The sequence below is a fragment of the Epinephelus fuscoguttatus genome, linkage group LG12 (assembly GCF_011397635.1).
Source record: "Epinephelus fuscoguttatus linkage group LG12, E.fuscoguttatus.final_Chr_v1".
NCBI lineage: Eukaryota > Metazoa > Chordata > Actinopteri > Perciformes > Serranidae > Epinephelus > Epinephelus fuscoguttatus.
The window spans coordinates 9,084,790-9,228,968 of record NC_064763.1 but is presented as its reverse complement, the minus strand read 5'-3'; the positions used below and the strand labels follow the sequence as shown (position 1 = coordinate 9,228,968).

Genomic DNA, 144,179 nt, shown 5'->3' with positions numbered 1-144,179 from the left:
AAAACAGAGGACCTTTAACAGGAAGTGAAAAATTCCTGTAATACTTTAATACAAGAATTGTCAAAATGCCAGTTTGTGGCTTTTCTGTTGCAAATTTATAGCCACTGCCCCAGCAATAAAAGAATTGTTTGAATGCAACTTCTTACAGATTCAGGGACCATACATGCGTTGTTTGAAAATAAAAAATAGCCTAAACTCAGATATCTTTTAGGCCAATGCAGAAAAAATGTCAGGTTCAAATGTAGGCTGTGTGTGTCTGCATGTGTGTGAAAGAAAGACAGATGATCATACTGTGTATACACGTCAATACTAATAGACTGTTAAATGATGAGATGAGATAATATGATGAAGAAAGTCTCAACAACAGCTAGGGCATTTTTCTGCGTGCTTCAAATTTCCTTTTGTTAATGATACCACACCCTCAGCTATCATGGCTGTAACTGATTAAAAAACAATAGTTGCAAAGATGTCAATCAAAGCAGTATATCATAACTACAGAGAGAAAAAAATCCATCCAGTGCTTGTGTTCCCGATTAGAACTTGGATTGGAAAAAAATATGTCCTGTAGTCAACGGTGAGAGACAAAAAAATGTTTTAAACTCTTCTGAATTGAGCCATGAATTACACATATGATGTTTGTCAATTCCAAACATATTTTTTCAAGTCAAGAAGTCCCAGTTTGTCCTAGTTTTACACAATTTATTTTTGTGTAAAACCGCTCAGTGAGCAACATCTCTCATCTCACACAATACATGTCACCTGCACCAGCTAGCTAGCTAGCCAACTGACTTAGCTGTGTCCCACACACACACAACACACACACAACGTTATTTTACCTGATGTGTTCTATCCAGCGACCTTTTATCAGCTAGGAAACAAAAGAGAGATAGAAAGCTACGACATCACTAATGCAACTTGTGTATTTGTTCTAATTACATATTATCACAGTCACATACTTGACAAAACCACAACTTTCTTGACTTGCAAAACTCATGGCACTATCCAAACAAGAGTCAAAAAATATGTATAGTTGTCTCTCGCTAAGAACTAACGTACATATTTTTCCAGAGGTCCCATGGTGGTCCTCAGTAAGGGAAGGGACTTTGCCTGTCCATAAGCAAAAGATTTGGAAAGTATTCAAATAAATGTGAACAAAAACTGCTATTTTGGCTCCTACATTTGCAACCCCAAATTGTGGCTATGATTGACAAAATAATTACTAAAACTAAATTCTTCAAAAAGGCAATCAAGCTTTAAACATCAAGCTTCAAGCTTCAGATTCAAAACTGTCTCCTGTTGGTGAGTGAATTTAAACAGTGTGGGTAAACCCAACCCATAACAAAATGGATGTTTTGTTTTTTTTAGCATAATAGGAGGGTTAAAACCATAAATGTGAACCTAATAGTGCCCTAGAGGAAAGGTCAGGGCATTACCAAAGTCAGTAGGTTACACTATCACAGAACCATAAATGTCTGTAGAAAATGTCATGGGAGTCCATCCAATAGTTTTTCAGATATTTCAGTCTTGAGGTTGGACCAACCGACCATCAAACTAAAACTATCTAACTAACCTAATACTGCAGTAACCCTGGTTCATTCCCCAGCAGAATTACTTCTAGCTTGGCCTTATAAAAATATACAAAATCGGCAGTGTACCTTCGTGGGAAGTCAGTGAGGGATCACATCCTCTTCACTGCACTTACTGCTCCTACTGGTTGAACAGAGTGGGAACTTCAGGGGTGGATAGTATGCCATGAAGCTCTGTGTGGATTAGGTCCTCCCAGTCGAGCTCCTCACAGTCAGATGAAAATAGGCAGCTAATGCGACTCCCTTCCTACATGGCTGTTCATACCCTCCATAGGCCAACAGTGAGACTATGTAGGGACAAGGAACACATGGCACAGTGAATAAGCCATTCCACACATGGAGGAAAAAGGAAACGACAGGAAACAATTCTGTTCATTCATAGGGATATAACAAGTCAGTGAGTATTCACAAACACACTCTATGCTGTGCTTCGGTCTCACATTGACCCCTGACTGCTGAACAGCATGCACATGCACATGCATTACATTGTTTGTGATAAAAATGCATTTTATAGTAAAAGATCAAACAGCCAGAATGCCACATTCACTTTTGAAGTTAATGGCAAAGTGGAGTGGATGTCATATACTGTATAAGTGATGTATGAGCTTGATATGCTTTGTTCAGTATGGGCCTTATAAGATGGTAGTACCGCAAGAATAGTCATCCTCCCTAAAAAACACTGTAATATATTCAGTCTGGGGCGGCACGGTGGTGTGGTGGTTAGCACTCTCGCCTCACAGCAAGAGGGTTGCCGGTTCGATCCCGGGCGTGGGAGCCCTTCTGTGCGGAGTTTGCATGTTCTCCCCGTGTCAGCGTGGGTTCTCTCCGGGCACTCCGGCTTCCTCCCACAGTCCAAAGACATGCAGATTGGGGACTAGGTTAATTGATAACTCTAAATTGTCCATAGGTGTGAATGTGAGCGTGAATGGTTGTTTGTCTCTATGTGTCAGCCCTGCAATAGTCTGGCGACCTGTCCAGGGTGTACCCTGCCTCTCGCCCGATGTAGCTGGGATAGGCTCCAGCCCCCCCGCGACCCTCAAGAGGATGAAGCGGTTAGAAGATGAATGAATGAATGAATGAATGAATATTCAGTCTGTCCTTATGAAACAAAACACAAAAGTACAGGTGGTAATAGTGTCAAAATAACTCTATATTACTTTTTCTATCTTATAATATGTTCCCTGTTCTAAATGAGGTAAAAATGAGATAATGCTAACTACAAATTCACTAGTCCACCACTTACAAACCCACACAGGTCTTCTATTCTAAAGTTGCCTCCTCTTCACACTTAGAATATCTATTACAACACACAATTACTGCATTTAACAGACCCTAGTCTCAAGGGATAATTTTTTACATTTTGAAAAGACATGTTTGAAAATCTCTGAAGTGGTCAATAAGTAATGGGGACATTTCTGCTTGTGCTGACTTTGTTCTTCCATTATTGAATGGAAATAAAACCATTGCACTTCAATAGACCTCCATGTTTTCAAGGTGTAACCCATTGCTTAAAAAAGGGAGAATGATTATTCTTGTGGTACTACCACCATATAGGGCTGGGTGATATGGCTTATCGCAATATATTTAGGCTATATTGCGATACATGATACATCCAGATATTTTTAAATCTCCTCTTAACTAGACGAGTAAAATTTTAAAAATTAATTAATTTAAAAATTATTCAATGAGCTACAGTTACAATGGAGTTAAATGAAGTTTCTACTGTCCAAATAAAGCTAAAATACTGTTATAACAAAATTAAATCAAATGCCATTAAAATGAAATTGAAGTACTGTTAAGTTAAATAAATTATTGACATAATTAAATAAATCAAAGTTGAACCACTGGTGCTTTTATTTTAAAGCTTGTCTCTGGCCAGATATGTTTTTGCTGTGAACAGCTGGGTGATGTTAGCAGTTAGCAGAATGTTACAATATTGCCACTTTAAACATAAGGATTTATTCACTGTGAGCTGGGAACACACTAACAGCTCTCCACTTCATGTATTGGAGCTCCATGGTCACAAAATGCGACAAAATAGTCGTGGTCTGAACCCTGTAGGTTAAAGATACAATAACACTTGCCCTATCTGCTCACACTAGCCTTAAACTCATTAACGCTTCATATAATAACATAACAATATACTATTTATGGTGTTATGTCATCGTGTCATTTCTGTCCCTACATGGTCACGCGTTAACAATTCTCCTCTGCTCTCTGTATCGCGCGCGGCGGAGTTCCGCCACACACACAGGTGAGCACGCTAGAGTGGCTCGGGCCGCATTTTCCTGACCAAACCTGACCCCGAGCCCGGTGCAGTTTGTCAGCTGACAAAGTTATTGAAATGGACAGTGTGTAAATAACCATCAACAGACTGCTGTTACGCACAGACAAACACGCTGCTCGCACAGCAGCTCAGCATGGCACTCATGCAGTGTTGTGTTGCGTTCAGGCGTTGTCACGTAAATAACAACTTCCAACACTTAAACAGGTCATAGCAGCAGCATGTCAAGTGACTTTTTACTTTATTATATTCAAAACAATTGTATGTTCCTAAATCTTGAAACACCTCATATGTAAGCTAGACAGACATTTCACCTTCTGCCCTTCTGGTGCCAGTAGATACATAGAAACATCCCAGCAGGGTGTGCTTTGCAAGCATACAAAAAAGTTTCACGCATGTGAAAATTATTTTTCATGCATGTGCTTCACCTCCGCTGCTACAACTCCATCCTAGGGGAAACACTGCTGTGTGCGTTTTGTGCAACAGGTGGATGTGGTAGTCTACTGGTAGAGTAGAGAGAGAGCTAAGTAGCGTTGAAGTAGAGTAGAGCAGGGCAGAGAGATGGAAGCAACATATGTTAAACCCGGTGTTAACACAGCAGAACTGGAGAGACGGGTGAAAAATAAATTGAGGTGGGCATGGCTCAAGTAGGGTGCAAAATTATAGACAGAGAACGATTGACAAATTTTTCACTTTAAGCCCTGACACTGTCATATTTGTGTAGGAATTAAGCTACAATACATGACATATGTTGTTTTAATTAATAAATACAGTGTGAATAAAGATTACATAACATAAAAATAACTGCAGTCTTTGTTATTTGATAGCCGCTTAAATTAAACAATGTTTATAGGGCAAGTAAAAACTGACTTCGGGCAAGTAGCTCTTTGACCAACTTGCCCGACTGGGCAAGTGAAAAAAAACCTTAGCGTTGAACCCTGTCTATGTATTAATAACATTCCCAAGTTGCAGTGGTGCTCCATGGTCGCAAAATGCAACTTCATAGTAGCAGTTTGAAGCCCTGCAGATACAAAAATATTTCGCCTCTCCCGCTCACACACCATCGCTCAAAAGAAACGGCAGGCCGAAAAGTGCGTGTGTGATGTGTCATGATTGTGAGTCTCTCTTTGTGTGTGTGTCTGTGAGAGGGAGGGAGCCACAGGAAAGAGGGAGAGAACCAAAACGCCTCATGTCGTTGGCTTGAGAATAAAATGACGAGACAATTTATACTTGATGTTCATGACATAGTCATTTTATACATCCCAGGAGGTACAAGCCATGATACATCGAGTATATTGGATATATCGCCCATCCCTACCACCTTATAAAACCTGTACTAAGCACAGCATATTAAGATCACAATTCATGGACAACAACTTCCTTACTTTCTATCACTAAGCAGTAATTGGGAGGTTACTGAGGGAAAACTTTTTACTGCCCTATAATGACTAATAAAGAATCAATAAGCTACTAATATGCATGCTAATAACAAACTTGTTATAGTAAATATGTGTACCTTAATATACAGTGTTACCTTATTTTCTTTTATGTTAATTATCAAAGATATCATCTCTCTGAATAAATGTAGGCTACTTGCAGCTGATTTCTTCTTTAAGTTCAATATTGTCTTTTATCTGTGTTTGTTGTTTTGTGTCAATCCTTTTTGTTATGTTCACTTCTTTTATAGTGTCTCAAACACTAAGTTGTTGGAGTGTGATGTGTTTTCGAACTACAAATCATTAACCATACTGATGGTTTTGATGCAGTGTTCTGGTGTTTCATTTTTCTTCTTTTTCCACAGGGCACACTGGGTTGTCTTATCCGTGCTTTTTCACAATGTAAACTGCTTTTCTGTAACAAACTTGACCTGGTGTTCCTGATAATATTAAGTCTGTATTCCAGTCTAACCAGGCTGTAGCACAACTTCTTTTATCTTCTGGCCATACTATGGAACAATTGACCGTTTACTGTTCTCATTAGTGATCTGCTACGCTCCAGTCATTATTCCAGCTGACAGGCCAGTGTACCCTTTGGGTGAGCCTGATTCGTTTCCATGCGTGAGCCCAATCATTAATTCAACCAGCAGACATGGCCTACAGCTTCAGAGAAGACAGAATAGTGGGTACTTTATGCTGCCTTTCAGCAACCTCAGAGGCCCGTAATTAAGAACTTCCGATCAGGACAGATACACATGGAGTGGCATGCTAACTCTGGGTTACAAGCGCTGAAAAAATCTCAGATGTTTCAGCTTATCAAACCGTGTATTAGGCATGATATCAAAGTCTGCTCACATTACCAGAAAGATGAAAAGGCTTAAATTGGACATTCTGGCATTCAGTGAATATCGATGGCCGGTGCATTAAAAATGATGGGTCAATCATTCTCAGCACATACAGCACTGATTAACACATCCACAGCTTTGATGCTCAAACCTTGCTACTCAACTCTGGACAAAGCAAGCTTCTTTCAGCTGCACACGTCTAACCAAATCAACCGTTACAAAAGTGAAGGAAAAGGTCTGGACTCCCAAAACTGCTCGGAATGCTTCTGACATTTTTTTTTTTTTTTTTAATATCAAAGAATCTAAATCTAGTCAGACAGAGGATACGATTCACACATCCACACACTGTGAGAGCATATTTTGGCCTCTTCAATGACATGCTTTGTTGATATGTCATCATCTTTTATGTGTGGCCAATTGGACAAGCTCACAGTAATCTCAATGGTACAGCAGTGGTACCTTCAAAGTTATACAGTTTGGATTTACAAAAAAAAAAAAAAAAGGACATGAAAACATCAGTCAGTAAGACAAGGTTGCAACTGACAGTGTACTATTATGTGAGGTTATACAGAAGGAGAAGAATACAAATTAAGACAACAGTAGCAAAGCCACTCTCTATGCATTTCAATTGCCCATTATTACAACAGTGTTATGTCATTATCTAGACATAAATTAAATAAATAAAACAGAACAAAGGGGACACTGGTTTCTACACAGTATGTGAGCTGACATTCTTATCACTTCTGTGTTCTAACAGCATTAAAAAGGAAAATGAGAAAATGCAATTTTCTGCAATGCTTGATTCAAGACCTTTGGACTTAAGACTTCTAAATTGTGTTTAAAAACTTACTGGAGTAATCTCCCACCTTACAGTGGAGTATGGATGTTAAGAGGTTTATTTCTACTGATTATATGTATCTAGGGTTGGCCGATACCAATATTTGTTTGTTGTTTTTTGTTGTTGTGGTTTGACTTGTTTTTGCATATTAATTCCTACTTTTGTAATAGGGAAAGATATTTTCACTAAGAAAATAATACTTTTTTAAGTCATTCAGTCCTTCATTACACTACCTTTGAATGAGCGCAAATTCAGTCTTACAAAAAACAACCTTGCTTATAACATTTAAAATAAAATAGAAATCTTTCAAAAATAATACTAATAACAGCTTCAGAATTGTTTTTAATTGGGATACACCGATTTGTTGGCTGCATATCAGTGTTGGCTGATATTCGCCTTGTGACTACCATCAACCTATCTGCAAATAAGATGATGTTAACCAATGGCAGTGGCTGATGTTTTTGCACAATGGAGAAGTGTGCCTTCAGGCCTTTCTGCCCTTTCTGGAAGAAATCCATGTATGTTAACCCAAACCACCATATTTTCCTAACCTTTACCAAGAAATCCCTTTGTGGCATAAAGTCCTGAAAGCAAACTTATCCCAGCAGCAATTTTTTTTCCTTTGAGCAACATCTATTTTGCGCAGACTAAAACGCAGGGCTGAGTAACGTTATGATGCGTTCAGTCTCTATTCAGTAAAAATGAGTGTTGGGAGATGGTTAATTTGAATGTTCTCATGATGTGTTCAAATAGAATCTTGTTAAATGTAGTTTTTTGTGAGAAACTTGAATAAATACAGTTGTTTGAAGAACAAATTCGTTGATGTCTTCACAGAAATATAAAATACATATTATGGAGGGAATTATGATTTATACAGTAAAGAGGCTTCTGAATAAGCTGTTAAAAAAGATTATATTAAAGGTTGGTTCATTAATGTGAATGATTCAATTTGTGGTCATTCAAAGGTTGTGTGATGAAAGACTAAATGACTTTAAAACCGTTTTATTTTATTTTTTGTTAGTGTAGGTTTCTTTGTTTCCCTGGGGGGTATTCCATCAACGTAGCTAAGAATATCCAGACTAAGGTGTAATCTTGAAGTTTGACTAAACGCCAACTCCCAATCTAGCCCCGACCCGTTCCATCAAGTGAGATCAGATGGCTCCAATTGACGCTAATTCAAGCCTCACCTGTTAAGCCTCAACTCATGCACGCGCCCAGGGAAAATAAAAAGCCCAAACTAGTCGAGTGCCGAAAATGTTGCTAAATGTCAAAAAGCAAAGGAAAGGAGCGAGCGGAGGCTTTTTCTATGGCGGAGCAAACACTCCTTATGGAAGTGTACAAGGACCATAAGGACATGATTAAGAAAAAGGCAATAGCTACTGCAGCAATGAATAAAGAAAGGCAGGTGGCGTGGCGGAATATTGCTGACAGGCGAAATGCGTAAGTGACAAAGAAAATTCAGCATTTCAGCATAATATCATGTTCTATAAATCAAAGGGACAAAATATATGTAGATAAGAACACCTATTAAATCCAACAATTCACGTATGCCTAATGAAATTCACCAAATGTGTAAATTAATATTAGTGATAGACTATTTATCACATTTATCTACTGATTCCTATGTAAAGTTCAGATGATGCATTTAATCAAACTATTTTATGTCAATCATCGCGTTTATCACATAATTGATTGTAGATTATCACATTTCCGAAATGATCAGTTTATAGGAAATAATCACATTACAGTTATCTATTGATTGTAGAAAATTCCATTTAGCAAATCCATCAATTCAGTGGAGATGAAGAAAACTATTAAGTGAATGCAGGTGATAGTGAATCAATTATCTATTTCTCATCATTTGGGAGTCAACTATAAGCTCTATCCCTTATTATATCAAAATAAGGAAAATCCCCTTAAAAGTATGGCATGTGCTCCTCATCAACAGGATCCTCAATGAAGGGGCATGCCATTATTTCCTAATTTACCCTCTCTTGCTCTGTCTCTGTGTCTCTCTGTGTGTTCCTCCCCTTCTCTGGCCGTTGTCAGTTGACCTTAATTGGCTGTGAATTTGCTAGACAATTGGAAACACAGTGGGGTGGGGATGGGAGGGCAATCATTTTAACGCCTCAGATTCATTTTATTATAGTTTTGTTTTCATTAAATTGATTATGGCTTTACTGTTGTGGTTTTTTTTGTGCTGTCTTTTAGGTGTCTGTTCTTGTCTACTGAACATTTTTTGATCATAGCGGGGGCTAATCCTCACCTTAATCCTGCTACAGACCAGGATTGCCTGGCAGCATAAGTTACCATGGTTACTAGGCTGGGATTCAGGTTAACCACCTTGATGGAACGGAGTTGTAACTCAGTTTGATGGAATAGAAAACGGAGTTTAGCTCGATGTATCAGGCTTAGTCAGAACCATGGTTTCTATGGTTACCGATGTGAGGCTAATCTTAGCCACTTTGATGGAACAGAACTCTGGCTCACATTAGCCAGACTTTGCCATTTAAGCCTGGATTTGCCTTTAGCCTGCTTGATGGAATACCCCCCTGGCACAAAGGGTGAATAAATAAAAACAAAAACAAAATAAGCAACAACAAAAAAAAAAGTTGTTTTATCGACTGTATTTCTTCAAGTTTCTCGGCAAAAACAAAGTTTCACAAGATTACATTTGAACACATCATGATAGCTTAAATTAACCTTCACCCAGTACTCATTTTTACTGAACAGAACACTGAACAGAACGCATCATAACGTAACTCAATGCAACCTCCATAAGCTGCTGGTGCAGGCCACTGGCTGCTAACAGCTAACGTTAACTAGCTCTCCTCCTGCCGATGTCAAGACATATTTGTTGTTCACAATGTAGCATTATGAGGGATAGGGTGTGTTTCCTGACGTGGGTTTAGTAAGTTTACTGTATCCGTTTGTCCCAACGGCCTCCAAGGGAAGATGTCTGTCCATCCCAAACATGTTTTCTATTGTCCCTGGGATGATGGGACACTGATAATCTCAGTCTTAGCCTGCACGAAAGTGATGTGAGACAATGGAAAATCATCATCTAATTTGCCAATAGGAAGATTGGCAGTCAACAAGATACATATCGACCGGTAGCAATGTCTGGCCAATAATTCGGTACATTCCCTCTTTTTTTACACCAGTTACAGGTTGTTAATGTCTCCTTTGTCCTTCTTTTGTTACTGTTTCATTTTCTTTATCTTTGTTCCCTGTCCTTTAAAATTCCCCCCAACTTCCTTTCATTTGTTTAATGTCCTGTTGCTTCTCTTCTGTAATTTTTACCTTTTGCTATTCACACTTTTGTATACACGCTGGTTGTTTGTCTTCATACCTCTCCCACCTTCTTCCTATTGTAATAATTGCATTACTCTGCTCCTTCTTGCCTTTTTTAATACTTCCTCTCTTCTCTCTTTTGTTTCCTCCTGGTTTATTCTCCACCTTGTATCTTTCCTCTTGGCCTTTTACTCTTAATTCTCTCCTCCATTCTCTCCTCTCCTTTTGTGTTTTCTGCTCCTCTCATTTATTCCTGTCCTCCAGCTCTCTTTGTGTTCATTGCTATGCTCCTAATCCTGTGCTTCCGTTTTCCATCCTCTCAACTCTTTACATTTCTTCTTCATTTCCAGCTTTATAATTGTGTACCCTTAAATTAACACAGTGAATGTAAGCAAAAACAACGTAATGCTTGCACTGGCTGTGAAGCAATCCCTTACCCTGGGTTGAAAGTGTAGGGGCAGTGCAACCGGAGTGAAGATTACCTGAAAACTAACAAAGCAAAAACATAAACCAATATCAGCTGCAGCTTTTTTTCATCAGATTCTGAGCACATGAGAATCTGAAGAGGTGCTTACCAACAACCTTTGGTTTCAACAGGACATATGCACACGTGGCTATCAGGATCATGTCTTATTGACAGTAGAGTGCTGAGTCTGACATTACTTACTGTAAAATGTGGGGTGTAATAGGGTGACAACTCAAGGTCAACTCCAATGAATTTTACTCCTCTCTCTCCCAGAGTTTTCATGTGGGGGACACAAACTGCCAAACTTGCACTATGCAATGTGCAGCTTTGAAGATAGCTTGCAAAAAAAAAAAAAAAAAATTACAACTTGCCTCAATTTCTCTTGCAGCTCATAAATTACACTCACAATTGGTCCTCACACTCTGTCAAAACTTGATCTGTGTTTACTAATCTGTCCCTTCTCCCAAATCTTAACGTGAAAGCTGGTGTCAATTAAAATTTGTTACGGACATGCTTAATAGTTCTGTCACTAATAAGCATCCACAGTTGACAGGTAGTGGATGTGTTGCTCAGGCTGAGTGATGCATTTGCAGCCAAGGTTTATTTTCTGAGGGACATTTGCTATCATTTGAAGCAACTTGGCGAAGAACTAGTTTCAGAGCTTGAATAAAACTGTCCCCCTGTCTAGTGGAACACTTTCAAAACTGTCTGGTCCTTTTATCTGCTGATTTACACACACAATTCCACACTTTCCTGTACTGTGTAACTTCATGAAATAGTTATCTATAGTGATCTGGACTCTTGACAAGCTTTTTAAGGGAAAGCTAACACTTTGCCTTGTCATTTATAAAAACTTGAAAAACTTAGCTGAAGTAATAAGATCTGTGAAGGACACTTTCTCTGTTTATGTTGCTGTGAGTTTTCAATGACAGCAAAGCAGCTGCTTACATGACTAGAAGAGTCACTGCAAGGTCAAAAAAGTGCTTGATGGGTAAAATAAGAAATATAACAAGATATATTCCTGGAGGCATGCACTGTTTATCTTAAAGTTTATCTTAACATTCTCACCTTATAAGAGTTGTCAATTTCAGGCATGAATGCCAGTAAATGTAGCATCACTCCTAACTCACAAACCAGTATCTTCAACGTCTGTATCTGTTGCATGAAAGCTTGTTTGCCTATCCACACCATGTGCATGTACTCTTAGATGGCAGACATCAGAAGCTTTCAGATGTTGCAAGGCATATAATCAAAATTGAGATTGTAACTTTTGTTACTAAATGATCATCGTCATGGTGAGGAAAAGATGGTTGAAAAAAAAAAAAAAACATCGACAGCTGGTAAGAGGTAGGACGCAAACTGGGATCTCCTGTGTGAAAGTCATTGGAACAAACAACAAATTAAGAGTCAATTTTGTAATGATAGTTTGGAACAGGAAAAAGCCAATAGCTGATTAATCAGCCAATATCAACCTCATACCCCGCAGAAAAAACTGACAGTGTCGGAAATGAACAATCTTTGACTTTATTAGGACTGTGTAGCTGTTGAAATAAGCATTTAAGTCAAAGTAATAAATACCTAAATAAATAAATCACGGTCACTGAATATCAAACTAAAAGTAATAAATACCTAAAAAAAAAAAATCGAGGTGGGAGTGATTTTTTAACCTGAGATTCTCAGGTACACAGTGACATTACCTTCACTTTGTGTATGGAGCCTCCATGCAAAACAGTGCTCAGAGATAGGCAGTGTTTCTATTACTTGTATTTGGAATATGTATTTCCATTGCTTTCAAGTATGTTTTATTCAAACTGACTGAAAAAAGAAATCAAATGTTGTTTGTAACAAGAAACTTTAGAGTGGAGTAATTTTGTGTTTTTGAAATACTTCCCTCTATGATTCATAAAAACCAAGACTAGGTCAAAACCCCTAAGGGCTTTTAATTTGACACCAGGGCTTTTAATTCAAACAGGAAGTGTCAGCATTCACTTAGTCACAGACGTTTGGTCTAGCACTACAGTGCTAGCCCCATTATCACAGCCCTGCCACAAAATCAATGTACTGTAAATACATGTTAAAATGGAGAACAATAAACTAAGACACATGAGGTCACACTGCAGAAGGGACCTGCTTTCTCTGGATCTATACCCACTAATCACTTAACACAATCCTCACCTTTTTAGCACCAGTCAGTGATGTACATCACCAGTTGTTGGTGAAGATTCTCAGTTATCCAGGTCATAGTGATCTTAAGTGGTATATCATAGGCAACTGGACTTGCTTGAGTTTCTTGAAGACGTTTCACAGGTTTTTTTAGTTCTAATGGACAGGTACAGAACCCATTCACGCCTGAAACCATCTAACCTTAGTGACACACACGATGGCCGGACTTAAGATTTAAGTCCCAGCTTGATAGGTAGGGGCTGTGCAGCCATTAGCCACTATCTGAGGCAAGTTCCGCTGATAATGACAGTTTGCAAAACATTTGCCAAACCAGTAACTGGTTGATCTCTGCAATAGTTGCAGTTTTTTGTTGTTTGAACAAGGGTGTTTTATGCTGTTTATGCAAGCCACCAATGCTACTGTTATATAAAGGAAAGTCTCTAATGCAGTGGGATGTAGCTTACTTTTCTGTTCATGAAAATAACATGGTTTGCCTCCACATGGTAATTACCAGTTGTGTGCCAATATATAGAATGAATTGTTGAAAAAGACTCTGGGCAGTGAGCTAATAGGCTGATATTATCAGTCCTCCTTTATATTTTATACATATTTATATATTAAAGAAAATGAAACCACTGGTCACCAGGTCAAATCCAACTCTAGCAGTTTTGCTTTAATGTGTGCAAGAATACAGAAAATATCTGGTGAAGAATTTGGGATGGGTGTTGATGGGTTTGGTCAAAAGAAGAAGACCTAAACCTAGTTTCAACCCATAGTTATGTCAGTGTTGTGTTCACATCTTGTTTTTGCTGCCCCCCAAGTGTCCAAAAATAAATAAATGCAGGTTTAAACTCAAGTACTTGCCATTGGTGCAGCCAGCCTTTCAGTTTTCATACTGCCCCCTCTTCTCACAGCATGTCAATGTCATCTGTTGGACTGGACAGTACAGTCTGAAATATGAATGGCAAATATTAGGGAGAAAGTGGCACTTTGGTACAATGCTTTGATACATTCCTCTCACAAGAACATGACATGCACACATATATTAACGGAAAAAAACAACAACAAGGAAGGCCTCCCTTGAGTGAGTTATTGACTGGCAGCTCAACTAATCAGTCTTAAATTCCTTTTGTTTTATTACTTTTGGAGCACATTAATTTGTGCCCTTTTTAGTCTTGTATGTCGAGTAAAATATAGATGGAATTAGGAGGATTGCTCATTTACAGTGTCAGCTGCATGACTCAGATGGTGGCCATAAAGAAAATCCTTGGACCCAAGAATGTGCAGTGTCGAATTTGGTGCAGTTTGGACATGAGACACGTTTTATATTGATAAACCTTGAATGAATAAGCGACCTGCGTTCAGTGCAGCCGCAGGGCTTAAGGGCTTTGTGGAGAGTCAAGCAAGTCCTCACCCATATAGGTTACTAGAGTATAGTCAAGCTACCATAAATCATCCCAGCCACTCTAGAGCATTTAGATCTCTACGCACATCAGACTGGTCAGTTATAACTCTGGACGGCATAACAGGACATAAAGTGGACAACCTGAACAATATTGCCGTGGTTTGAAAATGACTATGCCAGTATTTCCCTCGCCCAAATTTAGCCTAACTTTGGAGTGCTAATAGCCCCCTTTCCTGATAGGCTAACACAACATGGTTGGTACCAATGTCTAGTTTCAAAGTTTTCACTTGATCAAAAAATGAGCACACCACAGACTCTTAAAGACAGTAATGTCTTTCAAGATGGGTCAGTCACATGTGCACATGTACCTGCCTCTACATGGCTGATTTGTACTAACCACACACAGACACACATAAACACATGGGACTTTTAGCAATAATCACAGCGTACCTCTCATCCTCTGTGACACTTCCCATTCCCTACTTGTGTGTGTCAGGTACAATCACGTGAGTGAACGAGCGGGGGATAGGTACATTTGCCACACAAAATTCAGTGTTTATATGGGTTCATAATTCGTATTCACAGTACATATTTTTGCATTAAAAAATTACAGCAAAACAATAGTCTGACAGCCAGAACACAACCCTGCCCACTGCCCTCCCCTCTCCTACTTTTGTTTAAATCTATTTGGAATGAAACAATCGATAGAGAACTATGGTTGGGGGGTGGGGCAGCTCTGCTGGGCATCCCACTGGGTCTGCCGAAGGCCAAGTAATCGGCCCGTTCTGAACAGGCATGTTTTGAACGGGCACTGCACTAGCTGTAATTAAAAGCATTAAGTTTGCTGACTCTGAGTGAAGCCTGCTGGCTGGTAGGGAATGTGCCATCTTTTGGTCGGCTGTCACTGCTGATAAGACAACTCCAACACATGCATTTAATCCACACACCAGATGGTAATGTGGCTATTTAATCTAATGGTTCCTAGTTAAAAGACAAACGCCACAGGCAGTGGATTCTCAGCATATCCTTAATCAGTTTATTAAATAAAATAGTGTACTTAGTGTAACTGAACAATGAAAATTCAGACGTGTGGAATATGGCAAATTCAATTTCCCAGTTATAAGCGAAGACAAAGCATGGTGTTTTTGTCTTACATTCATCTGTGAGGCTTTGATGGAGACCAATTATTGCAAAAAAAGGGGCATAGCAGTGCATGAAAAAGTCAAATGCATGTATTCAATTGCAATGCTGTAAACATGCATGCAGCTTAGTGTTTACAAACACCTTGTCAAGTACCTTGCTATCATTTAAATTTCACATTTGAACATATGCCATCCCACACCTCCATGTAGCCTAGTCTGTCAGTGGGAGGATGCAGTGCCTCTGGCAATTCTCACTGGATCAGAGGAGTTTCTTTATGGAGCCTGACGCAGGTAAAAGTAGCATGCATTTCAGGTTATAAGAAGTTCATCAAATCATGAGTTGAATTCAGTCAAATAACAAGTATGTTTTGCATAAAGAAAGACTCCTAACAGTTGGTTGGTGAAAGCTGTTGGGAGCCAACTATATAATGCGTGGGCTCAAAAAGTGGCCAAAAGCTTCCTAGAGCTCAATAGTTGTGTGTTATTTCACTGTGGGTTTGACAGTACAGCAACCCTTTCTTATTACACAGTCATTTGATATACTCTTAATATGACAAACATAGCTTAATGGAGCTTTAAGCACACACACTTAATTACTGGCAAGACTGAGCACATATGGTAAGCAGAAGGATGGCCCATATTTTGTTTTTTGTTTTGTTTTTTTTAGGATAGATTCTTACATTTTTTGATCAGTGGCTCATACACAGTTTTTTTTAGATTAGATTGGATTCAACTTTGTTATAATTGCACAGAGTACAAGTACAAAGTGCACAGAATGCAGTTCAGCATCTAACAAGAAGTGCAAAAGAGCAGTGAAGTGCAGAGTGATATACAGATTATACAGAATAAAATACAAAATGTGGAATAATAAATAAACAGGAGGTGGTATGAATACAGTACAGTGTGTACAGTATAGTATGAGATTTATACATTAGCAATTTAAGTATTCAGTGATTATATTAACTGGTATCATAAACAAGGCACTGTAAATCAATGAGTAAACCATCCAGCACATCAGTTTTGGGCACAGTTGCCTCTGTTGTTTTAAGCCCAGTGCAGACCAAAGATTCACAACGAGACAAGTCGAAACAGGCAACTACTTGCAACGCGCCATTGAGCAACGTTCTAAAAACCTGCCAGTTCACACTAATGCAACTAGATTAGGCAGTGTATCATCTCTATGTAACTACTCTCTGTACTTCCATTCTGATTGCCAGCTTTTCACACTTGTTTTGTGGCTGAATATAATCTGTAGCCTCTTAAAATATAAATGACAATAGTGATAGTGAGATACTGGCTACAGTTGCAATTGTAGTGATGAAGCGGCAAAAAACAGAAACAAAACCAGCATCAGATGGACTGTATTCATGATAAATACACCACAAAAATAAATAACCTGCTGCAGCAAACAGACATGCCACCTGCCGTCATTTTAATTTGACCAGCGGACTTCACTACAAGCTGATTGACTGTTGAAACAGGTGACTTGCTTTACATTCTAAAACCAGCTGGTGGCGATTTGACCAGCTGGCTTGAGTCGAGCTCAGACCAGCCAGTTCACTCCACGGCAACTTTTCTTTGTAACATTCTAAAATAGTTTTGTTCCATCACAAATCTTTGGTCTGAACTGGGCTTTCAAACTTAAATCCGCAGCAGATTTCATCAGTGTTATCGACAGTGGTGTCTTGGAACATGCCCCAGACTGGCTTCATGTCTTATAGTTTGTGAATATATCACCACCTAAATAAGCCCCTCCCTAAGACGTGCAGCACTGCTCTGCAGCCGCCTCTGAACAGCTCATAGCAGTGATCCAAAGTGTTTGATCCTCTTGTACGCGGGGAGAGCAGGAACAGGATGGCACCTCATATTCCCACTGTCATATCAGTCACAATAAACCACATTCCTCCTCTCCCTCTCTTGCCAGAGTCCTCTGCTTTGTCAGATTGGCATACAGAAGAAGTGTCACCTGGTTGAATGGCATTGTTCAGGATTCAGCCAACTTTTAGTGAAACAAAGGATATTACAATTCCTGATATCCTGCTGGAAACTGATGCGGCATGGAAGTCATCCAGTTTAATATCCAGAGCCTGTTCAAAGGCTAGCAAGACACTAGTTTGGATGTGCCCATCGTCTCCACCTTTTCCTCAATATTTATTGATGTTTACATTTGAAAACCTCATCCTGGCTTGCCAGCTAGCCGAAGTCAGCAGGACAGGGGAGTTCACAGACTAGTGAATTGATTTCCTCATCCGAGTGACTGACTTGCAGCCACACAACACCATTCCACACCAACCACAAAAACAGCAAAACAGACATACGAGCATAAATGTGGCTCAAATTTAGCAGAGCCGACATCAGACATCTTTAAAGGCAATGCACTCAAGTTAATCCTCCTATTACAAAGTTTGTGACAACATAAAACTAGTTTTACAGGAGTTGATAATGTAATACCATCATATAGCTGCTGCTCTTCTTACAATTAAACTTAATGCAAAAACTACTGACAAACTATACTAAAGTTAACCAAAAAAAAAAAAGGATATTTTGGCCCCTCTAGGCTTGAAGCAATGATTGAGCAGTCAACTGGATTACAGTCAGCCAACTAACTAAATGAAATCTTGAGTGAAGAGAAAAAAGCAGCAGCCGTCACAACCAATCGCACAGACCTTTGGCCCCCTGTAGCTTTGCTGATAGCAATACTTTGCTTTCCAAAGCATGCTAAAGGAACACATGTACACACACATACAAACACACACACACACACGAAATGCAGCTATTTGTAAAACAATTTCCTTATCATTTCAAGTTAAACTAACAATTCCACTAGCAGCACAAGTGTGCTTCAGGGTTTTAGCCCTACAAGCATACCAGTGGATGTCTGACAACATAACAGCAGATAATAGCCCACGTGTCTGTTGAAACTTTAAGCATCCCACTATGTCTGGAGGGGAGGTGAGCATAACAGCTGTGGTGCTGGCTAACAAGCCTGTAAGTAATTGGTGGCAGTGCTGTGGAACAATCCATATACACAACAGCAAACAATCAGATCAGATGAGCAGAATTTGTTTGTCCTCTGTGCTTTCCGGTCATAAAGCAAACTTTCATACAGAGCCACTAAGATATGTCTAGCATGATCCACTCAGCTTCTACCTACTTTCCATTTCTACATGGACCCTTTTCGCCATCATTATCCCCTGCAGAATGATCAAATGAGGGTGGTTTAGTAACTAGGACTACTGAGAACTTGATAGAGATGCACCAATGTATGTTTTTTTTCATGGTTGTTTGTTTTGTCGTTGTTTTTTTCCCCTCTTTTATGCAAGGGAAACAAAGAAATCTTTATTATTAAAAAGTCATTCAGCCTTTTATTATCTATCCTTGAATGAGCACAGATTAAACCAGACAAATTTATGATAATACCTTTAATATAACATTTCCATGAAAAACATCTTTAAAAAAATAATGCTTCAAAAGCCTTGTTACAATATATCATAATTCCCTCTCCACAATCTATTTTACATTGCTATGAAAGCATCAAAAAAGTTCTCCTACAAACAAGTGTATTATAGTTTCATGCCAAAAACGAATTTTACAAGATGATGTGTTAGAATTTACTCTCGCCCAGTACTCAGTTTTACTGAAAAAAGCTTGAACGCATTGTAATGTAACTCAAAGCAACGTTCATCTGTTGTTAGTTGCAGGCACCAGCTGCTAACAGCTAACAACTAGTTCTCCTCCTGCCAATTTCAGCACAGATTTGTTGTTTACAATTTAGTTTTATCAGGGAAACAATATGGTGTGTACCCTGACACATCCACAGTAAGTTCACTGCATCCTTTGTATTGAAGGCATCCCATGAAAGATCTCCGTTTGTCCCAAACATGTTTTCTGAGACGACAGGACACGCTGCGCAAAATTAATCTGACAACAGAAAAACATCAGCTATTACCATTGGTGAATGTCATCTTACTTGCCGACAGGCCGACAGCAGTCAACAAGGTGAATATTTACAGATACCTGCGTTCAGCTGACTAATTGTTGCATCTTATTAACATCTTACAGACTAACTTACTCTTACTCATGTAGTGCTGGCTACCTCTATTATTAGGCCCTGACCACACCTATGCATGTATTTTTTAAGAGCATTTGGGAAGCATGACATCATATCCTCAGTTCACACATGCCCATTACTGCGTTGCGTAATGGGCATGTTATTAGACTGCTTGGTCAAATGAAAATGTTCCATTTAAACAAAGCATTGCTGCACCGCTTCACGGAAAAACAGAGCTGATGTCTGTTGCATCCAATGTTATTAGGTCCGCCTCAGCATCTGCAGTTTACAGTCCATGGGACTGGTCAAATCAGCAGAGGGTGTGTCAATTTTGAGAATGGGATTTTTGTTGATGAGGAGTGTAAAGAAAAATTCCACGTGTCCAGAGCATCACTCGTTTCTTCGTCCTTGTATCGAAGGGATCGAGGCCAATTGCCAGTTGCACGCTCCCTCAAAACTTGCGAGGAATCAAGAACGATGAGATCTCTAATAGATGTTTTGAAAAGGTAGGTAATGTCAGACTGTAGCTATCACTTTACTACCTTTAATATAATGGAAGACTGAGGAAGGCATTAACACCTGTGAGCATTTGAACTTGTTTTTGTGTTCTTGTGTGGATGCACATATTTTGTACTACTAAAGGAGCGTGAGATGGATCGGCGGTTTGGTGCGGCTTCTGCAGTGATGCAGGCTCTGCGCTAGTCCATCGTGGTGAAGAGAGAGCTGAGCTGGAAAGCGAAGCTTTTGATTTACTGGTCTATCTACTTCCCAACCTTCACCTATGGTCATGAGCTCTGGGTAGTGATTGAAAGAATGAGATCACGGATACAGGCAGCAGGAATGTTTCCTCCGTGGGGTGGCTGGGCTCAGCCACAGAGATAGGGTGAGGAGCTCGGACATCCAGAGGGAGCTCGGAGTAGAGCCGCTGCTCCTTCACGTCAAAAGGGGTCAGTTGAGGTGGTTTGGGCATCCGATCAGGATGCCTCCTGGGCGCCCCCTGCCTCTGGAAGACCCAGAACATGCTGGAGGAATTACATATCTCATCTGGCCTGGGTACGCCTTGGGGTCACCCAGGAGGAACTGGAAAGCATTGTTGGGGAGAGGGATGTCTGGGGTGCTTTGCTCGGCCTGCTGCTCCCGCAACCCAGCCCCAGATAAGCGGACGAAGATGGATGGATGGATGATTTATTTACAGATACTAATTTAAGAAGAAATCTTTACCAAAAAGACTTAACCTCTCCAATACTGCTTTAGCATGCCCAAAGTAAAAAGTTGGGCATGCTAAATCCACACTGTCTACTACAACCAAGACTGCCTGAAACTTGTATCTGACTGGTGACTGTCATAACTCAGAACTCCCGAACAGGGTTTGACCAAATACAATATGAATACAAAAGTAATGGCCATGTTTATACATTACATCTGAGGTTCTGGAAAGCAGGAGAGGAAGTAAAGAAACACTCTGTTGTACAAAAATGTCCAAATTTGCAGAGGATTTCTTCTTCAAGCAGCAAGACCAGGTGGAGCACAAAGAGGCATCATTAACCACCTGCTGAGCAACCCTGTCTCCTAGACATTACGTTTGTATATTACTAAATAGTTTTCATAATTACATTGTGGTGACAAGGAAATGGCTGCCTGGATTATGTTCAGAGACAATGTTTCTTTCAGTTAATGAAACAGTGCGTTTATGTACCATACTATCACATCTAACTGACAGTGTATGGAGTCACTGGGAGGTGGTCTGGGTGGATGGCGGGCATGCAAAGTGCAGAACTGTGACACCAAAATCGTGGGCTTGTATGCAGACTCCTGTCTGTGGCTAAGGCAACATAATCACCTTGGTTAAGACAAGGGAAAGACTGATTTTGATTCCGTCAGTGAACATTGCACTGATTCAATAAGTATTAACATGTTTGCAACTTGCCAGATAGGCTACCTCAATTAGCCTCATATTCTCATTAATTCAATTCAATTTTATTTATAAAGCCCAATATCACAAATCACAGTTTGTCTCAGAGGGCTTTACAGCATATGACATGTCTCCGTCCTTGGACCCTCACAGCGGAAACATAACTTGCTCTACAAAAGGGGTCCCTTAAAAATCTATTTGTATTTGTATTACTTTTTAAAGGAAAGTAGACTGAATATGTATGTCATTTTCTAAAAATGTCCTGCTTCTCACTTACACCACTTCTTACACATATTTATTCTTGCCAGTTATCAAGTACAGCTCCAGTCTGGTGACTGATTGGCTCACAAGGCACAAGAACACAGTAAGTGCCATGATGTAGGACACTTGTTGAGAAAATATTGCCTATTTACTTTCAAGAACAACATTTCCCAAATAGTTCAAGGATTAGAAATATTACATTTCACTCATGAGGTTTATGCAGAAGATTTATTTCTGTGTATATACGCAATTAGCCAGTCAAGCTGACCATGGGTACATTCAACTTCTCTTAATTGCATCCATTTTCCATTTCCCTCCCTTGCATCTTAGTCCTTCTTACTGAAGACACAAGGAGAGTGGAATCAAGGAAACTTGTTTTTTAAAGATAGAAGAGTTCCTTCCCTCTGAACTATCATCTGATGTAGCGTCACTTTTTGATGACTGCTTCACAGCTGGATCACCTGTCAGTCGGCTGTTACGACTCTGTAGAGACTTTTGATACTAATAAGGGTGTGCAGTTACCTCTGCCAGCACAGCATTGTTTTTAGTTGTTTGTTTGTTTTCAGTGTCTTAGCCAGACATTTTTGGGGAAGGTTTACATTATGTAAATATACCCCTCGACAAACTATGGTCTAGATCTGACACATGGAGATTTTCAGCCTTACTGAATGGAAGCAGACAATCAAAATGTGTTTTTGCTGAAAGATAACAGACTCTCCTGCACTTCCTGACTATATTGTCCATAATATAGATTAAGAGGAGTGAGAAATAATAAATCTTTTCAACGAAAGAAAAAGTTGTTTTATGCTTTTTTCCTTTTTTTGACCTGCAGTTAACATAGATTCAACAAATAAAAACCTGTGAATAATACACTTCAGTCTGTCATCTGTCCTGGTATAGAACAGCAGTGATGTTGTGATGCAGTTCCAGAGCTGTTTGTTCAGTATCGGTGTCCAATCACTAACAGATTTCCAATAGAGGGGTGTGTCTGTCCTGTAAACATTTCTGCAAGGTCTGGTCTCATTTATCCTTGCTTATGCCTCTTCAGGTGTCTCTACTCAGTCTCCTTGCAGCAGAAATAAGGGAAATGGAATTAATGATCTTCATGATGGTGGACCTGAACAACTTTTGGGTCAGGCGAGGAGTAAGAAACACCAAAGTTTTTTGTAGATTACCTAAATCCTGTTTGGCAACATTTGAGATGAGTCTGGCCTGTGCAGAATCAATCAGGGATCACTGCACAATGCATGCCAGTTGGATCTGTTTCTGACTTGATCCCAACTTGTTCTGATGTTATGCTCACATGGGCAGTGATCGCCTCAAGAGATTAAGGCAGCCACAGTTTTGAGAGCCATGCACTTCAGCATCTGTAAACCCACTGCAAAACTCAGGGCAATATGGGAAACACCTAGCTGTCACCTGGCTTTTACTTCTGACCACAAACGTAACAAGTTTTTTTTTTTTTTAATTTTATTTATTTATTTTTTTTTTATTACTGCCTTGCAGTTGAATGCCTCTGCAAACCACTGAAGTTGTACTTGCAGTTTATATCCATGTCTGTGAAAACATGGATATTTCAAATGCATATTCCCCCCTGAAGCAAAGATCTATATGATCACCATAATTTAAGATTAGTGTCCCCAAATCAATATCCAACCCAATGTCTGTCCCTCTGTTCCCGAGTAATGTTGGCTAATGGTCATAATTAGCGTATGAATTCTTGAGTTATGGCCAAAACCATGTTTTATTGGGACATAATGACCTTGACCTCTGACTCCCAAATTCTAATCAGATCATACTTTGGTCCAAGGGGACATTTGTGCCAAACTTGAGGAAAACCCCCCAGGCCTTTCTCAAGATGTTGCATTTAGATAATGAAATGGATGCAAGGTCACAGTGACTTTGAACTTTAATTATCAAAATCTTCTGAGTTCATTGTTTAGCACAGGTAAACATTTTGACAAATTTGAAGAAATTTCCTCAAGGTGTTCTTGAGATAACACTTTTACCAGCATGACATGGATGCAAGGTCACAGTGACTTTGACCTTTGACCACCAAAAACTAATCAGTTCCTTGTTGAGTCCAAGTGAACATTTGTGGCAACTTTGAAGAAATTCCCTCAAATTGTTCTTGAGATAATGCATTAAAGAGAATGAAAGGGTTGCAAGGTCACAGTGACCTTTGACCATCAAAATCTAATCATTCATTAAGTCCAAGTGAACTTTTTTTTTGCCAAATTAGGAAAATTCCCCCAAGCTGTTCTTGAGATATTGCATTCACAAAAATTTGACAGACGGGTTCACAGTTACCTTGACCTTTGACCACCAAAATCTAATCAATTCATTGAGTCCAAGTGGACATTAATGCTACACTTCAAAAAATTCTTTCAAGGTGTTTTTGAAATATCGTGTTCACAAGAATGGGAAAAATGGACAGACAGATGGACAGATGGATGGACAACCTGAAAACATAATTCCTCTAGCCACAGCTGTTGCTGGCACAGAAACATAAAAAAAATCCAAAAATCCAATTTTTCTGTGTAATTGTAATATTTAATGTTAGACTGTAGACTATAGGTCTCGTGTTGGGCATATAGCACTTTTTTAAACAAGCAATTACAAAGTGCTTTACAAGGCAGACATAAAAAAAAAACAAAAACAAAGGAAAGAATAATTTACTGGCTACACACACATTTCCATAAAATTCCAAGCACATATATATGCACATATACATATACACACGTACACATATTTGATATACACATATTACATGTACAGACACACATGTAGAAGGCACAAGCACCAACCTCAAGCTAATCCTCTCCTTTTGTTTTCCTCCAGGTTACATGGCTTATTACAAATATTGAACGGCACATTATAGAGCACAGCAAGGGAATGAGTGTTAATGACTGAAGTGTATTTGTCAATCAAGCCTAACACTGGTATGCACATGGCTTTACATATCCTCCCCATGGGAGTATCATACCAGGGCATGCATTCTGTGTATTTGCACAGTGTAAGGCTGTGTGCTCTCACTGGTGGGGATATGTCTGTCACTGCCTCTCGAGGCTATACCCAGTAGGAGGCCATCTGTTTATTTTGTCCTAACATTACCTCTGCTTACAATACCTTAGAGGCCTATATTTTTTGAAAAGGTATAAAATGACTTTTGGATACAGTATTTGCCTTTTTGCTTGTTCTTTTAACAGAGAAGTTATTCAACTTTTCCTCTTGCTCTTTTTAAATGTGAAAAGTATAGCCTATTAATTTCAGATACAATTATTTATGCTCTACATATTTACCATACAGTGTGTGGAGGGGTCTGTCTGTTCTGTGGAATGGTGGTCACGCAGAATCACAAAACACATTTCTTATGATTCCTTCCTTGTATTTCTCGCTTTCTGTAGCCCACGTCATGCTGTGATTGTTTGCATTGTCATGGTCATCCCACTCATCCTACTGTTGTCACATCAACAGCCCCACACTTGCAGAATCCCAGCGTAATTGTAACAAAATCATAATCTGACATAAAATGTACCACATATTTAATAAAACAAAATCTAATTATGTTTTATCAAAAGGCTGGCTTTTAATGTATAGATGTCTATGAGTGTATTGTCAAGTGCAGCATATATGAAAAATTCTTAGTTGGCTGCACTGGAAACTCAGATTATGATAAACCAACACATTTTCTGTGCTTGAATTACCTCCTGAGCCTTTAATTACTTTTAAGGGTAAGTGACGGCATCAAACACAGCATTTCTATTCTTCTTCTTCTTATTATTATCAGTGTTGTTGCACCTTGTTACAAATGTGAATCATTATTTTCAGCGGATACCGGTCAAACTCAGGCTTGTAAATAGTACAAGTTTGGTTCTTCTAAAAGGAAACACATTCCTGCAGTCCCACAGATAGTCATTATGTAACACGAGTGGTTATCTTGAATTTGAAATGGATGATGTCCCTACTCTTAAAAGACCTCTATTAGCCTGCCAAAAAGTGCAAAGATTGCCAAAGATGATGGAAAATTAATATCAAGTGCAATATATCATTCTTGTCTGACTAGTGATATGGCAATCCCGGGTGGAAAATTAATTTGATTTCCACTACAGCCTGACATTGTAAAATGAGCAGCAGGAGCACTTTTCTGTATTTTCTGCCAGTACTGATCATCACAGTGTCAAGAGTCCCAGATTTGGAATATATTTTCATATTTCTGTGTTGTCTCCCGTTTGTTTTATTCCACATTGTGTTATCTCATTTTCAGTTTGGGCTCTTGATAGTACTGCAGGTTAAGGTGATGGTAGTACAATGTTTATGAGTTCAAAACACATTATATTCTAGCTTTTCTCTAAGATGTCCAGATGCCAGAATAACAGGGACATTTATTTGGTACAAATGATATCATGCAGGCTGTACAAGAACTGCAAAAGACCAAAGACTTTTTACAACAAATGCACTTGGCAAAGGTTGTTACGTAAGGGATGATCTACAGCAGGTGGTTCATTATTTCAAAATGAACCCCGACAGAGAGATGCAGGACTCAGCACCTCCAACTTATTACCTGCTTATCCTGCTTCCTTCAAAATATTGATTTAAAAATGATTTTACTGCTTCTGCTAAGCTGTAATTCATAGCAGGAGTCTGTTATTCAGAAATAACAAACCAATCATAATCAAGTGCTCAACAAAGCTCAGCATTCGGTGATAACAGTGACATAGTAATCCTTTAACCATAAACTATGTTTGAGCAAAATATTAAAACCTGAACCTCACATCCTACAGAGCAGCCTCACCATGACAACTCAAAATGTAACGGTATGGCAAGGTTGTTTATAAGATGGCCACCTCAGTGTGTGTATGTGTGTATTGTACATTTGTATCTGAGGCAGAGAATGTGAGGAGGACTGCTTAATTTAATGATGCCAACAAGCTGTTATACATTACACAATCTGCCTGCAGCTACAGCTATAACAGTGAAAATATGTGAAGGCAGAGAATACAGTCAGTGCCAACTCTCAATTAATTTGGAAGAACTCACCTGTTGCACCGCTCCAACAAATGCCAACAGTGGAGCTGTGAATTCAATGTTATTTACCAGCACTGAAAATGACTTTTTTTCTCACTAATTTGCATGGTGAAAACTCAAATGGATGGGTTTCTTGCTTGACACATTACAGAGGTCAACAAAATAGTCAATTTCTGAACTCTTTATTAGCTAATTAATGACCTGTCAATCACACAGGAAAGGAAACACCTGGACTAGAGTGACAACCCATATTTAGAGAATTAAGCAACAGGCAACTGTTCAAAATCAAAAGTTTTTAACAGGAAATAAAAATTATTGAACAAAACATTGTTTTTGAGATATTATCAAATTCATTTAGAATACACTATTTATAAGGAATTCTATCAATAGTATTGGTGAAAAGGTATTGCCAAAGTGACATTTCTTCCATAACTTTTCACTGAACACCTTATAGTCACAATTCATGCCAGTGAACCTTTCTGTTCCAGTGACTCACCTCCTCATCCAGTTTATTCAGCTCAAGGACCTCCATCATTTTAACCTGGTTATCTGGGGCCTCATTACAGAAACAACCTAAGTCTGAAAATCTATCTTGTCACAGTTAAGGATGACATTCAGGCTCTTGGGTTACAGAAACAGGTTTTCTAACATTTAGGACAAAATCCTATCTTATCCTAGGATAGAAATTTAGCTATTACAGAACCACACTTAGGATTTAAGTTAGGAATTCTGAGTAAGGATGACATAGACCCTGTCCTGAATTCAAAACAACTACCAAAAACGGCAGCAGCACTGCTGTTAGGTCTGCATGGCAATGACAAAAAATAATGATTAATAATAAATAATTCAAATAATTAAACATTCATCTTGAATTTGAACAACGTGTTAGGAATCTGTCTTACAGGCTCTTCCACCGGGTGCATGATTAAATCTATAACTTCCCTGAGGAGTTGGGTCATTTTTCTGTGTGCAGGCTTAAACCAATTTGAGTTTATGCAACACGGCATTTATCATTATGACACTTGTGGCAAGTTAGAAAGTAGCCTACATGAGCAACTTGTGCCAATGCTGTCACGGCGTATCTATGTTTCCTGGGTTCTATGTTCCCCGCTCAACCAAGCGGGAAACATAGAACCCTTTTTGGTTGAGCGGGGAACAGAGAACCTTTTTGGGTGGTAAGCGGGGAACATAGAACCTGGGAAACATAGGGATGACCCCAATCCAACTTCTGTTGCATTGGTAATAATCAGTGTGACAAAGTGATTAGCATTTGATTGTTTTTACTAACTAATGGAGCTTAGCCATGAGGGTCTGACAGGCAGTGAGCCGAGGGCCTGCAACATTAAGGAGATGACATTTTGATAGAGGTTGGAGGTGGGAAAAGCGTGTTATGAATGTAGGAACATAGCAACCTATCTTTTACATGGTCTCCAGTCTGATCTTGAGCACACAGATGATATTTACTGGTTTGTTTACATGAGGTAACAGAGGAGCATATTTAATGGAATCAGTGTGGAGAGAGCTCCAATGTTATGTGATGTCTGATGCTTTTTTGCCAGGACATGATGTCGTTATGTTCAGGAACGGCAGTTCATCAAGTTGCGACACCTGGTAAAATTCAAAATACCGGTACATTTCAGCTCTTAATATCAAACTGGTTTACAGATTTTTGCACCAGCCTATCCGTACTTCCCCTTGCAAAGAATGACTCCATGCCTAACCACATGTGACTGATGTATGACACTGTAATTAATTTCTTGATTAAAACAAAACAAAATCAATTCAAAGTTCTCCATGTTTCCAAGTGGCTTAAGCTAATGATACCCGCCAGTTAATCAATGATCAATAATCATCTCCATGGACATAACTAACAATTTTTTGTGACCACACAAAATTATTTAAATCCCATTCTGGAGTAAAGCATGGCCACGACTTAATGATCCTGTTCCTAGGCATTGTTGTTTTTTTTGTTTGTTTTTTTTTTCCACAAATTTCACAGGCGGGCTCCAGTCACTCCAGGAACCAGTTGCATATGCAGTTTCTATTAGTGGGGTGAGCAGCAAAAGGATATAGCTTATCCTTGTTTCAACAGTTTTGTGCATGCTAGAATGATAGTAGGTGGTCATGCCACCAATTAAGGCAAATCATGAGTCTGCATTTGATGTTAGTGTTTCATCGTGTCTCTACCACAGTTTGTCTACCAGTTCCGAGTCCATTTTAAATACATAAAACAATTAATCCACACTAATTCGGATCCTAATTATGATTTCAGTTAGATTTCCAGCTATGTAGCTTATAAATAGCATAATGAAATCATGGAAAGCAGTGTGCATGTGTGTGACACTGGTACAGAATGACAGAGAGAGGGATGACTAAAATAATTAAATTCCATTTTCAGCTAGCCTTAATATCTGGGCATATTACTGGTGAACAAGTGTGCTGCTTCCAGGCAAGCTGAAATGCATGATGAAAGAGACAATTAGTACTTACACAATAAGAGGGAAACCTATCAGCAAACCCAAAAGAGCAGAGACTGATTGGAGAATTTATTTTTGTCATTAGAGGCTGGCAAATTAAATCAGTGCTTTAGACTGGTCCTTCTGAGCACCTCGGAACCCAGCTCTCATTCAACAGACAACATCTAAAGGTCTAATCATGCCAGTCCCACAGCCTGCAGTCAGGGAGAGCCACTCCGTTCACATGGTTTTTAAACTGCATCTGTGACACTAGAATCCCCAGGGCGTGCTCTCCACAGATGCTGCTGCCAGACTAGCTCTCCCATCTACTTCCCCTACTTGGAAGGAAGAGATATGCAAAGAAAAAAGAACAGCCTTCTTTATATCCTTGACAGCTCATTACCACAGAAACAACCCTGGCCTGGCATCACTGGCCAGCCCCCCTCACTGGAGGAAACAGACAATAAAAAAGGGGGTGCTGAGGAGAAATGAGAGTGCAGTATTACATACACTAACTGGACCTTTAATTAAAAGATGCTTAGCTGCAGAATGTGGAGGTCTGCTATATTTTGAGCACCATCAGCTTCCACTAGTGCAGCATTAACACTCAAATACTGTAAAGGCCAAACCAGGTGCCACAGAGTGTCTGACATAATAGATAAACATGACAAGTTTGGCATGAGCAGCTTCACTTTGTAGGTCCTATCACGATTTGGCGCATTCACCATTTAAAATGTGTTTGTTCTTTGTTCAGGAATGGAAATAAACTAACAAGGGAACAGGGTAGACAGGTGGGAAAGTCTTAACTGGATTCAGTCCTTGCATAGTGAAAGAGCTTTTTTTGTTGTTTTTTTTTAATAACACAAGCAGAGAACTTTAACCTTGACTGTATCTGGCCAAACAATGAAAAATCTGTTTAATTATCCATGTTCAAGTCAAGCCAATAAGTACTGTGAAATCTAAAATAACAACTGTAATCCCTTCAGTTTGTGGTAAACTGTCATGAATGTTTTAGGATGGAAAAGGGTCAGATTTTAAAACTCAAAAAAAAAGGCAATGTTCCTTACAATTTATATGTGTTCTCACTAACGTTGGGTTTATTGCTGATTTTGCCTGTCCTTTACAGTTTACGAGATTGAGCAGCTTTGATTTTATGCAAACCGGCTGAAGCTGTGGCCTACATTAGCAACCTGTGCTTGTGGTGATACAATACTTAATCCAACTTGTACTGCACTGGTAATAAGCAATATGACAATGTGATAAACATAATAGTAAGTTTGCTTATAAACAGACTAACAGAGCCACTAGCGCAACAGGCCATGTGCAATTTACTGCCGAGCCTAGCACCGGAAACAAAAAGGAGATCAAACCTCAGTAGAGGTTAGAGGATGGATGAGCAACCAAGCTGTGTTGTTTACAAGAAAGTTCATGTATTTTTTTTGGGTAATGAGACATGACCTGGCAGAGTTGGTCTGCACTAATATAGCAACATTTTGGATTTAAAGCTCAGTTGTTGTAACTGGCCATGAGCGACGGGGTGCACCGTTTTGAGTAGAGCTTTTGTCGGACAGCCTGTTTATATTTATTCCTGTCGCATGCTTTGAAAGAGCCCCTATGGACAAGGCAGGGTTGATTCATGAAGTTGAAATTAGGAATTATCCGTACATGCCTCCTTATCTAACCACAAAAACCAAAATAAGGTGGCAGCTGGCTGGAGGGACATTGCCAGCAGGCTGAAAGTTTCTGATAAATGACGTTAATAACAACCTACTTGCTGTTAGCCATATCGTACGTCACTCCCAGTAAGTTTCCCATTACAAAGTGTATGTTTCCTTTTAAAAAGTACAACCCCTGGAAGGTAGCATATACTCACCCAATTTTTTTGTGGTCACATTTCCAGTCAAGCACACAGCTGATTAGTACCTGGTATGTTTTTATGATGTAATAGAAGTGCATATTTAATGGATATCATGTGGACAGAGAGCTCTGGTGTTATGTGACACAGCATAGTCCAACACTTGTTTGCTTTTGGGACATTGTGATATTATGTTCAACTCAGGAGCAGCTGCTGAATCAAGTGCGACACCTAGTGGTAAAAATCAGTATATCAATCCAGTTCGGTGTTAAATTTAATTTCAAACCGGTTTAATTTTTTTTTTTTTTTTTTTTACACCAGACCAACACTGGTTCCCACAACATCTGACTCTGAAGACTGGACAGATGACAAGGATGAACCCACCAGGAAAACTACAGTATATAGCATATTGAGACTTGTGTGAGAAAGGGTGCATATTGTGGATCAGTGGGTGTGGCAGCAATCGCTTCACAGTGTGTGATAAGGACACTATTTTGGAAAAAGAGTGATGCAGAGTCCAGCTCTACAGCTCAGACTGTTTACCCAGATGCAGATCAAAGCTGATATAAAATAATAGTGTGTGTATAAAATAAGCCGAATAAAAAGTGCTATGCAAAAGGTCCACCCCAGTTTGTGTGTGTGTTTAGGTGAAGTCCAGGCATCATCTGCTCATCTGCATGTCTCAGTCACTGCTGTGTTTGGGGGCGCGGCCGGTGATTCCACGCTGAGTGCACATGCACAGAGCATGATCATCCACAGGAGACTGGGGGAGAAAACATGCACAGAGGCATGGTCTTTTTTACTGGACTGTTGAATTGTTTATGGTTGACTCCCTTTGCAGTTGACTGGAGTTCTATAGCTGCAGTCTGTCCTGGAAGTGTATTTGTACTTCCTCTTTGAATGACAGTGAGCTGTTCTTTAAGGTTTTAAGGTCTATTCAATAACTGTTACCTTATAGTTCTTTTCTAAATCATGTCCACCTATGACCTCCTTCATAGATGGTTTTAAGACTCATAGGTAGATATTTTGTCCACCTAAATTGATTCCTCTGACTTTGTGTCAGAGGAATCAATTTAGGAGACTGGAGACTGGAGATGGATTGGAGATGTTACTGGCCTTGGGTAATGTGGACTTGATGCGACATGCTTGAAGTTATTTTGAAGCAAACATTGGAAGATCTGCAAAGAATTTGTGTTTGTCGGTGGACTCTGCCAGAATCCATCTAGACTTCAGAAAACAGTCCTGTCTGCTAGTTTTGGAAGTAGGTCAGTTTTTTAAGACCAACACATGTGAAGAGTCTCCTCATAGCTTAGAGCAAGGAACCACGGGTGTTCCATTTGGTTTGTTCAGTAAATTTTAAATGATGCTTATTAAAAGAAATTCTCTGATTCTTCCTCCACCTTTAGTGGCAAAGGGACAGTGATGTGTTACTGCTGTACATTACAGCATGGGTGAAGTACTCTCAGCTGACATGGTGAGTTGATAAATTGATGGTGCATGAATTCACACTGGCCACATGGAGAAGTAGAGCAACATTTACTCATCTAATAGAGAAAAAAAGGAACAGAAAAAAAATTATGACTATGGTGGTCTGTTCAAATTCCTGCCTGCCTACCTGTATATTTGGCGTGACAATTAAAATTGATAAAGTATTGAAAATACAACCATTATGAAAAATTATACATATGTTCTAATTTAATTATAAATAACTCATAGGCCACTTTAATTACAAGTCACACAACTGTTTGAGGTTACTAATCTGTCAAAAGCATTTTCTATGCAAACCTCATGAAAATAACCAAGCAGCTTTTTTTTGTTGGTGGCTGCTAGAGGATTACAAGTTGACTTAGAGAAAAAACGGATCCATTTCATTTATATTATATTATATTATTATATTATATTATTATATATTTATGTACATGATGAGATTTTTTTCTGTGTAAATCAGTTTTATGCACATATTACATTATCAATGTTTTTTACTCCATCAGCTTTTGAGTTTTGTGTTTAATCTAAAATTGATCCAAATATTTTTTGCCAACCGGCCCCTTTTTGCTGCTGTTTATTTCTCACTGCCTAGCTAGCAAACCTTCGGTCCTCATCTTCAGGATCTATAGGCTGACCTAATGTTCCTGTGCTTACACCTCCAGTAGATAAGTTGAAACACCTTATGATAAACAAGCTAAATTATTCTGTTCAACTCATCTTGATTTATCAGAGCAGTGATTATAGTCTGACTTTTTTTTTTTTTTAGCTACGGTGTATATTGAATACAGAGCATAAGGGGGAAGCATAAGGGGTAGGAAAAGAAGGTCCCAGCAGAGGTGACCGCATACTTAACTCTAAAGCTGAGCAGACAACTGAGAGAATGCAGAATCCCTCCCCCTAAACCCTGACAGATGACACACCCCTCACAGTGCATCAGTCAGTGAGAGGGTTGTCTGAAAACTTGGATAGAAGATTTCCCCAACTCCCGCTAGGTAAACAGGAGACTAGACAGGAAAACAAGACCATAGCAGGACATCACACACTGCAGAAATGTGCAGTAGCACAGGATACACACCATAAGTAAAGAAATAGCACCACTTCTGCTTCCAGCAAAGGCTGAGGGACAGAGAGGCTTGATTGCAGCTCATTCCAGCTCCCATATAGTCAACCTACCTGCTCTGCTCCCATTTGGTTATTAATTGTAAGCAGTAGAAATTACAATGTGAGAGGAAAATTTAAAATAAAACGGAAAAAAAAAATCTTATACTAGATAGATAGATAGATAGATAGATAGATAGATAGATAGATAGGACAAATCATATGCAAGGAGTGCACTGTGTCTGTGCCACAAAGCAACACAACTGACATGTTATGCAGGACAATGACTGCATGAAGGCCAATAAGAATAATATCGCTAACGTTAGCTCACTGAATTCCCGTCCTTGTCCAGCATCAACTTAGACATCCATGAGAGCAACCATGCAGCACATCACAACACCATGACTGCTGTAAAAAAAATCATACAGCAGCGGAGTGTTATTTTGATGCAAATATTACTACATTAGCAGGAATTTAGCACAACATGGAAGTGACATCAGTGCTCTGCTTATTTCCATGTGAAAGTGCAATAAATATATTTTGTCCCTAAAAACAACAAATAATCATGATCTTAATATTGATCAAAATAATTCTGATGATTTTGGCCATAATCATTTGGCCGTAACTCCATGGTGAACTGCTAGTGAAAAAGGGAGTTGGTTTGGGTAAAATAACAACAGCTAGCTGGAACTCACCCTAGTCAGAGCACACGGGGGATGAAGGGCAACCAGTTGGGATGTAGAATGTTGTAGAAGTAGAGCAATCTGGATTTCATAGATAAGATGATAGCTGCAAGTTGATTCAAATGCTGGAAGAGGTAGAAAACATCCAGAACATTATTGAAGAGAGGGTTGAGGAGAGTGCCGAGGAAGCTCTTCACAGTCACAGTTTATTATGATAGTCATGTTCAGTCAAACTCCATGGCAGCAACAGCTGACAGGGCAGAAACGCAGCTAGGGCAACAGTGCAGGTCAGGGAGTCGGATGACCTCAAAGAAGAGGTCCAGAGAGAGAGTTGCAAGAGAGCTGATGAACAAGGCCCTGCTGTTGCCAGTCAGGAAGATCCAATGCAATACTGGAAGGAGATCTAACAGAATCTAATACATTTTGTTCATGAACTGAGTCTTCAAGATGCATAATGTTAATTTATGCCATGCACATCTAGCACATCTATGTCACATCATAATTTAAGCAGCAAAATGAGGCCATGTGCATGTGTGTGATGTCTGTTGAATGTTTCATCTGCATTTTGAGACAGTTAGACCTGAATTTTGAACGTCTGTTATTAGCTCATTTCTGAGACAACATGCATTCAAAGAGCAGAGTGCTTATCTACCACAGATTAGATGCTGAGTTTCTACATCAACAGGCAACATTCCCAGTATGTTTAAGTGAGCAGAGTGTTGAGGCCTGATTTTAAACAGTATTTCATCATTTTTGTGTGTTTGTTGTCACCAACTCAACTACAGAGAGTCCTGCCGTTGGCTCGCACTGTCAGCAATGTGATGCACGCCTTCACCCTTCATATTCCAAAACTCCCACCCATATTTATGAGCCAAATGTCATGAACTTGTGTCTGAATTTCACTTCACGGGGCGTCAAAATCTCTAATGTTGGCAGGAAGCTTTAATTGCCAAAGGGTTACGTTCAGTAAATAGCAGCAGCAAACATCTGACCCTCTAATTTTAATTAGCTTCGGCTTAGAGCTGGGCTTTCCTCTATCTTGCATGTGTCATTAAGTGTTCTTTATAAAATGTCTTAAAGTGCCTTATTTGAAATATAGTACATTTTAATGTCATGTCCAGCTCAGTGAAGATCAAATTGACCTATAGTATTTAATAAAAACTCAAACAGCAAGTTGTTGGGTATTTGTCTGCTATGTTTCATGCTCACAGTGCCTTCCTAAAATTAGCTCTGATCTGCAAATTGACAAGATGGATGTAGTGAAGTGGATGTCTGATGTCTAATGGTTCAATTCCACATCTTTGATATTTTGTGCAGACTAGTTATCTATAAAAAAAAAAAAAAAAAAAAAAAAAAAATCAGGATGAACTACTATCTCCCAACTTTTACATAAACAGATGGCTTTTTCTATTCAAGTTCAGTCCATGTGGGCCTTTGCACAGCTCCTGTTGCTGTGAATTATTTAAGTTGCATACAGTATATGGCCATCTTGAGTAGCAATGAAATTCAACTTTATATTTCAGTCACCTGTAACATGTTAGCATCAGCTTATTTGCTACTGGGGGCCTCTGTGCAGACCCAAACAAGCTTCCAGCTCCTTAAGTTACCTTACCTATACAGAATGCAGTATCTAAATTTAAATTCATGTTTGCCTTTACACAAACGATCATTTAGCTATATTACTGTCCATTTTTACACTGCTTCGGATACCATATCATACATTCACTAGATTGAGATGACCAAAAATTTACTTTTTTTTTTAAATACTTAATTTAACTAGAGATACACAATATGGATGTTTTCCAGTGGATACTGATAGCCGATAACTAACTAGTTTTCATGGCAGATACCAATACAATAACCAAAATTTCACATTGTTGTATTTTAAAAGCGAGTTTATAACTTGTAGTGCATGCACACCTGAGGGTAAGAAAGGCTAAGATGAAGTGATAAAAAAGGGATAATTTAATATTCCATGGGTCAGATCTAACCAAATCTAACTGACACTACTGTTAGCACAACAAAAACAAAAAACAGTTCTGACTCTTCAAATGTTTTTATTTTTCATCAAAAAAGCTATGCCTTGGTGTTTTGCCTAAGGTTTCAAATTATATGCTTTTATATAATCTGTCAAATCAGACATGTGGACGTATTATATACAAGTAAATGAAGTGAGTGCATCACTCAATATTAACACTTTCCCCGCCAGAGTTTTATTTCTCAGTTGCCAGCCACCGGCAGCATTTTTGAGCATAATCACTAATCTTTCAATAATTTGCTTTTATGAATATGTAAACAGTATAAACTTGAAACTAAACACTAGACCTTCTGTTTTTAAACATAAAAAAACATTTTATTATTTTATTAACACTTGAATTTGTGCATTTTCATTTAAAAGAAAAAAAAAACAATTTCGGACAAAAAGTTGCATTTTTGTCAAAAAATGTCATTTCCAAGTTAAAAAAAAAAAAAAAAATCAATTTCACATGAACATTTTTTGCTTTTTTCCTCATTTCCTTATGTCAGTTTGAATTGTATAAATAAAAAAAAAAGAAAATAATATTCTGTTTGAGGTATAGTGGAGCGCATCATCATGTTCAGTGTTCTGTTGTCTCCCTCTTCTCTGTGGTCGTCTTCTCTTTGTGTCAGTGTCACCATCATGATGATCCTGTTTCATCCAACCAAACTCATTTGCGTCTCTGTCAAAATCGGATTCAGAATGTTGATCAAAACAGGAACTGTAAGAGTCTGTCAGTCTAACATCTCCATGGCTTGCGCAACCATAAACTTTTCCGTCGCTGCCAGCCTTTTTGTTTGGTTTACAAGCTGCTGTATCTTTCTAAACAACATTTTCTTCCAGTTTCCAGAGGATCCTCCTCTTAGTTTTTTTTTTTTTTTTTTGGACTCAGCAGTGTTGTTCTGTTCCTCAAGATCTGTGACAGCGCCCCCCATCTTATGCCAGTGAAAATACGGATTGACGGAATATCTCGTCAATGGCGGGGAAGCGTTCTGTCATAAATGGCGGGGATCTTGTTAAAATAAAGGCTTTGTGTTTTCCATACATTGATTAATTTGTGACAACCTGCCACAATTCAACAAATTTTCTTATTTTGTTTTCTACTTATAAAAAAAGGTAGGTCTGATTTTATTGTAGAGCTGCAAGCAGCCCAAACTGTTAGCATCAAATAACTAACATTACATTGTGGTTATTATCAGGTTTATTACACAGCCAATGTTACCTACTAGTTATTATCAGGTTTAACAACAGAGTCAAGCCGTTTGGGTGTCAGTGGTGTTCATGGGGACTGTTTAACAGCTCTGTGCTGGCTGTTAGTTGCTGCTGCTGTGTTACTTCAAGCCAGACGACAGTTAGATTGGTAGACGCTGAACTCACCATTTTCCGGGAAGGCAGATTCCATGCCTTTGCTCTTCTTCTTGTCTGTGTTTATTGGCAGTGTAGATGTTGCATCAGTTAAGTCAAAGCAGTTTGGCTTTGTATTATCAGTTCTATTTATTGGCAAAAATGTTATCATTGGAACAATGAATAATAATGTAAATTTCCTATTATGTGCTCATAATCAGCCCGACATGTATCGTGCATCCCTAAATTTAACCAGTGTAATGTCACTGCATCTGGAATTATCACGTGTGACACCTGAGACAGCTGCATGTTGGTCAGCCATCAATTTATTTGCAGGGGGATCATAAAACTCCCCAGAGTCTAACTGTAAAAATAAGAAGACAGAGTGAAATTTGATCAGAAAAAAGACTCATCATTACACAAGGTACACACATTTATCCTTAACTTCATGAGGTAAATTACGGGGCAAAACTAAAAGCAGACCTTTGAATTGTGCCATTCAGCTGTTCCATATGGAGCTCAGCTTGGGAATGTCAGGCGGAACACAGGCTCTGTTCAATGGACTGCAGCTTACATCGGCCGTAGTTGACCTTTAAATTCAGCAAAGCAATAGTTACATAGTGTAAATGGACAATACCTTTTCTGCTCTGCCTTGTTATGAAAGTCTCGGCTCTGGTCTGTTAACAGGTTTTTAGGATGCAACACATTCTTAAAAGAAATCGAGTGCATAATTTCTCATCTCTTCTGTTGATTAGCTGTTTAGTGTTTGAGCCTCTGTTCGTTTGATGAAACACTCATCTTGTTAAGGTATTGGTTGCCACCTTTCTCTCCTAGTCATTTTACCAACCAGGTCCCTTTACATGTGTTAGAGAGGTTCTGTTACACAGAATAAAACTGATTGACAGTTGACAAAATGTCCCTTTGTTTCTTTTACCTGCAGTAGATAATATTCTGTTTTCTTTAATATCAGTTCTCATTCAAACACTACATTCAAAATTATGATGAAAATATTAAGGCAACACAATCACCTTTTGATCAGCGAACAGAGTAGAGGCTTTTGAGTGTATCAACAATTATCATAATAAAGAAGCTAAAATCAAACAACTGTTCTCTTTAGTGTGTCATAATTGGACCGTCTTCTGACATTTGCCAAAAAATACATAGTACATTTTTTTAGAATAAACTAGTGAACTGTTATTGAATGTGAAGTACTTGACCTCATTACTTTCAAGATACCAACTCATCCACTTGTGAATGTCAGCTCCCATACAAGGGAAAAGATAATGGCCTGCTATTGCACTGCACGCCTTCCCAGAAACAGCCGCCAAAACGACTGCAATGAAACTTTTTGTCTGCAGACCACTTTGACAGGACTTATTCTGATTGTGCACATGCACAGGTCTCCTCTTGGTATTATATTGGATATATTAGAATATTGGGGGCACATCCATGGCAGAGAATTACTGCTTTTCAAAGTACTGTCTATTTGACAAACCCTTGTCCTTTCCCCTGCACATGTAAACCCTTTTCTTTATTTCAAATCTCTCCTTGCTTGTTGACACGTAGGGATACAGGATAGTTTTGAGTCCAGCACCTCTCACATTATTCTGGGATCCATTTTGCCAGTGTGAACAGCCTGACTGCTCCTCAACCTGCCACCCTTTACCTCTTATCTCGCCTCTTATCTCCCATCTCACTATCTCTGTCTCTGTCTCCTCTGCCTGTCACAAAATCGCACACTAAAAGAAAAAACTCCACTCACTCAAAGACACTCACCCTCTATGACTCATTAACCATCTATCACTCTCTCTCACCATCACAGTTAGTGTTATGTCTGTAAATTGCAGTAGTTTCAAGTGTTGCACTCAGCAGATAGCAGGCCAGGGAGTTCATAACTGGTTTGAAAGTAGACCAACATTACTAAATTTCACAAAAGGGCACTGAATTTGATTACAAAATGTGTGCCACAAGCCAGGACAGCCCATCAATAGCTGGACTACAGCATGATTAATATTGCTATTTCAGTGGTTAGGGGCATGGCAACATTGTTTTAAGGCATCATTCAGGTTCTCCTCAGGGATCGCTGCTCCACCTGTTGAGTGTCCACTGGAAAAATGATTTTAGCTTGAAAAGTAAATGTGGGAAAAAAAACAGCTGCAAGCTAAAATACTTTTAATTTTTGTAGCAGCTGATAAGTTCGACTGCTATTAATTTTCCTTCTTTCCAGCCAAGAGTTGCTGTTGTTTCTAAACGTGGCTCACGATCCCTTTTGGAGCTGCATCCATCACAAACCATCACATTCCATAAACTGTGTAAAAGGAGTGGATGTAGCCTTTGTGACATCACCCATTGGACTCCCGTTTCGAAACCTCAACTTGATTGTCACCATCTTGGTTTTCTGAAGCCAGAAGTGACCATATATTGACAAAAGGGTGAGGAGAGAGAGAGAGTCAGAGGACACGATACAAGCCCACCTGTACTGGCAAGATAACTACACCTGGCAGTAGGGTACGCCATGCAAAGTCCCCACTAACAAAACGTTAAACCCTAAGTTATCAGCAAATGCTGGTGCTGGACAGCTAGCTTGATTAGCAAGGTGCATCCATAATTCACAGTAACTGTGAATTTGCAATGTGTAATTTCGGCTAGCGAAAAACAGGCTTAAAACAAATCTGATTCCTTCAAGTGTAGTACAACCGAACACTGAACAAGAAATTTTTAGGCAACCAAAATGTACCAATTAACTTTCATAAACTGAAAACACTAAAGGACAAAAACACAAACAACACCCAAAACAAGTTCACGGTTATTTACATGTACATGGTGCCACACATACGCATTGCTTAGTCTTTATCCTGATTTACAGGTAGCTGTGGTAGCCACTTGTCAATCACAAGGTAGCCACACCCTAAAGCATACCCTGCTTTATCATCTGTTTTTACTCACCAAGACATAAAGAGGATTTAAAGCTAGCAATTGAGACCATAAACTCATTAGGAAAATGTTTACTCAGGTAGTAAGTCAAGTGATAAGTAATGTCATTTTTTCATCAGCCCCTTTTACACAACCTGTTCAAGGTGGGACTGTTGCGACGTTATTCCACTTCACTGCTCTGTATAAAAAGTACAGACATGACATGGAGGGGGCAATGTTGCTACACCACTAACCCAGCACTGGAGGTATGCGCACAGCCAAATTCATATCAGCGTAAAAGGGACAGCTTGCATGGCAGGACATCACGCGCACACACACACACATCAGACGTGTGTGTTACATGTCGCCCCTTTATACTACCGGAACGCTGGGCTGGTATGCAAACTAATATCACACACTTGATTGGCTTCATGTAAAAAAGCAAAGCTGGTGTAATGGCAGATCTTTTTGGCGGCAGTATACTGGAATCTCTGTCTATAAAGGGCAAGCGACTTCTTGCAATTATGCTTCTTTTTGCAACTAGTGGAGTCGCCCCCTGCTGGCCATTAGAAAGAATACAGGTTCAATGCACTTCTACATTAACTTCACTGTTCAGCCCCGAAAGGCTATATCCACTTCTTGTACACAGTCCAGACGTTGCGCTAGACTTTTTTGTCGCCGGCCATTTTGACCGACAGGGTCATAAAAATCCAGTCATAACCTATTTTTACCAGTCATTTTAATTTTCGTTTTTAAATGATTATAAAGATATTCAAAGACATTTAGTTTTCATTTGTTAGTATTTAATAAATCCAACAAGCAAGATATAAAGTGTGCATTAATAAGGACATGAACGAAAAGATGAACAGACATCCACACACCCGTGCCATTAGGCTTCGCCCTGGACACACCGGACGGCAATAACGCGTCGCTAACGCGTCCGGTGTGTCCAGGGCATTATGTAGTTATGCCTGTAGGCTCGGTGACACAAAATTAAAATTGTAATGAAGTGATTAGGGTACTGAAAAATGTGTTCGGTTATGCACTGTTGTGTTATTTTAAATTATAAACACAGTATTTTCTCCTCACGTTCCTCACTCAGTGTGTGCTGTTATTTTATTTTGAAAATTGGCCGGATTTTCTCGTCTTTTCTGTGTCCGACTTCCTGTTTTGTACGATCCACTCGATCTAGCTTGACAGAAGCACTCACGGCTCCCGTGAAAAATAGACCAGACGCCGAACTGAAATGCTGCCTCTGCGGGCGCTCTGCTCTGCTCAGCGGCCTGTGTGGACAGTCAGATAGGTTAACATGGGCGCTGACTGAAAACTGCCTCCGCTGCTGGGCACCATGCTTCGGTTCCACGTCCGGTGTGTCCAGGGCGTTATGTCAAGAACGCTACATCAGAGGGACAGATGAATGAGTGCAATGTAAAAACGGCAGCCACTTCAACCACTGACTGTGCACTCCGCCGCCAAGTGGGCACGGGAGGTAATTGCAACCGGTCAAAATGACGGACGGCCTTCAGATTTTCTGGTCATTGTTGTAAAACAAACGGTCAATGACCGAGAATATCCAGTTAATGTGACCCCTGATACAGTCTATGGTTGATCCCAGCACATGGGCAGGTTTTATTAAGTTACTTAATGCTGAGATGACTAGCATTATCTTGCCTTCATATGCCTGCAGGACATTACAGAATAATGCCTCAAGCTCTGGGGTACAACACTAATAAGAGCAGAACAGGATAGACATAAATTAGAACGTGTGACTTAGTCCGTTTTTCCTAGTATAGATTTTATTTTGGCAGCCAACCCAAAGAGATGTACTACCAATCATTTTTTCATTTGTTTGTGTGTTTTACATATTTTTTCCTGCCTGGAAATGCAATTGAAAGTGCAAATTCATGGAGTCAGAATGGGGAATTTATGCAAATGATAATGCTCAGAGTTGTTTGCAATAAAACCAACTTGTCCACCATATTTGAATTGTGGCAACATGTTTACTGGATATGTGTAACTTGATCTTATGGAAGTAAAACAACAATCTCTGTGCTGGTCAGTCTTTGGACAGGTCTTACTTTACCTGACATCTTTTCATATTGTCGGAACCAGACAGCCATTTTCATAAACATATGCAGCAATTACAAAATCCATTAATATCCATCATGTTCTGTCATAAATCATATAGCTGGGCAGCCAGTCTGACTGTAATTATTGCTGAGCAAGAAGCAGAAGTCTGTGATTAGGTTTAGTCATTATTTCCCTCCATGTGATTAATCTCAGCTTTGAAATAATAAATGGGGAAAATGAACCAGTTTTATGTCAATGCGTTTGTAATTGTGAATTTGAGCGTGACATATTATGAAGCCAAGTTTTGACAGGAATCTGTTTCTGTCAGTCTCTTCTCTCCCACTCCTCTATGTCTGTGACAAATACAATGATCAATGCTTTGCCATGTTGTTGTTTGTATCAGAGCATCTAAAAATATCATGAAACCTACAAATGTCAACTTGATATCCAACCATTTCCCTGGGTCTCTGTTCACTTTAAAGTATTTAAAATATTTTTTGCTGAATGTCAGAAAAGGAAAAACAGACGTTCACCCATGAGACGCAATATAAAAACTCTGGTTCAGTGAAAGTATTTCTTTTTACCTGCAATTAAAGATATTTCCACATTAATACACCAGTGCCGATTAGGAGCTTGTATATTAACCTCAGTGTATTGCCACAATTATACCCTCTACCAGAGGACACTTTTATTTAGCATTGAGACTACAAGTTTGGATGCACGCATATCATATTAATTCCCTGCTTTGTTTGAACATTCATTAAAGCAATTCTTTCAGCTCTCACTGAAATTACACACGCTTTAGTGAATTATATGTGAATCACACTTTGCCTTCAAGCTTCAGTGAGCAGGGGATATCTTAAATACTAATTGTTAAAGGTTCATGTTCTTGCCACTTAGTACCAGGAAATCTCATTTGGATGCTATAAACCCCATTCAACGGAGGTCCTGCTTCAACTTCAGAATGTAGATTTCTCATCATTGCAGATGGTTGTGTACTTTAAATCTTATTGATCTCTTTGTTCAGCAATTTCTCTTCATTATGGGAATAATCAGATTTACCAAGGCTGCATATGTGAGATTAAAAAATATCCCTCACCTTCCAACGGCAACACGTGGGGCCCTTTTCTTATGTACAGCATTGGCTCCCAGACAATGCTGACTAATGTTTTCTGGCACACAGGGTTTTAGGGAAATCAATTTTTGCACAATAACTAGCCCAGGCAAGAATCTGCCCTGTGGAATGAAGGGAAGCATATTACTTCTAATGCAAACCCTATTATCAAAGACACACAGTCATACATTATTTAGTGAATGCCAGTTTCACAAGGCTGGTTCAAAAACAAACATGAATTATTCATCCACACCCAGTTTTTCTTGGTTTTCTCAACGTAATAAATATTAAGAACAATCAGCTCATCACAAATCAAACACAGTAGCTTTTTATCTAATGAAGCAAGTTTCTGAAGCAGAAGACAATGATAAAATGTCATGACCAGTATGCCTAATGAGTGTCCCACGTGGTGCTCATTCACAGTGAAGAGGGAATCCTACAGCTTTATTGATTCAATTCCAGGTTAAAGGTGTAGCTATTATTCTGCAGCTGAAAGGGGATCACCCTTTTTGCCCGGAGATCAATGAAGAGCCTGCAGCTATAATTACCATGAACCTGATAATGTTATTATTACTATGACACGCACTGGTGAAGTTATATAGTCCCATCAAGCGCATGTCAGCGCACACTGACGTATAGCTACTGTATCAAAATCCCTCCCTAAGTAATGGATAACAGCATCCAAAATGTTGGATTTTTTTCAAAAAAAATTTGCAAGCTCAACTAGCATGCAGGTTACATAATGTTTGATTATATTCATTTTCTGAATTTAGTTTCAATAAAGACAGGTATTACTGTAAACAGTCTGTGCAGCTGGCAGTGCAACTGCTCGTCAGATCCTTGCACCAACAAGCAGCTGTTTGCCAAATTGTCCCAACAGGCCACCCTGGATAATCAACAATCATGATCACATGATCAGCATTTTAAAAAGCAATGGGATTTACAACATAAGATTTAAATGGTTATAATTTGTGATATATCTGGCAAAGCAATTATTGGTTTTTGAATGTGAATTATTCACAGATTCTCTGTCATTCTGAATTTGTTGCTTTTAATTCCACACGCTGACATTATTCTTGAAAATCTGTTCAAATAAAAACAAGGATTTATAGCAACTAGTAGTGCTTAAATGGCCACTGAAATTGCTCTAAATGTTGTCTAAATGTCACAGGCCACAATTCAGATGCCGACTCATTCACACAAGGCCTGGGGGAGGCATGATAAAGGCTGCAAATGTCAATTATGTCTGATAAAGTTTGGAACAGCAGATTTCTGTTATGTCTGCAATTTTAGCTCTTCCATTGAAACATATGCACAGAAAAACCAGAGTGATGTGACTGGTGAAATACAAACAAATGAGAACTCACAATAAGAGAGTTACTTCTCATCACCTCTAAAATCATTTAATTTGTCTTTAGGTACCTTTCACTTAATTTTTTAGTCTGCTCACCAATTACAGTTGGCTTACACAAGCACAATTGCTGACTGCTGTCCCATTTGGTCATAAATATGCAGCAACTTTGCAGTCTGCAATAAATGATCATTTTAATTTTCAGTTTCCATAGCTGTCTTTATTTCCTATTAGAAAAGCATTTCCATTAAAAATTGCAGCAATGCAGATTTTAATGCACATTGACTTTATGTTTTCTTCATCTTAACATAATTTGTTTAAGATCCATAAACAGGATACAGTGACATAGAAGTATAATTCCAATACTTAACAGAATGCAATATTAACTCGAAGTGTTAAATATTTTAAGTAAACCTCAGTAGAAATGAGACACCTTTAAATCCCCTGCTGGCTTTGGCTCATGAACCCTTAGTGTCCAAAAATCAATAAACTTAATCAATATACATTATTCACAAAACAAAATGAAAAAGACACATTTTGGACGCTTGGCATGTGCTCTTACACAAGGACATGTTATGCCTTGCCATCTCATTTCTCCAACCAACACTGTGTGGGCAGATATGTCCAGTTTACCAATCAGTTGTTTGTCTTCAAGAGGTTGGCATCCACACACTTTTTGACTGCTAAAGGCATGTGGGATCATCATTGGTCTGTATTCTCTCATCAGATTTTGTCTAGTTCTTCTTTGCATATTAACTATTAGATATTTTAGGCCGTCAAACTGCTGCAGGACACAAGAGTTTACAACCATGGTAGCAGCTCTACAAGGCTGTGCTTTGAGTTAATTTCTATTGTCAGCATGCTAACATGCTCACAATGACAATTCTAAAGTGCTGATGTTAAGCAGGTTTACCATGCTCACTATCTTTTGTGGTACGGCTTGTGTTCACATTGGCTTTTTATAAACAAACCAAGAGCAGTAAGTGACGTTATGTAAACCAACAGGTAAGTTATTTTTAGGACAGTTTCTGAGGCAGTCGTGCTGTATCATCAGCTACATGGACCCACATAGGGAAGAAATAAAACCCCTGTGACTAATACCAGGTAACACCAGCACTGCACTGGTTCTTATGTATATATGCATCTTTGTGGGTAAAAGTGATCGATGATTTGAGCATTATTAGTATTATCAGACTAATAATGCTCAAATCATTGAGCATTATTATTATTATTATCAGACTGCAACATGACTCACATGATTCATGTTACTGTATCAGTAATGCTAAAAAGGGCAAAACAGGTGTTTTCTGACAAACTATTATTATTAGGGGGATTACTTTGGGATAGCTACATCACTTTAATGAAGAAATGCCAAACTGCATTGCAGTTTAAATTCTTTTTAATTTGACTTTCTGATTAATCAGGAAAAATCTCACACAAGGTAGTTTAGTTTCAAATTATCTTGAATAAATATATATAAACTGCTTATACAGATTACATATATAGCCTAAGTCTGCTTCTTCAGCAGTTCACAATGACAGATGGATTTTAATAGAATCTTATCTATCAAACTTGTGCTAAAATCATGTTGGGCTGCTTTACTTCAACACCACAAACAACCAGAGTTTGCTTGAAAGTAATCTCTATAAACAGATTTGTACACATGTATGCATATGTATTCAAAAACTGTGTTTCAATGGCAGGTAAACAGACTGTGTATAGAGGCGAAATGCCTTGGCTTAAATAAAATCTCGGAACCCAATGGGTCTGATGACGAGTTTTTATTTATTTCTATGCATTCATATGCAGATATCTGTTCATAGAGATGCACTGAAATGATGGGCAAAGGGAGGAGGAAGTCTTAGCCTGGATGTCTGGATCAGTACAAAAAAAATTTCCCTCACCCCCTGAGGCTTTATCTTTGTCTGACAATAGCCGAAGGACTCCGGGTTTTGCTTGAAAGTAGAGTGACCGACCTTTTTGGGCAGCCCAATGTCCGGTTGTTTTGATTGGGGGGGCAACCCAAACAAACCAAACTAAACAGGCAAGCAGATTCAGAGTTCATTTGAAACAGGTTACACATGAAAGAACCTTTTGTTTAGCAAGTTAGCATGCTTACATTTTCCAATTAGCGCTAACCGTGAAGTACCTCAGTACAATAGTTTTGGGGGTATTAAGTCATACACCTAAGTATTGGACTAGATGCTGGATACTAGAAGCTAGATGAATGGTCGGGGGGTTCTCCAAAGTTATTACAATATACTGAAACAAATAAATGAATGTGTACCAAATCTCATGGCAATCCATTCAATAATGGCTGTAGAGACATTTCATTCAAAGCAACAAAAGTGAACTTGGTGATGGCATTAGAGGGAAAGTGAGGGGATCACCACAGTCAGACAGATTCATCCTCCATAGACAACATGTCTGTTATTCAAATTACCATCAGACCACTGTAATATCACCACAAATGCCAAAATCAATACAACAAAACCTATGAATATACCCAACTAATTGTCACCTTAAAAACTAATCAATGCCATGATTATTATCTTATTACAGCAGGACCAGACTATGACTAGACTGAAGTTCTGGTTAGACAATACTGGTTGTTGTTGCAGTCATATTCTCAGATTGATTTTATGGCATTCTGATGAATATCTGAAATTGGCAGCATGAATAAAAGTATATTACTAGGAAATGAATAATGATATCATTATGTCCTGTAAGATACAATACCAACAACATACAGATGTGCAAAACCTGCTAAGCTATACAGAGGAGACTGGTTAGGCTAAATTTCAACATCATTATTAATGAGTTTGATCACACGATCAACAAATGACCATTTGAGCCTCCATTTTGACATGTTGAAAAAGTTGTGTATCTAACTACAAGTAAATGCTTTTGTGTTGAATCTGTATATTTTCAGCACAGGTGTTGTCTGGGATCATGTGATAATAGACATGTCTCATTCCTGTTACAGTATATTTTGTCATTTGAAATCACATCAAATTGTTAACTTGAATTTCTCTATGATTGCTAACCAGCTGTTTGTCATTATTATATCTAAAAATATTAATTTCCAATCTTCAGTGCAGAAAAGGAACACAAACCCCAACTCTGCCAAAAATATACATAAATGCATGAAATATTGAATGATAGCATTTGGCATACTGTTGCTTGCACTGCCTGGTTAGACTCTGAAAAACAAAACAGAAGTAGGACTTTCTTACAAAAAGAGAATTACTTATCAGCTGTGCTACAACCTAATTCTCTTTTGTTCTCAGGCTATATTCTCTACAGGATTAAATCAACATTTAAACATGATAACTTAACATTCTATTATAAAATAACTATAAGGAAAGGGGAATGTTGTTTTGCAGACCTTTTCAATGAAAAAACAATGACCCATTGTCTTATTCATTGCTCTCAGATAATACAGCAATCATCTCAAAGCCTGGTGCCCAGCAAAAATGACTGAGAGCAAAAGTGCAGTGCTGTGAAGGAGGCCCCAGGTCAAATCTTAAATTGCCTACTGACTGATTGAAGAAGTGGGGTAGAGCTACTAAAGCCATATTGCAATGCGTCTGTCCAGCTAAATTGAGTAAGCTGATTGCTAGCTGTGGAGCAGGAAGCAACACTAGCACATGATTAGCTGGTGGTAGGCACTACTGCTCGGTGGTTTTGCTGCATCAAAAAATTTCTGTGCCAACCTGTTTATGGTACCACCTTGTTCCCTTGTTTAAAACTGAGACAGGCTACAAACTAGAGTGAAACAGCACATGAAGCTGCTGGAGCAAGAGCGCCACAATTTAGTAATACTGACAGTTGAACAGTGCTCCCAAATCAGCCTCTTCAGCCATAATTCACTGCCACTTTAAATGTTGTGCAGTGAATGAATTTCAATATACAAAATGATTATAAAATCGTCATGAAAAATGCTGTTCACAAAGAAGCAGCAAATTAAGTTCATATTTATTACCGAGTACCTGAAAATCCTGGATAGCTTTCTTTCTTCCGTTATTAGGTCAGAAAGTGTTTGAATTATTCCTTGGATTCTGCCCTTTTGTTTTTACAGAACGTAGTTCTGGATATTAGGCTGTTTATATATTCTCTTTCATGATTTTGTGTGAGAGAATGCCTTGATCACATGCTAGTTAATGGGGAGACCCTCCTTATTTATGCCATAATATGCTGGTGCAGGAACAACACTGTGCTATTTATCTTTTTTTCTTCTTTGTGTTTGTGGGTAAGCAATTAAAATAACTGGGTCACTGATTATTGAACTTGCGCTTGCACACAGCAGTACATTGGTATCATACGATATTGGATCATTCTTTTGATGGCTCACTATGGAGCAGGCTCCGGGCTTCTTGATTAAAGGAGGGGAAAGAATAAGGTGAGGAAAGCAAGTGATCTTCTGTTTATGGTTGTCCTGATCCTCTAATAAAATAAATGGTACAATGTATAGTTGGCAGGAAAGTGGCCTAGTGAACCATAAACAGTATCTGCGAGCTGTATAGCAGAAAGGAACTTTTTTCTGAACACTAAGTTCAGTGATTGTGTCAAGCTGAAGAAGGGGGTTTCTTATTAGCATGCAGAGCTGACATAAAAGACATTTCATCTAAAGAGACTCATCTGAAGAGAGCACAGCCAAAAAAAAAAAAAAAAAAAAAAAAAAAAACATTATTTTGAGTACTCCTACCATGCAAAACCAATCTGAGTGATTACTCATATAATCTCACCCACAAGCACTAACGTCACCCCAGCATGAAATAAATAACACATGGGCCACAACAGTGACTGGATTTCAAGATGACTGGCAGCCAGTGGGACCTGTAAAACATCCCAAGGCAAACTGATTACCGCCTCCATCAGTATATGGGCTGTCACTGTTACTGAGAGACTGTCAGACTCATTCTTGGTGCCATCCAAATCAAATGTGAGCATCAGTCATGTAGGGCTGCTGGGAGCATCAAACATCCTCTCTTATTGCCCCATTAACCTTGTTGTTTGATGTTAAATAATAATGGTCTTTGATCTCAAGGGAAACACCAACTAGTTCCAGTTCACTGCCATGATCCTAGGATTTGCTTTTGTTCTCTCTCCTGATGAACGGACCCATAGACTAACAGACAGACAGACAGACTAATAGGCCAATAGACAGCCTGACAGATAGGTAGATAGACAGATAGATAAATGGACAGACAAATAGGTGTTTCACTGTATGCTTAAAATCTTCGAGCTAATAGCATATTCCCTGGATGCCTAGAGTCCAGGCAGCTTCTTTGCTGTTATCCAAACAAACAAGAGCTTACATCTCGTCTCAGCTTCCTGTCTCACAGCCTTGTTTCCTAGGCAACCATGTCAGATGAATTGAGAGGACTGACGCCCTCCAGAGAGCCAATCCTCTCTCATCCAAAGTTTGTCTCACTTCAGGTCATGTGACACCTGTTCCCATGACAACCAGGTTGGAGGGCAGTCTGGATATCTCTTTGATCAAGGAAAAATACCACACATGCCAGCAAGCAACCTTGAAATCAAGGAGGGGATGCAGATATGCAATGGCTCTTTATGGAGATGTAATAAGCTCATGTCAGATCATTCATAAAAGCCTGCGCTTCATTCTAGCACAGGAATAGAAGAAGTCTAGATATATAACACTAATTGCAACATGAAAATTTCAAGACAACATTAAATTTCAATAGGATCTATGTGAAATTCAAGAGTTCTTTGGACACTGCTGTCAACATGGAGGTGGCTGAGCCGGCTGCTAGCAGCAAATGGTACTAACTCCATAAACAACGCAAAACAAAGGCAACAGTGCTGACAGAGCTACACCGCTACACTACTGTGACAATTCTGTCCTGGTATCAGCAGTAACCCCTGCATGAGCACAGTGCAAAGCGGTGGTAATGAGCTTACCAGTTGGAAACACACATGCACTAACATGCATGCACGGCCAGGCCAGCGTACCACTACAAACCACAGAGAAGCTCAGATTACAAGACACGTAGAAGTAGCGTGACCTCATTCTCTGCACAGGGCGCCACTCCTTCACTATATCGTAACATTGCAAATAGTGGTTTGCTGTTTTAATGCTCTGAATGTTAAATATAAAACCTTTAATAAATGAAACAAAACATATTAGAGCAAGCCTGTAGTGAAGCTACAGTATGTTTTGAGGAAGAAAAACATTGAAACACAATGATAACAAGGGACCGTTTGGAATTTTCTTCTTAAATATGAGCTCAATAAAAAGCTTAAAATCATTGCTTAAAAAGGTACACAGGGCAGGTAACATAATGCCCGCAGAAGTTAAAGATTGAGTAGATGCCTTTCTTGTCAGCTCACAGCAGCATTAATCACCAGCAGCAGAGTCACAAAACAGATTATATTTTGTGAGCAGGTGGCCTTAAAGCCTTAAAGGTCTTTTGGTCTATGATAAGCATTTGGCCTTTCTAAGCCTTTGAGCTCTCACAAACAAAGAACCATCCCAAACCTCTGGGCTGAGGTAAATGGTTGACTTTTCCAAGCCTTTTAGTCGGCACAAAGCTGTTGGAAAGCGTCCATCAGATAAGAGGTTCCCATGGGCATCCTTTCAATAAAATATGTGACGGGCAACAAATTGGCTTTAGACACCTGTCGTAATATAGAAAGGCCAGTCATTTCTCTGCTTTAGAGTTGTAACAAAACACTGGTATTAGCAGTAAATTATTAAGAGTCAAGACAATGAGAAATAGTCACGTAAGAAAAATATTAATGTGGAACAATGCCTCCTTACACATGACACACAAAAGCATGAGTTTTGCACAGTCTAGTAACACAGTGGAAAACAGCTCACATCTGGCCTATGAAAACAAAAGGAGAGATTCCTCTGAGAGTGTTTTCCTAGTAATGTCAAAAGGAAGCAAATGCATCAGGGTTATATTTCAGTTGCAGTATTTTCAAAAAACTTTGAAAAGGCAGGCCAAAAGGACATACACTCTTTGATCTCGGGCACATCCCAGCCCTGAAGAAATGCAAAATAAGAAGAGTCTTGAGCTCGGGCAAAGTGCAAATTCTAATTAAATCAAGACCACAATAAACTTCTACAAAGGTCTCAAAGAAATTGGACTTGCCTTTAAACCATCCATATTTAAAGTCCCAATAAACAGAGATGTTAAATTGAATTTTAACTAGCCTGAGGCAAGGCTATGCAAGATTAGGTCGGATGTTTGGCCTATGCCTCTGGCCAATTTATCAAGTAGTGTGCCTGAACTTTGAGATAAAATGACCACTAATTTGCTGCAGTCTAACTTGTTAGATAGGACTGCCTTTATTAATTCACTATGAGAGGAATATTTCATTAAATATGAAACACTAATTTAATGACACGTGACATTTCAATTACATAAAATGCCAAAAAGTTAATAGTGTAATGCCATTAACCAGATAATATTTGATGTAATTTTTTGTTGCAGACCAATTTTCAGTGATAAATTAAATTCACAAGCAAACAACTGCACACACTGGAGGATAACTAACAGTCCACCTGTTACAAATCCATTGAAATGGAGCTCTCTGGCAAAGACACACCGTGACACAGTTACTTCCACACAGCCCATGTATTAGATGACTCAATAAAACACACAATCACATAGTGGCAGGAGTGATCCTAGGATTTACGGTCAGCTGGAGTAGAGCTGAATGATATGAGGAAAATATGTGATATGCAGTAATATTGTTGAATATAATGATAACCATATTATTAGGGCTGCAACTAACAACTATATTGAAAATTGAATAATCTGTTGATCATCAATCCTTACATGCATCCACCCATCTTCATTCCGTTAGCCGAGGCCAGGTCACAGGGACAACGGGCTAAGCAAGGTTCAAAAGAGGAGTAAGCCACTCGGGCTTTCTTCAGGCACACTACGCACCGAGCCAAGAAATAATATTAAAAAGCTTTTATTTTAATCCGGCATGTCAGAGTTAAAATACATACGACCAAATGCCAAAAACGCTGACCGGTTTCGACCAGGGCGTGGCAGAAAAAATGTGTGACTCACACATTTTTTCTGCCACGCCCTAAAGAAGACATCACAATTCCCACAAAACGGCTAATTTCACTATCAGGATTTGATCCATTCGGTGCTGCAAGATTAAATGATTTTATCCTTATTTAAATTAGCAGAGCGCTAAACTGGAAGCAGCTGGCTTGGCTGGTGGAAGTCTCCAGCTGTATGGGTTCAATGATGTGGAAGCAGCACTGATCATCTAGATTATTTTATACGTGGCAGTTGAACGTTTTTGGTTTCATGCACCACAGAGCAACATTCATTGGAATGAATGGGGCCCCGCCTCCTACGCTGTATCCAGGTCTCATTAAACATCAATGGCCCGGAGGCAAAAATTGATTTGTTTATCAGTCAAAACTAGTTTTTGGAATATTTTATGCCATTAGAGACAGTGTCAAATTAATCCCTTATTTCTTCACAACAGAAACTTGCACTGGGGACAACACATGAGATACACTGGGCGCAGTATTGGCTGGTTTACTGCCCACCACCTCAGGAAACATTGTCACAACACATCGTCCATTATAACATAGACCCAACTGACTGATGATGAAATCCTTTTTCATCATTTTTTTTCTACATTACTCTGGTCTTGAGGAACTGCAGTGTTTATTCATGGACAAACTGAAACCTACACTGTACATTTACTACCACTTGACAACTTTATGTTATGTTAATTTGACGTTAATTTATTCTGCTCCTGTTGCAGACAAAATAGTGCCTGAAGAAAGAATATAATTTAATATGTTGTTACTATATTTAAATTGCAATATTGCAGTCTTTTGCGATGTTTATTGCGCAAGTTGTCATTTCTATGATGACTACAAAAGGATATACTGTGCAGCCCTAACCAGGGGGTTTAACAAGGACCCTAGTATGCTACATGTAGATGAGGTGTTGTCTTTCTGTCTTACATTAAATGCACAATATTCACTTACTTTCTTATCTCCGTGCCATAATAGTAGGAGTTATAATCACAATTATGGTGTAATGTCCAGTAACATTCCCACTACTGCAGATGCACTGGTAGTTAATAGCCAGTCTTGTCAATAAAGAAGTTTTGTGACTTATATGTGAGCATGCTAGCTTTTGTTGTCCTTGCCTGAAATAAACAATGCAAACACCACAGGTACATTTTCTGAATAAACTTCTCATCTTTCTGGTTTCTTTTAGCTGTAGGCACTAACACTGCCCAACCAGCCTTCAGTACCTGAGATGATAAAGACACCACCTCTGGGCAGAACAGCCTGGAACCCTGCTGTACCAAAACAACACTGCTGGCTGCATGTCACACAGTTCATCTGCTGAAAGAGCTGACCACAAGGCTATGGTGAAAAGGATGAAGCATTTTTGCTGAATTCCTTTTGAATTTGGCAGCCCATAGGTGCAGGATTGGAGCACATTAGAGCAGCAGTGATCACAAAGGTTTGAGGAAAGAGTTGTCACTAGCTCAGACGCTTTGAGTATTATAGTCACTGTAACAAAAAAAATAAGAAAAGAAAAGAAAAGAAAAGAAAGATCTCAAATACCTCAAAGAGCACTCTGCTTAAAGAATTGTGTCAGGTCTACCTGTTACCTTGCTAATGACCACTTGCAACTTAAATATAACTTAATTTTATCATATCATGTATGTGGTTAAACTAGGCTAAAACAGAGTACATCTCGAAAGCTCAGTTTTTACTACAGGATTTACATCCGGAGAGAACTGACCAAATCAACTCAATCCACAGGGTTCAAATTAAATCCCTTAACCTCATAAACAACTTACATACAAACTGAAGTATGAGATAGTCAGAAACTGCATGAACTATCTTTTATTGCATCTTAATCGGACACTAATTCTGGTGAAATTTAATAAACATTCTAGATGGATGATTGATTAAAATCTTGGTTGACATTATAGTTATTAAAAAGCAAAAACTTCAGATCGGTATTGGCCACAAACAAGAGTAGCATCACAAACCAAATGACTGTTATTTCTTGTTGGGCCAATTCATTTCCCTAATTCTACCTCCTGCTTCAATGCATGAGTGTTTGCCAAGAGGGCCTGCATATTATCTTTATAGATAATCCAAAACAACCACTGCCAACAGGAACAAGAGAGCAGTGACCTGATACTACTTAATTGTTGCTTTGAACTACTGCTATGTGCTGACAAAATTTAACAGTCAGCAGTGTAAAACTGCTTGGTTGTTAAATGTGGCTAACATGACTGCTAATAGTAGATTGTGAGTAAGCAGCCCTGTTTGAAACCATGTGAAACTTCTAATATACACTAACTCGGTTAGATACTGTCAACAGAAAGAGATACGTCTTATCTAGCAAAATTCAGACCCAACAAACAACAGAACACAAAGAGTCAGTAGCTCCATAATTATCCAGAGAGGAATAGAAATGGCACAAACTAAAAGACACAGGCTTGCTTCACAGCCTACTCATGAATTGTTGAGGAAAACAGGTTTAGATCTCTTGCATTTGCTGTGCTATTCTCCAATGGCTGATCTGAGATGAATCCTAGTTGCATTGTAAATGTTGTTGCAGAGATAAGGACAGGGTTGAGAATTAATACAATTGTAGTATGTAATTGGCTAGTTATTATGAAACCAAAAATTGAATGCAGCTTCTCCATAACCTGACATTGTATATCTTTTGCATGCAGCTTTTTTTTGTATCTGGACACAATCTTTCAGAAAAGAATTGCAATGCATCTAATACCCAAGCCCTTCTGCCTGTATGACCAGCGCATGTGCATCACAGAACTTTTTTTGGTGACCATGTTAACGGTTTAGAGCAGCCACACTGCCCATGTGAGCAGCGCTGCTCAGGAGTTACGTGGCTGCTGCTCAGCTACGGAACATTTTTGTGTGTGATGTGTACGTTTTGGTTTTTTGTTTTTTTTAGCAAAGTTAGTGAAAATCATATATCATATATTGATGATCATATGTACATCATATCACCTTTCATTACAGTGTTAATGTCTATATCTGTCACAGACATGAAAAATACATATGTATTCTTAACTGGATAGAATCCCTTTTATTGCAAATTATTTGCAGGACCAGTTGTTGACAATGCAGTGGCTTGTACAGCTCCATAAATAAGTGGAGTACCAGCACTTTTGATTGTGGAAATACAGTGCTCACAGCAGCAGGCAGCGCTGCAGTAGCACTGTTGCAGCAATGCTGTCTGTGTGAACACTGTACACATACGAGCCACACCAGTTCAGCAAGGTAGACATCACACACTGTTTACACAGGCATTGTGGCCTAGGCATAAGAACTGATTATGTCTCACAAACCCTAATGGCCCCAGTGTGGCTAAAAATTGACATATGATGGAAGCACTATTTCATGGATCAACTGTCTTTACCAAACTTCAACTGGTAAATAATAATGATTGTAGACTGCTGGGGTAAGTAATTCATGATCGTTTTGACCCTGTTAAGAGCAAAACCTTCGTGATTACAGGCATTATATATCTAAAGAACAGATATGAGAGTGGTAACAATCTTCACATTTAACTATCCACCTTAAAGCATGCTTATTTTCAAATTTCAGAATTACTCTGCAATGTAAAGACGTTACTGCATACTAATTCAACTCTCTTTGTACTGAGAGAAGATTACTCTTGTATGTACAGTATTCCCTTAGTGGTATGTGCTGCATAGGGCTGGTAATCAAATCAAAAAATGCCAACAGTTCGCTCGATCGCAGACATAGTGACAGGGCTAACTGTTAGCATCACATAGCTAACATTACTTAACAGGTATTAATGGGTTTAATGACATCCACTGCTGCTGTGTTAGCTCGTGCTAACTGGGCAGATGTAAAACTGACTGGTGGCTGTAGGAACACGGCTCCAGAGACAGTAGCATGCAGAAAATTTCCTGATCTGACAGCAAGTACGGATGGTACAGGATCAGACCTTTGATGCAATTAAGAATTAAATGCAGGCATAGTTTGAATGGAGAAATTTCAATACTACTTGGTACTTGTTTATTTCAGTTGACACCTTAAGTGTATCAAGTACCAATACTCAGCCCTGGTGCTGCAGTCATTTGACATTGCAGCATCAGGCACTGACACAGGGCATTTCAGTTCCTTGGGGACAGAAACGCCAAATGGTTTGAGTGATGCCAGTAATATCCTGTTACTGCCATCACCTAAAAACTGGTTCTGTAACAAGCCAATTAGGTGGAAAAAAGAAAGAAAAAATTAAAAATAAAGTTTTCAAAGCCATTGTTAAGTACAGTGACAAAATAAATGCTGCAAACCCAGAAACGGATACAATGCCATAAGTGATCACATTCATCCATGGCTTTTCAATTTGTTGAAGCTAGTCAAACTCTAAATGACCTACTATATATACATTACTAACACGAGCTTGTGCAAAGCATTAAATTCAAAGATTTCTTAAAATGAATTATTAATGGACAGTATGCCCTCTGCAATTCCCTCCCATAAGACAGTTCTGTTATTCTGTTTAAATGGGTCATATTAGGCAATAAACAGATTATGTATACCAGGATGATACTGCCCTTGACAGACGGAGGAGTTATTCTGTGGACTGTCTCAAGTGTAGAGGACTGAGATCCAGACTTTATAATTTCTTCAACCTAATATCCATGACCTAAAGCCAAACAAAAGGTTAACCTCATTATCATATATGAAAACAGATTTGAAGCTGCTATTGCATCCAAACTGATTTACAAGGTCTTTTAACAGATGCACTCACACAGAGGGTTTACTCAATTCCCTGCATTACTGATCATTTTAGAAAATCAACAATTGCCCCTCGAGTTACATAATGTCAATATGCAGGTCATTTCTGTGGTCAAAACAATCTTTGTATTGGCCATTTTAGCCTACTATTAAGATTAACTTATAGACTGGTAGCTCTTACTTACTATTAAATAAAGGATATAAGTGAAACTTACACATTAATCTCCAACCTTAATGCAGGCAGGTCTTGAGTGTGAAAGATGGCAACCATAAGTTTGGGCACAGTTAAACGCCATGAAGTCAGAGCTTGTGCAAGTGATTCACACTTGTTCATCTTATTACAAATGCCTGGAGCACAACCATCAACCAGGAAACCAGGCAGTGGAGGGTTCAGTCATTAGAAAGACAGACCAGCAGCCTGAGGCCCTGGATTGAAGCCCCTCTGTCATCCAATATCTCCGCTGAAATGTCAATGAGCAAGGTGCTGACTCCTAACCACCTCCTGAGTTGCTGTTCTATCTGTAGATAGATTGGATGTGCCCTAATTTAAGACTAGCAGCTTTTTTTCAGGTGCATGCTTTTTCCAGGTCATTGCAGAAGAAAGAGTGACTGGTGGAGGAAAGGACTGAAGTGTGACCTTTCCATGATTCCGCTAGTGTTGACAGCTGTTCCTTTGCTCTCTCCCATATTTGTTATGTGCTATGCAGCATGGGCCCTGATGCCTCTTGTTGTTTCAAACAGAGATGTGCCCAATCGCAAATGTATCACTGTTTTCCTCTCCAGGAGCCAGAACACAATCTCCAGGAATCTCCCTGTGACTCACTGGCCCGTTGTCCAAAAATTCTGCTAATGTAACACCTACAGAATGACTAGATTCTGTGAAAAATAAAAATAAAAATTGTAAGAAAATGCAGCAAAAAAGGTTTTTGATATTCATATTCTTAAGTGTTATTAGAAATGACTAACAGTTGAAATTATCAAACCAAGCTATCATTTAGGTTAGCACAACTCTCAACACTCTAACACAACATTTTAAAAGGTGTTGCGTTCATGTTTTCTCAAGCCTAAATCACAACAAATGTGCCAACAGTAACTGTTATGTAGTCAAGTCTTTCATTGAGATGCTCCGATTGATCGGCTGTCGATTGTTATTGGCTGATAATCAGCCAATAACAAGACCAGCAGCAGTTTTCCATGTCATGTTTCCTGGCTGCTGAGTGGAGTGACGAAGTACCAACTCCAACGGTGGAGAAAACAAAGTGTATGCCCTGTATTTTCATGAAAATGACCCTAACTTAATATTGCCATCATTCTTTCTCTGCAACTCTAAAGATAATATACTAATAGTACTTTATGTGTATTGAGGGGAATATTATTCTTATCTTACTATATAATGACGTAAACTGAAAAATGTGTCTGTTCCACGTTTTTCTCCTCCCTGACAATCCATGTGAAATTTGGCACAGTGGTAGAGGGTCATGGGAGGATGCGAATGAAGCAATATTACATCAATTGGCCAAAGGGGGGCGCTATAGCAACCAACTGAAATTGCAAACTTTGAATGGGCATATCTCATGTCCCACATGCCATACAGACATGAAACTTTGCACAGAGATGCCTCTCCTCATGAGGAACAAATTTGCCACAAGAACCCATAACTTCCGGTATAGATTTTCCGCCATTTTGAATTTTTGGAAAAACACTTAAAATCGATCTCTTCCTAGGATGTTTGACCGATCTGCATGAAACTCGGTGAACATAATCTAGGGCCCAATATCTAAAGTTCCTTCTTGGCAAAAGTTGGCAAACTCACTAAAACTGAGCTTCTTTAAGGCAATAAATATTGCGGAGGACGTGGCTAATCACATAAAGGTGTATAACATCTGAAATGTCTCACCAATCACGCAACTTTGTAGGCATTAGGGCTGCCACGATTAGTCAACTAATCGATGACTAATCGACTATTAAAATAATCAGATATTGGCAGCATTACACACTCTCCCGTGACAGTGAACTAAAACCCTTTGGCGTGAGTACGAAACAAGACATTAGATGACGTAATTTTGGGGTTTGGGCGAGACAGACCGACATTTTTCAACATTTTAACACATTTTTCGATGAAATGATTAGTCGACTAATCGAAGAAATAATCGACAGATTAGTCGACAATGAAAATAATCGTTAGTGGCAGCCCTAGTAGGCATATGAACATAAAATAGGCTGAGGGACCCCCTCCATTATTGACCCAATCAAACAAAATGGGGGCGCTAGAGAGCTAATTTCTTATCTAGGCCTAACCGCCATATCAATTTCTACTTAACTTGGTAGATATGTAGAACAGGACGCCTCAAGGTGACCGGAGAAATTTAACTCTAATTGGCAACTGGGTGGCGCTATAACAACAGAAAAATGCTTAAAGGGGCAAAAAGTGAAATCGTTTCACCGCTAGGTTTGCTGTTGTGCACTGCCTGTAGACCAAAACAAAGTGTGTCATGAGCCACACCTCCCTCTACCTCTGCTCGCAACACCCCCACCGCCCCACTCGTCTTGTCTGTGCAGCCAAGCACCGCAGCACCTCCACGGATTGTTACATCCAGACGGTCCCGGTGTTTCTTCTGCAGGCTCCACCTCACTCAGCTTCACTCAGCTGCTCGATATACCCGCTGCTTCTACATTAACCTGAATAACAAACCAGGGCTCGGTGCTCCGGTTGGATCCAAACGGAGAGCCGGGGCTAGCTGGGAAGCTAGTGGAGGCTAACTGGCTGTGCTAGCAGCTGAGTGAAGTGGAGCGTGAGGAGGAAGCACCAGTTTGCCCCAGTTTCACTACAGGCACATTCACTCGCCACAGGGGCGAGGAAATAAAAACAGCCAAACAGCCAACTTAGTTTGGCTTAGTTTAGCAGTTAGCGTTAACTCTCGGTCTCTGCTATGTTTAGCTATTTGCCTGATTTCCTGTTAGCGTTAGCACTAGTCGGCTGCCACGCTAACGTTCCTACTCTTCTCCATGAGCCCGTGAGCCCACGACTCCAGCTCACGCAGAAGAGTAGGAACGTTAGCTTTAGCTCCCGGAGTTAGCACTAGAGCTACTACAGCTACTGGAGTAACTTACAGCTATGGAGCGCTTCTAACGTTACCAGCTCTTCTAGTCACTGAGCCTCGTCTCCATCTAATCTGCAATTTCCTATGACCTGTATCCCAAACACAAACCATGTGAAACTAGGGATGCACCAAAATGAAAATTGGTGGCTGAAGCCAAATAATATTAAACGCTTGGCCGAATACCGAGTACCGAATACCGAATATTGTTGTTTAGTTTTTCATTAGTTTTTGCAGATGAACCCCCTCCAGATTAGTGTTGTCACGGTACCAAAATTGGATCCCACTGTACAATACCAGTGAAAATATCATGGTTCTGAGTAGTATCAGGATACCACAGCGAAAATGAGGCAGATGTGCCTTTTGTCATTTATAAAAAGGTAAATCACTTTTCTGTAATACATCAATGATATTTCAATAGAATAAATTACTTATTGGCTTATTCATACTTCAAAAACAGCATCAATAAGTGATTAACATAGGGGGGATCAAAATAAAATAAATAAATAAAATAAAAATCAATCAGCCCCCCTCCTCCCCTGACAAGTCCCTTCATAAGTAACGAACAGTCCCTAAAGTTTCTCCTCTGATACGCCACATACTGTGTGCCCCCATGGCTCAGCTGTTCAGGTACTTTTGGGCAGTCATGACAACAAGTTATTCACCTGGAGCCGGACTTCTTCGCCGGTAAGCCGTTATAATGCGCCGCTGTATTTGACAGGAATACGTATTCCTACCCACAACTGGCGGGATTCGCCGTTACTGTTTATCGCCACACTGCCGACATTTTACTCTGTCCGTCATCGCACGCTGTTTGATTGCGTTATCAAAACACGCCGCTATTATTCGGCCTTGCTTTTCACTTATTCCACCGAATACCGAATGTGGGTTTTTTTTGTTGCAATACGCCGCTGCTAAATGAATGTAGCGGAAACACTGGACTTATATTCATTGTGCCGACAGTGGCTTGGAAAACCGCCCATATCCATGTCACACATGGAAGAGTGAAGGCAGCTAGAGTTCCTCCAACATTTGCGGTTAGATTATCATATTTTTTTATTGACAAAAATATAGGCTGCTTAGGCGGATTTTTTTTATGCGCACATGTGCCCCTAAATATTTTTTACAGTTCGTATTTTTAGTCGCAAATGTGAGTGAAACGCTCGCACTGTCGAGCCCTGATAGCTTGTGCAACATACAGACTGATGTCACACTATAGACTAATTAACAGACAGAGGAGCAGCTCTGTGTCTCTCTGAGTGTTGCTGGAGAACATATGAATGAGTGAGTGGGGCAGAGCTGTGCAGAGAGTATGAGAGGGTAGAGATTTGCACTGGTATGTGTTATGTGGCGCAACTTGACCCTATATCGATATAAACGGTATTGTCTAAATCTATATCTTGTTTGAAAATATATCGATATATTGTCAAGAACCGCACGGCCCCAGCCTTACAATGGATTTAGGCCTACTTGATAGTTTTGTAGTCATGTTATAGTTTTGTGTCCTGTACTGCAAACTTTTAAACCTCTGTAACTCGTTAATGTACAGCCCTGCTATCTATTTTATATAATTTTTCATTGACATGTTATGTAGCTGCACATTTTCAAACAAGGGGAAAAAATCCCTGTCAGTGCATTTTATTTTGATTACTGATGGGTTTTTTTTACAAAAGTTCCTGTGACATCTCAAATGTGGCTTTGACTTGCAACTGAAAACATGTAGCCCATTAACTAGACAATACCCTGATATATATTGTGTATCGCCGTTCAGCCTGTACATACCAAGATAGGAATTTTTGTCCATATCGCCCAGCCCTACTACAGTTACCCCATCATTACCAGGTTATGAGACATGTTCTGCCTTGTTCCTGATTATGTTTTAAAATGGGGGTATCATGAACAATATAATTGGGTGGACCATGTATGAGAAAATCAGAACAATAATAATAATCAGGCATGGACTTTACCATTAGGCCCCCAAGTAAAAGGGACCAGAGTTCTCAATGAGCTGAAAAAATTACAACACAAACTAAACCAAGCCAACCCATGTGAGTGGAAGCCTGAACTCGGCCCGTTCAAGATCATCACATAAAATACTGAGCCCGGGTCTGACCAAACCCGACCCCCCCCCCCAAAAAAAGCAACAGCCAGCTTCTAATGTCCAAGACACACCAGCTGTGTGGAGGCACAAGCCATGCGCCTCTCCAGCAGAAAATGGACCAGCTGGGTGGATCAACGACTTTCTACACTGCATTCCCCCACCAGAGATGCTCCCTGCTCCTGCTGGGAGGAAGGACAGAGAGCCCGGCACGGTGCCTGGCTGCTCCCTCTCCTTCTCTCCCTGCCTGCAGGGTGAGAAGGAGAGGGAGCTGCCGCAGAGTACTCACCATTTAATATTTTTTGTTTATTTATTTAAAAAAAAAAATACAATTGTTTTCTACAGCACGAGCCCCACCCAACACAGCAAAGCAGAGCACACTTTAGGGCCGAACCCGGTCTAACCTGCTGGGCTCAGGTTGACATTGAGAAATTATGATGTTAAGATATGAAAAAAACTGAATCATGTTACAGCTGTAATGTATTATACCCCAAAAAAAGGCCACTAAGGCACCCTTTATGAAAAAGCGACTGTATACTTGTACGTCAGAGGAAAACACTGTACCTCTACATTTACCTGACAGTTAAATGTTCCTGGTTTTGTGTCAGATTCAGATTTCTGCTAAAAAAACACACACACAACAGTTGATATATGATGCATTATTATTGATTAAACTATCTGGCATTATATTTGAATTAAAATCTCCACCTTGAACAGCCTTGAATTCAATTTAAATAAAGTGTGCTGATAATTCCATTGCTGATGCAGGACTTTCACTTTAACTTTTGCTGTGTGCTATTCAATCGACTGATCAGCTGTGCGATCAGCATGGTCTTAAAATGTGTTTTCTTTACTTGTTTCTGTCAGTTGATAAAAACAGTAAAATTATTATTGTTATGGGCTGCTTAAATATAATCACTCGATTTGGGGGACTATATAATGACATCTATTTTGAAAGAGAAAAAAGTGAGGTAGCAAATATATATAACTATAACTTTGCTCCCCCTAAATGAATAACGGCCATGCATTTGCTACATTGCTCAGGCACCTTCAGCCCTATAAATAACATGTTTGTCACTGGTATTAAATCTTTAATACCCAAGATCTCACTTTATTACTTTGTCATGAGGAGCTATACTATAAAGTGCTATAAAGACATTTCATTATTTTACAATAGGAATAATAGTATTTCTTATCTAATTAAATAAACTAAAGGCTTGGGGCACTTGCAGTTAGTAAAACAAGGGTTAAGGTGACTGTTACCTCACTGTGCAGATGATTTGTCTCTTACACGTAGTTTTAACAGTTCTGCTGGAGGGTGGGGAGATCCTCAGCTGTGTGAGATTCACACTTTGATATCACATGAGTGTATAAGGCAAGGGAGGATTCTCACTTGTGTGAAGCTATAAAGTAGTGCAAAGTCAGTAACTATGTCCATGGCTTAGTATAGCACAGTACTGAGCAAGAGCAACGTAAAGCTGTCAACTGTGTTTTTACCATAGGGCTAGGGCTGTGTTTGACTCCGCAAGATATGTTTTCATTTTTGAGAACAACAACAGGTCTGAACTGTGGCCTTCATTAGTTTCACTGCATAACTGTTCGGGTTACCAAGACCCTTTCTCATTCCCTTTAACCCCTAAAAGTAACACCATACCATTAAACATGCTGTATTGTAACAAGCACTGAATTACTGAGTCCACACTTGCCATATTGCCATCGTACCGAGATGTGCCTTTATTTTCTAGTCTCCTGCTCATTAAAAGCAGGAAACACAACAGGCCCTATTTTAATCGTGCAAGCGCAATGACAAGTGCAAAGCCGTAGGCCTTGGGCACATAGACTGTGTGGGTGTCTCCAAGCGCACCTCTTATTTTAGTTCATGTGGGTGCAACAGCGCAAAGAGCAAAAGGGCTCGATGAAATGGAAGGGTGTGGTGAATAAAAACACTCTCTGCCTGTCAGATGACACAGTCTAAAAAGTTTTGCCAATCCATACATTGCATTGGCACAGCTAACCAAATGGAAAGATGCTTCTCCAAGAAATCATACTGTTATCAGTAGTGCAGAGGGGCAAAACCTGAACACACAATACCTCAAATCTGCAAAGTCAGATACTGTTTTTATTTATTCTGTAGGATGATGATAGAAATAACAAATAACATAGCTACATCATTCCAATGCTATTTTCAGATTTATCGACACTTTGCTGCCTTCAGGTGACTGTAGGGATTTAATAAGCATAAAATATAAAGCAGGCGTGGACCACAGATACTGTCTCATATTCAACACCATTCAACACTTCTTGAACACTTCAGAATTATTGAATGATAACATTTTCTGCAATAATTTTGTAATACTGATAGGCGGCACGGCGGTGTGGTGGTTAGCACTCTCGCCTCACAGCAAGAGGGTTGCCGGTTCGACCCCGGGCGTGGGAGCCCTTCTGTGTGGAGTTTGCATGTTCTGCCCGTGTCAGTGTGGGTTCTCTCCGGGCACTCTGGCTTCCTCCCACAGTCCAAAGACATGCAGATTGGGGACTAAGTTAATTGGTAACTCTAAATTGTCCGTAGGTGTGAATGTGAGCGTGAATGGTTGTTTGTCTCTATGTGTCAGCCCTGCGATAGTCTGGCGACCTGTCCAGGGTGTACCCTGCCTCTCGCCCAATGTCAGCTGGGACAGGCTCCAGCCCCACCGCGACCCTCAAGTGGATGAAGCGGTTAGAAGATGAATGAATGAATGACATTGTGTGTTGGGTTTTGAGAGATGATTGATTGTTTTCTCATAATGTTGTTTTTCTCTTGATCGAGAGAAGGCATGAGTTTTGCCAGTAGTTAGTGAAAAGCCAGCTCTGCAACTCTAATGATTGCATGAAATCAAATCTACCTGTGATCAACCACAACTGCCAACTTAAATATATTTGGAGAACACCTGTGGAAATGATAAGGATAAACATAGTAGTATCAATTTGGCACTGGAAATAATATATATTGGAAACCTTTTTTGGGGGGCTTAAGATCCTGTATAGAAATGAAGAATAAAAAAGTATGTGTCACGAAATGATGTCTTCCCTTCGACTTAATCTCCCTGTTAGTACACGATGGCACAGAATGGATGACTCATATAGATGACTGAAAAGCTTAGGCACTGCAAACAAAATGGGAAAGTAAATAAGGCAACTAGGCCTTTTAAAAAACAAGTGACGCTCTCTATATTGAAAGGCTGCCTATTATATTTAAAATATCTCTCTTCAGTCTTCCCAGTGTACTTCTTGTTCTGTAATAACCCATACAGATGAAGGATGTTACACTGTGCATGAGCTATATCATATGGCAGACAGAAGAGTAAATGATTAATATGATAGCTTAATAATCTCTCTGCAGTCAACACGGCATCTTACCAAATCATGAGTTTGCTATGAGACACTGAAACAGTTATTTTGTGTGCAGTGCACATTTAGGTTTGTAGGGAGCTAATTTCATTATAATTACCTATTCAGCCATAAGTAAGAATGGAAAACATAAGCAATCTAGTTTTTCCTGTTTAGAATCTGGCAATGAATATTCATAAGCTGGTACAGTAGTTAGTTTACAAAAAGATACTTGCTTTAGAAGCTCAAAGTAGCATGCTCTACACATCCCCTAGCAACTGGAATCCCCCTGGCAGGCACTGACTGTGGTGTCAACAAGCAGCTACTGATTGCCAGTTTGGTGCAGATACTGATATAGTCAGCCCATAGCAAGGCTCTGTGCAGGCAGAGAAAGGTGGATGGAGCCAGACATGGGGAAGGGGTTTCACTGTAGGGGGGAAAACATTTTGAAATAGGCTCCAATACACCAAGAATATTTTGAATAATAAAATGTGTTCAGTTTGTCTCTCTCTGTCTTCTTCTGTCTCAAACATGAACTGCAATTTACTGTATTCTGCAGGCCTGATAATCTGCAAATTTTGCAAATGTGAATCAATAACCTGCTTAAAAGGTTGGTATAACATCTATAAAACCGGATACTGTTAGATCATACCACAGCAGCATTGAACTTGCTTTATCCATAAACAGAGGAGTATACAAACTGATATTTTATTAAGAATGTTAGTATAAATTATACTTAATAGTATACGTACAAATTACTAAGTATAATAATGAAGTGTACAAATCAAGCAATAGCTGGATGTTTCCATCTGACCGATATTTGCAGGTCGAGAAATGAAACGCACAACTAGCACAAACAACACTGTTTCAAAGATCACAAAGCTCATGCATAGAGCACTGGGGATACTATGCATTAAGCTTAGGCTTGGTCAAATCAATGCTGTGACTAAGAAATTACTTTGTGAGGCAAAGCGTTAATTATAAAAAACACAATTGAAAACTATGACTTATTATTTTCCTATCATTAGTCGACCCTGTAGATCTCCAATTAAAGTATCAAATTGGCTATCTGAAATAATTAGTTATTATTAATAACAATTATTAATTATTTTTAATAATATGACTTAATTTACATTAAATCACCTTGTGGGGCACCATTCCCAAGAAGGGAAAAATGATAGCCAATAAGTGATTAGTTCACTAAACTATCAGTTTGGAATTCTGATTAATAATTAAATTAATAACCATAACGAAAGTAATAGTAAAGCATGAAGGATTTCAGAGTCATTGACGTAGCAGAGGTTGACTGTGTGTGTGTGTGTGTGTGTGTGTGTGTGTGTGTGTGTGTGTGTGTGTCTGTGCGTGTGTGCGTGTGCGTGCACACGAGAGAGAGAGAGACAAAGGTCAATGTGTGAAACAAAGGGCCGTTTGGTCTACAAAACAAAATGGCTAAAAACAAAGAACTGCAAGATCTCTACTTGATCATGTGGTCAGAACAAAGACACAGGAAAAGAAGCAGGAGCTTTGAGCTTCCTCTTTGGGTGTAGCTCTGTTGAAAGCAAATTTATTAAAAGAGTCTATGTGAAGGTGATATGTGTTGCCAAGGGTCTGGATTAGTGCACAGAATGTTTAGTTGCATGCAAGACTGTCTGGGAAAAGCATTAGCAAACTAACATCACTTAACTTTGGCAAACCCAACTAACCAATAGCCTAGCTGCAATCACAACAATGACTCAATAAACAAATCTCAATCAACAAGTTAAACAGTCTTGCTTAGCCTGTACAATTGTGATAAAGCTATGCCCAGTTGTTACATTACCAATCCTTTTGCTTTTGTTAGCTGGCAGAAGGCAGCTGGAAAGGGCTGTGTTTCCAGAAGCAGTCTTTGTTGTGTCTTTGTTCCAAAGGTGCAGATCTGAGGAAGCTGGTCACTTGGGGTCCTTGCAGAGTTAGACGCTGGGGTGCTAACTCAACTTGGTTCTCCTTGTTGCTGGAAAGTTAGTTGCAAACCTTGTGTTGGCACCCTAATTTCTCTGGTTTCCAGGTTTTGCTCCTGTTGTATGCATGCAGGTCTTGGTCAAAAAGAACAAACAAGTCCAATCAAGTTTGACGACTGGTCTCACTTGAGTGTGACCATGAGATATCCTGTGGACATGAGTGTCTTTGTTTGAAGAGCAAAGAGCATGCAGAGAAGAAAAACCTTCATGTGTCCAGTTTAGATTTTAACAAATGACAAATCATCTGTGGTCCAGTGAATCCCAACACCACCACAAAATAACAATGTAGCATGTGAAATCAGACAAAGTTCTCTGGTTGGATGGTTTAAAGATTTAGGTTTACCAGATTCATGTCAATCTAAAATCAATTCGGGCAAAAGAGAGGAAGGCAGGATAGAGCTGCAGTAGAACAAGAAAAACAACAATATGAAGCAAGGCTGGTTCTAAGCATTACATAATTCTCCAATTTGAGATGTCAATTGTAAGTAAAGAAATTGGCAGTGTAGTAATTTTGTATTTTCAGTGAACAGAGAGGAGACAAGATGAGAGCGATCAAAGATGGGTTACAGGAAACTACGTGGAAATTGGGGTTGTACCCAAACATTCGGATATTCGAATATTCGTTTCTATGGGTAGGTATTCGTTATGAAAATGTGGTATTCGATATTCGTTTTTTTATTTACTTGTCTTATCAATAAAAATCCAAACTTTTAAATTGCATTGTTAAAAATGTGAAAATATAGTATATCCTACCAACGGAGCTTGTGCGCACGACACGCTTGAGCACATCCATCTGAGGCTGTGGATCAATGCCAAGTTTTACCACTGTATCACTATTCCCTCTAACTTGTAGCTGTTTTTTTGTTATCTTTTGAATTTAATATGAATTATAGAACCGTTTTTGTCAGTGTTTGTTTCCCCCGTTTTGTACAATAAATTATCGTTTAAAGTTTCAACAAGTTTCTTTTGGAGTGCGTGACACAAGTGTGTTTTGAAAATGGCCGCGGACTGTCACCTGCTGAACGCATCAGTACCTTCGGATGCCATGACAGTAATAGCCAATAATGTCAAAATATCATTTACAGACCGATTTAACAGACAATCACTGCTGCCTGACCCGCAGGTCCATTTGCGGGTCCCGTGGGTTATGGGTCGACCCGTGCATCACTACTCAGCTCAGTCTATATTGGCTGTATACACAACAGTAAGGCTATAGACATTATATTCTATTCGGGCTGGCAGAACCAGCAGCGCATCGGCTCTACAGTGCACAGCACTGCTGATTAAGCATTTTATTGCAGCACAGAGTGTCTGCCAGCAACCAATTACTTGCAGAGGCTTCCTACAACTTGTTTCAACAGTTCCGATTTAATCCCAAGACAAATTAAACAGGATGACTATCCAATTTGAAAATCAAAAGAAAGCATGGAATAATGTGCTGAAGGAGACTGTTGTGCCATCACATTTTTTTGTGGTTTGAGAGCAAAGATCCGGTCGCCGTTGTGCAAAACTCCGCAATACAATTAGGTCCGAAAAAAAACCTGGAGTCCCCCCGACCCCCGCCGCGAACAAATATTCGAATATTCGTTATAAATTCTGCCGAAGGCCCGAATGTTAAAAAATGGTATTTGAGACAGCCCTAGTGGAAATACTCATTTCTTGTTGGCTGACATGTGGTCTGTCAGTTCTTTGGCTACAACCAACTACTGCAATACACTAGGACAAACTAACATAATGCATTTTTTTATACAAATAAAAGAATAACTTAATGTGTTAAGTTTGTCAAATTTACAAGAGGGGTAAATAATTGAGAATTTGTTGTACACAGAGTTTCATAACATTTATTAAATTTTCCCCAACTTACCAACTCACAAAACCCAGTAATTTCTTACTGGGAAGTCTGGTACTTTCACCCTGGGTGACAAAGGAGTGTTTTCTGGTTACTGTACTCATTAGATTGTGGTGAAAACACATCAAATCAACTACGATTCTGTCAGAAATCACATAGCATAACATTACAGTGTGGATCCAAAATAAACTGAAATGGTACACAACTCATTCATTTTAATATAGGTGAAAACTCTGCTCATGAAAAGACTCTCTTCCTCGAGTCAGAGCAGAGAGGGACAGACAAGCATCAGCAGATGATTGGCAGATGAACAGTGCACACACTACACAGATGGACAAAGTAAAAGAGTAAAGTAAGAGTAAAAGCAGCATCAGTGTAGTAATAGCCAGGTGAAAGTAAAGGTCCTGCATTCAAAATATCATTCAAGTGAAAGTACAAAAGTAGGCTTATTAGCATCACAAACATACTCAAAGAACCAAAAGTAAAAGTACTCATTATGCAAAATGGCCCATTTCAGAATAATATAAATTATATTATTATATTATAATGATTGACACATTCATGTGTTCATCATTTTAATGTTGCAGTTGGTTAAGGTGGAGCTCATCTTAATTTCTTTATATACCGCTGGGTTGTTTAATCTACAATAAAACATCATGATTTATTACTTGATGTATACTTTTTATTAGTATCTTCAAATAGCAGATTAATGTAGTGGAGAAAAAGTACAATATTTGCCTCTAAAAGAGGAGCAGAAGTAGCCTATTAACTAGCATAATATGAAATAATCATGTTGGCTACAAGTACCTCGAAACTGTAGGCTATAGTACTGAGTAAATGTACTTAGTTACATTCCACTAGGGCTGTAGTCAACCAAAGAAAATCTTGGTCGACTAAAGTCGCACATAATCTTCAACTAATCGATTAGTCATGGGGAAAAAAACAATCTGCATGTTATTTTTATCTCTGCAGTGGTGTCTGACTCACTCTGCAGTTACACCTCCAAAACACTAGTTGGCGGTGGAGGACTGTGATAAGTGCTGTAAAGTTTAGTTCAAATCAAACTTTATATAGTTGATTCAAAACACACATTAAACATGGCTTAATAGAGACAATTTCAAACACAAGCACGCAAATTGGCTTCACTATAAATTGCAGAACTGAGAGACAAACACTTGTCTTTATCTGGACAAATTTCCCCCATCAATACAACATGCTAACGTTATTAGCACAAGTCTATGGCATTTTACATTGTATAAACTAGCCTAGCATCTAGCGATCTTTCCTCTTCTCATATAAAACCAGGGACAACAGCAGCATGTAACAAAGGTAACGGCACTCAATGTGGCTCCATTACAACTCACAAGATTCACCGACAAAACAACTGTCTTATACTAAACACGTTTTCCAAGCAAATATAACATGCTAATGTTACTAGCGCCAGCCTATGGCATTTTACACTGTATAGGCTAAGTTAGCCTAGCAACGAGGGGAGATTTCCTCTGCTCATATGAAGCCAGGGTAAATCCCGAAGTATAAATCCCTGAAGGATAAATCACACACAAGACTTAAAATGCTATTTCAGTGGAGGCTTCACAATTTATTTCTTATCTGTGAAATACAAGTAAATACAAGCTTTGTTTCCACTGAGGGAAATGGTGTCAGTATACAGAAACAGACAGGAGGTCTGCGTCACCGGACGTTGAGCGTGGGCGAGTCCAACTTTCTGTCAACAAAGGGGGAGTTTTGAAAACACCTCCATTTTCACAGGTTACCTAGCCTGTCCCCCCGCCGCAGGAAATAATGGATTAATCCTGGAAAGCTATTGATGTAGCACTTTTCTCCTTATGAAAGTAACACGACGATTATTCGACCAATGAGAATTTGGTCGGATGAGAGCGTAGCGACCAAATAATCGACTAGTCGACCAGGAGACTACAGCCCTATAGCTACAAATGTTTTTAACATAAGTCAAAATTAATGTGGAGAGAAAATGACAATTTGTTGTTCACATTTCAATTTTTTATGATTAAGACTTGCATTTCAAATGTAAATAAGGTGCCAAAGTGCATAAAAAGGCATCAATGTAGAGCTTGTTTATCAAAAAGATTTCTGGGGGAGGTCGGGGCAAAGCCCCAAATGTCATCAGACCCTAAAAAATGCCCTAAAGAACACTCAAATGAACCTATATTAACACTAGTCATTGGTTAACGACCAACATCTCTTACCACCCGACCATTCAAAGCAGTCTAGAATCAGACCTGCTATCAAGTCAATTAGGCAAGCATCCCAAGGCATACTTCTCCTCAAGCATTATACCTAATGAAACAAACAGTTTCCGAATTCCACACAGACACACATCCGTAGTTTATTAAGCAAAACCTAGCCCACAGCTGTGAAGTGGGCTAGGTGTGAAGACATGAGTTTATTTGTAGGTATGGGGGTGCAGGACATGGTTTAAGTGCTCAAATGGGATTTAATGACCCAAAATTTGTCCAGCTGCCAATGGGGAGGTATGGTTGGCAGTGATTTGAAAGAAGCATGAGAGTTAGAAGCCACAGAAGTCATTTGGCTCTGAGAGACAGATGGAAGGGGAGAGCTATGGATTGGGAGGAGAGATTGCATGTGCTCAGTTAAATGGTGCAACTGGCTAAAATAAGGACAAAAACAAAACGGTATTAGATCTGGAGAGATTGGAAAAAGAGGAGGAAGGCAGAATGGGATTCAACATGCCTTTCTGATCCAAGAGTAAAAGGTCGAGGGGCTAAATTAATAGCTAGTGGAAATGCACTATCATCAGTGGAGAGAAAGGATTTAGCAATTTTGAGAGTGTTGAGAATAAACCAGTGTTCATATGACATAAATGCTACCCATGGAGTAAATCTAAATTGTGGGATCAAACAAATCTGTTTGTGGTGTTTAGAATATTATACCTATTCAGTTAAGTCAATACAGGATGTTCTCCATGTGACAACTGACAAAGCAAAGCATCTGACAAGAAGCCCTGGTTCATTTTTGTGGTGCAGTAATTACAGACTTATAGCTGTGGCTTCTCCTGCGCCAAGTACTGTAGCTCCAATGTGACTGCCGAGCAGAACACTTCCTTTCTGCTACCCTCGATCAACGAACAGGAAGGAATGATGCCACAGTGAGAAAAGGGTCAGGAAGAGCTGTCACCATTCCTGTCCACCCCAGATACTATCTGCACTGAAGACTTTTCCTCTGGGACTGAGGTCGCACATCACCTCAACAGTTTGTTCCCATGAGATGTCACACTTCCTAAAACTCACCCGTAAACCACCTTAGTCTCTTGCTCCCCTGAGTACCATCTAACTCTGGCTTAAAGCTAAAGACCTATTTTTTACCACTATGTTTTTAGCTTACAGTTTTTTGCAGAATCTTGCAATACGTGCACATCTTTAAATTCTGACCAGCATAAACTGTGAATATCCCAACCTTTACTATATAAAGTGACACCTAAAAAAAAAAAAAAAAACGATTCAGCACCATGTTAATTTATGTCACGCACCTTGGTCTATTCAGCATTTACTTTTTCATGCTACACTTAAATGTCACTAAAAGTCAATAAACTACTTTGCACCATAATACTCTCAGCTGCAGCTGCAACTTTTAGGTAACAATGTCCTGTATGCAGCACTTTTAAAGCACTGAGAGCCATACAATACAGTAGCAAGAGGGATCCACTTATACTGTAGTCTTGTATACTAACAAGAAAAACATAATTATACAAGGCACATAATTTAATCCAAACGACAGATAATAATAGTACACTGTTACACCATAACTAAAAATCTTTAACGTGTTTATTGTTACTCTCACATCACTGTTATTCTGTCTAAAACCATAATGTAATTTGAAAATTAATAAATAAGCCACTTAGTGATCACTTCTTCACTTACAAGATATACAACACCAAACTATATTTTGCACTGGGTGTTTAGCGTGTTTTCAGAGGTGGAGGTAATGCTACACACTTCACTTGTTAAAGTTGTCTAAATTTACTAAGTACATTACATTTGTGTCACACCACAAAGTCTGCATAATTCTATGTGGCATATCAAAAGCAGACATAAACTGGATCCATCTACATTTCTCAGTGCACTTAAATGTTTACTTAAACAACTTAACTTGACCTAGATTGACTACAACAACACCAACTGTGAGCCATCTAGTTCATTCATAAACAGACAAATATCAACGACAACTGCTCTGGGTGGGGGATGGAATTGGTATAAATCAGGTCTGGCTGCACCAGGTGCACCTTTCACAGTGTGAAGCCTGTTTTTCATCCCTCTCACAAACCCAAATTATTGTGCATAACCACATGAATAAGCACATTCTGTGGCAATGCAAAAGGGCATGAGTGCATAGGCCCAGCTTGGGAGGCCACAGGGTTCATCTATTGCCATGTCCTACTAGTAGAAGTAGGAATTAGACACATTCCACCCCTTGTATCCATCAAATAAAGGTAGGGTTGATTTATTTTAGGGTAATAAATCTTGTTTATTTATTAATGACATGAGGGATTTGCAAATGAGCACATCATTGTGAGGTGTTTGGCTATATTTTAATGCTCACTGGATGCTTAGAAGGTGTTTAGGGAGTTTTATGTTAGAATCAAGTAGCTCCACATGTTTGTCCCTGAAGGGTTAATGTTACTGCTACATTTTATGTGTGAGTGCACTCAGCCCCTTCTTGCCATGCTCTCACTCGCTCTGTTCATCATGAGACTACTGCCGCAGGAGTCTGAGCTAGGCACCAGAGACAGTTGGTGAGAGTCCATCAGCATACACAGTGACAAGGCTAACGGCCGGGCTCCACCGGCTGCAAACGTAAGCGTCACGTCAGCGTAGCGTCGCGGCGTATTCATTTGGGCTCCACTGACTGCGTACGGAAGCGACACGTAGAGAAGCCAGCGGGGTTGTTTACCGTTTGCCGAGCCGAGAGGCTGCATGTAGGCTGCATGAAATATTAAAGCATTTTCCACCTAAGTTATTATATATATTTGAGTTATCTAATAGGGATGTCCCGATCCAATATTTGGATCGGTATCGGCTGCCGATATTAGCAAAAAAACGGGCATCGGCATCAGATCGGACTGCATGGAAAAATGCCGATCCATGAACTCCGATCCAGTTTTTCACGGATTCCATACCAGCCCAGCGCTCCACGATTCAAGCAGTCCATTCCAGTGATCCGCTCCAGCTCTTACTATCAATCCACCAGGCCAGCATGCAGATGAAAGACACACAGAGGGTAGGAAGAGTAGTGGTCAATTTAGTTAACTGACTATTTGTTTTCTGCTCTGGTTTTTTGAGAGTGATATTTTTATTTGGTTTACACTCTTACTGTTTAAGTAAAGAGCACTGATGGCATTGTTTTGGGCACAATTAGTGAAATTGGAGCCATGGATGGACTACAAAAACACTACTAAAATAACTGAAAAGGAAAGGCTGCACTGTTTTTGCTAAATGCCAACAATGTCTTGTGGTGTTAATCTTTTTTTTATTTATTAAGGGGCCAAAGCACAAGTGTGTGGAGTCTTGCTGCTATTTTAATTTCATTGTTAGACATTTTAAAGATTTCTTGCGTTGATTCATTTTCTATTTATTAAGGGGCCAAAGCAGCCAAAGCAAACCAGCTATATTTTTTATTTAATGTTAATGTTCAAGTTTAAAGTTTGTTTATTTAACCCTGTTAACAATAAACAGGTCAGTTTCTCATACCAACTGTTGTGGATCATTCTAACTAACCTGATTAAGTAGTTGTTCTTTGCTTGATCAAACCTTTTCTAACATGACTGACAACAAAATAAGTGAATATGTATAATACGTGCTTGGAGCGGATCGGTATCGGCCAAAACTCAAGGCTGTAATATCGGTATCGGATCGGAAGTGAAAAAGCTGGATCGGGACATCCCTATTATCTACAAGTTTACTGTACTGATTGTCATCTACTCGCTTTCAAACGTCCGCCACGGACATTTACACAACGTCGCGGATAAACATGGGTAAATGCATGAAAAAAAAATCATCACATATCACCTCTGATAATGGTTTATTCATTTAAAAACACATTGTGCTCGTTTAGCACACTATTTCATGTAGTTTTTATCTGCTGGAGGGTCGCGTAGGGGAGCATAGTGCGACAAAAACCAGAAGAGCTGCGTAAAATAGAGTTGTCGCGCGACAGACGGGGGTTGTCGCGCCGCTCCCATTGCAGGTGGAGCCGCTGTAATTGATTAACAGGGGGGCGAGCTGCTACGGGACTCACGTTGCAGACGTGTCGCGCTGCTGACGTGGCCGGTGGAGCCCAGCCGTAACTGTTCGTATCACACAGTTAACATTACCCAAGATTTCTCAACAGGTTTAACGACAGAGTCAAGCAGCGTCAGTGTCGGTATGACTTGGTTGGAACCACAGACTGTTTAACAAAACTGAACAACATGACAGCTCCCCAAAAGTGAAGCCAAAACATCTAGATCGCCCCCTGGCTTTTGGCTGCAGTTTAAGTCATGAACTTAGCAAGTTCATGACTGCAAGTGTTAGCAAGAGACATGGACCACACTGCAAGATCTAGGTACACGTCAAATAAAATGTTTTCGAAAAATGGTTTCTGTCAATTCAGGTATTTTGTATCATGCCAATGTCTATTCCAGTGCTCATTTTTCTTATAAGTTTGGTTTGATTTAGTTATTTGATGCTATAAAAAGGGAGTTTGATGTCATGATTGACTGTTGTACGTGCCAGTTTTTTTGCTCAAGATTAATCACACATGTGCGTGAGCGGGAACTCTATACTGCAGCCATCACTACTGAGCAGAGACTAGCTCCAAATGACGTCACCATCTCAAGATGGCAACAGCCATATCCAGCATATTTGCTGCAGTGTTAGCTGGTTCTAACCACACAGATGTTCAGGTAACCGTTTTCTGGGAGGAAAGCAGCTCTGGATACTCAACACTGTAGATAAGCACCAACAGGTGATCACACCCCCCCATCAAATTATAGGGAAGCGCAATATTGGACTTTTTGCCGATATCCGATATGTCGATATGTAACACCTCATTTGACTGATAACGGATACCATTATCCTTATATACACCTTTTCTCTATCTACCTACCTACCTACCTATTTTAGTGATCTAGTGTCTCTTCAGTAGTGGAATTAACATCATGTCATACATGCAAGCATCATGAAGGCCCACCAGTACATGGAGACATGAAATACAATACTTTCCAATGTTATGTAATATTCATTCATTGTGCAAATTAAGAAAAAGCATGCTGTCCAATTCTGATAGTTAATTTTAAAGTCGTTATTGGCCAATATTGATGAAGTGCAGATATTATCATGCATCCCAAATAGATAATTCTGTGGGAAACACTGAAAGCTCATATTGATACGCTCCAAATCTGAAACACTGCCTCAATAAAGTGCTGTTAAAGAGAGGCACATTAACAGCATAGCTCCAACAAATTTAAGACTTGGAAAAAGAAAAAAAACACACAATTGGATCCCAAAATTGAAATCGAACACCTACCCAACAAACACGTATCCAAATAGTCAAAGATTCAGGTAAATCCCTCTCTTCTTCATACCTAGGTTGAGGTAGAGCAATCCCTTCATTCAGTGTTAAGGGATTTAATAGACAGCACATAATGGACACTACTCAATTATAACATATTCTTGACATTGTAAAACTATCACGTATAGCTGGGCAAGCCCCATCCCAAGGAAAAACACAGTCAAATGTTATCATGTACAAAATGCAGCCCAACACAAGACAAAGACTGAGAAATGGCAGTCCCTTGAAGCTCCCATGCAATCTGTATTTCTGGTTATAATACTCCAAAACCTACAAGCACACAAACAAAACATATCCATATCTACTGACTATAAGAAGTAATAAAGGGCCCACAATTATGGTTGGTATATTTTAACAGCATTGTTGGAGCCTCGTCTGTGTTCTTGCACTCTCTTGCTGGAGACTGTGCTACAAGGATGACTTCAGAACACAGCAAACAAGCATAATTGTAATCAACTTCAAAAATGGTAGTTGGTGCAAAGCAGCACACGGATTAAGTCCAGTAGATGTTTTTTGTGAAAACTGCATATTTTTGTTGGCTCTCATTTGACAAATTGCTATGCATAATGTGGCTATTTTAAGTGAATGAAATATCTGCACATATGAAAACTAACAATGTGAAAAACACTAGCATATCAAGCGAAACAGAAACCTAGACCTTATATTATCTGGATTACTTGTATGGTTATTGATTACACATTTTATTCTGAGCTCTGTATATCTGTTCTTTTACCACCTGCATTTGCTAACATATAGTATTTCTTACACATCACTTAATTATCTTCTCCCACACTCTTCCTCTTTGCCGCTTTTCCAAACAAAACGTTATGATTTAGGGTATACAAAATTCCAAAGGTGAATAAAAAATGCAAAATATGCGTAAAGTCAAAATTTAATTAATGCGTGTTGTTTCTAACCAGTGTCAAGCCCTCTGATTTCTCTCCTTTTTGCCATCACTCTAATTGGGTTGTAGATATCCATGTGAACAAAATAATTCTCTTCTTAGGCAGTCAAACAGAGAGAGACATCCTCAGACACACAGAAACTGTTTACCACCCCACACACCACTCGTAGCAGGGAACTGGGAGATGATATCATCAGTGCTTTTGCAGTAAATTAGATGAATACACAGGAATAAATGTATATTTCCTGCAGGTATACAGTAGGCGGTATAGCACAAATTGGTATATGTATAAATCAAGGCTTTAACTACACAAATTGATTTAACGAATAGAGACATAGACTTAGCACCTCTTCATGACAATCCTTCATGTGTGGTTATCTATAAGAATAAGACTCTAAAGTAATGAGAATGCATTTTCCCCTAAAAACATAGGCATAAGCCTTAGGCATGTCCTCTTTTATCTATCCGTACTGCAGTTCTGCATTCCTAAAACTTGTGTGTAACATCCCACATTTCATATTCTCATGGGCTGTAGTTATCTCACATAGGAAGTATACATTTTTTTAGGGTAAACAGTTGTCCCAGCAGCTGTCTCTGATTCTCTCTCACTGTCGGCACACTTACAATTAAGCACAGGCATCGACAGAAATGTGATCCTCACTGTTAAGAATTGCTTGTGTAATGAGGAAGTCATGAATAATACAGTAACCAAGTAATAACGTAGTCATTATTAAGCCCTAATGCCCATTAGAAGCTGCTCTTAGTTCCAGCACTGCGTAACGCAGCTAATGTTGACCACAAAGGCTCACTAGCAACACGCAGACGTTGTCCTGACCTGCTTTCTTCTCCCACAACAATACGCCTTATCATATCTGTTTCTCTTTCACTTTTGTCATTGATTGATGGAGATTTATATCACCTATATTCATATCCAGTTATTCAAAGCTTCATTGTTCCCTGATATATCATGATAAATGATGTGCATTCACTCACTGTTTTTGTAATCATATTTTTTTTTCACTTCTTCAATCCAACCAAATGCAATCACTGTGTAAACTGTGTACAGATCCACTCTCTCACACACACACACACACACACACACACACACACACACACAAAATGGTACAAGAATTCTCAGTCACTGTGCTTTCTAAACGAAAAGGCGTTTTTTGACTTGCAGATCTTTTGATATCTGACATCGAGCAGACAGAATGAAAGCTGCTAACTTCAATAAATATCTTCTTTAACTATGCAGGAAAGGAGACTGGGTCCTTTTTTTAGGGCTATGTGGGACTGGGGAGTGACTCCTGATGACAAATGTAGTTCCTGACCTCTCAGATTGATATGCGACTTCACAGCATATCAGGTCTGCTGCCATGGATACTAGGTATCGCATCTAACCAGAGATCAATACAATTCAGTTCCCAGCACCCAGTCAGTCATTAATCTTAACATCAAACGTGTCAGTCGCTATACTGCCTCAGAGTGACATTATCCAATGAGGCATGTCCTAATGAACAGGGATATAATGATAGACAGAAAGCAAGAAGACATATTCCTCCCAGTTCCTTATGCAAGATTAATTTACATTACAGAGGCTTCATTATAAACCATATCTGTAGAACATTTTCAGTTTTGAGCTTACATACTTTTCTTTGTCCTGCTCCTGCTGTCATAAACTGCACACAATCCAAATTCCTTCCTAAACAGTAAGACTCAAATTAAAGTAGGTTGCTGTGAATTCTCTTTCAGTCTTGGTGTGATATACATGTGGGAGATGCAAGTACTTTTTCCTATGATTTACATACCTGATTTCTCCAGCAAACAGGCAGGTTTACTGGTGGACCATTCAAAGGCTCCTGTACTACAGTATGTATATGCAAAACACAACACCAAAGTAAAATGTATTTTACATATTAATCAGTTAGGAAAGCTAGTCTGTTTATAGCCAGAACAACATGCAGCTGATGTCTTGCTCTACCAACTGCTTTGGAAGATAGTGACAAATTAGACAAAACAAATTAGAGTCTTATAACTTGTTTTTCCAAATAATAAAGCATTTAAAGTTGTTGCTGACAAACTGTCAGCGCTGACAAATGAAAGCACAGTCATAAAAACAAACAGAAATAGATATAATCTTAATCTCCTTTGGTTGTTTGGTGCACATTAACTATCCTCTGGGAGTTTACAACTTGTTCAGAGCCTTTGTAGTGGAGGTTTGCTTTACAGCTCAGCACAGCTTATACAGAGCACACATGCTCACATCGACACTATATTACAGCTCACAGTTTAAGTGAGAAATTGAGACATGTAGCACATTTAAATTTGATTATCACAGTTTATGGAAATGGTAAAGCTCAAAGTTCTATGTGGAAAAACAACTACGTTGGTTTACCTGGTGCTGTATTACAATATGTGATTGTGAATACATTGATAATGTGGAAAAATAATGCTTTTATAAATAAATAAATAAATAAATAAATAAATAAATACAGCCAAAAGCAACGGTCAACAGCATTAAAGATAATGGTATAAATTACTAGTTTCAACACGCTACATTATTAGGGTAATTCTTTTACAAAAACACAATATTTGCTGATATTACAAAGTCTGCTATGAAACAATTTTAATTTGATGTGATTCAGGGGCCTGTTATCAATATGAGACAATATTATGTGCCCAATCAACACAGTCCATTGAGGAAGAAGCTGCCACCCCTTTCTTTTTCACTTTTGGCCATAAAAGATAGAAACAACACAAATAACCAAGTGAAGAGCAGTAAAGGTTACTTTAAATTACCTCCACTTACAAAAATAAAACAAAACACGGGATAAATTAACCTTCAGGACTGCCGAAAAGACTTTTCTGGAACAAATCTTCACCCTTTAATCCAAACCATGATCTTTTCCCTAAAACTTCAGGTCTATCTGGCTAAAAGCCCAAAGGCACACAGCCATAAAACATGGATTATCATTTAACAAAATTATAAATTTCAGCTCAATAATTACTGTCAAGGTACATGGACAAAACAATTTCTTTTGCTAGTGACGTATTATTAGCTCAACCATGTTTACACTGCATGAATAAGCCTAGCAGCTAGCAGACTTTTCCTCTATTAATAGCTTAACAAATTACATGTATTATTTATACTTTTTCCTACTCACCGTTTGTTTAAGAATAGCAGAACCACACATCTGAATTTCAGCCTGCATACATGTTTTTTGTTTGCACATTTGTAAAACAGAGCAGCTAAAGTTGCTGCGTTGCCAGAAGTTAGCAGAGTGAGATATCCAGGGCTTCGGCTACATGTAATTGATTGTGGCGTGCCACCACACCTTCAGAATGCTGATTTTTGTTTGTTTTTTTAAGATGTTAAAACACTGTAAAGTGTATATATATATATATATACACAGTACAGGCCAAAAGTTTGGACACACCTTCTCATTCAATGCGTTTTCTTTATTTTCATGACTATTTACATTGTAGATTCTCACTGAAGGCATCAAAACTATGAATGAACACATGTGGAGTTATGTACTTAACAAAAAAAGGTCAAATAACTGAAAACATGTTTTATATTCTAGTTTCTTCAAAATAGCCACCCTTTGCTCTGATTACTGCTTTGCACACTCTTGGCATTCTCTCCATGAGCTTCAAGAGGTAGTCACCTGAAATGGTTTTCCAACAGTCTTGAAGGAGTTCCCAGAGGTGTTTAGCACTTGTTGGCCCCTTTGCCTTCACTCTGCGGTCCAGCTCACCCCAAACCATCTCGATTGGGTTCAGGTCCGGTGACTGTGGAGGCCAGGTCATCTGCCGCAGCACTCCATCACTCTCCTTCTTGGTCAAATAGCCCTTACACAGCCTGGAGGTGTGTTTGGAGTCGTGTCCTGTTGAAAAATAAATGATCGTCAACTAAGCATAAACCGGATGGGATGGCATGTCACTGCAGGATGCTGTGGTAGCCATGCTGGTTCAGTGTGCCTTCAATTTTGAATAAATCCCCAACAGTGTCACCAGCAAAACACCCCCACACCATCACACCTCCTCCTCCATGCTTCACAGTGGGAACCAGGCATGTGGAATCCATCCGTTCACCTTTTCTCGTCTCACAAAGACACGTGGTTGGAACCAAAAGATCTCAAATTTGGACTCATCAGACCAAAGCACAGATTTCCACTGGTCTAATGTCCATTCCTTGTGTTTCTTGGCCCAAACAAATCTCTTCTGCTTGTTGCCTCTCCTTAGCAGTGGTTTCCTAGCAGCTATTTGACCATGAAGGCCTGATTCGCGCAGTCTCCTCTTAACAGTTGTTCTAGAGATGGGTCTGCTGCTACAACTCTGTGTGGCATTCATCTGGTCTCTGATCTGAGCTGCTGTTAACTTGCGATTTCTGAGGCTGGTGACTCGGATGAACTTATCCTCAGAAGCAGAGGTGACTCTTGGTCTTCCTTTCCTGGGTCGGTCCTCATGTGTGCCAGTTTCGTTGTAGCGCTTGATGGTTTTGCGACTCCACTTGGGGACACATTTAAAGTTTTTGCAATTTTCGGACTGACCTTCATTTTAAAGTAATGATGGCCACTCGTTTTCTTTAGTTAGCTGATTGGTTCTTGCCATAATATGAATTTTAACAGTTGTCCAATAGGGCTGTCGGCTGTGTATTAACCTGACTTCTGCACAACACAACTGATGGTCCCAACCCCATTGATAAAGCAAGAAATTCCACTAATTAACCCTGATAAGGCACACCTGTGAAGTGGAAACCATTTCAGGTGACTACCTCTTGAAGCTCATGGAGAGAATGCCAAGAGTGTGCAAAGCAGTAATCAGAGCAAAGGGTGGCTATTTTGAAGAAACTAGAATATAAAACATGTTTTCAGTTATTTGACCTTTTTTTGTTAAGTACATAACTCCACATGTGTTCATTCATAGTTTTGATGCCTTCAGTGAGAATCTACAATGTAAATAGTCATGAAAATAAAGAAAACGCATTGAATGAGAAGGTGTGTCCAAACTTTTGGCCTGTACTGTATACATATATATATATATATATATATATATATATATATATATATATATGTGTGTGTGTGTGTGTGTGTGTGTGTGTACATATATATATGTATACACATAGCCTATATTTGCACACATATACTTACCATAATCAGAGTTTGAAATGATAATCATGAAATGTTATGTGACACTATGCTGCAATTAACTTCATTTTGAAAAACGAACACCGGAGTCATCACCTGCCTGTCTGGCTGTACTGCGGCGCGCTCAAGAGTGGAGGGGAGGCAAAGAGACAACAGTCCAAAGTAAAGGGAGAGAAAAGGGGTGAGAAATAGGTAGCCTACCTAAGCAAGGTTAAGTTTGATGCATTTTTTGTTCAAGTCTGTGAAAACAACCCTAATGTTAACGTTAAAGTTCCTGCTGTTTTCTTCCTCTCACTTTCATCACGCTGTCATCATCTGAACGAACGGCATTGAACTTTTCACTGCTCTCATAGCTCCTTAGCTTTGTTTTAAACTCGGTGAAACTTAACTTCTCATTACTTTGTGTAATATGGATGGAAAATGGCTTAAATGAGTCTGGCAGGCCCTTCAGGATCATTGCAGTTAACAAGCCATCACTTAAAGTTTCTCCAGCATTCCTCAGTGCTACATAGAGCTTAGATTGGCCCAAAAAATCCAGTCCGACCCCATCTGAGCCCGTGCATATTCTGTCCGAGCCCAGCCCGGCCCGGCCGGTCCCTTTAGTTTAGTTTTAGTTTAGTTTAGTTTATTTATTTTTTCGGATATTGGACAAAGAAAATAGAATACATTCACATTGAATACATTCATTTGAAAATATAAATGAAGAGAGAAAAGGAAAAAAAAAAGAAAATGCAAAAGGAAATACAAATTCTATCATGACGCCCTTTTTAGAAAACTCTACAATTTTTTTTATTTTTTTTTTATAATTTTTGAGTTCATATGTCCGAAAAAAAGGGGATAGGGAGAAGCACTTAGCTTGTCATGCCCTAACCCTAGTTTATACCCCTGACCAGTTAATATTTAAAGTTAAAAAAGCAGCATACTGACTTTAGATTTGAGCTTAGATGGCAAAGAACATTGGTAATGCATCTATATAGATGCTTTAATATGATATATAACGATATCAAATTCTACAGTTTGGTGTATGCAGTGTAACATGATATGGCAAAGTAATTAATTAGATCATTTCCCCCTCTGCTTCATCTCTGTACCTATTGAGAATTGATTGTTCAAGTCTGTTTTTGAATTGAATGACGTTTTTGCTCTGTTTCAGTTCTTCCTCTAGCCCATTCCATAAGGTTACACCATAGGAGGAGATGCTCATTATTTTAAGGGTTGTATGCATTACAGGTTTTTTAAAGTTCAATGGTCCCCTGAGGTTGTACGCCCCCTCCTTTTCCATAAATTTATTTTGTACATTACCAGGTAGTTGATTGTATCTTGCTTTGTACATAACTTGCAAAACTTTAAACGTAACCAAATCAGTGAACTTCAAAATATGTGATTCCAGAAACAATCTGTGTGTATGGTCCTGATACCCTGTGTTGTGTATCACCCTTAGGGCTCTTTTTTGGAGTGTAGTGATTGAGTTTGTTGTTGTCTTATATGTATTGCCCCAAACCTCTGAACAGTAGTGCAGGTATGGGAGGATCATTGCACAGTACAGTGTGCGCAGTGATTGGGGATTGAGAATATGTTTACCTTATTTATTACTGAAATGTTCTTTGCCATCTTAGCCCTGACATACTCTATATGGGGTTTCCAGCAGAGCTTATGGTCTAAAATCACACCTAAGAATCTGGTTTCATGTACTCTTTCTATTTCAATGTGATCTACTATCAGTTTGATGTCTATTTTGTTCTTACAATTTCCAAAGACCACACATTTTGTTTTATTTAAGTCTAAAGATAACTTGTTTTTGTCAAACCACAGTTTTACTTTATTCATTTCTGATGATAATACCTTCATAATCTGCTGGATGTCCTCCTCTGTACAGAATATGTTTGTGTCATCTGCAAACAAAACATATTTCAATACTGATGACACCGAACACAAACCATTGATATATAAAACAAACAATTTTGGCCCCAAGACTGACCCCTGTGGTATACCACATGTAATTTCCATACACCTAGATTTACATTCTCCCAGTTGTACATACTGGTCCCTGTCTTTTATATGACTACCAGGCCAATTTAGCTTTAATTGTAATTAACTGTAATTATGAGCCCGAGCCCGGTTTAAACCTGACATTTTTTTAAGGATACAAACATTGAAGGCTGACTCTCGTCTTTCTTTCCATGGCAAGCCTTCATCATGTGCCTCGTAAGTGTCGAGGTCCCCGTCTTTTTGCTGTCCTATACCAGCACCGTGCTGCACTTGGTACCCTAGACGCAGCCGACACACACGTTGTCGCTGTCAACAACTCACATGTGCGCGCCAATGGCGCCGTCAAGGGGGGGCCATTTATTAATTTGCGACACCTGCTACCTGTTTACCACGCCCCCCCCCCCTCCAGACAACCTCGTCAGTGTAAGAGCACATTTAGGATCAACAGTATTAAACACACTTAATTGTTTTTATGTGTAGGTGAAGACAGACCTGAGGAACAGGCAGCATCAATGGGCCACCTCATATGACAGAGCCTTAGAGCTCTTTTTCAAAAAAATCAAGAAAAATTAAGTGCTCTCAGCCATGCTGCAAACTGTGCCATTGGATTAGGCTACAGTTGTGTATATAGTTGTGCTACAGTTGTGTAGTGAATAAATAGGGTATTTATATAAACATTCAGTTTTCGTCATCAACGGAGCCCTCCCCCACACTGTCAAAAAATCCTGGGGGAAACCCTGCTGTCCAGTCAGGTACCTCCTGTTCTGTCCCATAAAAGCATTGTTTACATACGACATGTGCTATGTCTGCTGACCTGTAGCTTCTCAAAAAAAGAAAATATTTCCACACTGCTGATTTATTCCAGTGTAAATAACTTTATCCTCATTGTCTTTGTCTTGGCTGCTTGCCATTACCTGCCTTGTGTTGTATGACAGTAACACATAATTTCAAAAATGAATGTGTATCCTCATGGATACATTTAGCCAAAACATGCACATGGTTTGGTTTAGAAAAAAAGAACAGGGTTTGGCTTTACAATCTTACAGGAAGCAAACACCAGCCTCCCAGGTGAAAGTCTGTGGTTGTTGGACCCATACACCACCACCCCCGCCTGCCCTGCTCGGACTTCTGCTGCCTTAACTTTCATTTTTGGCCCAATGCATTTCCCCTGACACTGCCAGGTGCCATTACACAATAAGGGCAACCAGCTGCGTATCATGCCCACATGAAAGGACAGCTTTTTTTCTTAGGTGACCAAGCACCGAAATTCAATTACTTCGGAGTGACAAAGGGTTGTCTTTTGTTATTGTTTTGATTGAGAAACAGCAAAAATTACATACTGTGGGTATAAAACTTTTTTTCTTTGTCTATTCATTCTGTTTACGTTCCCAGCTAAAACACAACACAAAATGTTTAAGACCTTCTGTACAGAAAGTTTGACATGCTCCTGACAAGAATGAAGAATCTTTATCCATTTCTTGTTTTATTTATTATGGGTATTTTGATTATAATTGCTTTGAGTCTATCTAAGATTTGTGAAATATTCTGCTGTTTGGCAAATGTTTGTCACGTTCTGACAATAAATAATAGTTTAAACCACAGTTCACCATCTAGTACCTTCCACTTTCAGGCTGGAGCAAAAATCAGCCATTAAATTTGACAAAAATAATGAGTTTGACTTTTTTAGACAATTCTAGATATTGCTAGGGTTTTTTTTATCGTGATCCCATTCTTAGTCTTATCCCTAGTGATAGGTATCATTAAGATTTTAATGACACGACTACTCTTAGCGATACTGCTTATTGATCCTGTCCTTTAATGGTACTCTTATTGGTTCTTTATGGGGGTTTTGAGAGAAAACGAAATAGAACAAATTAAGAATAGGAACAATATTGCTTCATTTTCTATTTATGTAAGGACAGTATGTAAATTAACATTCTCCTCCAGCATTGTTTTGAATTCAATTTCAATTTTCAATTTGATCTATAAAGTCCAATATCACAAAACACAATTTGCCTCAGAAGACATTACAGCATATGTCATCCCTCTGTCCTTGGACCCTCACAGCCGATAAGGAAAAACTCTCCCAAAAAAACATTTCACAGGGAAAAATGGTAGAAACCTCTGAAACCTGAATAAATAACTATTATAGACTATAACATACCTGAGGTGGATGGGGTAACGGGAGATGAACTACAAGCTAGGCGGTCGAAAATGGTACATTTCTTCGCCTGCATGTGGTGCACTTTCACAAGATGTTTTCGAAAGACTGCCGTGTTTCTGCCCTTACATGTATAAGAATTCTTGAACTTGTGGTAACAAGCAGTGTCTACAGCAACTCCTGTGAAATATAACCATATTTTGGAGCCTTTTGCTCTCTCCACCATTGTCACTGAGAGCAGGGCCTCTTTGTGTATGTGACACAGAGTGGCAGAGGTGGCCTCACCCTGCCCCTTGCACATGAAGCAGGCTGTGAGGCTCCAACACAGAGAGCTCTCCTCTGGATTGAGTAGCAAAAAAATGCATCAGTGATGAATGTCTTCATGTTATTGCAAATTAGAAACCGATTTGGTGAGATAAAAGCTGTACAAGATAACGTTTATGTAACCTAAATAAACAAGAAATACATCTCCTGAATTTCTCCAATACCGACAGCAGAACCATTAACGTCAGGGCTTATCAATACTATGGTCTTAATAATTCAGCCCCAGGGCCCATTCAATACCACGTTTCAGTACCAATCCCTACTTATCGCCCAGCGCTACAGTGACACATATGAGAACTGCCTTATGTCAACAGCTTCAGAAAATAAACTTGCCATTACATTATGTGGAAGGTTATCCACAGAAGTTTACTGTAAAAAAATTCCATTACACACAACACAGTTCCATGACTTTTCCAGGTCTGTATTATGTGATTGTGAAATTGCATGAATTTCCCCAGTGTTTCCATGAAGGTGGGAACCCTGTAAATAACAGTTACGGTAATAATAATAGCAAAATGAATTTTGACTTGGGATCAATAACTGTCTCCTTAACTGAGGAGAGACTCAGGAGTCAGACATTTCTCCATTATCTGTTTAGGAGCAGCTGAGATTGTCACTCCAGGTAGAATAGCTGGTTGACCTTAACAGTCCACCTTAAGTGAGTCTGGTCAGGTTCCAGTGTCAGGCTAACTTCGCTTCACTTTTATTAGCAGTTGGCAAGCAACACACAGTAACTTGGTTTGGGTCTTGAGGAGTTGTAGCATTTATTCGCTGACAAACAGTCCAAACTTTACACACATTGCACCACTACATTTAACTTTATACAATATAGGGGCCGGTACCATATTGGCACCGGGTTTCAGTACTCAGCCCTGGTTGGAACAAGCATTTAGTTTACCTTGTAGTGTATTACATTACAATGTGAATTTACTGATAATGGGAAATATCAATTAACCAACACTTATGATAGGTAATGTAGTTGGAATAAATGTTTTAAACATATCAGTAATGTATAATATTTGATAGTTTATGTGAAACTTAATAGCCACCAAGGATGACATAGTTTGTGCATTTTCTTCCAGTAAAAAATTCCAATCAAAGCTAAATTCAGAACTTTAACAAAACAAACAGTTGATGGCTGCCTCTCCAAGAGACACACTCTACAACGCTGAGAGTAAAGAGGATACTCTATTTCCATATGCATATAAGAGCAAAATTGATTCCTTGCTGATCATTTGCCATCACTGAAGGGTAAAACCAAAATAAATTAGTCTTTTTTGTGCAGTCACAAAATATTTTCCTTCAGAGAAGCAAATATGTAGCGGTGTTTTTCTACACTTATTCAGGTTGCTCAGTTAAAGCCCTCTGAGGTCGTGAGAGAATCTCACTCATGCTGTTCTAGCTCTGAAAGAGCTGCACGAGCCCCTGTGCTCTTGGCATAGTTTTCTTCACAAAATGTAAACACCTGCATCACTGCTGTGCTCCCACTAATTAAAACTCTGTCTGTCTAATGAGAGCCGTGCCTGTCAGGCCCCTCCACACACTCAATAAATCACCGCTCTTCAGGCCTGCTTTATCCCACCGTACGGAGAGGGACGTGTGCGTCTCTAAGATATATGCAACTCAGATACTCTCTCCTGCACTCTTGTTTGTTCTCCGCATTCTCTATGAGAATTCATTGTCTTCTCCACTACATCCACTGAGTCATAACATGGGCAATGTAGAGTGGCAGCTCAAAATAAATCTTCTCTGTTGGTGGCCGTGGTTACTAAGCACGATTTCCCTAGACCACAGACACAATGAGACAGCTCGTATAACCGAACTATAACCCTCCACTTAAAAGGTATACCATGCAAGATTTATGTAAAATAGTAGCCCCGCAGTTTCAGTGATCAGTGATAAATCTAAATCAAAACAAAGCATAACCTCCACCCACTTTCCAAACAGTACTATACACAACCCCCACTGAGCATAACAAAGGCTATCAATTCTCAAATGGTTCAGCACCACAACAGTGGTAAGTAATTTACATCACACTGAGTGACCACAACAATTTTCCCTTAACATTAAAATGCAATCCAATACAGCAGTCCCGAAATAAATACCACCTAATATTTTAATTGTTGTCGACACTGCATACCAGAGGTGTGGACTCAAGTCAAGGTTGTAGTTAAAGCTGTAGTTTGTGTTGTTGTCCTGATGTTTTCCATTAGCTAAGGTATTTTTATTATACCAGGGATACTCAACTGTCTTTGTCCAGGAGCCACTATGACAGGAGACTGGGGGAGGGGGGGGGGGGAGAGAGAGACTCCTTAAACAAACTTCAATTATATTTGACAATATATAATACACGAATTGCCTATTTTCAAGCTTTGGACATTTGCTATTCTCACTCATCTTTCCCAAGAGACAAATCCAGTCGTAGCACCTCTGCACAGGTCAGGTGTACACAGGGGAGTTTCTAGTGTTTTTTTTTTTTTTAACACACTCTGGCACCTTATTTATATTCAAAGTACAAAAAAAATCCCTACTGTAAGCCAATTTACTTATAATACCATCAGAGTACCGCCTCACAAAATGCAATACAAAAAATAGAAAATAAAAAATGAAGCAGTCCTTATAAAAGCATCATTACACTACCTTTGAATTAGAACAAATTCAATCACATTACACATTTATCAAACAACCTTTAATATAACCTTTCAAATGAAAAACATCTGCTTCAAAAGCCTTTTCACTATATATCATATTTTTTCTCTCTTATATCTGTTTCATATGGCTGTAAATTTCTCTATCAAACTGTATTTATTCAAGTTTCTAGCTAAAAACTTCATTTTACAAGATAATCTTGAACACATCATGAGAACCCTATAATTTACCTTCGCAGTATACTGAACAGAGGTTGAATGCGTCATAATGTAACTCAATGCACCCTCTTTCAGCTGTTATTTGAGGCTAATGGCTGCTAACAGCTAAGCTTAACTAGCAATGTTCACAATGTAGCATTATCAGTAGGATGTGTCCACTGACGCAATGACAGTGAGTTTGATGCATTGCTTTTTCCCCCAGGGAAGATCTATGTTTTTCCCAAACACATTTTACCAGGACACCGGCTGCTAAGAGCCATCTCGTCACACAACAGTGAGATCACAGAGCCTATTTGCCAAACAGTCATTTTATTCTTCCTGAACCTACACATTGAGCTTTTTTGTGTCACAAGTCCACTGGCCACTGTCATCTTGCTAAGCATCTTGTAACGAGCTAGCTTAGCATAGCTGCCTCCCAGTGTGTCCCACTGGAGAAGAATGCTTTGGTTTGGGGGTGGGAGGGGCAGTTGCCTGTTCCATCGTGCGGGTTGCCTCATTGAGCAGTTTAAAGTGTGTATATTATTTTCCAAATACAATAGGATTATTTCAACACACTGTTCAGTCTGTAATGCGTATCAGACCAAAAGCCCATACCAAACAGTTTGATACAAATACATGTATTTTAATAACTATTTTAATAAATATAACAATTAATAACTCACTGGTGCAGCGTCTCTGATGTGGGTGCAAATGGCAACACAACTAAAATTGAAACACAGTAAAGGACTGTGTGGGTTACGATTTTAATGATTTCAGATACAGGCAGTGCTTAATTTGAGCCTAACGTACTGGAAGGCATACCAGTATCTTTTCAGAAAAGGCCCTGGTGCGTTCCAGAACTAATTTGCATGGTTCTAGAACTTTTCACATCTAAAAACTACATACAGTATTGGCTGATGTCACTAGTGTTGCAGAGTGGAGTGCTGTAGTACCACGGTGCCTCACGTACCACTACTGTGGGATAACTTCAAAGTCCAATCGCAAGAGGGTGAGTGTCCATCCACCGTCCAATAACAGCGCGTGCTGGTCAATAACAGTGCGCGCTGGCCACCTGGCACTCAATATGCTGCTGTAGTGGTTTGTTTTCCAGACATGTGAGTATCTTTGAGCAGTGAAAGTTATTATTTATTTATTTTTACTTGTCGGCAGTGATTTGTTTTCCACAGAGCTCTACATGCGAGCATTTTACTCGCATTTGCGACTAAAAATAGTTTTGTGCCAGCAAAATAAATCATTCAGCACGCTGTGCAAGTACAGATTTCAACCAGCAGCAGAAACCAAAGGCGAATCCTGCCGGTTGTGGGTTGAACGAGGGCGGTTAAATAGCCTACGGCAGCTCCGCAGCGCAAGATAACGGCTTACTGGTGACAGAGAAGTCCGACTACAGGTCCAGTAGCCTAATTTCCTCTTTTGTTGGCATCATGACTGCCCAGTAGTACCTGGACAACCGAGCCATAGCAGCACACAGGTATGTGACATGTCAGAGGAGAAACGAGCCGTTCACATTACTCTCTTTGTGGCAGGTAACAGTCCACAAACCTCACCGCACTTTAGGGACTGTTCTTTACTTGTCAGGGGAGGAGGGTGGCTGGTTGATTTTTATTTTATTTATTTATTTTATTTTGATCCCCCCTATGTTAATCACTTATTGATGCTGTTTTTGAAGTATGAATAAGTCAGTACGTAATTTATTCCATTGAAATATCATTGATGTATTACAGAAAAGTGATTTATCTTTTTATAAATGACTGGTATCATACCGTGGGTCCCAGTTTTGGTACCGTGACAACACTAGATGTCACAACCATTCCATTCGGAGTTGCGCAGTGAGGCGGCTCGGGTGCCACTTTAAAATAGCAGTGTTACCCCACTTTTGGGAGTGGGGGAACACTGCTCTCTCAGAGGCCCAAAGTGTTCCCCTACTTCTAATTTTATAAATTAAGCACTGGATACTGGCTATATCCAGGCTTATAGAAGAGAATGCAGATTACAACAAAAATTAAACAAAAGATGTGGTCCCACACGTCACCTGTAAAAGTACGCAAGTTTCTTCCTCCTCCTGGTAGTTGTGTCAATGGCCTGTTGAGTTTCATTACAAAGCAAATTGGTAAGACTTGGCTCAGATAACGTATTGCTGTTAACCTTATCACCATGGCAAATAAACAACTGCTGTGTGCATCCATCAGACTAAAAGGGAATTTTGCAGACTATGAGGGGCATCACTGGGGTTTTCTTTGCTTCGCACAAAGAAGGATGCTACTCATCTAGAGGCATGTCCCAAGTGGAGACACATTGACCCTGTGGCTTCAGGGCCTTTCAAGAAGGCTAAAGAGATGTGTAGTGATCTTTTGTTTAGGATTGGAGAAAAGGGAAGATATGTTTACATTTTTTTCTCCTAGATAAACAGTAAAAGGTAACATACAAAAGTATAGTCAGATCGATATGAGACATATTTTACGCCTGAAGCTAACCTCATATTTGGTGGTTACAAAATTTATGAGAAAGCACAAGAAGATAAAGAGCCATTAGAGCAGTTTGTAACCAATTTTCTTACTGCTTTTAAAAGACTCTGCTTAACATTAAAAGTGAAAAGATAATGAGAGACTGCATTGTATTGCTCCACCCAAGACAGCCATGGCTAAATGTGTCAGATTCTTTTACGTTGGACAAATCAGCAGACTGCTCATTTTCATGAAATACCATATATGCAACAAAAGACATCCCCTGGCTGATAAATTATTGTCATTTATCAGAAACTGGTCATACTTCTGGATAGATTTGTCACTGGGTTGGGGTCCGGACTGTGGTCTGCTATTGGACGATGCCTGGTATAAAACTTAGAAAAGTATGTGAAAAAAACAAAAGGAATAAATGAGCGATCACTATGGAAATATGGCACAGGATGAGTGAGGAAAATGTCCAGCCAAGGACAAGCAGTGAAACAAGTGGAAAATGGAATCCTTTAAATTTTGCCATTAGAAACAAATTAAGCTCTGTACTCTGAGTGAGAAAGACATAGAGGAAGATGCAGAAGAACTGACCCACTGTATTCTTTGACTCCTGGGGTCTGAATTTTTGTCAATTTTCAAGACACTTGCTGCGCGAATCATGAATGAGTTAGCAGATGTTTTCATTAGTTTTCCCTGGTGCACATTTCATCTTGACCCCAATGAAACACAGCTCCATCCAAGATGAATAACCCTTGCATTATGCAGCAGAGAGGATCTACTGAACATGGCAAAGCCACAATTCATTGTAAAAGTCTCAGAAGCCACCAAATAGGTTAATTCAATCGTAGCAGCAGAGAAACCCTGCAAAGAAGAGCTCAGAGTCCGTCTCAGAACTAGAGATAAAAAACAAAAAGGGCATCTAACGGCCACATTACCCTTTACCAACTCATTATGACATCATGGCAAAGCTGGTAGGAATGTGCAGTTTTCCCTTTTATGGATGCTATCTGGCCAATGGACCATTAGATTAAAAGGAAGAATCACCCAAACTGACCAAATTTAACAGCTTGCTTGGATGCTACAGATTCCTAAGCCAAATTTCAGCATAGCACAACAAAACTGATTACAGATATTAATCAATCAATCAATCAATCATTTATGACACTGAAATAATACAAGGTACAACTTCAGCACTCCTGTGAAATGTGATCCCCTCAGCTCCTTTGACTTATGCACTGTAATTAAGTCCTTTTTTTTTGTTTTGGCGTCATCTTACATCATTGGCTGTTGCCTCATAATTGTCCATGTTTCTGGATGGTTCTGGTAATCCATGGCTTTTGGTTATGAAATGATTTAACTAACCCACTAGGGATGCATCAAAATGAAAATTTGTGACCAAAGCCGAAGCAGAATAAAATTAAACGCTTGGCCAAATACCGCGTACCGAATACCGTTGTTTAGTTTTTCATTAGTTTTTGCAGATGAACCCCCTCCAGATTAGTGTTGTCACAGTACCAAAATTGGGACCCACGGTATGATACCAGTGAAAGTATCACGGTTCTGAGCAGTATCACGATACTACAACGAAAATGAGGCAGATGTGCCTTTTGTCATTTATAAAAAGATAAATCACTTTTCTATTATACATCACTGATATTTCAATGGAATAAATTACTTTTTGACTTATTCATACTTCAAAAACAGCATCAGTAAGTGATTAACATAGCGGGGATCAAAACAAAATAAATAAATAAAATAAAAATCAACCAAAAATCAACCAGCCACCCTCCTCCCCTGACAAGTTAAGAACTGTCCCTTAAGTGCGGTGAGGTTTGTGGACCGTTACCTGCCACAGAGAGCGAAATGTGAACGGCTCATTTCTCCTCTGACACGTCACATACCTGTGTGCCGCCACGGCTCGGCTGTCCAGGTACTTTTGGACAGTCATGAAAACAAGAAGATGAAATTATTGGACCTGAAGCCAGGCTTCTGCGTCCCTGGTAAGCCATTATCTTGTGCTGCGGAGCACTATGGCCGCCGTATTTGACAGGACATTCCTGTCTGTGTCTGTGACCCCCGTTCAACCCACAACCAGCAGGATTCGCCTTTCGTTTCTGCTGCTGGTTGAAATCCATACTTGCACAGCGTGCTCCTGAATGATTCCGTTTGCTCACACAAAACTATTTTTAGTCGCAAATGCGAGTTGGTATCATATGTATGGTGGTGTCTTAGTCCCGCGTTCTACCGTTGGTACCAGTATACCCTGCAACACTACTCTAGATAGTTCAGTATTACATTCTTTGCAAACCACTTTTCTTCTATCACTCTCCCACACTTTGAAATATCGCCACACTGCCGACGTTTTACTCCGTCCATCACCGCACGCTGTTTGATTGTGTTATCAAAACACGCTGCTATTATTCGGCCTTGCTTTTCACTTATTCCACCAAATACCGAATGTGTGTTTTTTTTTGCAATATTCGGCCGAATATATTTGGTTACCGAATATTCGGTGCATCCCTAATACCCACCATCACATTAGTCCAAGTTTCAGTGAATGCAAGGATATTACAGTTGATTTCTACAGTTCATTTCTAATGTCTGTACAATGGCTAACAGGACACCAGTTGAGATGGTGCCCATTTATTTCTTTCATTTTTTCAGTCTACTTAGTAAACAACAAATATCACAAAAGGTAATATTCTCAAACCCAATTTACTTATTAGACAGAGAAAAGCAACAGCACACCTTATGAACTCAAGTTTCTTTCTTTTACCGAACTAAGACCAGCTTGATTGCCTTGTTAACTCATCATAAAAAAACATTTAATATAAGCGTGACACAAACAAAACTCACCAAAACAATCTTGGTTAGTCTTGTCAGTCGTAGAACACTGTTCCAACAATCACTAACTTTGGTTTAGTCAAAATAAACCCTTCATTCACAGTGTTAGATGTAAAAATGTATGCTGTTTTCCCCTACAGTCTCCCAACCACTGGCAATTGCCATGTTTGTCACCTAAGAGGCCTGATACACCAGACTGACCTCTGGTCGTGTGTGATGTGCACTACATACAATACATCTTCAATATAGCCTCTCCACTATGAGGTTAATGGATAGTTGAGTGTCTGTATTTTTGATAGTACTGCAAATCATATCATCGGGATTTTTAAAAACCCTGGTATACCGTAATACCGTGATACCACCCAAATGTAATCTATGTCAAAACGGAGTACAGCAAAAAAGAAACTTTGTACTGTGCTCTGTTCCTGATGGCAAGAATTCAAACTTGATAGAGAAAAGAGCACTATCTAACTTATAGTCAGCTACTTGGAGGTCAACACACAGCTGATAGCATAAGGCCAAAATTGCAACTATAAAAGACATGGAGGAACACCCCAAAGACTTCAAAATCATACTGGGAATGGTTCACTTGCCGTCAAAGATTGCACCACTGCACATAAATGCACCACTGCTTTACTTTTTGCAGAGAAAAAGTAAGTTCACCTGACATACTCAGCACAAAGTAGTCAGGAAAGTGAAAGACCTCATAACTAAAGAGCCTGGACTCTAACAGCTCCATAATAATCAACCCCAGGAAAGAGCCAAGGCTCCAAGTTGATACATCAAAACAGCTTAGACGGAGGCTTACTGCAAGATGGCAATTAGTTATGCATCCAAATCACTGACTGACAGGGAAGTCAACTTTGCACAGAGTAAGAAAGAGCTGTATGCTTTCTTGTTTGGTTTTTACACATTCCCGCCATCTATGTTTAAGTCTCCCATATCCTTATGAGGAAAAAAAAAATCAGTAAACACTTAACACTATCATGTGAAAACTACACACTGCACTATTTCCTAGGCTTCTAAGGATAATTCTTCAGGTTTAAGAGTACAACTTAACCATCATCCACAGACCTGGACTACAATTATGAGGCAACATTTATACACAAAAAAGGAGCCTTTAGTCTGTGTCAGGTTTCTGCTTCCTTCAATAACAAATGAATAGACAACAATATATTGTCAACAGCTAATACTGCAGTGTCCTCTTTCAAGTCAAAGATTCTTTTTCCCCTAAAGAAATGCAGTAAAGCAGAATAATACGCCATATTGCCATCTTAACTAGCTTTTCATCATCATTTTAAGCTACATGTGCATTATAGTTTTTGCACCATGACTTCATAAAGCCATAATCATTGCAAGTGCAGTCATGTCAAACAGTCCCAGCTGACGGATGTGAAGACAGAGAATCATTATGTGTTTGCTCTCACTCTTCTTAGAAGTGGTAATAAAAAGGCAGTGCACTGTTACAGAAAAGGAAAGAGTCTCAATAAAAATCAATAATTAGTTGTGTGAAGTCATGTGTGAAAAAACTGGTACATATGCTTTTGAAACGCTGCTCTTCTCCCATAGGGCAGAATGTACTGATACAGTGCAAGTTCTCATTTTATTGCAAATGCTAATGGCTTAAGTTTCATGAATTTATATAGCTGCTGTTACAGTTTTGGAAATACCAAACTAAAATACACACCACACACTGTTCACCACACTCTAAAATGTTTTCTGCATTCAGACCATGTATGTTTATTAGAGCTGATTTGCTTTATTTGTAATTGTGTTGAAATGATTAGTAGCTTGATCAATTGGTGTACTGATAGAAAATTTATCACCAGTAATTTTAAAAATCCACTGATCATTAAAGGTAGGTAAAGACATCAAACATTTACTGGTTTCGGTTTCTGAAATGTAGTTTTTATGCCAAAACATATTGTCAGCCTGTATGTAGATGAAGGTTCAAGTAGGATGAGGGAAAAGGCCCTCTAGTGAGAACTCGTTTGATTATTGAAATCAAAATCCATAATCAAAGGACTTCAACCCAATCCCAGCCAGCACCTATCCTTAGCCCGCTGCAATTATAGACAACACAAACCACAGCATAAATAAAAGGGTCTTGCTGTGCCTCTGGACAACAACAAAGGCCGGAGGGTCACAGCAATATGTCTGTCAATCACACAGCATGGTGTTCAGCCCAGATTGGGTTTAATAAAGCCCAATGACTCATGTACTGAATGGGATAAGACTCCAGTGCAGCATCTGTTATGGATTACCAGGCTTTGTTCCAAGAGTATATTCAGCATGGGACTTTCCTGGATAAAACAATTTAGTGTAAGCGTGCTTTAAAATCACCCAAACATCTCTGGACTGCAGATAAGAACAACAAACAAGTAGGTGCATTATAGACAGTTCAGAACTGTTTTTATAGTATTAATGTTTATTCATTTATTCAAGGTCCAGTGTGTAGGATTTAGTGGCATCTAACAGTAAGGCTGCAGAACTGAAACTTCTCCCATGTGCTAGGATGTAGGAGAACAATACACAACAACTCTTATTTTCAGGTGATTATACACTGATGAAAACATACTTATGAATAGTATGTACCATTTAGACATCCCCCCCCCCCCCCCCCCGCTCTATATAACCTATATGAAATCTTGGATGTTGCTTTTATCCTACTTAGAGTGCTACAGTGCTGCTTTGCTTTTAGCTGCAAACTTAATTGTTGGAAAAATGTCTTTTTAAATTTTAAATTAAACTACCAGGGCTCGACAGTGCGAGCGTTTTACTCGCATTTGTGACTAAAAATAAAAATATAATATTTCAAAAAAAAATATTTCAGGGCACATGTGCGCATGAAATAATCAGCCGAAGCAGCCTATATTTTTGTCAATAAAAAAATATGATAATCTAACCGCAAATGTTGGAGGAACTCCAGCCACCTGCCACCTTCCCTCTTCCCTCTTCCCTCTTCCCTGTGTGACATGGTTATGGGCGGTTTTCCAAGCCACTGTCGGCACAATGAATATAAGTCCCACTGTCGGCAGCGTGGAAATAGCCTAAGTCAAAGTGTGGAGGAGATGGACCGGGTGGATCTCCGGGGAAGCCTTGTCCGTTCTCCCCATAGTTCAAATAATTTCAACTCTGAGCTAGGGTTGGGACTCGTTAGGATTTTAACGATTCCGATTCCTTACAGATTCCTTGCCTTAACGGTCCGATTCCTTACTGATTCCTCTTAAGTGCAACACACACCGCCACCGGCGTGGCGCTGTGGCCATCAAGGGCCGCCCCCCAACACACACTGGCAGCGGCGCGCAGTGGCACCGTCAACATGTATTTCCCACCCCAGCCCTCTAGGTGGCTGTACCTACACTAGTTGCCAACGGTTGCCAACTGCTAGTAACAGAAGAAGAAGAGGGAAAAACTTTGAGGCAACAACAACTTGAATTTCACGGGTGAGTTTCTTATCAAAGTTAATAAATAAAAAATTTGAAACAACCAGATTTGATCCTACGAGACAAAGACGTACATAAAAGGCTTTTCTCGCAGCGCCGCCATGAGCACTGGCCGCGCTGGAAATAGAGCAGTGGGCTGAAGCAGAGCAACACGGTGCGTCGGCCAGCGCCAGTGTGGGTTGGTTCATAGAATATAATGGAGGCGGGCGTTTTGACGCGCGGCGTACAGCAGTGGTGTGTGTTGCACTTTACCGATTCCTACATTATATTCATTATACTTGCTATACTTAAACAAGTACATAATATAAATACAAATGCAATCATAGAAATACAAAATCTTTATTCTAACTGTTGCACAGTACAATTAGATGAAAACTGACATTTGTGTGTGGTGTGTATTTCAGATTTAGAGCTTGTATCATCTCCCTGAGAATATATAACAACAAAAAGTGATTCTGATTTCTACAGTAACACTATTAAAATTAACCACAACAAAGTAATACTTATATGCATTCATGCTTGGGCACTGTTATTTACGTGACAACACCTTAACATAACACACACACACACAGATTGGCTGTTTGTTTCTACCGCTCCCCTCGCTGGAAGCGGACCTCCGCCGCCAGCCTCCGCCTTGATTAAACGCTGAAAATTAAATAAAAGAGGGAGACAGGTGTCTCCTATTTTATCTTATTTTGTTATATTTCTCCCTCTCCCCTCGCTGGAAGCGTCACTCAGTGCTTTAGTGATTAGATAATGTCGGGCTTGGTCGAGTTCGGACAGAAATATGCGCCCATGCCGCACTCTAATGGAAGTGCACGTGACGTTTTGTTTTGTTTTGTGTTTTGTGTTTTGTTTTTTTACAATCTAGGAACCGTTTGCAGGAACCGTTATGCCAAATGTGATGGAACCGGTTCCAAAAAAGAACCGGATCCGGATCCCAACCCTCCTCTGAGCGCAGTGCTCGGGCAGAAAATCAGAGCAGTGCGCGGGGGGTTGCGCACCAGCCTGCTTGAAATTTTTTTAATTTCACCACAACGCACTGTGACGACACCTCGGCGCTGTGCATCCAATAGCAGAGAAGGGCCTGAAGTAGACCCAGAAGCGGTCACCATGGAGCTGTAGCTCGAACGACCCTGAACGACCCTGTACTCCCCCAAATCCTGTCCTCTGCGCCCTACCCCACGGTGGGCGCCGCAAAAGCTGTGTGTGAAAGAGGCTTAAGTCCTGCAGAGTTTCAGAGGACCTGGAGAATGTTTTAGGATAGTAATAACATTATATAAGATAATCATATTGCAAAGATAAAATATATATAAGATAATAACATTAAAGATAAAATTAAATTGCAATATTTTTTCAAAACTTGATGATTTTACCTTTCTGTACATTTTGTATACAAATTCATTAAATAATTTTGCATGTAAATGTCTATTTGCATCACGTTTATTATGAAAAACACAATGATCAATTTACATTGTGTCCCTAAAGTTCTTTGTGCGCTCCTTACTTTTTTTCAACTTAGGAGCACATGTGCTCCTTGGGGGAAAAGTTAGCATCAAGCCCTGACTACTCTACTGTAGCTGTGGAGTTCAAGCTTCTGCAGTTCTACTGGAAGGGAATTTCCTTTTGCAACTAGAAATGTCACACCCCTTGTGGATGAGGATGCAACTGAAGACACCTGGGAGTAAGAAGATATGATGGAAGCCACCTGTTTAGAATCCACCAAGGGTGGCATGATTTCTGAATGCAATTTGTTTCCCAGATGAATATTACTGCATGGATGTTTAAGCACAAGGTCCTATGGGTAAACTAAAGTTGTCTCACTCTGTTGTCAAGTTTGAAAAATATTGTAATAGTTTGCTTTGTGTTATCTCCCTAGTACTTGACAGAAACACCAGCAATACATTGAATGGCATTATGTTTCTGTTGTTGTGTTGGGCATTCTTTACGACTTAGTGGAACCTGTCCACCCTCACCTTTTCATTAATTTATGAAAAACTACAATAAGGCATTACTATTTCTGTTTTACTTTAGACTTTAGGTTGAGGTCACTTTTCTGAATCAGTGCTGCAACATTCTGATGTACATGACCTGAGAACACATCTATAATAATGTTATTCTCAAGGCGATTTATGATTTGTGAATAGTTCTGAAAAACAAATTTAACATAAAGGGGTGTAACAAATTCTGAACAGTAGTGACTAACTCAACATGTTCTGATAACATCTTGTGCATAGAGATGACCTACAGTTTTATATCAAGCTTTTCATCATGACTGGAAAGTTATTCATCCTTTAAATGAGTCAGAATTGGTATTTTCAATTTTTCATTCTGAGCCAGGAGTCAAATTATTTGGTTCAGTTGTTTAAAATATGATTCCATTGATCTAGATTTATATATCTCTTTGTAGGGTACAGTTAAAGTTGACTTGAGACTGAGATAAGTTATAGTCTGTATGTTATAAAATACAGTAGCAGAGTTTAAGTCCCTAAATTAGTATGCAACATGATCATTATTGTAACAGCAGACCCAACAGTGCTAGAGAGTCACCTTTATAAAAGCATATCAAATATTAATCAGTTATGAAGTGAAAGCGTTAATGACCCTTTTTGATGAGGACTTAAGAGTGATGGTCCCAAGAGAATTAAGCATTTGGCAATTCAGTTGGCTCTTATCCAGTCAAAGTGTGGCAAAAGCATGCAGAAATGGACAGCTTGCACATGCCAGTGAATACAACCTTTATTTTCGTGGGAGTTTCAAAGAAAGTATTAAGATTGGGCTCTTTATATGTGATATGAGGAGAAGAGATAGATAAGGAGCTCTGACCATTTTCCACACAATCTTCCACCAGTGACTGTGCAGCTTTAATGTGCAACAGTACCGAGGGATTTTCTTAGTATTCCTGCTTACTCACAGGGAGGTCTTTAAATCTGCAGTTCTCTTAGCAGGCTGTTGTTCATAGCACTGATAACTGTTGTTTTAAAAGACAGTGACTTCAGGTCAATGACACTCAGATGTGACTGAAAATTGAAACTGAAATACAGTAATAGAATAAGCATAAAATTGAAGGTGTAAACATAAGAATAAAGTGAAAGGTATATTTATGCACGCAATATAAATCCAATGAACAATTTTTTTCGAACAATAATTCTGTCAAATTACTGTAAACCAGTCTTCTATGTATTACACTCATCTGCAACTATGCTGCATTTGCACTTTACATTTAATGGCACCATTTAGTGTGAAAGGAGATAATGGAATATTCGCACAGTATAATGCAGTAAAAAATGAAGGGTGTGGGGGTCAGGGTCAGGATGGTGATTGGATTTATAATCACGTGTCCACAAACCTGACAACCCAGGTTTGTATCCCTCTTTTGAAGCTGTCAGTGTTTAAGTTTTTTGTTTGTTTTTTTCTGACAAAATGCATGCTCTGTGCATGGGCACACTCTGTCTTGTTTAGCATTCCCAGGAGCACTACGACCAGTAAATGTGAGGATACACTTCCATCTGCTTCTAGAACAGCTTTTCACAATGCAATGAGCACAGAGAAATCACACGTAAACATTAGAAATGAGAAGGGATTTAGTATAAAAATGACAACAAATAGTTATCTAACACGATATATAAATCTCACACAAGTATTTACTTAAAAAAACGCAATTATAGATCAATGACCAAATCTTCCCATATTTCTGTAGGGTTGAGGAAACATAGTAAAGATAAAGATTTTTCCTACTGTGACAACACAAAAACCCACTTTGATGATTTGCATAAAACAACCTCAATCTTTATATGAAATGGGAAATGGCAAGATGTTCATACTTAAAGGGCAACTTCTGATTTTTCAACCTGGAACTTATTTTCCCAAGTTTTTGTGTCTAACTGGAGCAATAATTTGTGTCCAATATCAGAGACAGCACTGCAGCTCACAGCAGTAAAACAGGCTCAAATGTAAGCACTCAAGGCATTTGTGCACATCACTTTGCATCCACTAAAAGTGCTTGTTTTTGCCACTGACAGGCTCAAATTATTATTCTAAGTGTCTGACAACATCATAGAAAGATCAGTAAAGAGACAGACTTTAAAGACAGATCCTTTTTGTTTAACCCAAAACAGCCCTGAAGTAACAACTGCTAAACCACCAGATTACATTTAAAAAAAACAAACAAACAAAAAAAAACCCAGTAATTTAAGCATGTATAGTGGCAGCATATTTTCACATCTAACTGGGTGAATTAAGAGTTTACTTTAACCAAACCAGAGTTTGTTGAAAGAGAAAGGGAGAGACAAACCAGGACGACTTCTGTGACTTTTACTTTGTTTCTGTCGACTCTCAATGAAGTGTGTTTTTTAATGATAAACTTGCTGTTTATTTAACTGGGGTCAGGTGGGTTTGGCAATAGCAATTTCCAAGCCATTCTGGTTTAATAAAAAGGATCTTACTTTTCAACATAAAGGTGAAAGACGGAACGCATCATCCAGTGGATTTGAGCTAAGAGATGAGCAGGGAAATGCTGCTGGTAAGATGGAGGGAAGTTTACCACAGTCCATTTACATATACTACTCATATTGTTACTACACAAAGCTAGCTGGAAAATTGGCAAAGTATCCCTTTAAGCTCTATCACATAGGGTATTTTCTAATAACAGTTTCAAAACCTTTTACTGAATTAATCACCTAACATAATATCCCAAAAAGTGAATCCTTAAATCACATTACTCTACAGCATTTTATTAAAAAGAATATCACCATAGGAAAGCTGAACACATACACACAAAACTTTTGAAAATATACTTTTTAACCACAGCTTCTTTAACAAAAAATAGCTAAATATGCTATACATTTACAACTACAACCAATTTAAGACTTGTGTGATGACCTCCACAATAAAGGGGATGATATTTCCTGTAATGTTATGAAGAAAAACTCAAGGCTCAAACTCAAAAGGGCTTTCTGTTGTCGGAAAAAAAACAAACTGAGGCAAATTAAAATACTGAACAGATAATATTACATCCCGTCATAGTTATATAAAATGGGCACAAGGGATGAGAGTAAATGTATACAATGTGGTGCTGCTGAAGAAACACTGCTCCATCTGTTGTGGGATTGCAATAAAATTAAGAATATTTGGTTTGGCAGAACAAAGGAAGAGATAATCCACATTAATACAGCCATTCCACTCACACCTCAATCATGTACAGTGCTTTCAGAAAGTTGTCAGAGCCCTTCACTATTTCACATTTTGTTATGTTGCAGCCTCACCTTTAGTAAATTCAATTGATTGGACATAATTTGAAGAGGTAAACACCTGTCTATAGAAGTTCTCACAGCTGACAATGCATATTAAAGCAAAAACCAAGGTCAAAGGAACTACTTGCAAGATCTGAGACAGGATTGTGTTGAGGCACAAATCTGGGGAAGGCTCGAAAAAACAATCCGCTGCATTAAAGGTTCCCAATAGCACAGTGGTTTCCATAATTCTTAAATGGAAGAAGTTAAGGACAATCAGGACTCTTTGCAGAGCTAGCTGACCAGTCAAACTGAGTGATCGGGGGAGAAAGGCCTTGCTAAGAGAGATGACTAAGAATTCATTGGTCACTGTGGCTGAGCTCCGGAGAATGATCCAGTGCAGAGATGAGAGAAACTTCCAGAAGGACAACCACCACTGCAACACTCCACCAATCTGGGCTTTATGGCAGAGTGGCCAGACAGAAGTTTCTCCTCAATGAAAGGCACAGGAAAGCCAACTCTGAGCTTGCAAAAAAGCACCTTAGGCCGCATCTCATTAAGGGCAGCTCGTATTTTTCATGGCCAACATCATACAATATTGATTTGTCAAACACAGCAACAATCAATCCCTCCTCCAAGCATATTCCTTTGCTATTAGTTGAGGCTGCCACTTTACCAGTCAAAGTTCACCCAAGTTACACTGTAGGCGATGCCAAGATACAAATTTGCTTGGCCATGAAAGAGAACGTTTTTTGGGTTGTTTTTTTTGTCCCTCTGCTCGTATTGACAGAAGGTGAACTGGAGCAAATATTCACCAATGTTAATTTCACTCATGTGTGACCATGCCCTCATGCTATGGGGGTGTTTTCCAGCAGCAGGGACTGGGGGTCTGTTCAGGGTTGAGGGAAAGCATAACGGAGCAAAGAACAGATATATCTTAATGAAAACCTAGTCCAGAGCGCACAAGACCACAGACTGGGATGAAGGTTAACCTTCCAACAGGACACTAACCCTAAGCACACAGCAAAGACAGGAGTGGCTTATGGACAACTCTGTGAATGTCCTCGAGTGGCCCAGTCAGAGCCCTGACTTGAACCTTATGGAATATTTCTGGAGTGGAGAGACCTAAAAATGGCTGTCCACCACCAGTCCCCATCCACCCTGACAGAGCTTGAGAGGATCTGCAGAGACAAATGGCAGAAAATCCCAGATTCCAGGTTTGCAAAGCTTGTCACATCATACCCAAGGAGACTTGAGGCTGTAATCACTGCCAAAGGTGCTTCAGCTAAGTATTAAGTAAAGGGTCTGAGTACTTATGTCAGTCAATACTTTTACATGGATAGTTTAATTCCACTTTTATTCGGAATAAAAGGCCATTCCAATTAAAAGTGGTCATGTAAACAGTCATTCCGATTGGAAAATAGTCATTCCAATTGAAAATTAAATCCGATTAAAGGGGGTGGTTTATTCCATTTGTCATTCCGAATGAAAGAATTTTATGTGCATGTATCCACCTTATTTTTCACGGAAGCACGGAGCCAAAACAGAACGCAGCCAGCTTCCGTTTTTTTGTGCGACACTTCCGGTCCAGCGCTCTTACCACTGTGTAAATGGGAATCGCCTTGTGGTTTAAATTGCTGAGTTTAGCTATATATATGTATATATCACATTTTTCACGTCACTTTTTCACCGTTTAGACTAATATGATGTTTGTAAAGTCTATAAACACAATGACTGAACAAACATTAATATTTTCTCTGTGTGTAATTAATAACATGGTTATCGTAGATTAGCTGGGCTAACCGTTAGCTGTTAGCCGTTAGCCATGTCTGTAATAACTCACTAAACTCACAAAGTGGCCCGTGAAAAAAATATTTTCTCCAGCGGTTGTCTTAGTTACAACATGACTGAGCTAACTGGAGTAGTTTCATGTCGTATCCGACAACGGGAGGCTTTTAACGGATGACGATCCCGATATTAGCTTTGCTGCTAGTGTTGACATTAGCTGTCCCTGTCAGCTGCAGCCACTGATGCTTTCTAGACATCGTGATTTCCCAAAACTGAATAAATACCACACATAGCAACACAAAACTGCTTTGCTAGCTCAATCATGTTGTAACGGCTGGATGGTTGATGCATACATGCTGATTCAGGTGCTATCAGAGCCGATCCGTGCATCACTATGGCTTAATAATCAACTCAGTCAATAAAAACAACCCGTCCTGTGTTAGGAGTCTATGTCGCTGACAGAAAGAAAGAAAGAAAGAAAGAAAAGGGAAAAAAGATAGAAAAGCAGCGTACACCTCACATATTTATTTCTCACAGTTGCGCACACGTTTGGCTGGCATGCAGAAGCACCGTCTGTGTATCTGTGCGTCGAGGGTGTGAGCTGCAGCTTCAGCTGCTCAGGTAGAGAGGCTGTGTAGCCCGGTGTGTTTTTTCGCTGATTCGGTTCTGCAGGTTCTCTGCTGGTACACTGGAGACGGGGATCAAGCAGTTTGTCTCACTCGGGATAGATTGTGCTTTTTTGGTTCATAGTTTATGATTGACGTGCGATTTATTCGCGTTTAGAAGGAATAAATTTCCGCTATAACGGAAACGTGGGCACAGTTATCTATACAAAATACACAGACTAACCAACTAACTAACTAACTAACTAACTGATTGACTAACATAAACAACTGAAAATTGAAAAAAAAATAGCTTGCACCGTTAGCTCCGGTAAGGGAAAGAATGAGGAAAAGCGGCTGACCGGAAGTCAAGCACAAAAAAACGGAAGTTGATCACTATTTACTTCCGTGTTTGAAAATAAGGTGGATACACTCATTCCTCTTTAAGTTCATTCTGGTCTTTCTGCGCATGCTTGTTTCCTTGCCCTTCTGGTGCGATGACGTATATAGCGCACATATCAACGGGCTGCATAGCAACGGGCTGCATAGCAACGGGCTGAGCTAGAGCAGTCGGACTCATTGCACTCACCGGTTTCCATTCACCACAGCACGGTCTTCTACCTCCCTTCTCCTCCTCAACAGATGAAGCATTAGCAGAACAAGGTTGTTGTCGTACCGCTGCTTCAAGAATATAAGCAAAACACGACCAAAAAAGGCACTAAGAACTGCGTCGTCAAGCATCTTGTTATCCGGAGCGAGGACTACAGTGTTTTCTTCCGGTAAACGTAAAACACGTAACATCCACCCCGCCCCCTATCCAGTCAGAAACCCTCCCTGCCCCAAACCTCGCACAGACCTGAATAAAGGCGATTAAACTGATCTCCCGTGTAAACCCTCATTCGGAATGAATATTTCCCATGTAAACTACCTGGAAAAACTTTAATTCCCAATGATTTCATTCTGATTTATTTCATTCCAAATGAGAAGCCATCATGTAACCGTAGCCAGTGTGACAGTTCAGTTTCTCTTTGTTCATGAATTTGCTACAAGTTTTAAAATCCTATTTTTGCTTTGTCATTATGGAGTATTGAGTGAAGATTGATGAGGGGAAAGAAGTGGAGGGGTCTGAAAACATTCTGAATGCACTTTATACTGGGAGCTTTGCATAACGTCAGCATAGTATACTCAAAGAATAAAAAGATCTTTCTCTTGTTATGTATAGTCACAAAGACGGTAATCATGAAAAACTGAATTGCTTTAAATATACCAACTCAGAAAGAATGGATGACTGCAGCAATACAAACGATTAAGTTGAAAAAAGGTAGCTTTCAGACTGCAAAATAATACGACAGGATGCACTGAAACATGGGCGCAAGTACTTATTGTCGCTATAAAAGGAAAGAAAGGTTAAAAAAAAATAACAGGGGAAGAAAAATAATAAAAAAAATCGAAGCCAACCATTTTTAAATGTTTTTCCCTTTTTTCTGATATAAACTTAGAATTGTTGTCTTCATCTTCTGTTTGAGCTGTTGTACAAATTAACATGTACCTGTGTTGTAAGTTGAATGTACAGTTAAAAGTGAAAGCAACTTACATTGTTTATGAGTGCTACTGTTTGAGAGGTGCATTGACAAAGGGTTGGTTTAGTTTTATATACTGGTGAGGAGGAGGTTTGCAACAGCAAGACTCACTTGTATGTTGACTCATTGTCAGAATTGTGTATCTTTTGTTTTTCTTTTTGTTTTTTGTGAGTCAATACTGAAAGAGAGAACAAAAAAGACTGGGGCGACTAAGATTAAAGGACTGAGAGGTGTAGATACAATTCTAGTCTATGACTGTATGGCTTTAAAGTGTAAGCACTTTTTCTTTGCACCCATTTGCAATAAAACAATTCAAGCTAAGGTTGACCTATACCCATTAAAATTCTATAATAATTCTCTTAACACAATGGTGAGACCCTCAACTAAAAGAAAGAAACAGTAGAATAGTGTATGAAGACCTAAAACCAGATACTATCCTATGAACAGCCCTGTCTGACTTAATACTTTCTCTAAGAAAATAATACATTGTATATTGTATGATATATTGACAAACTGTTCCAGAAAGGAAGGGACAAGGCTGCCTCCAATGTGTCCCCAGGGGAGCGGAAAGGCAAACAGTGGTTACAAAATAATGACGATCTCACAATGAGGACATCTGACAATGGGGGTGCAACTGTTATCTGGAGTAAGAAACAATATATTGATGAAACCCACAGACAGCTCAGCGATAGGGAAGTCGATGCTCCTCTCTCCTGTAAAATATTGCAACTTACCAAAACTGAACTCAAAAACATATCTGTCTCCACTATGCTTAATAAATGGTTCATGGGGAAAGAATGTAATTTTTTTTTGTTGCCCCACTGGCTTTCTTTTATCTGCTTTGTAAGACCCATAGTGAGACCTAAACAATCACAGAGACAGACCTATTATTAGTGTCCCAATTAGTGACACTAGGACGATCACTGAACCAGCAGTTAAATGCATACATTTTCATATTAAATCTGAAAGATGCTGTCTACTTGCTTTGTTAAGTTACCATGGATTTAGAGGCTCTGCACAAAATAATACACATAAAGAAATTTCAGACTAGGGCTGGGTATCAATACACAATACCTTTATTTACCAAAATAACCTAGTAACGAATAGTTGGGTCCTTTTTGTATCCAGACCTAGAAAAAAAAGTATGTGTATGGTTTTCTCACAGCCAATCACTGCAAGCATTCTTTGATTTAATGCAATGTGTGATTGGCCCACTACTGCAGCAGCTTCAATCTTACAGTCTGCGGTGTGGTGAAGTCAAGTGTGGTGTATTTGACAGAGCTAGAAGCTCAATGTAAAGACATGCCACTAAAGTGTTTAGAATTATGGCTATACTACATGCCTGTGGCATCTAGTGGTATTTTATACAGCTGAATGCTTCCATTCAGGTGGCGGGTATTGGATGAAGTAGGAAAAAAGTGTATCAAATGAAGTACTTTATTGATATCATTATGACTGTAAGGGTACTATATTGGTACAGGTATCTTCATTATTTTAACGATACCCAGCCCTTCGGCAGATGCAAAAACGTCACCCCCCCCCCCCTCCCCCCAAAAAAATTAATACATAAATTTTAAAAAAAAAAAAAAGACTTTGTTTGTTGCCCCCACCTCTATCCCACACCCCAGGACAAATGGAAGGAAGCTGTGTCTACAGTAAATCATATATGAGTATACTATATTTTTTAGCTCAAAAACACATCTTTTTGATTCCCATCAGTTCCTCAACAAAGTCAACCAAAATATTACTTCAACTTAGAGCTTTACTACTTTTCACTTGTTGGACCTCAAAATCTCTGTCAATCATTATGAACATCTGCACAAATCTATTGTATCTAAAGTAAACACTGTTTTCACCTCGAGGTTTTTCTAATATTTGTTTTGACAATGACTTTGAAGGCTTTAAGATATACAGAGAAGATTTTTTATACAAATCCAAGCAATAGATGATCTATCAGTTTGAACTAAGGGGTTATAAAACACACTTGTAAGAGTGAACTTACTTGAGCGCCAAATCATTGAAAAGTAAAAATCTAAAAATAAAAATGAGTCCCAATGATCCAACCCCGGCACATTTTTTTTCCATTACACATAACAACACACAAGTGTATGACATCAGACTGATAATAAGATGAAAAATTAGCATTCTTCTCAGTAACCCCACCTTCACCTCCCAAAGTGTCATGTCTACTGTTTTACAAGGGCTCCAACAATAAAAGAAAAAGCGGAAAGGAGCAATATTCATTCCCCTATACAAGCCACATCCTTATTTCCCCAAAACCCATGGGCAGCTATTTTGCCCATTTTGATAGCATGGCTACTGACAGCACACAAACTAATGACTTTGCTAATTGCAACACCACATCTTTAACCATGCCAGTTTGATTTTGGTTGCTTTGCTGTATATTGGGCACACAAAACACGCACTCAAAGTCTGCACAAAATATGAATATGCAGTTTGATCTCAAAACTCAAACCATCCAATAAACCAAAACTTCAAAGATGCAGGTCACAAGAAGCCAAACTGACCTAAAGTTCAGGTTATTGAAGTTTTTCGAAAACACACCAGTGATGGGGAGGGCCAGACTCAAAGATCTCCTCCAGCTGGAGACCTATTCAATAGAAACCCTCAGGGCAGCGTTTTCTCAAGGCCAGAATGCTGGAGTTAAGTTTAGCTTTTTCTTAAGATTTCATTTCTGTTTGTACATTGGAATATGTGACCATTTGGATATGTGACTTCTTTTAAGCAACTCATTAAAAAACATAACTTAGCACCCATGTGGAGATACTGAAGGATACTAAAAAACAATAGGAATGAATACATAAACTGGGTGGCATTACATTTCCCCACACAACATATTATGGTAATGTAACATCATTTGTGGGAGATGTGGCAGCTGTAAAAATACACACCATGTTGCTGCTGTAAAAATGTTTCTAGTTCTTGCTCTGGCACACCATTTTATAGTCTGGGACTTTCAAATGTTATCAAAGATATTCATAATGCAATGTCCCAGTCAAACTACCTCACCTTGTCATAAGTGTATAATGGAGACATTGTGACGGGACCTGAGGTTCAGCCTGTTTCAGAGTCCCACAGCTTGTGTGACATGTGACAAAATAAATCCCGGCGCGCTTCTTCCAAGAAAGCCATATAAATAGATTTAGAGAGGAGAAAGAAGATTGCCTGATGATTGCCTGATGGGATGTTAACATCAGGTAGACAAGCGATTTATTGTACCACGGAGAATTCATTGTGGACCTCACAAAATAGGAGATATATGGTTTGTTTTTGCTTTCAGCTACAAAGCGAAGCTGCCAATGTCGTTTTCTCCAACTGTACTTTGGAAAGACACAATGAATCAGTCATCACTGTCCCTTAGCTCAATCCAAGCTGTCACAGTCTATGAAAGAGTAAATGAGTTATGGGAACATAAGCAAGAGCAAGCATTGTGAAAGCAATCATCACTGGCCAAAGAACCATCTCCTGAAAGGGGCTCTGGGAGGCAGTGATGTGTTGCTTTACAGGCTCAAATATATAAACATTAAAAATAAACATCATAGAGGCTCCAAACACTTGTTGGTTCACTTCATCTGTAGATCTAAGGGAATGGATGGAAGGAGCAAGATGGCAAGAAAATGCTATTTAAATGAATGGGAATATGGTGCCACAAAATTACTTAATATTTCTTTGCATGACTGTTGAAACATTTATAGGTATTTATAGGTAAATAATGACATAAATGTAAGATTATTTGTCATTTATGATCCATTCAAAAACATTTTACTGGTTAAATGCATGTTTTCAGTTAACAGTGAAATAACAGTGTGGACACTTTTACTGAAAGAAGTGTTTCACTGCTGGACATAGAGTCTTTTCACAAAACTAGGCTGTCTATGCAGTAGAAAACACAAATACTCTTGAAACTGGTGCTACATGACCAGAGATAACAGAGATAAAGGGCTACAAGAATCTCTGCACCACACTGGACCATAAACACTCCTGCTGTTGGGTGACATAAGCTAACCACCTGAAAACAATATGGTGGCCAGCTGGTAATAAACAGTCTCATATTGCAGTTAAACAGTGAGCTAATGTTTCTTCAAAAATTTGTGTGATATTTGCAGTATTTCGACTTGCTGACATATTGATGTCATACTGTTACACACAGCAACAACGAGCATGACTGAAAGCAAAATTATTACCGACTTCGCAGTGGTTCCAAAAAGAGGAGCAGCTTCAGTAGTGAGGAATAAACTGTGGTGTCATGAGGCCTGGGCATCCATAAAGTCTTATGAATAGCCGCAGACTTCTCTGACTCTTTTAGCAAGTCACCACTGAAAGGGATCTCATTGAGCAGGTCTTTTAGTAGCAGCACAGTGTCTCTCCCTCTCCTATCTTGCTGTGACACAGGAGTCGGTGTCATCAAGTGAATTTGTCATAAACCTTTGGTAATGTAAACCTATGTGATGCTTGTGGCTCAACAAAAACTACATATATGTGATTGTCTAATAGTTATTGTAGCATAACAGCCTGTCACAGGTTATAGCGTAGTGATTGGAAGAGAAATGACAGAGCATAAATGTCCAGGTGGAAAAAAAACAACTCAATCAATTAGGATTTTGCTGAGACAGAAGGAAATTGCCTGTTGATTTATATATATAGATCCCAGGTTACATTTTTTGTATTTGGGAGCTGGTTAAATGTGTCATTTGTGGTAGATTTTATTTTGCTGTACTTTAAATATTGTATACAGAATGTGAATCTCACTCTTGAATTACTGTTGTTGTTTACAATCTAAGGAAATGAAAGATCATTTTTGTTTAGTTTTTACTGAATAACTAAAGACAAACTGTCTGGTGAACATGAAAAATGATATCACTTATTTTGTTGCAATGCTTTGTTCTTATATTAATAACATTTTTTTTTTTACTAATTTGTCATGTTGTTAAGAATATTGTTATAGCAAAAATACCTTGAAATACCGTGATATTATGTTAGGGCCATAGAACCCACCCCAATTGAGAAAAAGGCAATGCAGAGACAGATTCTTGTCTCATATTAAATCAGTGCTGCCTAGTTTTACTGTTTGATCTGAGATTTTTCAGCTTCCGTTTTCACAATAAAGTAAACAGTATGGCGACCACTTCCTGTTCACAAACTCTTGTATTACAGCTGAACAGTTGATCCAAGTTTGGTCTAAGTTTGAGAGAAAGAGAGAGCAAAAGACAGAGAGAGGGGCAGCACTCTCTCTCGATTTGCTTCTATACTCTTTGTGTCCATGGTGGCTGCAGGCATACAAAAATGAGGAAGTACAATCTGTAGTTAGAACAACAGCCCCACATTTGGCAACAATGCTGGCAAATGGGGAAAGAGATCTTGGCACTAGCAAGGTGAAGGAAAGATTAACCTAGATAATTTACACATACTAACCACACTGTTATGATATGATACAAAACTGGTTAAAAATCTGCAAAGTATCCCTTTAATGAAATGACATATTGAGCTAATTATAATGAATGTGTACTGCATATATATGGAAATTCACAGATTGACTGCAGGCAGTAGGTGATACTGTAAGTAATTAATGTCCGTGAGGTGCTGATCCAAAACCTCAACTGCATGTATTCCAACCTGCTGATCACAGAAATTATGGTTAAAGGGAAGAATGGGCAATGGGCCCCTGTGAAAAAATCCTCACCCTCTGGCAGCGCCCCACGGAAATGCCCCAAATGCTGTACGGATTCAAACATATCAGGGATTATTAAGAGACCTGAGAACAAGGTCAAAGACTTGCAGAAGAACACAGAGCAAGTTAAACTTAACTTCCACTTCATCCCCGAGGCTCTGAAAATACTTAGGAGATAGTTGAGGCAGGCTCTGTTGAAAGCTCCCCCGCCGGCACGCAAAGCTTTACTTTTGATGTTAATTCCTTGAAAGCTGTTTCTTTAGCTGGGGATTAGTGCATGAAGAGCTAGGCTTACCATGCTCTGGCTAATAAAGATGAAACATCTAACACAGGTACTCGTACATACACTCGCCTGGGAACAGTGCCTATAAAGTTGCCTTAATTATAGGGAACTCACTTCGCTTCAGTAACTATAAGAAAAGGACGACATTTGTACTTTGAAAATACTGTGGTATTAAATGTTGAAAATCCTTTGTATTCTTTAGACACAAGTCTTGAGGTAAAATAATGAGTATATAGGCACATCACTTTCTCAGCTCATGTGATCAAAGCTGCCTGCATTTCATAGCATGCTCTCAGCCTCCCCAGCTTAGGTCTCTTTACCATACTGCAAAAGACTGACAATTATGAAGTGTGTCCATTACAGCTGCTGATTAGCCCCCATGTCTGTTCTGGCTTGAGCGACTGTTGTAGCTAATGATTCTGTGGCAGCGTGCATAGAAAACCGACACCACAATTCATCTGCTCGGCCAAAATCTCCATGATTAATAGGTGTTTCACAAGAACATTCGCCCCTTTGAATATTTGAAATGGTTCTCCCCATCACTGAGTCTCTGCTTTGACAGTTTAAGAAGTAAATTAATCAATCCAATCACTGCATCCATCCTGCTTTCAAGTACAATGAATGGCTTTCCTTTCATCACTTACTTGGCTATTTTTCAATAACTAATACCAGGATGATTAATTCCAGTGACCTTTATTTAATAAAAGGTATACATATTACTGAACATCACAGTATACATATTGACAGGAAGACAATATCAGCTAATTATCTTAATATGCTTTAAAACCTGCACTGTGTAACACTAAAGCAATATATAGTGACCTCAAATCAAATCCTATTTCACAATTCAGCTTAATGGAATTTCATTAGCCATTAGACCACACTATTCTTGTATAGTAAACATGGCTCTGTTTGCTCATTCTCTGATCATCCTTGCCATTTGTGTCCTATGAAAACTGTTTTTACAGATACATTTCGATTATGGATAAATCTATGACCCAGCTTGCTCTTATGGGAAATGTATTAATATACTATCGTCACGGTTGTCAACTTGCATATAGTTATATCATAAGGCAGGAAGGCACAATTATGTTAAAGCCAATGAAGTCTGTAAGAGGGCGGTAAATCTTATCTATCTAATCTATAATGATATGGCTGGAAAACACATTTGCCCCACTTGTCAGCATGCATATTTTGTCTGGCTAAAAAAACATATTAAACAGCTGCATAAAAGACTCTATGGGAAAATGGTCTCTGAAATTCCTGTCAAGTTGTAAATTTAAAAAGCTGTTAATTAAACCATTCATTTCCTTGTTTCATGGGGCCAAATTGCCTCACTGGCAAACACTCCCTTAGAGTTTAATAGTCTATGTTGTAATTACTGATTGTCAACAATATTGTCCTTGCATAATTGTCCCAACTTTGTCTCTCTGGGTAACAAATCTAACATCAGGTATCCTTCACATCGTGCTGGCATTTTACATTTACTATTTCTGAACGCTCAAGCACAGTGAAGAAAAGGTGATTCACCTGTATATAGATGACATTAGAGTCCATTTCCTGAGGGCTCCAAAGGACAACATAAATCATCACCCTTGTGTCACTATAAATGGGCTCTTTGGTGCAATTTCACCATGGAAGTCAGGTACATTTAGCTGGTTCACTTAGTGCCCAAAGCCAAATTTAAGATTGAACAACCTTACTCCACTCCCTGGCGCCCAGCCTTTATTAGTCATTTCCAGTCAAAATCTTAACACAATAATTATTCAGCCCTTCACTTTAACATATTCAGTGTTCAACACACATACTCTATGCTCATGCATAAAACCATATAAATGTAGTGGGTTAAATAGAGAGAGTGACGAGGACGTACATTTAGGGCTGTGACAGTATGGATTTTTCCTCCAACAGTGAGAAAGCTATGTCTCACAACAGTCTGGCAGTTAGGAAGCCAAAGCAGTGCATTTTTCAATGAACTTACTATACTGACTCAAAAAAAAATGCAGTTATGACAGTGATGACCTCATCACCCTGGTAGCATCACGTGACCATGCTTTTGTAGTGATGCAATTATCATCACAGGCACATTGAATTCTTACATTCAGTGTCTGGAGAATGATGGTTTGTATATTTTAAACACCCCAGGACTTGAACCCAAATGTCACCCATTAGTGTTTCGAGGCATACATCACTACACACATAAACACAGACGCAAACAAAATGCACTGAAAGGGAAAAAATGCAAGGAGTGCTAAATTAAATGCCCAAGGTAGTTAAGGCAGCGGGTGAATAGTCCAAAATATAGGGGAGGCAAATTATATGACGCATGATGGGATAAATCAAAACCTCAATCTCTTTTGATTTAGCCAAAGGACTGTCAAGTGCAAGTGATCTTTCTTGCCTTTTCACCAATATCAGTAGAACATTTTTCAAGAGTACTATCTCTTATACTGTACTTTAAATTCCACAACTCAGAATTGAGCACCTATGTGAACTAAACTAACACATTTTTTTGCTGATATCTGATATTAATGTTTTAAGTTATGTTTTTTTTTTTATTTATTTTGTTTTGTTTTTGTAGATGCTGTTTATTTTAGTTTTGTTGTCACTTATTCCCCCTTTTGTGCCAGGGAAACAAAGAAATCTTCATTATAAAAACAACAACAGAAGCAACAACAACAACAAAACTGAACTGTTTTAGAGCCATTCGGTCCTTCATTACTCTGTATTTAAATGAACACAAATCCAATAATACATTTTTATGGAACAACTTTTAATATAACCCTTCACATGAAAATCTTTTTTCAAAAAACTACTAACTGCTTCAAAATCCTTTTTACTATATTTAATATCATAATTTCCTCTCTAATATCTATTATATATTGCTGTGAAAACACCAACAAATGTATCCTTCAAACAACTGTATTTACTTGAGTTTCTTACCAAAAACTACACTTTACAACATCACATTTGAACATCATGAGAACAATAGTATTTACCTTTGCCCAATACTCATTTTAAACCACAGAGAGATTGAACACATTATAATGGAACTCGATGCTACTTCCGTCAGCAGTTACTTTTGGCCACCGGCTGCTAACTGCCAAGGTTAACTAGCTCTCCTCCTGCTAAAGTCAACACGGTTTTGTTGTTCACAATGTAGCATAATCAGAAAACAATAGGGTGCATCCCCTGACGCATCAATAGTGAGTTTTCTGCATCGTTTTGTCCCCATGGCATCCCAGGGAAGATCACTGTTCATCCCAAACACATTTTCTATTGTCCCCGCAACAACGGGAAGCCATTCATTTCAAGCCCTGTTTTTTTGCCTGTGCAAAATTGATGTGACAACAGAAAACAATGGACACTGCCACTACCAACGACTGTCAACAAGTCAAATATCGGCCTACACTGATGGGCAGCTAATAAATCAGCGGATCCCTTATTTTTTGGTACACAAATGTGACAATGTGATTGTTAAAATTTTAATGTGCAAGTGGCTTAACATTTTGATGTGTAGCATAAATATAAAATTGCTAAGCAAAAGGTAATGCATAACAGTAAAAATATTTGCATTTAAGTTACCCATAAACTGTGTAGTTTATGAACTTCCCCACTGAAAGTGTAAATGGATAGGGTAAAATACCAAATGGCTTTGATTTTCTTTCAAAGTGAATATAAATCCACTTTTATACTACAAAGTAGTATACTGCTGACATAATTTTCGGATTCTTGTAATTATTTTATTTTTCAATAGAATAAAACTCATTGCTATGAATTGCATCACATGAGAATTCAATTCTTACACCCAGGCAAAACAAGGGAGAGAATTGCATTACCCAGTGATGTCATCAGATAAGTTGGCATGGAGAGGCACTATTAAAACAGTAAGGATGAACGTAGCTTGTATTACTGAGACATGTCATCAGCACATAGGTAGCAGGGATTCTCCATGCATTTTTTTTCCATCAGGTGCCCGAATACATTTAGAACTGTAAAACCTGATAAAGACCAAATTTGTCCCAATAAACCAGGCTGAACACACCAGGTCATTTTGTTTGATAGAAAACAGAGAAAAGTATGTGTGGAGTTTACTTCCCCCCAGGATTTACCCTCAGTATGATTAATGTTTAGTGTTAGTTTTTAAAAGGATGAGTAATACAGCACTTCACACATTATCCAATAGCTTAAAGAGAGCAGTGGTCTCTTTGGTAAATGTTGAAAGAATGGGTTTGTGATTTAGCATGGCCCAATCCCACATGGAATTACAAAATGTGCACAATTATTAACCACTTAATTTTTTCCTTTCCGACTGGTAAGATGCTCTTCAACAAAGTGTCTAACATCAAGTTCACCTGAAAAACAAATCAATTCAAATGACCATTAAAACACCAGCAATTTAGCTGCTGCAGTTTCATCCCAGCCATCTCCCTTACAAGTGTAATGAACCAGGTCCAAAATAAGCCATCTTGTCTTACCGTTACATAATTTTATGTAGAATTCATTCAGTGTTGTGCATGCAACAGGAAACTTTGTGTTCAACTAGTATGTTGGTATTTCAGCACATTAACTGATGCTGATTTTTTTTTTTAAAAAAAGCATTTTTTTTTATTTGTTTGTCTTGCCCAGCACTGATTCATGAGTGATGCTTGGTGGTGTTTAGTGTGTTTCATGTATATCTGGATCGATGAATCTGCAGTAGGGGAGTGAGTTAAATTACCTAGCTTAATTAGCCTTGAATTACAGTAAGAGACGTATATAACATTATTGGACAAACTGACCCACATCCATTAAAATGCTCATTGATTTTATTGGACAGCACCTTTGTATCACATCATGCATACATTACTGTTAAAAAACAGCTTCCACTTGCCAAAACTATACTGAGTGAGTATAGTTTGATGTTTGAGGATATCAAATTAAAAGCTCTGGGACTCATCAAACTGTTGGTCTTTCAGACTGGCAAGGCAAAGATCAATCCTAAACCTGACATGGACATGTAGCAGCTACAAAATGTCACTGTAGCTACGGTGTACAGTATGTACTTGATAACTTTGTTCGAAAAATTTTAAAAGAAAAATAAATGTTACCACTCCAATCCAGTACAGTAGTTATCAGACTACAGGTTCAGATATGTTCAGACTGAAACTAACAGCTCAAGTGACTAATCATTCCTTCAGTCATTACTGAATGGAAGTCTCACTTTTTAATGTATCTTACAAGAAGTATCACATAGATAATTAAATCTAATGACAGTCTATACTTGGGCATTACCTCATTAAGTGCACTTTGTTTTATGTGATAACTGTGGAATGACTGCTGAGATGGCAGCTGATTGAGTACCTTGTCTGTTAATTGCAATCGTGCCTTTTTATGCTGCACAATGGATTGACTTGTTGAGGAGACGAATGTTTTCTTATCTAACCAAGTCCCTGGGCTGTTGTGTTAGAACCCGGTTATTAATAGCATCACTATTGATGAACTGTCAAATGCTCAGCATTCGGCAGATGGACACTTGTACTTGATAACATGTTCGAGGCTAGGGGCCATGTTCCATTTACAGAGCTGAGGGATAGCAGTGCATGTACTGAATCATACCTGACAGCTGCACCAATGCTAATTTAGAGTAAGCACATGTTGTTCATTACTGAGTGATGTGTGTTGTATTAAAAGATGAATACCACAGAAACACATAACAATGCACGTTCAACAACCCTTTTAAAAAATTAGCTTCAGTGTGTGTGTCAGTGTTTGAGTGTGCACACATGCATTTCTTTAACAGGGATCACTCCTTGTTTGAAAAGGAGACAACAGAAAGGCAGCATATAAAAGGGGGCTGACCACCTTACCAGCTTTAACACTGTTGTCCCTATAGTAGCACCCAATCTGGATAAGTGCTTTATATCGATTCAGCAATCCGTTTCAGCCCCTGCTTTTGATTTTCCCCATTAGGTCAAAAGAGAAGGTGAACCTATTATCAGCGTGCTTCATCTTGATAACTACCATTTGTTTTTTGCTTGCTGATACAGGCTGCTCCAAAACTGAATTTTGTGTGTGTGTGTGTGTGTGTGTGTGTGTGTGTGTGTGTGTGTGTGTGTGTGTGTGTGTGTGTGTGTGTGTGTGTGTGTGTGTGTGTGTGTGCGTGTGTGTGTGTGTGTGTGTGTGTGCAAGAAAAAGAACCAGAGATCGCTTCAGTCTCTCAAAGTGTGACATTTAGATGTGCGCTTGATGTATGAGATTCATGAGTTGTACTCATCTGTCTCCGATATTTAGTATTAAGTCTCCACATGCTAAAAACGAAAGGAAATAAGAGTGAGTAATTCAGAATGAGGACGGTTAGGAAGAAGTTGAATTATAATCTCATCAAGAGCCTGTAGATAATCCTCTATACGTCAGTTCATGAAAAATCGAAGGCCCTGGATTTTGAGCTTCTGTCAAATCACAGAAGCTCACTTTTTGCCATTATACAGAAAAAAGTCTGACATAAGTTTTAATGCAAACTTCAGAGTAGCAAAATAGTTGCTGCATACAAAGTAATATTTTACTAAAATGTAGGGCTGGGCAATATGTCGATATTATATTGATATGGTGATATGAGTAGGGATGCACCAAATACTCGGTAACCGAATATATTCAGCCGAATATTGCAAAAAAAACCCACACATTTAGTATTCTGTGGAATAAGTGAAAAACAAGGCCGAATAATAGCGGCGTGTTTTGATGACACAATCAAACAGTGTGCGGTGACGGACGGAGTAAAATGTCGGCAGTGTGGCGATATTTCAAAGTGTTTGGGAGTGATAGAAGAAAAGCAGTTTGCAAAGAATGTAATACTGAACTATCTAGAGTAGTGTTGCGGAGTATACTGGTACCAACAGTAGACTGCGGTACTAAAACACCACCGTACATAATACCATAATGTTGGAGTACCGTAGTACGCCAACATTATGGTATCATGTACGGTGGTACCATAATGTTGGAGTACCGTAGTACTACAGTACCTCAGGTACCACTACTGTGGGATAAGTTCAAAGTCCAATCGCAAGAGGGTGAGTGTCCATGCGCTGTCCAGTAACGGCGCGCGCTGGCCACCTGGCACTCAACATGCTGCTGCAGTGGTTTGTTTTCCAGTGACATTTCAGGTATTAACTGAGTTATTGAGTATCCTTAAGCAGTCAAAGTTATTATTTATTTCTTTTTACTTGTAGGCTAGATTTGTTTATATGCTACAGTGATTTGTTTTCCATAGAGCTCTACGGTGCGAGCATTTTACTCACATTTGCGACTAAAAATAGTTTTGTGCGAGCAAAAGAAATCATTCAGGAGCACGCTGTGCGAGTACAGATTTCAACCAGCAGCAGAAACGAAAGGTGAATCCTGCCGGTTGTGGATTGAACGGGGATCACATATTCAACATTGTAACATGCATTATGACAACTTAATAAGGTTTATGTTTGTTTATAAATGAAGTAGAGGAGCCTACAAGTGTTTGGTTTTGTTTGTCTCAGAGGCTGCAAAGGGACTCCTGCGAGAGATCAAATTTAATTGGGGGCGGAGAAAAGCACGAGGGAGTCCACAGTCATTCAGTTTGTTGCCCTAACCAAAGATACTGGATTACTACTGTACTATACAGTATATACTATACTAGGCTGACCAAACATCCTCTTTTGCCCGGACATGTCCACTTTTCACGTCCCGTCCGGGGCGTCCGGAGGTCTTTTATAAACTGATGATAATGTCCGGTTTTCCGTGTGTTTGTGTGTGTGTTAGAGTGCGGTACGGGCAGCATATTTCTGTCCGAACCCGAACCGAGCCCGACATTATTTAATGACCAAAGAACTGAGTTTGTGTCACACAGTTGTTACGGTTACAGGCTATTTAACAGGCCGGGCGTGCGCCGTGGGTGCTCAGCTGCGGAGAGGGAGACCTCTGTGTTTGAGATGGGAGCGGGAGGCGGGAGGTCCGACGCTTCTAGCAAGAGGAGAGGGAGAAATAAAACAAAATAAGATAAAATAGGAAAAACCTTTCTCCCTCTTTTATCTTATTTTCAGCGTTTAATCAAGGCGGAGGCGGGCGGCTGGAGGTCCGAGACTTCCAGCGAGGAGAGAGGTAGAAACAAACAGCCAATGTGTGTCTGTGTGTGTTATGTTCAGGTGTTGTCACGTAAATAACAGTGCCCAAGCAATAAACAGGACAGACAATAGGATTTGATTTATTTTTACACTACATTTTCACTGAAAGGTGACTGAATCCGACCCGAGCCCAAATACAATTTATAGCTACATTTTTGACCAAACCCGGCCGACCCGTCGGGTACCATCGGGCTTGGATCGCCACACTCTAGTGTGTGTGTGTGTCTGAATTTCTGTCTTTGAGAGATATTATTTTGTAATATAACTGAATTTTCTATCCATGCATATAAATTTTAAATATATTAAAATTATCAGGCATCGTTGAGTAAACTGCAAGTATCATTTAAGTAGATGTCGTAGTATGTCGTGGCCGGCTGAGTGTCCTCTTTTTTGGAAATCAAAATATGGTCACTCTATACTATACTGTACTATTACTACTATTATTACTGGTTTATCCACCGTCTTTGCCCTAACGTCTTGGGAGTCCTTCTTCTTCTTCTTCTTCTTCTTGTGTAACCTTGTGTGTGTTGGCGGTTAATACAGCATTACTGCCTCCTAGTGGATTGGAAGCGCATTACACCTACAGTACAGGCCAAAAGTTTGGACACACCTTCTCATTCAATGCGTTTTCTTTATTTTCATGACTATTTACATTGTAGATTCTCACTGAAGGCATCAAAACTATGAATGAACACATGTGGAGTTATGTACTTAACAAAAAAAGGTCAAATAACTGAAAACATGTTTTATATTCTAGTTTCTTCAAAATAGCCACCCTTTGCTCTGATTACTGCTTTGCACACTCTTGGCATTCTCTCCATGAGCTTCAAGAGGTAGTCACCTGAAATGGTTTTCCAACGGTCTTGAAGGAGTTCCCAGAGGTGTTTAGCACTTGTTGGCCCCTTTGCCTTCACTCTGCGGTCCAGCTCACCCCAAACCATCTCGATTGGGTTCAGGTCTGGTGACTGTGGGGGCCAGGTCATCTGCCGCAGCACTCCATCACTCTCCTTCTTGGTCAAATAGCCCTTACACAGCCTGGAGGTGTGTTTGGGGTCATTGTCCTGTTGAAAAATAAATGATCGTCCAACTAAACGCAAACCCGGATGGGATGGCATGTCGCTGCAGGATGCTGTGGTAGCCATGCTGGTTCAGTGTGCCTTCAATTTTGAATAAATCCCCAACAGTGTCACCAGCAAAACACCCCCACACCATCACACCTCCTCCTCCATGCTTCACAGTGGGAACCAGGCATGTGGAATCCATCCGTTCACCTTTTCTGCGCCTCACAAAGACACGGCGGTTGGAACCAAAGATCTCAAATTTGGACTCATCAGACCAAAGCACAGATTTCCACTGGTCTAATGTCCATTCCTTGTGTTTCTTGGCCCAAACAAATCTCTTCTGCTTGTTGCCTCTCCTTAGCAGTGGTTTCCTAGCAGCTATTTGACCATGAAGGCCTGATTCGCGCAGTCTCCTCTTAACAGTTGTTCTAGAGATGGGTCTGCTGCTACAACTCTGTGTGGCATTCATCTGGTCTCTGATCTGAGCTGCTGTTAACTTGCGATTTCTGAGGCTGGTGACTCGGATGAACTTATCCTCAGAAGCAGAGGTGACTCTTGGTCTTCCTTTCCTGGGTCGGTCCTCATGTGTGCCAGTTTCGTTATAGCGCTTGATGGTTTTTGCGACTCCACTTGGGGACACATTTAAAGTTTTTGCAATTTTCCGGACTGACTGACCTTCATTTCTTAAAGTAATGATGGCCACTCGTTTTTCTTTAGTTAGCTGATTGGTTCTTGCCATAATATGAATTTTAACAGTTGTCCAATAGGGCTGTCGGCTGTGTATTAACCTGACTTCTGCACAACACAACTGATGGTCCCAACCCCATTGATAAAGCAAGAAATTCCACTAATTAACCCTGATAAGGCACACCTGTGAAGTGGAAACCATTTCAGGTGACTACCTCTTGAAGCTCATGGAGAGAATGCCAAGAGTGTGCAAAGCAGTAATCAGAGCAAAGGGTGGCTATTTTGAAGAAACTAGAATATAAAACATGTTTTCAGTTATTTCACCTTTTTTTGTTAAGTACATAACTCCACATGTGTTCATTCATAGTTTTGATGCCTTCAGTGAGAATCTACAATGTAAATAGTCATGAAAATAAAGAAAACGCATTGAATGAGAAGGTGTGTCCAAACTTTTGGCCTGTACTGTATAATGGGCTTTTATTGGGAAAAATAGCTCAAATGCGACCCCCAGTGGTAAAATTAGGTATGTAATTTGATATATCGGTTCAGTTAGATATTTGCCTTTAAATCAAACCAGTTGGAAAATTTTCAAACTGGCACAAGCCTAGCATTCAGTATTCGGCCTAGCGTTTAATTTTATTTGGCTTCGGCTACAAATTTTCATTTCGGTGCATCCCTACATAAGAGAGACAAGATATCGTCTTAGATTTTGGATATCGTACTATCCTAAGTGTTGTCTAGGGTTGGGATCCGGATCCGGTTCTTTTTTGGAGCCGGGTCCAAAGTTCCGGTTCCGGAACCAGTTCCATCACATTTGGCGTAACAGTTCCTAGATTGTAAAAAAAAACAAAAAAAAAACATCACGCGCATTTCCATTAGAGTGCGGCACTGGCGCATATTTCTGTCCGAACCCGACCGAGCCTGACATTATCTAATCACTAAAGCACTGAGTTTGTGTCACACAGTTGTTATGGTTACAGGCTATTTAACAGGCTGGGCGTGCCTGCTCAGCGGAGAGGGAGACTTCCATGTTTGAGACGGGAGCGGGTGGCGGGAGGTCTGACGCTTCCAGCAAGGAGAGAGGGAGAAATATAACAAAATAAGATAAAGGAGACACCTGTCTCCCTCTTTTATTTAATTTTCAGCATTTAATCAAAGCGGATGGGCGGCACGGTGGTGTGGTGGTTAGCACTCTCGCCTCACAGCAAGAGGGTTGCCGGTTCGGTTCGGCGTGGGAGCCCTTCTGTGCGGAGTTTGCATGTTCTCCCCGTGTCAGCGTGGGTTCTCTCCGGGCACTCCGGCTTCCTCCCACAGTCCAAAGACATGCAGATTGGGGACTAGGTTAATTGGTAACTCTAAATTGTCCGTAGGTGTGAATGTGAGCGTGAATGGTTGTTTGTCTCTATGTGTCAGCCCTGCGATAGTCTGGCGACCTGTCCAGGGTGTACCCTGCCTCTCGCCCGATGTAGCTGGGATAGGCTCCAGCCCCCCCGCGACCCTCAAGAGGATGAAGCGGTTAGAAGATGAATGAATGAATGAATCAAAGCGGAGGCGGCGGGAGGTCCGCTTCCAGCGAGGGGAGCGGTAGAAACAAACAGCCAATGTGTGTGTGAGTTCTGTTAAGGTGTTGTCACGTAAATAACAGTGCCCAAGCATGAATGCATATAAGTATTTTTTATTACATTGCTGTTAATTTGAGGTAATAGTGTTACTGTAGAAATCAGAGAATCACGTCTTGTTGTTATATATTCTCAGGGAAATGATACAAGCTCTAAATCTGAAATATACACCACACACAAATGTGAATTTTCATCTAATTGTACTGTGCAACAGTTAGAATAAAGTTTTTGTATTTGTATGATTGCATTTGTGTTTATTATATACTTGTTTAGTATAGGAAGTATAATGAATATAATGTAGGAATCGGTAAGAGGAATCGGTAAGGAATCGGACCGTTAAGAAGGAATGGGTAAGGAATTGGAATCGTTAAAATCCTAACGAGTCCCAACCCTAGTGTTGTCTATGCCTGGATTTAAAGGCTAAGTAAGGTGATGTAATTTTCTGAACTTATCAGACTGCTCTAGCTGCTATTATTTACCTTTACCCACCACCAGTCATTATATCCACATTACTGATAATTATTTATGAATAAACGTACGCATTTTGTGAAACCATCAATAGTCAAACATGCAATATCGTCACAATATCAGTATTGAGGTATTTGGTCCAAATAGGGTTGGGCAATATTGAAATGCCCCCACGGACAACACATTTTTATAAACATGAAAAAAGTTGAGGAGAGAGCTACCCAGCACACATAGCTACAAATAGATACAGATACAGAAGCATATGATGTAATACCCTTAATTGGTTCCAATAGGCAGTATACGCTATTTTGCATAATAGCATGCTGAGATCAATAAACCAAATCAATCAACTGCAATTTTTTTGTTTTTTTTTTTAACTTCATAACACGTTTATCGACATTGATGTATAGAATTAGGATAAAAAAGATGTGTCATTGAAACAAACCGACTTGCGGCAAGTCACAAACTCACTGAGGTGAGGTTTTGCACTAACGACCAAGTGAGAAGAGGAGCAGTACATTTTCAAATAAGAAAAATATCACTAACTGTTATTCCTTGTTGTTTGTTGTCATTAATAGGGTTGTCAAAAGTATTGATATTCTAAAAAGTATCGATACTCAAATGCTGTATCCGGATACAATACTAATTTACAAAAGTATCGATACTAACAGTGAACGCCACCTCAGCGCCTGTCACGTGCGCACAACGGGTCTGATGGACACGCGCTGTGCACGCAGCGTCTGGCAGGCACAGAGCCCTCGCTGCAACCCGGCTTGTTGTCGTCGCTGTGCATGCATGCACACATTTCTGTTGCTGTAATATGGCCAGCGCGGCTGCAGGAGGATCAGAGCAGCCAGTTTTGGTCAAAAATGAATAAAGGAAAAAGCGCTCTTTGGAAATATTTAGTGAAGTAAACACAGCATCCTGCAGATGGCAGGTACAGCCCCTCCCCTCACTAGCAGCTGAGCAGCTGAGCAGCTGGTGTTGCCAGCTTCAAACTAAAATATAACTTCTAACGTTACTGCGGGAGCTAAGCAGAAAACTTTATCAGTCATCCCCGTCTGTAACATTAATAGACAATGTTAGTTTAACAGGACAACACAATTATGTGTGTCTGAAAGGTTATGTTAACTGTAAAGTCACAGATTGAAGCTGAAAAAACGTTTGGTTTCCTAAACTATTAGACTAAAAGTTCTCAGTCGAGTGAGTGTGACACACTTTGCATAACAACAAACGCCATTTTCTTCTGAACTTGACTGACCACAGCGGTCATTTATATTCACTCTATTTGTATGGGTGAAGCACAGAGAAAGCAGGAGAAAGAGAGACACTGAATATAGTGACAAATTCAAACGTGCATTGCATGATTGAATATAGTTCTGTTTTTGTGAACACAGATGACCATTATCGTGGCCAACCAATATTGATTTTCTCCATATTGCTCAGCCATATCTAAATGTATCGATAGTAGCACATCTACTATACCAGGATAGGCATGTTACAACAGATGGCACAGTCAATGTCTATACATGCTCATTAATAATCTGTAACATATATTGTAAATGCCATATTGTGTTTTCTGTAACTAGGATGAGCCCAAATCCTAACTGACATGACCTTTCTAATTTGGATACACTTATGTTAATATTCTGGCATTTAATGCATGATTGCAATCAGTGAGCAGCACACAGTAAGAAAAACATAGAGCCTTGCCTAAAATCCTTTAGACCACGGCATGACAAAGCTCATATTTTGAATACTAATTGGCATTAGTAATACTATTGGGCATCACTGTGTCCTAAAAACACATTTATGGTCAGCACATCAAACAGCAGAAACAATGTCTGACTTTTGTGCCCATGAATTCATACTATCTTTAGCGAAAAGTCTAAAACATTTACTACCATCATCTCCAACTTGCTCAAATAAAAAAGCTGCAGCTTTCTTTAAAAAAAAGAATAGCACATATGTTTTTCTCTGTGACAAATAAGGAGGATAAACATATCAGAACATATCCTGTCCAAGGATAAAGATCGACAATCAAGACTGTCCTGATATCCTCTGCGGTCCACCACAGCTCCATTTCTTCTTGCTCCAGGGAAAAAACTGCAGTGTGTCATCCAGCTGAGAGGGTCATTGCTTGCCAGTTGCTCTCCACTGAGCAGTCGCCTAATGCCAGAGCAAAGAGGAGGGCAGGGAGGATTGCCTCCGACACTGCCCACCCAGGCAATCAACTGTTGGAGGATTTGTGGGAGGTGGAATTAGTCCATCTCCACTGGCTCTGCCTGCCGCTACTGCAGCCTCTTCCCAATACCTGTCCGCCTACTCAGCTAGCCCTCCAACCTGAACTACATCTCTCAACTGACTGCCTCAGTACAAACCCTATATGCTGAATGATCTTTTCTGTTTACCCACTAAAACTAGTTGTACTACCACGTTGTGCTTTACAGGACTGTTACCTTTCCAGAAAGAAAAAATCTTCTGCTGATGGTTTACAATTTCAGTGAGATTAAAGATTCAATCCAATTTCCTCCATTTATTTATTTTTGTCTGAAGTCTGTCTCTCTTTAACACTCATTTTTGTGGTCCTGTAGGTTTCTGTATCATCTACTCCAGTGATTCCCAACCATCTTTTTATCTGACATACTCCCACAGCCCTGTCAGCTGAGCTCAAGTACACCTTCATTGACACCATCCATTATGTCCTAATGTGTTCACATCTGAATCTATTTTAAACTGAATGTTATTTAACACTATTAAAGGGATGGTTCGGTATCTTGTCTCTTTTGAAGTTGTATGAGGTACTTATCCTTAGAGTATTACATACAGTAGATGTCAGTTGGCATGCCCCCAGTTTGGAGTCTGACATGAAAAGCCAAGCAATGTACTGCAGTGGAGGGGTCAAAAACAAAACATTTTAGCAACCTAAAAAAGTTCCACCTAAAAAAATGTTTAAGTATACTCTTAATATATTTTCACTACTTTACCTTTGGAAAGCGATTTTCAGTGAGGAACTGAAATTGACATATAGCTCTCATCAAAGCCAGACTCCACTGAGAAAAACGGTGATTTAACATCAGTGAACACAAGAGTTTGTTGTTTTGTTCATGTTGTGACTTTGGCGTTTAGAAGATTGACGAAAGTCACACAATAACACAAGCTATCTAAGTGATCAAGGCAGCAGTACACCAACAGCTCCTTTATTCAGTAAGCGTAAACAAAAACTACTGGTTTTGTCAATGGAATCTGGTAGCTCTGACAACCACAAAAATGGGGAACTGAGGCCATTAATGGCTTCAGTTAAAGGTAAAGTAGTGTTAATACTCTAAATATAGCATACATTTGATCTGATAATGATTTTTTAAGGTTGCTAAACAAACATTTTGCTGCTGGTCCCCATCCCCAGCAGTGCACTGCTTAGGTTTCACGTCGGTAGTTCAATTCACGGTCACAATTGTTAAAATGTCTTCATCCTCGACATGAGGATGATGCGTAGGTCCATTCATTTGTACTACTGTAATACCACTTTGAGCGGCAGTGCAAGGCACTTCAACTATTTAAGCCTATATATACATTTTGGCTATCTATTTTGACTCCTCTGCTTGCTTGTAACTAGCTTTACTCGCTCTCAATTGCAGCTTTCAGCATGTGGTGTTTCTTATTATTCAATAATACTCATCAATACTCATTTATAATTATTATTATTATTATTATTATTATTATTATTATTTATTCCATCTTTTAATTCCTTTTTTAAGGGGGATTTATGGTTGTGCGTTAACTTGCGGTGGTGGGAGACATGTCGTGGGTAGTCAGCCTATCACTGGTAATTAGGACAATACATACACTGATCTGCTCTGTGTAGATGGTTAGTGGGCAAGTGGAATAATGTCACTGTTGCTTTTTTTCTTCTGTCAAATCCTTCATAACAGTGAAACTACAATACGGCAGTGAGTAGTGGGGTTGTGGACAGGAAATATGGAAGGAAGCTCCAAAGTTTCCTTCAGTGAGACACTGTTGTTAAACTCAGTGCCTCCTCAGTGTAAATACCATATATCAGTGTGAAGCAGTGCTTTCATAAAAATGGACGTTCTAGCTCAGCAGAGTTTGAGAGAGTCCCATGTGGTTGTTTGTACTGGACTATATTATTCATTTAAAGAAAAAAAAAAATCCTCGTGTCAGCCTTCACTTGAAGTTCATGGAATACCATGCTCTTTATATCACAGGGGTAGAGGAGTTTATCGTTTTATTCACCAACACTTCAAAACCTATGTCCTGCTGACAACTGGCGATGAAAACTCTCCTGGGGCAGTAGGCTGGGGTAGGGGTGCTGTCTGATGACTGAAAGGTTGCTGTTTTGATATCTGGTAGCAGCAACCTGTAGGTGTACAACGCGCAGGAGACTGGAGGGTGACTGATATTGCATCTATGTTACACAGAACCTCTATGGAGTCCCTTTGAACATGGCACTGAAGCCCAAACTGCTCAAGCAGCTCTGCAGTAGAGGCAATCCTGCTCTCTGACTTTCCAATTAAACACATGTCAAAGGGGCTATTTGTGTATGTATCTACAAGGGATGTTCCGATTACTCAGAGTAGATTAGCCGATGTACTGTTCATCTAGGCCTACAACTGAAAAATATACTGGTTTGGCAATCAGCCATGAAAATGTGCCACTTCTTTAGTGCAAATTAATTTGCCAATTAAATTGCAAAGAGTGGTAATTAATTTATATGTTACAGGCTTTACCTGAAGCAATGAACATTTACAAATTTAGATATTAATCCAGTTTGGCATGTTATGACATTGATACATTCAGCTAATTATAATTGGCTAGATGAAGCACTCCTATAACTGCTCCAAATACAGAAAAGAGGAGGAGGAGCTTTGGGAGAAGCAAGTTATATAAAAATGGTACATCTTGTACATATACACTACTTCAAATATATAAATGACACATGTTTTAATGTCTAATCAAGGACATTATACTGAGAAATGCCAATTGCCAAGGGGCATTTTAGTTTTGACGAGTTCTGCCTCATAATTGTTAAGGCTTTGAATCACTGTGTTGGAAAATGGCAGTGGTATGACATGGCCACTAACAAGAACTGACACATAAATATTAAATACTTTGGCATGCAGCTGCAAAAAAAAATGTATGCTAACTTGTTTTCAAGATTTATGAATATTTTCCCAAGCTGTTCACCTGTCAAAGTGTTGTTTAAATTACCTATATTAAGAAAGTCATCATATGCTGTGTAATCAGTTTGTTTTATCACACCAAATATGCTAATTAACAATATTCATAGGTCAACACTGTTATTTTGTGCCAAAGAAACAAATATTATTTGTTCCACAGAATAAACCAAACTGAGACGGCAGAATCATAAGCACAAATATTGATATGCTGAAACAGTATTATTTCTTGAACTGAGTATTATGTATCAAATCCCTGTACAGAAGCAGTGGAGTATTACAGCTTTAGTGGATAGTTCAGTTGAAATCTGCATCTGCAATCTTGCCCAATCATTTAAAAAAAATCATACATTGCAAGTGAAATCAACAATCTAGCCTTGTGATGAACAATACATTGCAGTCCGGTAAGCAAATATGTGGGAATCATCACTTATTTTAGACAGTTTGTTATTTTTGTTGAGCCATATTCATGGTTATGGAAGAGAAATGTTTTCCCTGTGAAAATATTGTTCCAGCTATTGAGGAGGAAGGCTGATAAAACTCTGTTCACATAATATCCATATTCCATTAGAAAAAGATTAGACAGATGCTGACCTCTACAGGTGTGATTCTGCCTTGCATTCTTGACAGATATCACTTCAAATTATTGAGAACATTAAGGTGCTTTTATCTGAACTAAAAACTGAAATGAACTACCATAATTTACAACTCACAAACACACACACCTTACCAAGCAATGTTTGTAGGCATGCATGCCTGTATGTACTGCATAGACGTTTCAAGATAGGATGACATTAGTTTATTAAATTGAGCAAAACAAGGAGCATGAGGTACTGTAAGAAATGCCAAGACACTGATAGATAATGAAATGTCTCACTGGAGCCAAAATATAGTGGCAGACCAACAGGGGGGCAGACAGCTAAACCAAATAACTGGGCTATCAGCCTCTGCTGACAAACAGCCACAAGCCTGACTGAACTGGGAAAAATAGAGCAGTGGAGAAGACATGGTGGCAATGGAGCACAAAGTGGAGATGACAGCCTTTAGGACACAAGTGACAGCAATTGAGGGTAGACTGAGTACAACTGAGTGTCAGGCAGAGGGAAAAGCCATGCTGGTGCAACAAGCATTAATGGTGACTGGCACATGAGCTAAAGACAGACACAGGGGTCTCATTCACAAGGTCCTCTCAGGCTGCAACTTGCTGCTCACTGGTCAGCTGAGTATATAATGGTGTTTCACTGCACAGATTTTGAAACCTTATTTATTCAGGGAAAGTTGATAAAGTTTTATTGTACTTTTTCACTACTGCCAAGCCACTACTCTAAAAAAAAGCTCCAAAGGAGCAGTTTGGGTTGCATCTTTAGTCTGTTCTTAGTTAACAGAACCTTGCAGGGAAAAACTGACACAGTGGCTATTTAATTCTTACAGTGTAAAATTAACACAAACAGTGCTTACGTACAAGGGCGTTACTTTGTGTTGAAAAGTCTTCAACAAGTGCGATCTTAGGCAATGTAATAGGGTGATTGGCAAGAGATCAGAGCATTTCATTATGGCGATTAGGAAAAAACAGAGTGTTAAAACTGTCAATATAGGTTTCATTTCAACATTGGGGGGGCGCTTAAGAAGCTGGGGTACCTCCTCTAGGAAATTTGTTGAAATTTGGAATATTGTAGAAATGTCTATAATTATGTAAAGGAAAACAGAATGATTTCCATTCTGTTTTCCTTTACATTCCGTGACATATAAAAATATTTATTCTCCTGTAGATCAACTTTTCTCATTTCATGTTATCCCTGCTGAGTCAACACACGTAGATTTACATGATTTACCCTTTCATTCTCTTGGTTTGGGGAAGTAACTTCTTTCAATGTGAATGTGGCACCTATTCACATCACTGCAACATTAATTCATTTATAAACCCCTAAATGTGTTGTTATTTTCACACACAGAGAATGGAAAACTTGGACAAGAAGAAACTGTCAATAATCTGTTAAAGTTACTGAGTGTTTTGTGGTCATTTTAGAATCAGCAGACTGGGGGGATTTTTTTAAAGCTTACATGGCTTTTTTTGGACAATGTACATTTCTTTCTTCTATACTTGCATTAAACTGGATGTTTTCTTATTGTGCAAAAACCTTTCTCAAAGTGTTCTCATTTGTTAGTTATCATTTCTTGGTGCAAGCTATTTTTCCAAACATCCTACACAAATTGTGCTTTTAAAACGTAATGATGACAAAATCTGCTTTTTCAAAAAGTGGTGGGGACGTGTCCCCGGTAAGGATGCACGACAATATTAGCACTTCATCGGTATTGGCTGATACTGGCTTTAAAATGAACTATCAGAAACAACCAGCATGCGTTTTCTTAATTTGCACAATTAATGAATATTACATACATTGGAAAGTATTGTATTTCATGTCTCCATCTGCTGGTGGGCAGCAGCTGGTGGACACAATAGGAGTATGCATGCATAATATGATGTTCATTCCACGAGAGAAGAGATTTGATGATCACTAAAATTAGGGAGGGGAACAAGTGGATACATCGACACTGATATTGGTATCGGCCATCGGTCAAATTAGTTGTTACACATTGGCATATCAGATATCAACAAAAAAATCATGCATCCCTAGTCCCCAGTGTCCTCAGCATCCACAGTATAAATGACATCTCTGCTTCCACAACTCAAATCTAAATGCATTGACACTGATGTAATGTGTATACGACCTTTAGCCTTTGCACTACCACACACCAACTTTAATTTTAAAAGAGAACAACTTAGGAGTGTAAGAACTCATATTGGAGGACAAATGGGTCCCAGACCAGTTCACAGAAATGACCAACCTGTCACACTGACTGGCCTTTATAAGTAAAAACGGTTAGACATTTCCCAACACGATGTGAAATAAGACAATAAATCAAGAGGACATCCAAAGGTGGCAAGAGAGGATCTTCTGAGTGAAAAGAGCGTCACCCATTATAAAAATATGTTCTGTAATATAACCCCTACATCCTACGCACATACAGTAATACATCATATTACTCATCTACTGTACAAGTCAAAATTTATCACCAACATGACTGATGTCTGAATTAATATGAGTGGTATCCAGGGCAATATGAAGCTATAGTGAGACTGCTAGACTGAAAAACGGCTGAACACACTGACAAACTATCAGTTTTAGGATGTTATATTTTCAAATGATGATCAACAAACATGGTCAAAATCAGTACTGATGGTAAATTCACTGTTACCATCCTCAATATTATTAATGACAATAATAAAATTGTTATTTTAAGACATATTACAAAATGTAATGCTCTTAGAGTCAGGCCAACAGAAAGTGAAACTTCAGTAAATCATCTAACTAAAGTGACATTTTGGATAACAACATAATGTATAGTTAGAATATTCTTGGTAACATTTAAATATAATGTATGTATGCACAAGACAGAGGGAAATAGGAATGCACTGATTTGATCCACTGGACCATGTCGGGTGTCGCCCAGACGTGACTGATCCATAATGAATTAGTTTCTTTTCAACATTGTTATGAAATCCAGTGTTCATCAGTTACTTTCATTCAGCCAAGGCAGGACAATATTTTAATCATACAAGTTGACAACAGGCTTAGGGTAGTTGGTATCAAATGCTCAGGCTGTGTGGGCATCTCCAAGCACACCTGCTGTTTCAGTTCATGTTAAGAGCAACAGCGCAAAGTGCAGGAGGGCTAAGTGATGCAGAATGTAGATCGGAGGGTGTGGTGATTAACACATATGCTCTCAGCCAGTCACATCGCTGGTTTCAACAGTTGTGCCAATCAGTGACGCTTGACAATAACTGCTGAACAAATGGAAAGATGCTTCTTTAGAAAATCAAACTGTTGTCTGGATGGTGCAGTGACACAGTGTAAACACACAACACATCCAATCTGCATCCAGAGGCAGATGAAGTGGGTTTTATCTAATTTGTACAATGATTTAATAAAACTGTTTAGTAAAGCCGTTTATTTGATCGCATAATTCCAACCCAAATTCAGTCATAATTCTTGTTGTACATAGTTACATCATATCATAAAATGTGACACAGCAGCATTTGCTTTGTGCTGCTACTGATTTTTTTTGTTGTTGTTGTTGTTGTTGTTGGAAAAGAGGCTGTAATAAACAGGATTAATGAGTTCCAGTAATCTGATGTCTCTGATATAAACAGGCTGAATACTGAGTTATAACAGACCTGTCTGATGTGTATAAAGGTGTGTGTGGTTATTTTGTAGCAGCCCACTTTCATTTACATGTAATGTAAGGTAAATGCAGTGAATGGCTGTGCATTATACCACTACGCTCTAGCGCAGTACTTCACAAATACCAAGCTGCAGATTTATAATCATATTTCCCCTGCTGCCTTCAGGAGGCTGCAGGTATTTAATGAACTTAAGGTTTTAATAGAGCACAAAGTCTGAGACCCAATTTTTACCAAAATACCAAGAACTGTCTCTGTGCTACCTGGACCCCCCATCTCTTTGCACCCCTTTACCAACCAGTGCACCACGCGCTTAGCACTGGGCACCAAACTACCACACAGAAGGAAAACATCAAACAATTGGAGCACTGCTTGCACTGCTCATTGTGCCGCCATCAAAAAAGAGCCCTTAGCCTGTAGAGCCAATACAACTCTGTCCACATGATACCTTATTTGTGCCAATTAGCTTCACACAGCAAGGTATACACCGCTTTTTTTCCCCCCTAAATTTAAGATTGGGAAAAGAGACACAGCACAGGTATGGGATTAGGAATCTATATCATACAAACCTATTATGGTTCTCTATTATTTTATGGATTTTCTTTTTTTAAAACTGATATGAGTCCTCATAGTATGACTATTTTTTATAATTCATTGTGTGTGTTTTTTTTTTTTTACTGTGTAGTGTATTTAAACAAAACTGTGCATTTTTACAGCAAAGCTTGTCTGCACACTTGAACATGACCTGTTCTTCTTGTAATGTTTTAAGATATGGTTTATCATCTTGCTCTTGTGTGGTATATGAATATAGCATTTTTATCGCAACCAGGGCATCTTACAGAATGCAATTTTCTTCAAAGCCAACAGATGTTTTCTCTCTTATCACAAGTGCTGACTGGTTCTTTGATGAAAGCAAGGGTCAGAAACACATTGTTTTGCTTATTATTTTAGACTGGCTTTCCAAGACCTTGCTTAACACACAAGACCAAAAAGGAATACAATACAGGGATTTATCTGTGTGTTTGTTTCATACAGTTTACCAGGATCAGGCAGAGGACATCTTAAATATTAGTTTTAGGTCCTTCGAGTTTCCATGTAACAGGATAGCAGCATACTGCATTTTGTAAAGATATGGTAAAGACTTGAAAGTATAGTAACATAACCAATATTGCCATTACATTAAAAGCCTTACAACTCTGACTTTACTAATGCAGCTTTAATAATCTAGTGAGAAAACTGTGTTAAACATGGGGTGCCAAGAAAATCTCTTTTGATAGAATCTATAATCAGAAGCTGTAAAGTAGCCATTATTCCAATTACATACAGTTCATGAAAGCTATTACAGTACTTGTTCAGTGCACAAGATGTGATATGTGTCATAAGTGTGTGTGTGTGTGTGTGTGTGTGTGTGTGTGTGTGTGTGTGTGTGTGTGCATTTGTGTGTGGTAGCAGTCAGAGTTAACCTTATGCTGTGTTGACTATCAAGGTCTCAGTTTGTTTACTTTGAAGCACTGACACAAAGGAGTCAAAGTGGCAAGTTGCACTTCAGAGACATGAAAGCTATGTCACTGAGGAGACGATAAAGCTCAGCAGAACCAAAACTAAGGGGAAAAAAGGCTTTTCCTTAGGTATGCTTGGTTAATAATTGCTAGTTGTTGATTGGCTGTTGTAAGAGGAGTACACTCTGCAGAGGGCTGACATAATAATAGGTTTGGGCTGATAGAGAACAAGAGGAGAGATTTAAGGAGCCAACAATGGAAAAGGCAGGCTGCTGTATTAGAATGTTAATGAAATATTAAAATGCAAGTAAAAATTTAAATACTAAGAACAAATCAGCACGTAACAAGAACCTGGAGACCAATGCAGCACAGCAGAGCCCATATGAAAAGCTGCACTAATGGGCTAAGATACAGTCATGTAGTGCATACGTAGAGTAAAAGTCACTTAGACATGGAGAGGATGGACATATTTTAACCTTACTGGGCCTAAGGGTTGAACAATTAATAACCAAGTCCAAAACTAATTTTCAAGACTTACAGTAAGGGGCACCCTACACACAGTCTGAGCCAGAGCAAATGTGAGATGGACAGGCCTCAGATTAGCAGTCAGTTGCCAACTTATGAAATACACCTTGCTAAAACTAATGCAGTCTAAAACACACTGACCCAGCAACGACTGTGACCTTCAATAAAGTTGTAACATTCAGTTGTTCAAACTGTTTGTGGTGCTGCTGAATCATAATGTGTTAAGTGTTTCAATGATTTTGCTCAACCCCTTTATTTCAATGAGGGTAGATTAAATACCTGCGGGTGTTAAAAGTTAGTATAGTATAATGGTGGAGGAAAAAAATCCAAACAGCATAGTATCACAACATTTTGTGTGGATATATTGTATTGTCCCACAGTGCTAAGTATTTTTTCATTATCTAAATCATTAATATGACAAATACAAATTAAACCTAAGGTAGCCTACTAGAATAATGTAATCAATTGCTTTTTCAGTCCACTAGATACATTTTGCTACTACAAAAAATGGCTGGAGTGAAATGAAGAGTCTGAAAACTTTATCTTATTAGATAAAACAGATGTTGACAAAGTTTTCCTTTGGGGACATTATTTACAGTTGAAAAACGTTGATAAATCACAATATATCACAATACTCAGCATATCACAACATATTTTAAATTGCAATACTATTGTATTGTGACTTGAGTGTTGTGTTAATATTGTGTCATGGATCCTCTGGTGATTCCCACCCCTATAGTGTAGTGCAGTACAGTATATGTTTTTACTGTTTTGGTATGAGATTGCAATGCTTTTAGCTAGGTGCACATAATGAAGTTTTCTAGGCAAGCTTAGGGGCTGTTAAACAAGGAGAAATTACCTGTCAACTCTTCTGTTAAAAGGTGAACATACTAGACTAAACAACCCCAAAGAGCACATACACACTGCGCAGAGCCAACACATCACTGGCTGTCTTGCTGCATTCACGTTTCAATACAATGACAGTGACACTGTTACATGCTGAACAACACATCAGAATAACAATGCCATGATAGCCTACTTAAAAAACACGTTACTCACCATTTCATTCGTGAAGGGGGCAGTGTCAATATCTCTCCAGTCTTTGGTACACCTGGGGTGAAGCATGGTTCTCCTGTGTTTCGTAAAAAAGTGTGGGGGGGAGGGGACTTTAAACCGTGGCAATGAAAGTCAGAACTTCTGAATAAGTTACAAAAAAGGCTATCCACTAATGCTGCTGCTGCTGCTGCTCTAGCAGTGTTGAAATTACTGTGAGACCAACGCCTTTATGCAGGACTTACCTTAGCCAGCTTCTGTCCTCACGCCATGCTCTCTGAAAAGACTGGTTTCATAAACTGACTCGGCGACGGTGTAAAAAGACGTAACGTCAGTTTAATTTGTTAACTCCAAAATAACTCAGGGTCGTCGACTGCAGTACCATAGAGTAGCAGCAGCAGCGGGAACGTAGGCGAGGGGCCTGAACTGATTTAAGCTAGCCGGTAAGATTTAAACTTCGCTGACATTGTTGAACTCTGAACTCGGCTGGTTTTACTCACTTTCGCCTCCTCCAGACGCTGCTGCACTTCGCCTCCATTAGGATATAAACTTGCGTCAAGGGGAAACTAAGTCAATTTAGCAAACTATGTTTTTTGCGCATTGCGGTAACAAAGTCTTGCCATATCAATTGGGTGACTCCATAACCTAACGTTGACCCGCACGCGCAAATGGGGGCGTGGTTTCAACTACTAGTTTATGGTCACCTGAGTAAAAAGCGCGTGTGCTGTGGCGAGGGCCTAAACAAAACAGGAGCTGATGTCTAAACCAAAATGCAGTGATAAATTCTCAGTGAATGTTCTCACTTCAGTTTGTTTTCCATTAGCCTTGAAGCGAAGACATGTTCCAATGATACAGCAGTAATTGTACAGTTATAACAAGAACCGGATGCTTCTCTTTTCCAAGTCCACCTAAGGCTAGAGTTTTCTTTAAAATAGTGAATAAATAAATGATTTAAACATGTAATGACTTCTCACACCAAACGTTTCATTCGGATTTGAATAACTGTACTTTCTGTAACTCAGATAGTGAAACCCTAGAACAAAAAACATGGTGTCTAAAGCTTGGCAAACTGCAAATACTAGGCTACATTAACACAAATACTGTACTTGAGCTGTTTGTGCTAACTTCCTACATGAGTAAATCAGTTTTATACAACTTTATACTTCTACTTAAATACATTTTGTAGGGCTAAAATATTGTACTTTTACCCCAATATATTTATCTAAATAGTTACTGGTTATTTTACTGATAAATGTAAAATACACTCAGTAAAGATTATCTACGGTAACAGTATACATGAATTAGCCAAAATTAGCTTTATTTTGACCGATTAATAACAGTAAAATCCCTCTAACACCTGCAACAGGAATATCCTCCTGAAACCCAGTGTCCTCATATGAGGACATCACATTTTGGGTTTACTTGACCTTACTTCATTCTACTTAACTTAGACCTGTTGTCCTTGTTTGGGACACTTTGTTGTGCCATCTAGTGGTAGTAAGAGCAAAAAACAAGATGGCAGCCATCTCTGCAAAATTAGTCTATAGCCGATCCCGACACAAAAGTGTACAAGGTCCAAAACCTGATCACATTTTGTGGTTGAAACTCGTTTATTTATGATTAATAATGTTTGTAGTTCGAAATGGCAACAAATTTGACAAATTTTAGCACCAGTAACAAGTTAAGAAGCTGCTGTAGGAAGTATTCGTTTGAAGACATTGGGACTTTATTATCGTCTTGTTTGATGACATTGGGACTTAATTATTGTCTCGTTTGAGGACATTATGACTCAATAATCATTGACAATGTTCAGTTTTTTATACTTATTGGGTCCTACTGATCCCAAATAGCTAGGAGAAATTAAAATGAGGATATGCAATGCTGAGGAAGCTACTTTGAAAGCATAGCTTTGCAAGCTAACAATTACTTCACACTGAAAGGTGAACTATATCAAGGCTAGCCTCGGGAGAAATCCGGATTTGGTTGACCAAAGCTACTTAGAAAACTAAGTTCAAGATACTTTGTGCAGGAATGATCAAACTGACAATGAACATGTGATATGAATCTCAAATTTGGTTTTGTAGGCTTCACAGTGTCAGACAATTGCCTTACATAGGTCCAAGTGGGAGTAGCACACCACGCAGGTTTACTCAGTTAGCCATGTAAAATGTAAAATAGCACAGCATAGTTATACCTATGCTAAAATAGCATAGATACAACAATTTATCTGAATATTTATTAAAAATAGTAATAATCAATACTCAATAACTGACAACTAACATATTCAAGTTTAGCTTTACAAATTCTGTCTGAGGAATGCATTACCTGGGCATGTCTTCACAGAGGTCAGGATGAAAGAAAATGGGGTGGGGCTGTTCAATCGGTGTGCAGTGACAGTCGAGATTATTGTAAATTAAATAATAAAAAAAACATTCTTTTCTTTTAATGGACCAAAATTGTAGTAGTAGTTATCTACACAAAAATTGCAAAAAAGTACTTGAATCACTGAATGTAGCGGAACTACCAGCGAGCTACTGTAAAATGTAGTTAAACTACTAGTTTAATTACAAACAGTTCACTACTCTCCAACACTGATGCAGTGGTTAGCATTGGCACCTCACAGCAAGAGGGTTGCTGGTTCGAACCTATGGTGGAGAAGCCCTTCTGTGCGGAGCCTGCATGTTCTCCTTGTGTCAGCGTAGGTTTTCTCTGGGTACTCCAGCATCCTCTCACAGTCCAAAGACATGCACATTAGGTTAATTAGTGATTCTAAATTGCCCATAGGTGTGAATTGGAGCGTGAGTGGGTGTCTGACTGTCAGCCCTGCGATAGTCTGGTGACCTGTCCCGGGTGTACCCCACCTCCTGTCCAATGTCAGCTGGCTCCAGCCCCTGCATGACCCCCAGCAGGATAATAAGAAAATGAATGAATGAATATCTGACAATATACTGTTCATATTTCTATGCATAACGAGTCATTTTGCATTTGATATTTAAGTACATTTCAATACAAGTACAAGTACTTGTAATGGAGGAGTGCTTCTTTGTTGTATAGGCTTTCTAAGAAGCAGACATGTGACAGTGAGCCAGCATGCACAATACCAAGACCCTGAAAATAAGGCAGCTAATAAATTCAGCCATCATTAATTGTATTGTGCTTTTCCTTCTGTGACATGTCAAAATGTCTTCTGTGAAAAAGGTCTATTGCTACCTTTACTTTAAGGTCCTGAACACCGTCACAAGTGTTTTTAATAACTCTGCTCTGATTGAACGTAGGTGGAATGACTTGAGGTCACAGGAGAACTTTGCGTAGGCCTACTCAGAGTGATAAAGGTGTAATTTGTACCGCACAAACAGGTCCAACAACACTAACAGGAGAGTGGGGGAGACATGAATCAAGCACTGTCTGTACAAGCACAGTCCTGATAAATTGTCTAATCAGCCCAAATAATTAAAATCGCCTGTGTGGGTTTACCATGGGTGTGCAGAGCCTTTAAGTAAAGGGTCTGAATACTTCCCAGACCATTAGTGAATCTAGTGCTGACACAATTAGTCGATTGACAGCAAATTAATCGCCAGCAATTTTAAAAAGCGAGTAAGTCATTTGTCAGACAAAAAGTCCAAAACTTAGTTGGTTTCAACTTTTAAAATGTGAAGATTTGCTGTTTTTCTCTGTTTCATGTAATTAAAAACTGAACGTCCTTGGGTTTTGGACTGTTGGAGTGAACAAAACAGGTATTAAATGTTACCTTGGGCTATGAGAAAATGTGATGAACAGTTTCACTATTTTCTGACATTTAATACACTGAATGGCTAATCAAGCCATTGCAAAAAATTAACATATTAATCCATTATGAAAATAATTGGTAGTTGCAGTCCGGGCTGAATCCAAATGACTAAAGTGTCCTGCAGTCTTTGCAAGCTGTCCAAAGATTAAATTAAAGTTTTATTCAGTGGCCTGAATAGGTAGCATACATAGAGATTGTAACTATGTCATCAACTCTGAATTAGTCTCAACTGTTAGGTTACATCCCAGCGGTGTGCACATGATCTGTATTCTAATTGCACCCCTTTTAGTCACTAGAACAATATACTAAAATAAAAGTATATAATATAGAATTTGAACATAAGACTGACTTTATTTGTGCTACTTGCAAATGTAGCATATATTAAGCTGTCTTTTTACTGCAGACTTTATTATGCCATTCTGTTTCTTGAAACCTCCCATGTCATATAATGTCATAAAAACAGGCAAAAGAAAATGATAAAAATGACATCTATGATTTTCTTGATTAGAACTGCTGAAATGATAGCTGAAAGCCTTAAAATATAAATACCAAGCCTTTATGATAGGTCAACACTGCAGGTCAAACTCAGACGAAAAAAAGCAGCCTCCTCTCCTGCACCTGTCTGCAGTCTGCCTTTCCTTTCTTGGAAAAGTAATGATCATAGCAACAGAGGAGAAGCTTCTCAAATTGGCTGTCTAA

General features: G+C 39.2%; 1 long non-coding RNA gene across 3 annotated transcripts; it reads right to left on the bottom strand.

Annotated features, from left to right (window-relative positions):
* Positions 1-36,796: 36,796 nt before the first annotated feature.
* Positions 36,797-140,338, bottom strand: LOC125897750 (uncharacterized). 3 transcript variants are annotated; one of them, XR_007450510.1, is made up of 5 exons: positions 139,939-140,338; positions 139,700-139,772; positions 38,136-38,242; positions 37,686-38,016; positions 36,797-36,990 (listed from the first exon to the last, which is right to left on the bottom strand). It is a non-coding gene; the product is annotated as an uncharacterized LOC125897750 (long non-coding RNA). The 3 variants fall into 3 exon arrangements; XR_007450509.1 differs by having other exon boundaries at positions 36,797-38,016; XR_007450511.1 differs by having other exon boundaries at positions 36,797-38,016; positions 140,194-140,338.
* Between the last annotated feature and the right edge of the window lie 3,841 nt (positions 140,339-144,179).